The 144179-nt window shown below is 37.8% G+C and overlaps 1 protein-coding gene across 3 annotated transcripts; it reads left to right on the forward strand.

The window, feature by feature from the left end:
- The first annotated feature begins 1631 nt into the window (after positions 1–1631).
- On the forward strand, positions 1632–96476 carry tle4.S (transducin like enhancer of split 4 S homeolog). 3 transcript variants are annotated; one of them, XM_018235344.2, is made up of 21 exons: positions 1633–2663; positions 5322–5419; positions 6389–6452; positions 6666–6710; positions 26908–26970; positions 34068–34142; positions 47259–47463; positions 48067–48083; positions 72979–73098; positions 75975–76028; positions 76154–76306; positions 77076–77205; positions 77610–77800; positions 78593–78669; positions 79651–79900; positions 80611–80858; positions 90218–90365; positions 92154–92304; positions 92768–92844; positions 94266–94728; positions 95743–96476. In XM_018235344.2, exons 1-20 carry the CDS (start codon positions 2616–2618, stop codon positions 94371–94373), a joined length of 2322 nt encoding a protein of 773 aa, XP_018090833.1. In that variant the 5' UTR covers positions 1633–2615; the 3' UTR covers positions 94374–94728; positions 95743–96476. The 3 variants fall into 3 exon arrangements, with proteins under 3 accessions (XP_018090842.1, XP_018090833.1, XP_041436085.1); XM_041580151.1 differs by having other exon boundaries at positions 1637–2663; positions 47262–47463; XM_018235353.2 differs by lacking the exon at positions 34068–34142 and having other exon boundaries at positions 1632–2663.
- The last annotated feature ends 47703 nt before the right edge of the window (positions 96477–144179 follow it).

A 144179-nucleotide genomic window follows, 5' to 3' on the forward strand; every position in this document is an offset into this window, starting at 1 on the left:
TATCAAAACAGGGGGGTTGTGGGAGCACTCTAAAGGCTTTAAAGTATATATATAAGTATAATAAATGCTATTGCATATGTACCCAAAACAGGGGTTATTTTGTTACAAAGTTATGATCATAAAATTGATAAGCCACCATACCACGTCAAGGTAAACCCCGAATGGCGGTCCCTAACTTGTTTTATATTTTATGTGCATTTTAGCATTACCTGTAATCAATGTCCATTGAACGCTGTTTTTTCACTAAGGGCTAAATATATATATACTGTATATATATATATATATATATATATATATATATATATACACACACCTTTCCTTTTTTTGGCCATAGGGATTAGGGCAAACGGAACTTCCAACCCATACAGGGAGGCAGTTTGAAGAACAAATGTGTCTCCCTAAGCTTTGATAGGAATGGAGAACCGAAGACCCATGGGGGTAGATTTATCAAAGAGTGAAGTTAAAGATCACCAGTCTGCTAGAGTGAAATACCGCTCTCTCCATTCATTTCTATGGGATTTTTAAAAGTGTATTTATCAAATGGTGAACTTTCACTATTACCCTTTGATAAACACGCCTTCAACAATCCCATAGAAATGAATGGAGAGAGCAGTATTTCACTCTGAGATCTCTAACTTAACTCTTTGATAAATCTTCCCCATGGCCTTTTCGCCTGGGGATTTTCTTTTTTGCCATCGCCTGGCTCTTCCTTTTTCCCAAGGACAGCTGTTTCGGGCACCTTTTGTTTTTTTCACTTTGTGTTTTGATTTGAAGCATGACTCGAGTGTCAATTAAAAAGACACTTTATAAGCAGGAGAGGTTATAAAACAATAACTTGCATTACTGTCCATACTTTGCTCATTCATCAGTTAGCTTTCTTTATTACATCCCCCAAAAAAGCGCAGGCCAATGTACCATAGCAATACGTAAGAGCGCAATGAGGCGCAGAATTGCGTTTTGCATGTGGATGGAAGGCTCAGTCGCCCGAAAAGCACATAGCGACTGGAAATAGCACAGAATAGCTTTTCCCTCCACCCCCTCTTTTTTTCACAAAGAAAATGATGGCAGCTCCAGTGGTGCGTAAAATTGGTATGAGCCAAGGGAAGTGCTGTGTGTATCCACTTCCCTCCCTTCACTTAGCAAAGCCGCACAAGGCTGCTCTTGTCTCTTTAAGGAGACATTGGCCCCTAATTAGCCAGCATTCCTTGATGTGGGTGATAGCTAACATAGGACAAGGGAGTAAGAGAGGGGAGGAAGCCGTGCGGTAATGTAAGAGAGTACAAGCTCTCCCTCCTCGTGCCTCCATGCTTGTTTTCACCACAGATTGCCAAACAGAGCAGCAGCGGCTCATCCACAAACTAGCAGCGAGCATCAGCCCCACGTTACTTTGATTGACAGCCGGACAAATGTTTCCCCTGTTCGAACGCTCGTTATGAGAAACTCCAGCCCCAGTTCCCCATTACCACACCGCCCAAGGCGGAGTTCCAACTGTCTCGCGTTCTGATTCGCTAATACCAAGAGGGCAAGGAAGATAAGAATGAATCGGATACGTTTTGGCCCCACGTGGGGATAAGCAAGTGACAGGGGCGTGATGCCCTTTCGTCATTGGTTAGACTGCTTGGGAGAGTGGCGATTAACGTTCCTTTGCTTTCTATTGGGTATCGTGGATGCCGTACATGGCGTCCGTGGGCGGTACAACACAGCGCTAAGTTACATGGGAATTGCTGTTTGTTTGCTCACCTCTTGAGTGAAAAGGAAACGTCAATGGACTACATTACCCAGCAGGGCCGCGCGCTTCCCCCTCAATGTTGTGAATATGTATCAGAATGTTAATGATTTGCTGCTGCTAAATTTGGTCATAGAAGTCACCTACACAGATCGCGGTGTGGGAGCTGCTCGGATCGGCAGTCTGGCTGACTGGGTTATTTAATTTTACATTTTCTGACCATCCCTTGGATTGTCTGTCTAGTTCCGCCAGCGACCCACCTTCTCTCCCCGCAACAAAAGTGCGCGGTTGTCGATCGGATGAGAGAGACGGAAGTGGGAAATCACCGGAGCTCATCTGAAAGGAGAAAGCGAGTGCGATAACCTGGTGGGGAAGAAGTAAGAGGTGTACAAAGAGCAGCTAAAGAGGAAGCCCAGCGGGAGGGATCGGGGCACTGACTGCATCTGCCCGGGAATAAGTTGTTGTCAGTGCGGGAAGGGACTCGTCGGAAAGTTGCTGTAAACACGCTACTGCTGCTTTGTTTGTTGCACGGGAGTCTGGCTTTGGATCTCGCCTGTTTTGGGGCCCCTGGATTGGCCCTGATCTCACGCGGTGGATCCAGGAGAAAGGGTGGCAAAGATTAAGGCAGTTTGTCGGATAATGAGATTCCACAGCAGCTTCCTGTGGTGTGTGTAAGGGTTCATTTGCCTGTGGCTAATCACCTTTAGCCTTATTATTAACAGAGGAGTCCGGGGCTTCAGCCTCATTGAGCAGCACTATTAGTTGGATCCCAAGCCTCCACCCTGCCTTTGTGCAGCTGGGGGCTCTCCATCCTCGCCCCTCCCGTGCCCTCCTGCAATTAGTCCATGACCCTCCGTGCTCTGGCCAAGGAACCTCCCCAGCGGCTTGGATGATTCGAGACTTGAGCAAGATGTACCCCCAGACCAGGCACCCGGCGGTGAGTAGCTGATCAATACAACCGACAAACTGCCAGGGGAGGAGGGAACACTCACACACTGACTGTCATATTCATTTCCTCCTCTTGACCTCCAGCTATGACTGAAGTGCAGCTGCTTAGTCTAGGCTTCTCGGGGATGCTGGGAGTTGCAGTCTGGCTACAGGGGAGTGCTGCACGTTGGCTCCCTTCTAAACCCTTTAGCGGTTGTCTTTCTCCATCCTGAAAGCTAATAAAGCATGTTTAAGTATATACTGGCTGCACCCCCCAATTCTGTCTAGGAATTAATGATCTTGGTTCCTCTTTTACACTTACACATAGGAGCTTTTGGCTTCTACTCTTGTGCTTTCTCTCTCTCTCAACATGTCAGCATGCAGGGGTGCTTGGAGCTGTGTTTTGTTAACTGCTAGGAAGCCACACACGTTGCTACTCCAGTGCTCTACTGTTATGCCCCCCTTTATATGACTTTCTAGCCTTTCTTTGTTCCCTGCTTTTCACTTGCAGTGTGTGATTTGCAGTTACCTCATCTCCCAGCCGCATGGTCCTTATTGCATCCCCAATCCCTCCCCTAATAGTAATTCCACCCCCAGCCCTTATTTCCATTCCTGTTTCCATGTGTTGGTGGGAATTTCTTTCTGTTTCGATCAGGAATCTTCAACCTGTAGCCCTTCAGCTGTGTTGAACTACAACACTACATCCTGGGATACTGTGTGCTCCGTGGGAAGGCTGCAGGTTGGACAAGGAAAGCATAAACTGCACAGAAGTAAAATGTTTATTTTCTGGGCTACAATGCGACATTTCTTCTGTTATTAAAAGACCTCATTGATCAATGAGGCTCCATTGTGGTAAATAGGATAGTTTATGCGGGAGATGAATAAGCCATTATTTCAGTGGAAGTAACTCCCCCCACACTGAGTAAGCTGTAATATTTGGTAATTGAAATTCATTCAGAAGCCCCCATTTTTATTTCACCTAGGACTGTGTGCTTCATCCCATGGTTATATTGGACAATGCTTCCTCCCACCCCTCCTCTCTGGCTGTTATCTTGGGTTGTTTGCTTTTCCTCTCACATTATTACACTGTGAGCTCCGGCTCATCATTGACATGTGCACTCATTTAGCCTCTCCATTGCTTGTCTTGTGCTAGGCATGCAAATCTCTGTTTTCCTTCACTTCCCACCACTTATATTTTATGCAACTAATGAGCTTCGCCATTCTAGTCTGAATAAAAAAAATAGGAATTATAGCCTGAAAATAATAAAATCTAAGTAAGACAATGAATTTGACCTTTTCCCTTAATTTTTAATTGCCTTTAGATTTATATTACTTTTTGTGCAGCTGTCCAAGCCCCTACTTTTTATATTTAAAGTTAAAAACTTTGACTTTAGCGTTCATGATTCTGACACAGAGGAATGTAAAAAAGGAACAGCGCTCCTAATGGCATATCCCAAATTTAGCTAAACATGCTGTCCGTTTAACTTATTGGCACTGGGACCCACTGTGTAATGTAATCTGGGGGTGGAGTGCAAAGCAATTTGTAGATGGATATTTAAGTGAGTCTCTGAGTAGGCACTTGCAAACATTGGATCTAGGCACATACCAGAACTGAGGCCCTGGTGCAAAGTGTTTATCTTCAATTGGCCCATTCACCCCCATTGGGCAATCAGAAACATGTTGCACCTCATTATTTAGAAATTGCATAAAAAAGGCCATACATTAATGGCTATCATTTCTAAATGCATTATAGAAACTCCGCAAAGACAGACAGTCAACTGATTTATCTCAGCCCCAGTGATCTAATCATCTTTCTTCAGTAAATGACCTTAGGGAAGAAAGATATGTACTGGTGATGTGGCCATCTTCTCGTAGGAACACTCCAAGCAAATCTGCAGAGGAGCCTAAATAAGAGGAGAGGGCACATCTCTTGCCTGTTTGTGTGTATTTTGCATGTGACTTTAAAGTACTGATTCTCAATGGGCACATTATATCCTCCAGCCTTAGGCGCTGGTGCCAGATGAATCTCTGCTTTGTGGTTCAGTTTCTTTAAAGCAGTTGTTTTTCTCTAATACACTTTGACTTGCATGTTTCTCCCCCTTTCTTTCCCTTTAATAATGATTAAACAGAGCGTATTTATCGCCTCTGTCATTAATGTGCCATGATCTGTGATCTTGTTACATTTACACGTAGATCCTATTTGACTCATTATTTCACTTTTTTTATTTGCTGTTGGTATTTTTACTGCTGTTTTTTTTTTTTTAATAATTATCTCTACTTGACCGTTACAACACGGCTTATGACAATACTTATAAGTAAACATTATCCTGAGCATTGCACCTGCATGAGAACATTGGGCAACAAATGTGTTCTTTGACTTTCTAACGTTACAGTTGCAAAGAGCAATCAAGCACACAACACCTGTATGACACAGATGGCCTTTTATTAATTTATTGTATGATTGAGAAGCATGGCTTTTGTACCTGTAATCTTCTTTTTACTATTCGTGGACTTTAGTTTTGTGTTTAGAGCTAGACTATTATGTGTGTGAGTGGTTGTACATTTAAACACATATATGGCTGACCGATACCCTTCTGGTAAAAAAAAAAAAAGAAAATACATGTTGCAGCTTGTACTAGTCTCCTAATTAATATTTTATTGTTTACAGGCCCCTCACCAGCCAGCACAGCCCTTCAAATTCACCATATCTGAATCTTGTGATCGGATTAAGGAGGAGTTTCAGTTTTTACAGGCTCAATACCACAGGTAATACTGTTTACTTTAGCTGATCCTTGTATTTGCTTAGTCCTTGTTGTCAGTCTATTTTGTCTGTGTGTGTCTGTCTACATAAGGCGTTAACTGTTGAAGGGGTTTGGCTTCTTCCTATAGGAAATGCGAGTTAAAACACCTTCGCTCTTGAAAGCCAAATATGTGGCAGAGTATGTCTATTATCTCTGATTACAAGTATGTGCTTTTATAAACTGCTGAACTGTTACGCCAATAGCATCAGTGCGCAGCTGAGGTTTACTTTGAGGTGATTTCACCTGTATGGATTACCTCCTTCACTGCTTACGATCAGAGGTGAAGGGTTTATAATGATTACTGGTTCTTTAGTGTAAGCAAACATGATTGTTCTATTTAGCACATGATGGTATAGATACAATTCCTTTCCAGCTCAGCATGAAAAACAATCCCTTTTTAATAATGGAATACTTTGCTAATTTCAAAGCTAGTTTAAATAAAAAAAGACTGGTGTAGTTTGGTTGACGGTATATATTATGTATTTCCTAATTGTTATATTATTTATATTGTCTGGAACAGAGATTCTCTGGCTTTTTCCAACCAGTTAGCATTGAACCACCACTCTGAAAATACACTTGAGAGCCCAAGTTTATTGAGGGTCCTGGAGTTGGTAGTTCAGCTGTGGACCACTGGTTTAAACCTGCTGATTTTATACAGCTTTCTGGTTTTTAGTGGCAGAACATAAGGTTACTTTAAAGACTATTTTCAGTAATTTAAAGCACAGCACTGAGCTTGTTGTATATGTAATGGTTAATGTGTTCTGTTAGTTTTTTTGTTTTCATGAAAGAAAAGGCCCCACTATCATTTAATTGCATTTTAGCAAACCTCGCTACTAAAACTACTGCTTTTACTAATCGCTCGCGTCACGTTATTTGCTTCCGTGAACAAAATTTCCACCTAAACATGACTATTTTCTTTCATTGATTTGCACAGTTTAAAGCTGGAATGTGAAAAGCTGGCCAGCGAGAAGACAGAGATGCAACGACATTATGTTATGGTAAGGAAGCTGTATGATGAATGCAAACTCTTCTTGCATCTTTGCTGCCCCCAGTTCTGTCTATTTATGCACACTGAGCTTGAAATGCTTGAGGCAAGATGCCAGATTATAGGTTTAAGTATTGGATATGTGGAATGCTCTTCTGTCAATTCATAACAATTCCCTGGCCTCTAGCACCAAGGTTATCTAATGGGTTATATCCATCTCTTCTAGTACTACGAGATGTCATATGGACTGAACATTGAGATGCACAAACAGGTATGCTGTCTTACCTCTGTTCTTAAATGTGTTTAATGCAAAGTCCTTTCACATTTCTTCTACCCCTCTTTTTTTTTTTTTTTTTTGTTTGGTGCATAACCTCAAGAATTTATAAACATTGTTTCAAAGGATTGTGTATTGGCTACCCATGTGTGTTTATATGAGTCATATATAGTAGGCTATAACCTATTGAGATTTGAAAAAATATATATATTTGTAAAATAAGGACTGGTTTATATTAACTTTAGCCTGAGCTGTTGCCACTGATTAAAGTTCTTAAAGCATATGTCATACAATGTAATACTATATGCATGTGTGTGGTGCTCATTTAATCTGTTGTCCTAGGTCTTACAAGAGTATATTGATATATATGAATCATTTTCTATATAACCAGTTGTGCATGTGAACTGTTCTTTCGTGGATGAAAAAATTATTATGGGTAACGTGAGCTTCTTTTGCATTCTTGTGCTAAAGCAGAGCCTTTCTTTAATTTTTTTTTTTTTATTTTATGATGAAGAAAATGCTTTTACGGTGTTAAACAGACATCCAGTTCTGATTTTCTTCAGTCTGGTGTTTGCAGGAATGTTGGTTATTTGCTTTTGGTCAGAGAATTCTGTTAATGTGAAATAGAGGGTTGATTAAGGGCACAGTGGACTTAAAAACCAAAGTTTTATTCCCCTGCTAATTGGAAAGGTGACTGATAGACTGATGCAAGTGCCTAACTCTGTGCTAACTATTATATTGAGGGTTGCATTTCCACTTTAATAGGGAACTTGTATATGTAATTATGATTTAAATAGAGGATTACGAAGGATTAGTCTTAATTAGAATATAATTTTCCATTACGGTCGTTTTTTGTTCAAATTAGCAATGTAAACAACGCCGTAATACTTATGGACTTCATCAACTGCTGATGGCCCCAATGAATTGCTGCATCAGACCAGCTTAGTAATTATCAGGGTTTAAATGCAATACTGGCTCTAAATGTTCTGTCACTGTTTGCTACCGGGAAATTAATTAGATGCTTTAGAGAGTTTAATGATGTAAGATTTAGTGGCTAATGTAACGTTGAAGCTTGTTTTTCCAAAATATGTTGCTAGTATTTTAATTTCTGAATATTATTCTGCATACATAATTCTGCAGTTGGTGAAATATTCTGCTTTCATATCCCCCCCCCCCCCAACACTTAAAAGGAAAGCTACATAATCTCCCACCAACTCAAAAAATGATCTTTATACAGCCCTCCTTAATGCAGATGTACACCTAATCTGTCTGGCTGTTTATCGCATTAGGAACTACAGACAGTCCTAGTAAACTACATACTTTACTGTATTCCCTTTTAATCTCTTCTTCCTCCTCCTTTCACAAAAACAGGAGGAGGCGAGGGTGGAGAGAAAGGTGGTATATCTATCTTTGTTTTCATTTACTAGACAGAAGGCCTTGGTTCCTTTCAGGCGCTCATCCAGATGTACTTACTTGATACCCTTGTAATAGAAAGCCGGTTATAATTCTGTGAAGTTGCCCTGCGGCATAATTGCACAGAGTCCTCCAGATCAGGTTAGGCTTATTGGATTTATGCCTCTCAGGGTTCAAGAGCAAAGATCTCCAGAGACCTGGGAAGGACCCTAGTAATTGGTGGCCTTGCTATTTAAACCTCCTGTGTGTTTGAATTGCACTTTTTTGTGTGTGTGTGTGTGTGCATCCCGTCTTGTTTTTCTTGGCCCTATTCAAGCAGGCTTCTGTGGGATATTATTTCATTGGAACAGAAGATGAAGCCAGTGATTGAGGCAGAACTCTGTGACTTGGCAAATTGATGAAAGGATAAACACACACACACTGCTTTAACTATGTAGGGTCGATGTTTCCAACCTAGCCCTCCCCCTTGTTTTGTTGCTCATCATCAGTCATCCAATGTTGATTTTGATAGAAGACTATTAAAGCGAAACCTATGGGGAATTTGTCATTCTGAATGGAAAGCTAATGCAATTAGTACCAATTAAAGTACATTTAGTTAATTGGATTTAATCTTAATTAAGCCTGTGTAATGTTGCCAATTTTTAACAATTATGTTTGAGAACATAATTAAAATTTTTGGTAATGGAATAAATTGTGTTGCTTAAAAAATGTGGGGGATTTGGGAAGATGATGTACTTTTGACTTGGAGGAAAAAGCAATGAATTGCAGAGTGTTTATGTGGGGGGGGGTTGAATGTTGCTTATTCTTCAGTCATGCAAACCATTGACTATTGAAAGGGCCATTTTATGCAACATTGTCATAAAAATAAAAGCTGAATGGGCATTGTGGGGAATATATAATGTGTATATGACTTCTTTGTGCTCCATGCATGGATGTATCTAAAGCTCTGAATCGACATTGAAGGAGTTAAGTGCAACAATGCTCTCGCCATGTAAATTTTATTGCTAGTCCTGGGCAACAGCCATTTTGAAGTGCTGCTGAAATATTAATTGAGCAGACATGAAAGGCCTCGGCAGGCTGATAGGATGTCATAATCGTAGCTGCAGTAGTCGATGGTAAATGATGATAAATGACATTAGAATCCTTTTAGCAAACTGTAATAACTTCAAGGAGGGAAGCAGTATGGATTTGCATTATATCTGATACCCTCTGGTACCAAGTGCATTGCCAATATTGCTTGTTTAGCATTTTCTAAGGGCAATAGGATATTGATTTTTGACTTACAAGGAATAGCTCTATTTTCACCATTGAAAAGTATTGCAGGTTGTTAAGGAGAAATTGACTTGAAGAGGCCTGACTGCTGCCCATCATGGAGAAAATAAAGCAAAACTGCTGAAGCATGGTAGAGCAGTGAGATGGGCCCTCAGCAATTTGTTGCTATTAATTTACCATGCTCGACAGCAAATCAATCGGCATCTACTTCATCTGCAGAAGAAAATGCTGTGCAGGGCAGATAAAAGGCCCTGCGTGTAACGGTGAATAGAGTGGATTTTCCAAAAGGAGGCTGAAGTTAATGTGTAAATAAGCAAAATCAAAGCTGTGGCTGTAGAAGAAACTGTTTTTAATTAGGTTTGGTCTTTTTAGTAAGCTATTTTCTAGTTTTCTAGAATGGCATTGGCCTGCATTACATAAAATATTGATAGTCCACGGAGGTTTCTTGTGAGTTTTTTTTTTTTTTTTTCTTCGTTCCATTTAATAATGTTCTCTTGTTTTTTTAAAAAACTGTCTTCCCTAAAACTGAAAACATTAAGTTCCATTCAAAATTATATGTTCCTCAGTAATATAATACAAATGTATGTAATTGATCTTAACTAAATCGGCATAAATCATTATTAAATTACTTGGTACTGGGTTTCTTTAATGGTTAAGTAGATCATAGACATGGTGCTCCAAATATGGAAGATTTTAGGTTTATATAGGTTCAGGACATGTTATCCAGAATGCTTGTGACCTGGGGTTCTCCATATAAGGAGTCTTTCCAGAATTTGGTTAACTAAAACGTTAATTAAACCCAATAGGATTATTTTGCCCTAATAAGGATTAATTGTAGGTTAGTTGGGAACTAGTACAACATACTGGTTTGTTATTACAGAAAAAAGGAAATCAACTTCAAAAACTTGAATTATTTGATTAAAAGGGACCCTGTGGGAGATGGCCTTCCTGTAATTCAGAGCTTTCTGAATATTGGGTTCCTAATAGGTATGATCCTATGCAGTGGTATAACTAGAATGTTCGTGGGCCCCACTGCAAATTGATTTTAGGGCCCCCAGCATATCCAGAGATTGTCCTGTTTTACCAATATATATTGAAGTTGGTTATAAACTAGGGGCTCATGGGGCCCTCTAAAACTCTTGCGCCCCCCCCCCCCCGGAACTGCTTCCTCTATAGTTACGCCTCTGATTCTGTGACTGTAATACATATGTATTATTTTTAAGCTTGGCCTGAGGTTAAAAGTGCACTTTTAATAACAACGAGAGAGGTACATTTCCTGAAGAAAATGTGAGTGGTGCTTGCCGTGGCAAAACTCAGGCCCAAATCTGATTGGCTGTTGTTGCCCCGCCCCTTTTTTTCCTAATTGTGAACCACAGTCACTCAGTGACTAACATACCAAAGTTTGGGAATGCTGTCATTTAATGTGTAAAAATGGCAGCATTTCTATTTTTTTCTATTGAAAATCAATGAATGAAATTTGATTGGTTGTTGGTGGCTCCGCCCACTTTTTCTAAACTTGAAGTGGAAACCCCCAGTGACCACATTTGTGATATTCAAGGTCCCTGACATCAATACTGAGAGAATGGCAGCCTTCTTAATTTTTCCCATTAAAACCAATCAAAGAAATCTGATTGGTTGGTTTTGGCTCCACCCACTTTTCTTAATTTTAATCCGTCCCCCAGTGACCAACTGTGCCAACTTTGAGGAGGCTGCCATTAACCGTCTAAGAGCGGCAGCAGTTTAAAATTTTCCTATTTAATTGAATGGCTGAAATTTGATTGGCTGTTGTAGACTCCGCCCACTTTTTGTAAATTTTGGCTGCAGTCACCCAGTGACCCACGGTGCCAAGTTTGGGAGCTCTGGCTTTATTACTGTGAGAATTACAGCTGTTTACATTTTCTCATTGAAGTCAATAGGGAAAATCTGATTGGTTGTTTGCGGCTCCGCTCACTTTTTTGGGTCCCCAAAATAGGACAGAAAAGTCACAACACCCCATTCCCGAATAAGCTGAACGGTTTGACACCTCATTCATGGGTCTGCGACAAACTAATTATTCGATAAATTCCCCATTATAAGTCAATGGGGCAAATTTGGGGACCTCTCCTGCCCCGGGGGTAAAACTTATACCCTCGTGTGGGGTATCATCTGACACAGGTCGCAAACCTCTTCAAATGTGGTAAATTTAACGTTTCTACAAGATTCCCTCTCTGCGCTAGAATCCGTCAAAAGTTGGCCTCAATGTTAATCTATGGGACTTTTCGGGGTGGTTAATTGCCCCCGCAAGGGGCAATTAACCACCCACCCCTTAGAAAAGTCATACCACCCCATTCCCGATTAAGCCGCACGATTTGACACCTCATTCATGGGTCTAGGACAAACGGTGCGGGACTAGTTACGCGCCAAACTTTCATACGGAAGAAGAATAAAAATAAGTTTGCAAGATAACAGTAGTGATGCTTTGCTTCGCAAGCACCACTAATAATAATACAACTTGTGTACAGGTTTTCAGTTCGTAGCAGCAACCGTTACATGTGATGTTTCAGGATGCAGATATGTTTGTGTTACATATTTAAAAATAAGTGTGTGTGTGTGTGTGTGTGTGTGTGTGTGGTGATTCCCTCTTTCATAATAAACAGGAATGAGGCAGATATTTTCAGAATGAACTTGTGAAAGAATTAGATCTTGCCTCATATGTAATATTTTCATTGCAGTCTAATTAAGCGTAGCTTATATACTTATCATGACATTTCTTCAAAATGAAACAAGGTAGAAAAGTAAGTCTTCCCCTTTGCTTTATCTATTTTTGTAAGATACTTTGGCTTGTGACAGTGGTTAAAGCATTTACTCTGCCCATGAGGATATTTCCAAGCTGCACCAGTGGCTCTTTAATTAGCTTTGGTTGTTTAACTTGTCCTGCTTTTGCTGATTTATTAGCTTTCCTATTCTTTTGAAATGAGTTACCAAGAGGCTGTTTGCTTCTAACTATACAGTGAAAAAACAATGTTTTGTCAGAAGTGTCAGACTTCCATTCCCATTCCATGCTTTTCCCCTCCTGTTGTTAAGTTATTTAATGAAGGCAAGCAGCCGATTGTGTTGCTCTTTCACCAGGCAGAGAGGCGAAAGGAGATATTGTGAACTTTTGCAAGTAAAACCTTTGCTGAGCATCTTTGTCATCACCATAGTCTGTCATCTGGCAAAAGAGGGCTTTGAAGTTGGGAGTTTCACTTCTACTGCTAGTGATTCTGAAAAGCTGAGTTTGGTGTTTTCTGGAAAATAGGAGAAGTGAAAACTGCTGTTGTATCTGTTACACTTCCATGCACATTCCCGCATACACTATCTACTCTTGGGCATGCGCTTCATAAGTGATCTGGTAGTGACAGCATTGTGATATCTCACAATGCTGTGAAAAAAACTTGAGAAATTAAATCTGTTTACACTGTTGGTTGATCCTGCCTTAGTGCCTGTTACTGTAACATTGTATGTGTAGTTTAGGAATAACCGTACATATTGTATAACCATGCTACTTTGTTTAAAGTACAGTGAACCAGTATCCTTTGTTTGTTCAGCAGATTGAATCATGTTTTGACATAATGACACTTCAGCTAAAAGTGCCCAAACTGTACCTGCTGACTTCCTTAAGAACCGTCTGACTTCTCTAGTACACCGAAAGTGCACTTTAGAGCATTATTCAATGGTTCTCACTGAAGGCAGTGTAAGGCGGCAGCAGTGATTTTGGCTGCTTCCGTGCCAGCTGAAATGGTGCCGGGAAAAATTACATTGGCTCAAAGAGTGCCTATATATTGACCCCAAAGTGTGTGTATGTGTGTGTGTGTATATGTATGTGTGTATATATATGTGTGTGTGTGTGTGTGTGTGTGTGTATGTATGTATGTATGTATGTATGTATGTATATGTGTATGTATGTATATGTGTATGTATATATGTGTATGCAGGACCGCCATCAGAAATCACAGGGCCCCATACGACAACATTTCCTGGGCCCCCTGGGCTGCGCCCACTACAAGCCACACCTACAGGTCCGCTCCCCACCACACAGTAAAACCCACACATGTTAATAAAAAATAAAAAATCTTGGTTGTCAGGGCCCCCCATAAAAAAACATTTGTGGCCAGGGCCCCCAAATTAAAAAATATTGGTGGCTAGGACCCCACATGAGAAAAAATATTGGTGGCCAGGCCCCCCCCCCACACATTATAAGAAAATTGGTGGTCAGGGCCCCTTAAACGTCCATGCCTTCCCGAAGTCAGCAGCTCTCAGTGTGGCGTGGCCAGGGCCCCCCTTACCCTCGGGGCCCCCTACAACTCTCCCCCCTGTCCCCCCCTGATGGCTGCCCTGTGTGTATGTATATATATGTATGTATGTATGTATGTGTATGTATATATATGTGTGTATGTATATATATGTATGTATGTGTATGTATATATATGTATGTATGTATGTGTATATATATATATAATAAATTTGGCATAGCTTGTGTCCCCATGTGTTGTACAATTACAATTTAGCTTGTTATTAGATAGAGGATGCTAATGTAATGCTGGTTAATATAACCTGTACCATTCACACCCCCTCAGAAATATGTGCTCTAGCAGCAGTAGATTAGTGCTCAAAATGAGATTCTGTAGTTAATAGCAGCTAGAGACCTTTTAATTGGTTTGGCTTTAATCAATATCAATTACAATCCTGTATGACTGACTTGCCTAAAAATCAGGCAGGTATCTATTAGCAGGTTTAAAAAATCTGCTAAGGCGTAAACAATATCAGCACACTGATGCTGTCTTACCTAGATTGGGCTTTTTAGGCCATATGTATGATCCATTGCCTGCTGGATCTGTTAAGCGCCAGAGTGCCTGTATTCTTTCATAAAAATTAGCCATTTCTGAAGAAACTCTGATCTGAGACTTTTCTGCAATTTATTAATTTAAAAGCCTTTTCACTCTGCTTGAATGAAAACCCACAGAATTAAGCAGTTGAATAAAACACCCCAGCCATCTTTTCTGGCAGTATGCTCCTAATGCAAGTGCAAATAGCAAGTAGTGATTATCTCAAAACAAGTTTGTAAATGAGTAGTTCACCAACTCTAGAGCTCTGCCATTGATATGCTGGCAACTTTCTTGGGTAAACATAATAGCTGTAATCTGTGTCTAATTGTCAACTCTAAGCTATAATATTGTTAACAAAAATTATACATTGTTCTTCTGAAATGAAAGTGGGATATCGTCTGGAATTCTGACAATATCTCCAGATTAGTTTTATTCTTGTAGTGCAAGAGCTATGAAAAAACAGCACTGGAAATTTTAAGAGACCTAGACAAGACGGTTTACTGCATTTTGGTAAACCAAAGTATTACACAGTGGCTTTAAGCCACATTCATTAAACTCTGCAGAACTGTGGTTTTGCAGTCTACAACAACCAAGCAAAACATGTTGTGTCTTCAATGCTTGGTTTCTGTTCCTTTTTTTTCATGCACTACTTTTGCAAAAATGAATTGTTTAAATATCTTTTTTTTTTTTTCTTTTTTTTTTCTTTATAACGTGGCAACCAACAGATCTCTTCAGATTTTTCTATAATATTTATGTTTCATTGGATGCTACCATAGTGAGCAGTTGTTTTTATATAGCACTTTTATTATTTTAAATAACGGACAACATGCATGTCTTGAATGTGTACAAACCCAATTTGTCTATCCCATGGTATATTCTTTGCTCTGTGAGGTTACACTTGTATTATTTATTCCTTATCTTTCAATTCAGTGCCTTTCCTATTCATATTCCAGTCTCTCATGCAAACCACTGGTTGATTGCTAAGTAAAACAAGTCCCTAGCAACCAGACAGTTGCTGAAATTCCAAACTAGAAAAAAAAAATGCCCCCCTTCCTCCTCACTATCTATACTTTTGTAGCCTGTGCATGAATCTGGGCATCAATTTTCCCATTCTGGTTCATAAACAAGATTTTGTGATGAAAAGCTTGCCTTTAATAAGTGTTCACAAAATGGTGCCTGTCTGCTTGGTGTGATTGTGAATTTTGTTTCTAAATGATCAAAAGTTTTTTTTGGTAATCACCCCAGTGATACATTTGGATGTTAAAGCCTGTGCAGTTAAGACTTGAATCCCTGGAAGTAGCTGCCCAAAGGAGCCACTGAAAATAAGTCTAAATATGGAGTATTGGAATATTTGGATTGAGCTCTTCCAACTGCAAGTTAAAAGTCATCTAAAACTCCAACAAAATGTAATTTTTAAATTTTTATTAGGGCATGCTGTAAACATCCCACAGTTCCCAGTTACAATTACTCTTTCTCAGCCTATTTAAATTTCTTAAAGGGGTGATTCACCCCTAATTTTTAGTATGTCATTGAATGGCTAGTTCTAAGCAACTTTCCAATTGTCTTTCATGTTTTATTGTTTATGGGTTTTTTGTTTTTTTTTATTATTAATATTTGCCTTTTTCTTCTGACTCTTTCCAACTTTCAAATGGGTGTCACGGACCCCATCTAAAAACAAATGCTCTGTAAGGCTACACATTGATTGTCCTTGTTTTTTTTATTACTCCTCTTTCTATCCAGTCTCTCTTCTATTCACATTCCAGTGTTTCATTCAAATCAATCCATGGTTGCTAGGCTAATTTGGACCCTAGCAACCAGATTGCTGAAATTGCCAACTGGAGAGCTGCTGAATAAAAGGCTAAATAACTGAGAAAAAACACAAATAATAAAAAATTGAAAAACAATTGCAAATTGTCTCAGAAAATCACCCTCCTCATGATACAAAAAGTTAATTTAAAGATTAACAACCCCTTTAATTGCTTTCTCCTCCAGTGCAGACGTTTTGTGCTTTTCCCCGGGTGCAAAGTTGTGATCAATATACACAATTTGTCCTTTACCTAAACTGCACAGAGTTGCGTTGGAACAAAGTGAATCAGTCATGTGCATTAGTATAATTAGACACCATTCATTTAAAACATTGTTTAATGGGAATCAACCAATTGTAGATTGTGCTCTAATGCATGCTGGGCACTTTATACTGCACTTCTACCTGGATAAAAATAACCCTAAACCATGCCAAGTAAATGCATTCTGCTGCTCTTTCAACTAAAAATGTAATGTCTTGGTTTTTTGCTTGGTAATAAAGGAACTTCTGTCTAGTCAAAGTAAGAACAGAACATTTATTTTTACTTTTTCCTGTGTTGCTCCTCGTGCTCTTTAAGTACCTGTGATAAGACATTAGACTTCTACTTACTTCAATGTTCAGCTAATTTGACCTTGCATTAGTAAGTCTGGCATAGAACTCTCAAGTTCTCAACCTTCATAATGCAGTATATCACCCTCTCAATCATTCTTAACCTTTGGAGCAATATAAAAGTATTGTTACCAAAGCATCAAGGATGTGCTTGGGATAATAAAGATGAAAGTCTTTTGCTACGAATATGAAAAAGTGTTTCTAACCTCACGATTTTTCATTTACACTTGATTCTTAAAACTGCAAAATCATTCACTCAGGAATGATTGACTTCTTAAGCAAACCCGATTGTCTTTAGGATGAAGACACATGGAGCTACCAGTAGCAGCTGCTTTTTATGGCTACAAAATACAAAAAAAAATACCCTGCCATAGACTAAGGGGGTTATTTATTAGTCTGATTTTTTTTTATGTTTGGACTTTTAAAGGGGAGAACACCATCATTTGGTGGAAAAAAAAAATAGGATTTTTTGTGATTTATTAAACCATGATGGTGTTAAAACTCTGAATAAAAAAGTACTCAATCTCAGACCTGGCGAGTTCATGTAGAAGTCAATGGCAGATGTCCCATTTACAATTGGAAGATATCCTGATCTGCGCCAGGTTTCGTTCAATAATACGAATATTTTGTGGTTTTCAGGCGATAATCAAAGAAAAGTTTTGGATGACAAATCTGAAAAAAATAGTGCTATTAGGATAGATTTTATCAAGTCTTTTCCTGCACAATAAGTTTTTGTGAAAATTTATTCATCAATAGGGTGGGAAAAGTCAGTGCAGATTTGATCGGATCGGTTTTCAGAAAATGATTGTATTGACTTACCTGAAACCCCAGGCCGGTGCTCCTATCGGCAGAAAACTGTACTGGCCCGGGGTTATTATAACAGTGAGCACGACGGAGTGATCCACTTCCGTTATCTTCTTTCTTCAAATTTGCTGGGGCAAACGCAGTTGAACGAAATAGCCGACTTTTTAGTTAAATTTCCGCTTTGCGTTCTACTGCGCATGCGCAGCTGTGCAAAGAAGGAGAAAGAGGACGATTATTGCTGTTATTTTGTTTGTGGTTTTATTGCTTTGTTTTCAGACTTGCAAATTCAACTCTATTGGTTGCTCTGCCTTAATTACTCTAGCAACCATGTAGCAGACCCTATTAAAAAAATATGACTGAACTGTCCATCTGTTTGTTGCAGTACAGTGATTACAACAAACAGATAGCTAGAGGCTGGAAAAAAAAGGAATGCTAATAATTTGAAAATTATGCAAATTAAGTAATGAAGGCCAATTGAAAGGTTGCTTAGGATAGGGCCATCTGTTACATACTAAAAGTTAAAGGTGGACTTAAGGTGCACATACATGGAGAGATCCGCTCGTTTGGCGATGTCGCCAAACGAGCGGATCTCCCTCCGATATGCCCACCTTGAGGTGGGCAATATCGGGCTGATCCGATCGGATCCTAGCGAACGCAAACGGGCGGTCGGATCGCGGGACCGCATCAACGAACAGATGCGGCCGCGATCTGATGGGATTTTTAATCCGATCGAGATCTGGCCGACTTTTGGCCAGATCTCGATCGGGGAAGTCCGTCGGGGGCCCCCATACACAGGCCAATAAGCTGCCGACTCGGTCTGTCGGCAGCTTTTATCGGCCCGTTTATGGCCACCTTTACCCTTTAACGTTACGTTTGGAGATTTTTATCAGCAATGCTAAATATCTGGCAGATGTCTGAAAATAGTTATTTCTGAAAACATAATGGCCGTATTCATATTTTATCTTTTTTTTTTTTGTGTGTCTATTCTAAGAAATTAGGAAACTTTCAGTTTTGAACCTGTGGTGACCTACTTTTTTTTTTTTGTGTGTGTGTATTTTGTGATGGTCTGTATGCTGCCTCAGAGATCACCTGACCGCTCTAACTGTAACAGGAAGAAGTGTGGAAGCCAAAGACTGAACTGGGTGCACAGTGAATCCTACGATCCCGGGGCGGTCCTTATTTTTTTAAAATGCAATTTTCCATTTAGGATTACCCAATGGCACATACTATTAAAAAAGTATGTCATAATGAAACTGGTTTATTTTCATGAAGCAGGATTTTACACATGAGCTGTTTTATGTACCGTATATACTCGTGTATAAGCCGACCCGTGTATAAGCCGAGGTACCTAATTTTACCTCCAAAAATTGGGAAAGCTTATTGACTCGAGTATAAGCCGAGGGTGAGAAATGCAGCAGCTTCTGGTAAGTTTCAATCTCGTTTTTGGATGACTATTCTTAGGCGCTGGCTACTATTCTAAGGTGCCGGCGAATAATCTTAGGCGCCGGCTACTATTCTAAGGCGCCGACGAATAATCTTAGGCGCCGGCTACTATTCTAAGGCGCCGACGAATATTTTTAGGCGCCGGCTACTATTCTAAGGCGCCGGCGAATATTCTTAGGCGCCAGCGACCGTTTTTGCGCTTGACCCGAGTATAAGCCGAGGTAGAGTTTTTCAGCATATTTTGGGGGCTGAAAAACTCTGCTTATACTCGAGTATATACGGTAATATATTTTTTATAAAGACCTACATAGTTTGGTGGGTATAAATTAGGGATGCACAGAATCCACTATTTTGGATTCAGTTGAATCCTCGAATCCTTCTCGAAAGATTCGGCCGAATACCAATCCAAATCCTAATTTGCATATGCAAATTAGGGATGGGAAGGGGAAAACATTTTTTACTTGCTTGTTTTGTGACAAAGTCATGCGATTTCCCTCCCCACAACTAATTTGCATATGCAAATTAGGATTCGGTTCGGCCAGGCAGACGGATTCGGACAAATCCGAATCCTGCTGAAAAAGACCGAATCCTGGATTCGGTGCATCCCTAGTATAAATTTCCTTTAACCTTCTGTGCCGCTTGTGACGCTATCTTTCCTTCTACTTTTATACCCATATTCTCACCAACATTTTTCTTTCCATGTGCCTACTTATACTGCATATCTTTTCTGATCTCCTCTGCTTTTGCCATTTTCTTTCCATGTTCGATTCTCCCTTCTTTTAGCTGCCTATATATGTCACAGCTGACCTGTCCAAAGTGGAAATTTCATCTGTATAGTAACCTTGGTGGTGGTTTCATGGTGAATCAGCAGATGAGGAAATGAGAGGAACCACAGCTTCTCTACACTTCCTGCAGATCTGATTGTTCCCACGCAGGCTTACTGATACAGAGGCACTCTGTGACAGATATTTGGACCAAAAAAGAGTTAATTATATTTTTTGCTTAACACTTTGTCCCCTTCTGGGACCTTAATCATTGCAACATTACCCCACCAGTGTGCTCACATAGACAAAAATGGTGCCAAACCATGTAACAACAAGGTAAAACTCCACCTGTTTATCAAATCCTGCAGTGATGATCCTAATAATAGATGTAACATTCACAGTCAATGGATATGCTACTATGTATCTGTGTATGTACAGGATCTTTTACCTGGGCCTTGGGGGTTTTTGGGATATTTTCTTACAGGGCAACTCTTTTGAAATAAAAAATAACAAAGTGGTATACAGGTGATACGTTTATTGGCTAACTAATATATTCATGGCAAGCTTTCAAAACATTTTAGTTCCTTTTTCAAGCTGATTACAATAAAGCTGTGGTGTTCGATAGATGGATAGTTAGATAGATAGATCCAACATTCAGCTCATAGGTCAAATGTCCAACAAAAGGAATATCAATCTGCGTGTAAGGTGTCAGCCATTTATGAGGGGATCTGCAAGAGACAAGCAGATAAGATACATTTTGTTGGAGATATATCTCATTACTCTAAAATGCTTTAATTTGTTTTTGTTACTGTGCCTTTAAAGGTGAGTACCCCCTTTAAAGCTACTAAAATAACATTTAAGAAAAAACAGAAATCTGCTCTTTTACCTCCTAGATATCGGAAAGTTTCCCTAAGCAAATTGCTGACCTTGTGAAACATACCTGATTTTTTTTCTGTTGTATTTCTCATGACATTGTGATAAATGTTAGTTTTATTTAATTTTTAACTGAACTTTATGACTTGTAAATAACTGTTCCTATAAGCATTGAGAAAGGCAACTTGGCTTACGTGTACAGTTTATTTCAGTTATCTGCTTTATGGTATGTTAATCTTGCATGATTGAAGGTGCATATAAGTTCCCCCCTCCCATGCTTCTTGGATATTGATTCATAAGTAAACAAAGACAAAAGCACTTGAACACTCTTGGTTTAATCAGTTTGCACAAGCTCTCCAACATGTTTTAAGATTAGAAAGTTTCAGTTCAACACTTCTGCCCTTCAGTTTCCACTGGTGTTAGCTATGGTTGTATATGAGTGCTGATGTGTTAGCGTGCATCTGTTCATTGACACCTTTTGCAACTGTTGGCTTGTAATCAAAGTAAATGTAATAAACTATGCTCCACTAAATCCTTTACAAAAACTAGTTAAGTTGTATGTTGCTTTTATGTGGATGACTACTTCACAACTTTCTCAAATATTTAATTGAAAGTTTTCATGCCTCTCTCTGGAACATCCTGAAAAAGATATTTTCAGCTGTATTTTTTTTTAAGACTATTAATTTGTACTTCTTTACTTTGTGTGTGGTCCTTACATAAATGTGCCTTTATAACGGTATTGGAATGCACAATTCCTTAGGCCAGTTATGTGACTTAGCTCAGCTTCGTCATTGCAACTTGACTGTTGTGGGTTTTACTAAGCCATCAAATTAATTAATTTTTTAGCAGTTCATCCCAGTGTTGGGTAAAATTGTGCTGATTTATTTATTTTTAAAAATGTTTACCCTAAGCCAACAGTCATGTCACATGGATGACGTGTAGATACATTAGACTATTGGCACATGGCTTATAGCCAGGTCCTTATTTGTATATAGGCATCTTAGGTACAGACCTGCGCGGATTGATTCCCTCAAACCTGTACCCGACCCATACTGGCGACCCATAACCCGCAATTTTCCCTCCCTAATCTGCTACTTGACCTTACATGCAATAGACCAAATTACCCTGTGACCCAGGAGGACACGCAGAATCAGAAAGACCGTTACGCTGGACCCAAAGTTATGTAACTCCTGCCCTGAATCTGTACGTAAATGGAAGAAGGCTGTTGGAACCACAGGGGAAGACTGGATTAAATCCGCACCTTTACCCAGTATCTAGCCAGGCTACCTGCAGATGTCCAGGAAATTGGGGGCATTTTGCCAGAAACCCGCCAACTTTGAGGGTATTCGGCAGGTATCCGATCCGGTGCAGGACTCTAACTTGAGGGCCTGTTTCTTGGGTGGCAGCTTAAGGGTGAAGGCCCTCTGGTGCCTATATAGCCAATCTATAGCAAATAAAAACTCTTCCCCCAGTCAATGTCTCAACATAATTTCTGCAACTTGTGGGTGCACTTAGGTTGGCACTGGACCTAAAAATACAGCACTGGTCATAGGTCAGTATTTTATTATACACTCTTTGGCACTGATCACAGCTTGTAAACACCTTTCAATTCTTATTGTAGGGATTTTTTGTCACTCTTTTATTCAGATCACTTTTAATTCAGAGATCTTCTTGGGCTGTCTATAAGGTTTTCAATGATGTTTTAGTCAGAGGACTGTGACCCAGTCTTTCTGCTTTTCCAGATTTGGCTTTGCCTTGCCTTGACTACAATTTCTCACTGAGCATTTGAGTTTTGCAGACCCTTTCCAAGATGGTGAGCCCATGTGGCAAATTTGAAGTCCTGGATCATTGCTGCTATTGACAAGCTGAAACTTTTGTTCCGTATATAAAATATGGCATTTTTAGCCATATTCATTTTAAGTATTTAGTTCTCCTGTAAACTTTTAATATTTTTCCAATAGACAGGCAAAAACAATGAAAGTATAATGAGCTGTAAACATTTCATCTTAATCCAGTTTGTTGAGTATATTGTCCATTTCCGTTCTTTCCAGTACAGAAGCGCAAGGGCACAGATTTTGTGTACCTTAAATCTGCTAGAAAACATTAAATAAACCCAATGGGCTGGTTCTGCATTCGATAAGGATTAATTATATCTTCGTTTGGATCAAGTGCAAGCTACTGTTTTATTATTACACAGAAAAAGGAAATTATTTTTAGAAAATTTGGTTTATTTGGATAAAATAGGGTCTATGGGAGATGGCCTTTTTGTAATTCAAAACTTTCTGGAAAACGGGTTTCCAGATAATGGATCCCATACCTGTAAGTGCATTTATTGCATATTTCTAACTGTCTTTATACATTTCTTAAACATAAAAAAGAAATGTCCAAACACATATGCAAGCAAGGTATACTCTTGTCCTTACAGCAAAATGCCCTCATATTTTGAGGGAAAATAAATCAATATTTATTATAAGCAAGGTGTATAGTCACTCACTCTCTTAATTCTGTGGTCTTGGTATAATTTATTTGCATACCCTACATTTCTATTACTTATCAATTAGCGTTCAGATTTGTAAATTAGCGTTATCCACCCTTAGGTTAAATCTGTTCTCTCCCTGTAGGAATTCAAGGTATTCTGATTCTCTTTCTGGTGCCTAAGTGGTTAGTAGACTGGAACCTCTGCGCTCCTGTTCCTTGTTAAATGAAGATGGTCATTATTGATTTGACACATGCTGCTCTCATCCTTTGTCACATTTAGAGGTGAGAGGATCAGGTCTGAATGGCTTCAGAAGTATATGTAACAGCATTGCCATTTCCTTCCATCGATTTTCTTTCCTTACCCTCCTCCCTTGCCTTATATTATATTTTGTTCTCCTTAACAGACTTGCCATTGAGTAGTGATGTGCATTTTCTAAGCAGAAATGGCATATTGATTGAAGAGTTGACAATAACAACCACCTTTGTTTGCTTACTCTAGTTTATTTTCAAAGGCAGTGAAGTCTGCTGATTAATTTAATATATGCACATATATAAGCTTAATCTAAATACTTTTTTTTTTTTTTTTTTTTTATTGGCCAGTCAAATTTGCCTATTCCATATTTATAGTTAAACTGTTTGTCTTAAAGCTGTAAATGCCATCTTCATCCAGTAATTTAGCAACTGTTTATAAGGAAGGCTCTTAATGTATTGACTAGTGTAATAGCATACAGCAAGCTTAATAGCTTTTTGAAATCTGCTGCAAGATAAACAGGATCTTTATGAATGTATGTGTTCAGGGATGCATGACCCACATAACCTACAAATTTGATTGGAAGTTACAGGGCTGGCATCGACTGATGGATAGCAGATTAGAATCCTGTGGTTTGCAAGCTAAAAATTTGTTGTCAAGCAAGGTTTATCAGCTACAATCAGAAGTTCAAGCAGTCCAAGAAAAATTTAAATCAAATGCTTGCCTTTTTTATTTTAAATTCAATTTTTTTTTTTCCATGGCAAACAAGAAAAAAAGAGGAGAAAATATGTTTATCTGGTGAATCTTTTATTCTCCTAAAGCTCTGTCTGTTATTCATCAGGAAGCAGGTCGCAGTTCAGTGAGCAGAAGAAAAGATTTTAATAGAAGCTGTGCCAAGGGCTGTAATGCATCATTTTTGGGCCCTAATTACATTACAATGACAAATATCGATGGTGACAACAGCAATAACCTACATCCTTTAATGGCTAGGCTATGCTGGAAAAGGAGTTTGGGCTCTGCGCCATTAGTTTAGACTCTCTTTCAAAACACAGACCATTAGAAGTGTGTTTCCATAGTGCTATTGGGCAATAGCTGAAGCCCAGTAGTGAGATCTGTGAATGCCTCTCAGAGCTTGCTCTCATGGGACAACAAAGGCAGATTTGATGATCCGTGCAAGTGGCTTTGTTTCCAAGGCAACTGATGCTGTCATATAGGGACGAGAGGGCGACTGGGGTGTGGAGAGGGTATTATGTGAAGATTATTATTACATAGTGCAAATATTATATGCAGAGCAGGCTGTAAATCACATGAGATTGGAAAATGCCCATGTACATAGATGCAAGTACATTTGGTATGTCTTGTTGTGTTCATTTTAAACCGTGGTCTGCCCAGTCTTTCTTGAGGTCTAACAACTATCATCACACCAAACGTTCTCATAGCTGACCTCGGCTTTCTTCTACTTACCTGCGACTTGTACAACTTGAAACTGCTATGCACAAGGTATCTTGGCACAAAGCATTATCTTTTTTTAGCTGAAAATTTTGCAATTGCAAGAGAATTAAACAATTTTACATTTGTGTTCTCAAACGTTTCACCTCCATTATCTGCTAAAGCGGAAGGATTGCCTGCTTGTACAGTGCTTAGTAGGTGATGGTGGCTTTTGAACGTGTTCCGTGTGGTTAGTTGCTGGTAGGTAGTTTTTCAAGCTGCTAGTATGCCTCAGATCTAAAAATGAATCGACTCTGAATATGACTCATGGGTGGAAAAGGTTGGAACCACCTTCCTAGCAGAAACTTTGCCCTCTTTCATAGCCTTTTTTAGTTCTTTAAACGTCATACACATAGGCAGCAAGAAATATGGCCTGGTAGGAAAAGGCTATCTTAACATACTTTCATTCTTATTCTGTGCTGGGCTTTACAGGGTACTGCATGCCTGGATGGCAGTGGTACATTAAACCCAATATAGATCACTAATAATCATAATGTTATAAAAGCAGCTTAGGGGGTAATGTAATAAGTCATAAATGAGAACTAAAATACTAACGAAAATATGCATCTCTCGTATTATTATTTGATAGCTATGACGCTGCATATTTAAACTGTGCGCATCTAATGTCTGCTTAATGGGCACGTCACCCTCTTATTTTATTTTTTTTTTCCTACTGGAGGTGCGGTACAGTGGAGCCTGCAATAGTGTTTGTTTTGGGGTTTATTTTTTTTTTTTTAAATGCCGGTGGCCATGTTGGGTAGCATGCATGTGCATAATGAGTTCCTCCCGGGAGGTTTGTTAATGTGCATGCACGTGAAGTCACACACGTGTGCATAATAAGCAAAAACTGTTGCACAAGTTCTGCAGATGGCTTCCTGCATCAAGAGCTCCCTCCAAGTATGAGAAGCCTAGCAGTCACGGCATCATTAAACAAATAAACTATTGTTTGTTTCATTCTATTTGATTGTTGCCTGAATTTTTTAGTGTGAAGGTGCCTGAGCGTTTGTTTTTTTATTTTTTTTTGTATTTTTTTTGCGTTTCACTTAAAAGACTTTTTTTAATAATAAAGAACCCGAGAATCCTCAACAACTCTTGACAATAGTAAGCTAAAAGATAGAAAGATTTCATTTCAGTCACACACTGTGCCTTGCTTTAAATGGTTCTCAGCAGATCCCAGATTACAATAGCATGACAACCCAAGAAAAATCCAGTATGTAGAAATGTCGATCCACAAGAACTATCTTCAAAACAAAAAATGTGTTTATTTTAGATCAAGTTTTCATTATTTATGTAATATTAATAAATAATCAATTTACATGTGGTTTAATTTTTGCATTCCAATACTTTTAATTCAATTATGGGAAGACCATCTGCCATAGATTACATTTTAAGCAATTAATTTCCATTTTTTTTAAATTATTTTTTTCTCTAATAAAACAGTACCTTGTACCTGATCTTGACTAAGCTTCATGAAACTATATTGGTGGCAAAATAATTTAACTGGGTTTATTTAATGTTTGTTTCTTATTAAACTTCTTATTTAGACAACCCCAGGTCCCAAGCAATCTGGACAAAAGATCTCAAACCTGTATCATGCTAAGATGATTTAGTCAGCATGTGTGCTAGTGCATGATTCTCTTCCTGTGCAATTTACTCAGGACATGTAAGATAAGCTATACATTTTTGAGCAGTTAACTCCCCAGATGGTGTCAAATACCATGGGGATGTACGCATTAATGAGCCCCCTGTCAGGTTTCAAAGCTGACTTGGCAAACTCTACAGGTTTTAATGGTCTACTGATCAAGCTTTAAAGGCTAAAAAAAAAAAAAAAAAAAAAAAAAGAAGAATGCAAATTATGAATAGAAATTTCAGCTGTACTTTTATCACAACAAAACTTTTGAGACGTACTCTAATTAACATACTGCTGAGCTGAACAGTTTGGGCACAATCCACCCACCCACAACAAATTTGCGTTTAGCTACAGCTTTATGTTCCTCTACTCCCTTCTTAGGTGTTTGTTTAGAGACTGTGCACTTGTATACATAATTCAATATGTCAAATGTTGATACATTCCGTCTCATGAAAAAAAAAAAGTCTCTGAATGCTTTGTTTAATGAAATGCTCTTACATTTTATATTTCTTCTCTCTGCAGGCAGAAATTGTCAAGAGGCTGAATGCTATCTGTGCACAAGTCATTCCTTTCTTGTCCCAAGAGGTAAGGAACTTCTTTTGCAGGCACCAAGCTAAGTGATGCCATTTAAATGACAAAGGAGTAAAAAAAAAATTACTTAAAACCTTCTCCCCCCACCCATTGATCTTGTGAAACTCACGATGATTGTATTTCATTTTCTTGCTGCTCTGCTCATTTCCACCGCAGCATCTTATTAAAATTCAGAACAATATAATTTAAATGCACTTATATAATGGAAAATGTTATAATGCGCTAAGCGTAATGCAGCTGTTTTCATGTCATGTACGCTCAGTGTTGCTCAGAATTATGACGCTTTGTCAGAATAGCATCTAATAAAGTAGATTGAAAAATTGCCAGAATAGCAGAGAACTCTTCTCCTGATGATAGGACTGGCAGAAGTGTGGTTAAGAATATCAATCGCAAGTGCTTCCCAAAGTAAACAGAACAGATAAAATCCCCTACTAAGTGCACATTCATGCCTTCTGACAAGACCAGGGGACCTGTTGAGAGTCCATTTATACAGTACAGCTATAGATCCGTTATCCGGAAACCCATTATCCATAAAGCTCCTAATTACAGAATCTCACATAGACTCAATTCTATCCAAATAATCCAAATATTTAAAAATGATTCCCTTTTTCTCTGTAACGATAATACAGTACCTTGTACTTGATTCAAACTAAGATATAATTTAATCCTTATTGGAAGCAAAACCAGCCTATTGGGTTTATTTAATGTTTACATGATTTTCTAGTAGACTAAATATATGAAGATCCAAATTACAGAACGATCCGTTAAACAGAAAACCCCAGGTCCAGAGCATTCTGGATAGCAGCTCCCGTACCTGTACCTTTTTCCTGGATAGATGCTTTGCTTAATTTATATATGCTTTATTAGGTGCTAGTTCCATTTACGTGCCAACATGGATCGTCACATCTGCATCTAAACAAAAGTTTTTCTGCTCCGTCTTTTGCCATAAACACTGGGTCAGACTGGCATACCGGGGCACTGGGAAAAAATCCTGCTCCATTCCTGGGTGCCCATCTACTGGCTTCCGCTGCTTGCAGCTCCATGGTTACTGCAGGAAATGGAGAGGGAAAGGAAATTAAAGATGGCTGCACAATCCATTATGATATGCACAGGCATCTTTAATTTTTTGTATAGGTGCTTCAGCCAGGCAGAGAGAGAAAATCAGCATTGATTGGGGAAAAAAAGAGAGGTTTATGGTATTCTGCTTAGGTGAGGTAATTTTCACTGGTATGTCTGGGGTTGTAGGAGTGCTCACTGGCCAATTCTACAGTTATCTTACTGTATTGTCTGGGGTTGATACGATGATTCTATTTGCATGTCAGAGTAAGTATGGCTAAAGAGAATGCCAAAGCAGCAGGGGACCCCATTAATTCGGGCCCAAGCTTCACTTTTCTTATAGACCCTATATTTGAGTTTAGTTGACCCTGCTGTGTATATAGTGCGCTTCGATAAGACCTTCCTCTATATTGTCATACATTTAAGTCCATAATTGAAGAATGCTGTTCAGAGGATGTGTGCCTGTTGCAGCTATTTTTTATGTGCTAGACTTCAAGAGGAAGTGGGTTAGAGAAGAGCAGCACATACAGTATGTACAGAGAAAGGAGGCCCACCAAAGATCATGAGAAGGTATTCTTGTGGTAATAGGCCACAAGACTGGTTTGAATGATTAACTCTTTGGGTTATACAGTCCCTTAAAGTCCATCCCTTGATCAGGTATTGTCTCTGTATTATGAACGTGTCAAATGTATATTGTATAATGAAGGTTAAAAATAAACCTTTGTTGGCAGTGTGATTGTGAATGGGTCTCCATAAGAGTGCGGCTTTGTTGTTATGAGGCAGAAAAAGGTATTGTGAGCTTATGTGTTAACCATTGTTACAAACTGCTTCCTTGCAACATTTTATGGATTTGGACATATGTACGGTTTTGTGGGCTTTATAATCTTGCTGCTGATACCAGGTTGCACTGTGAAGTTAAAAAGATATATGGTCAGTTTATTTATACTTTGCATTTTTTGCCATGAAGGTCTTAATGTGAATATTTAACCTCTGAATTTTGGATTCATTTGGGTCCCATGGGATAACATCAGATGGTCGTAGAAAGGCTTGTCATAAAGGAATTGCCCCTACCCCCAATAGCCTCTAACGGGGGAATGTAATAAAAATCGCTAACGGAAAAACTATTCGCAATGCGAAAAGTTATGCCTTTGCGCGAACAAATTTTGCTTTGTGCGAATTTAATATAGCTTTTGCGAGCCCGGAAACTGTTTAGCGACCACTTCCGACAGTGAAAGACCGTTTGCGAATTTTATAGTTTGCGCCAATGCGCAGTCAATGTAATAAAACTTCTTACTGAAAAAGTCGTTATGTTTGCTCCAAAAGATTACGACACCTTCAAGCACTTCTTATGAGTGTGCAATTAAAATTCGCAATGCGCAATTAAAATTCGCAATGCAATAACAGTTTAAGGAACAATATTACATTGCGAGATGTGGATTTTTAGTCTTATTGGTGCGAATTGTTTGCTCTTTGCGACTTTTATTACATTCCCCTGTAAGTCTTCTTTTTATGGAGTGGTCCCATGTATTTGCCTTTCCTGTACAATACAGAAAAATATCCTAAGATGCTGATGATGTTTTTGATTCAACTGGAATAAAGTTAAGAAGTATGCGAAAGCGGCGCGTTAGCAATAGACACGTACTGGCACGTAGTAACGCGCCGCTTTTGCATACTTCTTTAGGGCTGAATGTGCAATAGACGTACTGATGTGCCAGTAGAGTAAACTAAAGACGTATGTGAGAGTGCCAGTAAGTTTCTATTGCCAACACCTTCAGCACACAGGCAACAGTATAGACCAAGTGGCAGATCATTTCACTAATCGTGTGCCCAAATATTACGGCTACGCGATTTCTTGTAGAAAAGGTGCGTGGAGAATAAGTCCAAACAGACTCCACTTCCTAAACGCCGTGTACGTGTCCATCTCCAGGAGTGAATGATCCTGATAGCAAGCTTGCTACCTAGGAATGAATGTCGGTCTGAATGGTCACCTTAGTCAGAGAGATCAGGAGAGTAGGGGGCTAGGCTTAGGGAACGATTCCAAACCATTACAAATCATGAAAAGTCTGCATGTTTTTAATTGATGTATATTGCAAAGTTGCTTGAAATTGTGTTTACTTTTCAAAAAGCTTAAGTTGTGTTTTTATGGAGTTCCCCAGGTTATCATTTGGTATGTTCTAGATTGGCCTGTTCTTGGCAAATTTTCAATTGGTCTTCAATTTTTTTTATTTCATTATAATATTTATTTAAATATCAAGGCACAAAAGGCAAAAAGATTGTCATAAAACAGAATTCTTCACAGTGTGACACAACTGCCTCAATACACAACTGGGCACAACATATTTTTGTAATAGATAGAACATGGTGATTTGGCCTACATGCAAATCTGAGTTTGAACATCATTTTCTCCTAACGTATTGTGACCTACTTTACACAAACAGAAGTAAACATATAAAAACATTAATTTTGTGCATTTAAATTAACTTTGGGTTTAGAGTTAGAGTATTTTATTTTACTTTTATAGCCTTAATCTGTTGGGATCCCACCAAAATGTGGCAAAAACAAGAATATTAAGGTAGATACTTTTCCTTTGTATTTGTCCAGTGGATAGATACATTTGTGAACGTAATATGTTTCTTCTGCCTTGTTTTTTTTTTTTTTTAAATATTTTAATTTTGTTTTACAAAGAAATTTTCCATGAAAACTCTTACAGAAAGTAATGTGTTGCACGTAAAAAGCAGCTTCAATAATGCAAAGATACAGATTACAATTATTGCTTTCAACAATAAGGAAAAAAGGACACCAATAGTAGTTAGACAGAAAAGAATAGACAGAAGTGGTAAAACAGTAACCAAAGAAATGTATCCATAGGGGGTGCATACTCGGTGAAGAATATGATCACATAAGAATATAGGTGTATTTTGGGGAAAAATGGCAAATCTAGGGTGCTGTCCTCCCTACGTACCCGTATCTTACCTATTGCTGATAGCCCTCTATATTGAACCCAGGGGCCCCAGAGTTTATGAAAAGAGCGCAAGTCACCCTTTTTAGAATTATGTTCCTTCCTCTTTTGACTATCAAGCTTTCAGATAGGGTCACTGACCCCCAGCAGCCAAAAAAACTATTGGTTTGGCAGGATACAATTTTAATTTTATTACTACTTTTTATTCCTTATCCTTCTATTTAGGCCCTTCTCTATTCATATTTCAGTTGCTCTTTGAAACCACTGCCTGGTTAATAGGTTAAATTGGACCATAGAAACCAAATAGCTGCTGAAGAAAAAGCTGAATAACTTGAACTGGAAATATTAAAAAAACAAAGCCAAGTTGCCTCAGAAAAACATTCTTTAAATTATACATAGTTACATAGTTAGATGAATAAACCATTCAGTCTGACCAAAAGTCAGAAGGCTCAAACTAAAAACACAATGGTAATGTATTTTATGAGCAGTTACTCATTACTCTCTTCCCTGCTGATATGTGGTAAACCACGTTCTGCTTTGCCACTTCGTGAGATCACTAAAGAAATTGCCCTTGAAATAATATGCATTTTCCCCATAGTTTCTTCCCTAGATCTTTGTGTTTCTATACACAGTGTTGAGGGCCAAACTTTGTGCAGCTAAGGGTTTTAATGTAAATGATGGAACGGTTATTTTGTTGTAGGGATTTAATGGGACCTATTCCAGTAGATAAAAAATTAAGGCTCTAATATTTCTATGGTATGGATCGTTTTAAAATCATTCCAGCTGAATGGTTTCTTTGCTGCATTGTGTTAAAATGGACCTGTCACCTACACATAAAAAGGTCTAATGAAAGTCCTCTGCAAATTAAACATGTAACCCAAATAATTTTTTTCATTAAAACATCCATACCTGTTACAAAGGTCATTAAATATCTGAGCTGTCAATCAAGTATTACCTGAGGCATAGAGGCCGGGCAGTCAATTACTTTCACTATCCATTCAGCAATTCCTGGATGTTACTGCCCTCTTCACACCCCTTCCCTCCTCACACGCTCTAATTGTGTAGGGCACTGCACATGGGCATTAGGTCCCCCATTCTGGTGCAAACACAAGATTTTGGGGTGATATACAATTTGTCTTAAAGGGGTTATTCACCTTCCAAACACTTTTTTCAGTTCAGATTGTTTACTTCAAACAAAGACTTTTTGTAATGACTTTCCACACTCTTTACCGTTTTCCTGAAAATTGAAGTTTAAAATTTAATGTTCTTGTCTCTGGGGTTTCAATCTGGCAGCTCAGTGATCTAGGAGCATTTTGAACTGTTACAATTTGATACATTTCGTGACTACGTTAGTTGATACATTTCTCAGCAGCATCTGTGGAATATTCACAACTATTTTATCAATTCTATCAGCTGCCTGCTTGGCAGGGACAAAGATAACAAATGTATCAACTAAATGTATCAATTTAGAACAGTTAAAGAGTCTGAGACCCCCATCCCAAATCTGCTTTAGAAGGTGAAAAATAAAACTTTACACTTCAATATTAGAAAAATGGGCACAAATAAAAACAGAAAGTAATTGGAAACAGTTGTTATTTCTGGTGAACCAACAGAACTGAAAAAAAGTGTTTGACGGTGAATAACCCCTGTTATAACCAATTGCCATAAAATGACTCCTGTCTGCTGGCTGTGATTGTGTAATTCCAAGATTGAAGGAAACCACATTTAAATAATATAGTGTAAGTAAAGTTTATTTTGCTCAACGAACATCATAAAAATAATTTGGAATTGTTTCTTAAGGTGACGGGTCCCCTTTAAATATTGGTTTTCAGAACTGTTGAGATGGGCAAGTTGCACTAAAACTGATTTGATTAAAATCATGTTTTCTATATTGCTTTAGCAATAATTTTAACACAGCATAGAGCAGTGCCGGGTCAATTTGGCCGGGCGCCCAAGGCAACCCGGCCAACTACGTCGCCCCTCACTGTTCGACGCATGCGCAGAAGAGCGGAATCGGCAAGGCCGCGCAAGTGCGCATGCGCGGAAGCGGCAATGCCACGCCAGTGTGCATGCATGCTAGAGTGTATATGCCATTTCAAAACGCCAGCCAGTGGGCATGCGTGGAAGGGCGCACACGCATTAAAAAACAACTAAGCTGCAGCCACAGCTTAAGGACACAAGGGTCCGGACTAGGGGAAGGGCTCAGAAGAGGTACGTGCTTGGCGCCCCTCTGCCTTTGCGCCTTAGGCACGTGCCTCTTCTGCCTACCCCTAGTTCCGGCCCTGGCATAGAGTGGCCCTTATATTAATCAACTGCCTAGACTCTACTATAGTTTTAGTATTATTTATGTCTGTATTTTATTATTTGTCTTCAAATACAATGTGATCAGTTCCCCTTTACGGATTACAGATCGCATATATGAAACTGTGAAATATCCCTCATTTAAATACACTTTTAAAATTTTCCCATGTTCCAATACCATAAGTTTGTAGGGCAGTAAATGAAAAGCCTTACTGGGCTCCTATCCACGACCTTGAACCCTACCCATAAACTTCCTTAGGCCCTCATAGAGGATGCCAGTTATAAAACCTGTGCTCTAAAATATCTGTTGTGGGTAAAATTGTATAATACAATCAAATTACAGTGCAAGTTCAAGATGTTCCTTTACTCTTCAGTTTACCAAAGTTATGGGACCTGCAGAATGCTTGAGACCTGTGGTTTTCGGCATAAGGGCTCTTTCCTTGATTTGGATATCCACACCTTAAGTCTACTAAAAAAAATATTTTAAAAATGAATAATTCCTAATAATTATTAATTATCTATTGGTTAGGGTCAAGTAAAAGGTGCTGTTAAATTACTACAGAGAAAAAGAAAACAATTTTTAAATAAATATGAATTCTTTGATTAAAATGGTCTTTCTGGATACTTTCTGGAACTTTCTGGGTAACTGGTTTCCAAATAACAGATCCCATACTTGTATTAGAAATTACAGTTAATTGGTTAAAGTGTAAACTTAGATACAACTTAGATACAACTTAGATACAATGTTTTTTAACTTGTTTTTCCCCTCTTTCAGCACCAACAGCAAGTGGTACAGGCTGTGGAACGTGCCAAACAGGTGACCATGGCAGAGCTGAATGCTATCATTGGGGTATGTGTGGATTTCCAAGTTTTTGTACATTTAATTTTTTATTAATTTCCCCAAACTAGTGTGTTTTTAAGTTGATGACGGGTGTTTCAAGGAGCATCACTGATTTATAAATCTATTGTTCATTCCTATAAAAAGGTTTTAGAAGGCAACTAAAATTCAAGGCATTTCTAACTACTTTAGATTTGATTTATGGATAGCTGAAAAAAAAACCATTGGTGTTGTATATTTCCTTGTATAAGACTAGATGTTATAGGGATGTGTTATTTGGAACCCTCGGAACCTGGATAGTTGGTTACAGGCATGAATGTAAATCTCGTAATCGTGCAATGTTATCTTTCAAAGCAACATTACTGATTTGATTTGTTTTATCACAGAATTAAATTCATGCCAGGCAAAATGTATTTTCAGGCATGAGATTCAACATGAGAATATGTTGGTGGTTTATAGATACATGATAATTTCTTCTTCTCAATGCAACGGCTTGTTGCAATCAACTTTTCATCCACATAATTGCCTTGTCTGAAATTCCGCTCACCAAATTATTCAAAGGCTATGGGCACATAGTCTGTAGGCTCAGCTGATCTCAACCTGAGTAGTTGCAGAGTAAGAGAAGCGGATGTGCTGCATGCCCCATCTTTGTTCATTTGAATTGCTTCAGCTTGTGTACGATTAAAGGAGGCAAAGGTTGGCCCAAATACATGATGGCAGATGTTTTCAGGCAGATCTCTGCTGCATGTGATCGAGTGCACACAAGCGAGTCAATTCAATTAAAATCAATGAAGATTGGGAATGGAGTGGACCTCTTTTCTGAGCCTGCAAAAATACCGTTCACCTAAGATGTGATGTCTGAACAAATACTCCAAGGAATTTTTATGGCTCATAATCTGCTAAAGGGCTTCTTTGTATGACATTTTTTTTATATGATATAGCATACATCGGTTAATTTTTTTTCTCAGGGGACATATTTAGCATTGCTACTCAAATAAACAATTAACAGCTTGTGGACCCATTTGTTGGTTGGCTCTCTTCTTGTATAGTAAGGGACATGGAAAATGGTCTTGGTCAGACCTAACATCTTTTTTTTTTTTTTTTTTTTTTTTTTTTTTTTTTATTTATATTGTAACAAAATATTTATTATAAGCAGCGTGTAAGCTTTACTCAGGGTCGGACTTGAGCATTGGGGGCCCATGGGGGCTGCAAAATGAAGGGCCCTTCTGGCACTCCCTGGGGGCCCCCTCCCTACCTCCAAACTTGCACCACATGGGGGGTGCAGGTGGGGGCCGGGGGCCCACCGAGTTTTTTTTCCCAGTGTCCCGCCAGCCCAGTCCGACCCTGGCTTTAATTTTTCCTTTTTATGTTTCCCCTAATCACCTAATCGGTGAATAAAGCAAATGAATAAGTGTATCCTGTGCAATTAAGAGGGTGACATCATGACCTGACAATGGCTGGTCTCTTCTTAAGTTAAATAAAACCAGACAAACACTAATGGACTGATTCATGCTTCTTCCACCCCTCTTCCCTCCTCTCCTCTCTGTACTTAATAATAAATAGAAGGGGGGAGGTGTAAATTGTCCCACATGTTAGCGCTATTAATGGCAGCTGTATTAACATGTTCTGTCAGACAGCGGATCTGGGCAGTCACGTTGTTTACATTTGCTAAAGAAAAAAGAAAAACAATGAAATATTGTCTGTTTCACATCACAATGCAGAGGTGAGAAATCGTGCTTTAATAACACATTATTCCCATCTATAATTATACAGCTGGTGCGAGCCACTAAGTTATTCTAATGAAGGCACTACAACTGTACTTTTCTTTTTCATCCCCCCCTCCCAAATGCTTTTTCTTTTGTGTATAGATTATACATAAAAGTCTTTTCCTCTTTTATTCAGTGTATCAAACACACTTTGAAATGCTAATTATTCCATTTACTTTCATTAAAATTCAAATTGCTGAGTGAAGATGTGGATAAGGGTCGCCGAATAATCAATCTGAAGTGAAGATATTGCTTCAATTATGCCTCTGTCTTTTAACAAGGAAATCGGCACGCTGATCCTTGCTGAAGGAGGTAGAGTGCAATGTTCTGATTGTGGCCTGTGTTTAATGGCCTATTTCTTATTCTGTTTTGTGCCTCTTTGACCTCAGGAGAATACTAGTAGTCAATTAAGGGTTATAAATGGAGATAGAGTAATTATTTATTTCCTGTAAGGTTCCCCAATAAAGGAGACACATCTGAAGAAGCCGTGTTCACCCTTGAACATTTTTTGTGAGCGCAGAATAAACCCTTTGCTTTCTTTTTTTTTATGGAACCTAATTGGTTTTAAAGAGTGAAATAAATTGAAAGGTGTATATTCTTATGGTACTGTGGACCTTCAAGGAAAATTTAACAATTATTTTTCCTTCTCACTGTAAGAAAATGAGAACTGTCATTGATGGGTCCCTGCTGGCCGGAAGTCCCTCATACATATATCTAAGAAACAACAAAAACAAAACATGATTACTGGATATTCTGTCCTATCTGTGGTGCCCTTGAAATCACAGTGGGCATTTAATTGGTCAGCCCTTTCAATTTGGAGGTCCTACCATTGCCTTTAATTAAAGAGAAAACTGGTCTGCTTTCCCTTTACACCATCCATCACATACAGAAATCTGTATTACTTTACTATTGCCCCTTCTCCCCAGGCCCTGTGTTAATTTTCTTACTGCCTGTAAGCAAATCATGTTTTCATCATGCCATTCATTGACTATTCTAACTTTCTGTGAATTGGCCTCTACAGGCTCTACCAATAGCTGGAATCTCATCTTTAGGATTTCACCAAACCTAATAACAAACCACTCCTCAATACCTTTCTTGGTACCACTTCACATGGGTGCATTCATGGACACTGCAATACTTGTAGCTTTTTCCCCATGTTGTAGTTTTCAGATGATCTTTTTTAAACCTATTTGTTTAGAAAAGCTTGCCCTCATTTGTGCGAAACCTACTGCTCCAATTGCCACTCTTCTGACTGCTATGCCTCCCACTTGTACAACACTGTAAAAGATTACTTAGTTTATAAAACGTATAATAATATAATTAGTGACTTGGTGGCGGTCTCTGTAAACAACCACCTTGGTAAGTTGTTGTAGTCTGTCCTAGTCATGATCATATGATATGCTTTTAAACACAGTCTAGTGCCTACCATAAAACACCAAGACAAAGTTCACTGATGTAATATCTTCACCAAAGCAAATGCTAGCGAGGATTTTGACTTGGAAGCGTTTTTTTCTAGCCAGCCATCTTGACCCACATAATCTGCTTTTTAGCAGACGTCTATTATGTAGTGGGGATCTCAAGTTTGTTTAGTTTAGCGACTAAAACAGATGGCTTATAACAAATACAGGAAAATACAAATATAGAGAAAGTGTTTGTATTCATTCCTTGCTATGCATTTTTTTTTCTTGGGCCTCTTTTGTTTTTTGAACAGATTGAGTGTTCTGCACTGCTGATTCTAAAACTGCAGATCACAAACAACAATTTGTTTTCAGGCAATGCACAGCCCAAAAACTTATCCCCCCCCCCAAAATATGTCACACCAGGTCATTTTAATAGATATCTGTACCACAGAAGTAAATATTATGATTGATACCTTAAAGGGGACCTGTCCTATATAATTCCAAATCCTATTTTGCGGTGTTAGTCAGGCAAAATAAACTTCATTTAATTATAAAAAATATTTAAATCTTATTTTTTTTATGTCTTGGGATTCAGAATCACATCAAGCAGGCAGACACCATTTTGTAGACACTGTTCTCCAGGCAAGCTATATCATGCAAAAATCTTGTATATGAGGCACCTGATGGCCATGTCTATGCGCTGGCTCAACAGATGGTTAAGGAGTGCTGTTACATCTTGGAAGTGCAGAAATGAAAGTGAAAGGAATTGCCTGCTCCACCCCTATGCCTAAGGTAGGGCAGCCAATATATGATTGACAGCGTAGACTTTTAAATGATCTTATGACAGGTATGGATGTTTTTTATGTTTAATTTGAAAAGTACTTTTATTATTCAGCTTTTTATGGCTTGGTGACAGGTCCCCATTACGATTTTGCAGCGCCCAGATAGTCTACTTATTATCACTTGAAACCGAAACCACCAACCTTTTTAACTCAAACCACAAGTTGCTCACTAGACATTTTTTGGCAATCTGAGACTTCGAGCAAGCCCAACATGAACCTTTTTTTTTTTTTTTTTTTTTTCAAATGGGGAAACATAATAGAAATTGTAAACAAATATCTTTATTTCACAGAGTATTTTTTTCATTTAACACTTATGACATTGCAAATTTCAGTTGAGCATTGTGCATTTTTAACATAAGTATTTTACTTACACTGGCACAACTATTGTTGAATATTTTTACCATTGGTGATTGGTCTGCTAAATACATTTGTGTGTTCAAAACACCTATACTAAATTCACGCAAAGGGTAAAGAAAGTACAGACCAATAAGACCTGTTCACATAGCACATTTTTACATTAACAAGTTTTATTATTAGATACATTTTGATTATAAAGCTCTGACAAGAAATTCAACTGTTCTAGTGCAGAGAGGTCATTGCACTTGAAATTCACCCCCTTTAACTCCATTCAACCCTAAAGTTATATGCACCGAGAAGGAGAGGGAGCAGTATCGGGCTACCTGAGGCAAGCACATCAGTTTTACTAGTGCCAGGCAACAGTACATCAAATTGTAATTACTTTAAAACACTTTATTATGTTGGTAATACTGAAATGGCCTTTGCTCTTCTAGGAAGGCTTTCCCCACTATGTGCCATGATTTAAGAGGGTTTTGACTGAATCACTGTTGCTCTTAGATGTTTCCATTTCAACATCACATCTCTTACAGTTGACCTGGAATAGCTCTAGTATGGCACAAGTTTGACAAAAAGGTAGCATCCTATGAATATGCCAAAAGTCACTGAGCTCTTCATTGCAACCCATTCTACAGTCAGTTTGTTGTTCAAGATTTCATGGCTTAATGAGCTTAATTATAGTGTGTAAGAAATGGATGTGGCCAGTTATTAGTGATGAGAATATATGTGTAGTACATTTATAATGCATGTATTCCCCACTTGTTTTCTTGGAACATAAAGCCACTATAATAAGGGTAGATTTTCATATTATTTCTTCTTCTACTAACTCTTACATAAACATTATTTTCAAAGATAACTTTTCACAAATAATAAGCAGTGCCACCACCATTGCCAGGGTGATTCCTTCTAGCTTCTGCCGATTTACTGGCATATCAGTTGATTTAGTTGACACTAATGGGGTACTATGATACATAAATATCATTCAGAATTCCTCCTGTTTCCTTAGTGTGTGTGCCCTGTAATCCTAGCCTGAACAATAGCTGACATGGCTGATTAGGCAGCAGCAGTTCTGCAAGGCTGCTTCAACATGGTTCAGTGAGTTGCGGTGCTCTGCTGCCTAACTAATTGCTACTCATCTTGCAGCATACCAAGATAGCATGCAGTTTTTTAAACGTTGAGCACATCTGGTATTTTATGCCTTTCATACATTGATATATTTTATTTTGCTTTCAAAGGTCTACACCTGAGTGTGTTTTCACTATAAAAACCCTTTCTTATGTCACTCAGACATAAAAGCTACATAATAAAAGTACCTCTTGTCTATGAAAACACAAATTCTTTTTTTATTAAAACATCCATGCCTGTTTTTAATTCTCAGCTGCCAATGATATATTCCCTGTCCCTCCTCTGTGTCCGGCATCAGGTCGGGTACCCGCGGAATACCCGCAAAGTGGTCGGGTTTCGGACAAAAAGTCCATGATTCCTTGGCCGGCGGGTAAACCGGCTGGGTACCCAACAAAGATGCAGGCTTGATGCCTCATTCTGGCACATACCAAGATTTTGATAGCTGTCTACAAAAGGGCACCTGCCTCCCTAATGTGATTGAATCCCAAGACTAGGAAAAACAAGATTTAAATAATTCTTATAGTTTAAGTGAGCTATGCATCTTTACTATTCCAGGAAATAGGAACTGAAATGTAATAAATCAGAATGCATGGATTTATACACTGTTAGAATTGAAGGGTCAGCAGCAGAAACAAGTGGTAGCTGAGAAACGTAATTCAAATGTTACAGACCCACCTGTACTTGAGAATACAACCTACAAGTCATTTTTTTCCAAAAGCTGTGTGACTTCAGATCTCCTTGCTAAATTTCTCATGCCTTTAGGTGTCATGTGGGCATCCCTGCCAGCAGCCAGCATATCACTACTGCTCGGCAGACACATTCATTGTCCTTGGCAGCACTAGCTAAGGCTGCTGGTTAATTTTTTCAAGAGGTACTAAAGGAACACTTTAAAACTTAGATGTGGTTAATCCTGTTAAATATTTTGTGGTAGTGGCAAGTTTTTATACAAACATTCTCTTTGCTTTGGTGGCACAGGAGAGAATACATATTTTTTTGCAGTAAATGAGAATTTTTGACCTTTTTTTCTTATGAGAGGAATTTCTATGTATTTTTTATTTTATATAAAATATGAAATAACCTGTTCTAGCTGTCCAAATGCTGTGTGTGTGGAGGGGGTACAATTTTAGCACCAGAAATGCTGAACCTCCATTTTAGCAGTGACATTTTAATGATAGGAAGTCTGCAAAATTATTTGCCATCAATTGTGAAGGCAATAACAAGCCTTGGTGGTTTTTCGCACTCTCTGTGTTAAGTGCTTTCAGAATGACAGCGTAAACTGTGTTGGAGAACTCCAAGGAAGTAAAACTGATTAAAATGTTCATGCTTGAATGCTGCTGATGGAATAGTTCATTTGGACTTTCTATACCTCCTGCAGCTCAAGCTGAAATATTAAAATTCAGTGGATTTAAATCTCTCTTCCCTCAGCTCAAGAGAAAAACATTACATTTTAATAGGTTTTGAACTCATAATTCATTGGTTTGGTTTGGTGCGGCACATATTACATCAATTCAAATATTACTTAGAAGGTTACTTAAATGATTTTTTAGATCCATATTTATAATTGGGTATTTTTTTTATTATTTATGTCTGCATACTATTTTATAGACTAAAGAAAAAAGAATCTGTGCATGTTTATATATACACACAAACACAAATATATAGTGTTGATTTTGTAAAATTCTTGTATTCAAAGAAAACTGGAATTATTAAATGAAAAATACACCAAATTACTAAGGGGCTATATTTGATTTATTTATTTATTTGTAAGTCAGCTCTGTCATTTTAGTCTTTGCAAAAAGCAACCAATGAGCTGCTGATTGGTGAAGAGAGGAAATGGTCCATGCAAATCAGAGGCAGGCAATAGTGATTCTTCAAACTGAGAAGAAATGTAAGGTGGCCATAAGGGACAATTGTAAGCTCTCAATTAGGCCCATTCAGATAGAATCCACAAGCTTATCTGGCCTTGTATGGGGCCCTCCAACTGGCCTGCCCGACTGGTATCTGGTAGGTTTAAAAATCCGGCCGGAGTGAGGACTGCCTTGCCCTGCCCCGATGGCCTGTATCCCTTTTGTTATGATTTAATATTTTGGCCCTAGCTCCAAACGATCAGACCAGCCTGGAGTCGTCCACTTCGATGTGGGGAAAGCTCAGCTCATTCTTCCATTAGTAAGGCCAGCTTTAGTCTGCCTATATAAAAATTAAAAATTACATTTTTGGCAGTTCAGTGTATATGTGTTTAACAACTTTAGGCAACTCGATATATGCAGAAGTGATACAGCTTTGAAGAATTGATTAAAGGAGTATCATTGGATAGTTGCCTCTAACTATAAATATAAAACAATTGGTGGGAATGCCTAGAGAGGAGTTAAAGGGGTACATTGACACTGTTTGCATTGGAGAAAGGTGCTTAGGCAAGCACAGAATGGGACCATCCTTTTCCTTCTTGCTTGCTCAGCCAGGCAAGGGATTTTGGCAGCTGTTTTGGGACATAGTTTGTCACTGTTAGCGTTGAGCTGCATTTGCGAACCTGTCTATTGGGACTGAAACAGCAGAAGAGCAACCTTTTCTCGAGGCATGACCATATTCTGTGTCTATAAAAATGGCTTCTTTTTACCAGGATGAGACTAGATTCGTGACAAATACTTCTGTACAACGCTGCTAATTATTTTGGCACGTTTTAAGCATGTAAAGCAACTAGTCTGGTTTCAACTTTAGACATAGTCAGCAAATACAGTTTTCTTTGTGTGTATATACTGGAAATATTATTTTTCTTAGCCTCTCCTATTTCACCAAATTTCACAGTTCTGTGACATTTTTGAGCATAAATGCCCTGCCCACCTAACACTCCCCTCCGTGTTGACATATTCTTCATTAATGTATGGTCTATGTAGTGTTAATTTCCTTAAAATCGACTTCGAAGTCCTTTGAGGCTTCCAAGTTCAATTATCTGTTTCTTTGGGACATAGAATGACCAGAGTAGGGAAGATAAGTGTCACATTGATAAATCTGTTTACACCGTACACCTCTGTTTCTTTTGTCTTTTTGAGTGTCTGAGGAGGATTATAGACACAAGAGCACGTGCAGTAGTCCGACATCTGCTCTTCTAAAATATTTTAAACACTAATTCCAAAGATTTGAGAATTCATACTGGTTGAACACTTTCTTGCTTTTTTTTTTTGTCTGGGTCATGGCTTAAAAGACCAGTAAAAATACAAGCGACCACGCACAAGTTTTACTTTTGCACAGTCATACAAAGCCAGTATTGTTTTTTTTCTTCTATTCTCTTCCATTTTACAAGGTTCCTGCCATAAAGTGTCAGCTATTTATTCACATTTTAGTTTTATTAATAATAAAAACATTCAGTATATATTCAGAATCCAGTATGTGACTTGTATATGAGATATATAATAAGACACAGTGGCACAATGATTAGAACTGCTCTGCCTGTTAGGGATGTAGCGAACTGCCGTTTTGGTGTTCGCGAACGCCGGCAAAAAATGCGAACAGTTCGCGAACTTCGAACACCCGCAAAATCGTTCGATTCGAACGTTCGAAGGATTTTTCGTTCGATTCGAACGTTTGAAGGATTTTCATCGTTCGATCGAAGGATTTTCATTCGAATCGAACGTTCGAGGGATTTTAATCGTTCGAACGAATGGAAATCGGTCGAACGAATGGAAATCGTTCGATTTTAGCGGTCGAATGGTCGCGAACTCAAATTGCGAACGTTCGCGAACATTAGGCGGACGCGAACGGTCGATGTTCGCGCGAACAAGTTCGCAGGCGAACAGTTCGCTACATCCCTACTGCCTGTGTGAGTTTCTTTAGGATATTCCAGTTTCCTCCCACACTCCAAAACATGCAGGCAGACTGATTGGATCCTAATGACATTGGCCCTAGTGTGTGTTATAGGGACCTTAGATCGTAAGATCCACTGGATAGGGACTGATGGGAATAATATTACACAGCACTTTATAGAGATCTATATTTACCATGGAGATTAAAGTACTCTCCTGCAACTGTCTAAGCGAAAGAAGTCCAAGACCACTAAGGAGCATATTTAACCATCTATCTTCACTTAAAGCTTTATATAGACAGTCTTACTTCCAAAGACAATGTCTCCACGCTGCCGTTTTAGAATTGAAATCCTGATTTCAAGATAAATGTTTATTTGGACTGCTAATTTTGGTATTCATATATAAATAATCAGTAGCCAAAATAACCTCTTGAACTTTAAACTTGAAGGATCATTATTAAAAGGATTAAATGATAATGTTCAAACCTTTTTTATTGGAAATTATCTATAAGTGCAGATTTATTGCAAAAATTTGGATGGAAAGTGCAGGTTGAATCTTCACTCAAGAAGCTGTTCATTTGACCTTGCTTTCTTCATGTTAAAACATTAACCTTAACCTGATCAGGTTATGGGCTAATAGAATCAGAAACATGTTTTTACGTCCTAAAATGTGTATCTTTGTGTATAGAGCAGTTCAGGGGTGAAATATGTATTGTGTTTAAGGCAAGCATAAAAAGGAAATCTGTTGAAAGTAGTTTTACACACATACTGTACATTCTTAGATCAATCATGCTTGACTGACATTTCATACAATGAAATGTATTTGTTTGCTTCTTGAGTTTCAAGTATCTTTTTGTACTAGGCGTCATGTCTCTGTATCTGATCTAAAAACAAAGGCCAGCCTTTGTTCTATCAAACCTGCAGCGGCATCAGTGAGCCCTGTAATGCATCATATGTCATGTTCTACACATTCCACTCAGTTTGAAATGGCTGGGGTTTTTTTTCTCTGTTTGTCTTCATCACAGCAGTTTGTTTGTATAAACTATATAACTATAAACTTTAAACACACCAGTGCAGGGACACACTACATTATTTTTTAATTATTTTAAAACACTTTGAAAAAGCTTACGGAGTAACCAACTGGCAACTTAATTTACTGTTGTGCAACACACACAAAGTACACACATTTTGTGGACTACATTGTTGTTTGCTGTTTTCCAAGCAGTTGCCATTTTAGGAATGTGCATAGTTTTTCTTCTTCTCGTGCCTTTTTATTTATAAGGCATCCATCCATGGCTCCATGTCCCGCAGAAGTGCCTTTTGGTATGAAAAATCAAATTTGACTGCAAGAGAAATTTTGATGCAAGGATTCCATCTCTTACAGTTAATGTGTCAGTAGAACATTTCCTTCCTTGCAAACATGGCACTTCCCTTTCCTTTGAATGGAAAATGTCTATTGAAGACTCTTGTTAGAAGGAGGGTAGTGGAAAGGGAAACTGGCCTCTGCATTCTTGAGTGATACCTTCTCATTGGCTTTGGGCAGTGGAAAGCCCCGTGGCTTTTGAAATGGAACTTATGAGCCAGGACAAAACCTTCATCATTGCCCTTCATTTACTTTTACAGCAGTTTCCTTCCAGTAGACGGTTTTGACAAGTGACTGTCAATTTCAAATGAAATCTCTCTGCTGTAGATACAGTAGAATTCCCATTGTACGTTTTTCAGGGCACCAGGAAAAGATTATGTAAATTCCGGAAAAATGTAAAATAAGGAAAATGTATTAAAGTAACTTTTTCTTCGAGTACTGAAATGATATAAGCACTGGAGTCTGTTTTACGTTGAGATACAATATTTACTGTGTTAATAACAAGGGTTAAGCATTGCTGCGTTAATGTTACACTATGGGGGGCATGTGCAAGGCCTCTCTGTCAGTCACATACATAACCTAAAGCAATAAGTGATTGGTGCAGGACTGTATAAGGGGCAGACTAATTGGAATTGACCATTTACAGGCAGAACCATGGCAAAATAAACATCTGGTTATTATTTTAAACCTCTTTATTTTACAAATAATAACATTCAAAGAGGGAAAAAAAAACAGTTTTTGGGAATATCAGGACAAAATTTTGATGTAAAATCCGGGAAACCATTACTTACAATCAGGGAAATGTACCCATTGAAATGCATTATAAATTGGGGGGGGGGGCACAAATAAAAAATGTAAAATATAGGAAAACTTAAAATCAGGTAGATGTCAAAAATCAAGTCAGATGTCATTCATGTACAGACCCGGCTGACCTAATTTAGTTAGCCGTTAGTACAGATTGCTTGGTAATGCTATAAACAATCCTACATCTAAATGGTGGTTAAAGCATGAAACATGATTTATCCGTTCTAAGGTCAAGAACTCCCAGTCCTAACCTCTCAAGGGCTTTCTGTATATGTTGCCAGTGTGCTGTTAAAAATGACTTTAAACTCTTGTCAGCACAGTTACTGGTGCATGCATCACAGTCCCACTCAAATAAACCTGTCACAACACCGAGTCAGCAGCAAGAGAAACGTACAAGGGCAGGCCTCTAGCTTTTCATTCGAGCATCACTAAACGTGCACAGAGTGCCCAATTATTTCAGCATTATTGAGCAAGCCTACAGGAGAACCCATGCCTTGCTACATTAGATTTTCTTTAGTAATTTGCTCAAGTACCACTGAGGACACTTAAAGAGCTTAAACTGGTGGCTGCAACCAATTCCCTTTTCTGGATTGTTAATTCAGATTTTTGCACTCAGATTAACTCCTTGCATTCTGTGCTGTAGGCCTTACAATAACTTTTCTTTTTGTCTTGTCTTGTCTTGAATCCCAAGTTTAAATCTGATCTTATTAAAATATTAGATAGACCTGTATTATCTATTCACATACCTTTCATTTAATAAAATATAGGTATTTTACAGCAATTGAGGGTTTCACCATTTCAGATTGTGTCCTTTTAAACAAAATCTTCATACACCCCTTATTATTTTAGGAGAATGGATAGGCAAGGTACCTTGAAAGGAAAAAAGCAGTGAAAAGCTTAAATTGACAGGATGCCTATTTTTAGTTTGGCGGTAACACTTTTTGGCAGTAATTAATGTCAATAAAATGTTTGTAATAAATGATCTTAAGTTTGGTTGCTAGAAGTTACTAGAAATTATCCATCAGCGGGTAGCATTTTCTGGTCAGCTTTGTTATTAAATAAACATCTGATTGATTGCTAGATGTGTGCAAACTTAAGACATATTAAATTGCCTGTATTTCTGTATTTGATGTTAACATGTGATATTATGATGACAGCCCTAACAATAAAAAAACAGGTTAATGTTCATTAGTGTTCCACTTGTGATAAATTCAGACCTGCTGGGAGCTAGCAATCACAATCTCATGCAGTGTCACTGATAATAAAAAGATGCCCTAACAAGATCACAAGTTAGTTTACTGCTGTGGGCAGATTCAATGGCATGGTTCATGTGACCCACTAGGCTTGTATACAAATTTTTGTTTCTAAAATACATATTTCTATCCATATTCATTTTCTTTAGGTTAGGAATTAGTACTCATTTATAGTATGATATTCTGCTGCTATGGATTTGCTTTAGCTCAGGGCTGCTAAATAGTGGCACAAGTGTAGTTTGTTCTCTAGTGCTAAAGTCCAGTTTGTTCTATTGTGCTACTATAGTACCATACATTCTTTGTGTACATTTAAATTGATCTGTCAGTGTGCTGTATATTTGTCACCTTCATCATAAGTATTTTGTTCAGTTTTTGTAATGTCATTTATTTGAACAAGTTCAATATGTATTTTGAATTTTTCGCAGCAGCAGCAACTCCAGGCACAGCATTTGTCTCACGCACATGGACTCCCAGTGCCTCTCACTCCGCATCCTTCTGGGCTTCAACCTCCAGCCATTCCTTCTATTGGGAGCAGTGCAGGATTGCTGGCTCTCTCCAGTGCCCTAGGCGGTCAGTCCCACCTTCCAATTAAGGATGAGAAAAAGCACCATGACAGCGACCATCAAAGAGGTCATTACAAATATAATAATTTCTTACAATCTTTTTTGTAAATTGGTATATATACATGTATGTGTTGCATTAAAGGTGGAATGTCTATACATATACAGAATATTTCCTGAATCTTTAGCAAAGTCTTGGGAAATTCCTATTTGAATTTGCAGCAACAATGGCTTGTTGGGTGTAGTGTTTGCTGTCCTTATAACTGTTCAGTAAAAAATTTCCATTAGTTAAGAGGCCACTTACAGATATAACTTCCTCCTGAAATGTTTTACTAAGGGTTTATTTTTGAACAAGAGTGATAAGTGTGAAGAGATACAGTATGCTAAAGAGCTGGTGGTGATAAGAGTCAAGAAGGGAAACCTGAGCAAACTTGCAGCACCTTTCTGAGGATTTAGAATAATGTGCGAAGCCCAGATCAGGCCTTTTGGTATTAATCATCTTTGTGGAAAGAGGGTTGGTGCATAACAGTTTTATGATTATATCTAGTCATTTTAATAATCTGTGTGCTATGTTTTATGATGCACTGTTATTTAGGTTACTAGTAAGTGTGACATACTATGTAACTCATTTTTTTTTTTTTTCTCCTATCTTTGCTGAATTTGTTGCATGCAGATAGAGATTCCATCAAGGTAAGGCCTCATTTTAAATACATTTAAGTTCATATTCTAAAAATATTCAGGAATCCAATGTATGAAAACCTCCAAAATCAGCTGCAGGATTGTTTAAAACTGTGACAAGATTTAAATGTATGTTGACGTTTCAAGCATTACAAAGTGTTGTCCCAATATAATTCCAGCAGTTAGATTTGGTCAAACTGTTCTGCATGTTTATCATTTATATGTACAAACCTTACAAACTCTTTTATCCAGGATGCTTTGGTCCTGGGGTATTCCGGATAACTGATCTTTCTGTAATTGGGACCTCAAGTCTACTAGAAAATCATTTAAATCGTAAATAAACCCATTAGGCTGGTTTTGCTTCCAAGGATTAATTAAATCATAGATTGGATCAAGTACAATGTACGGTTTTATTCTTACAGAGAAAAAGGAAATGGTTTTAAAATTTTGGAACATTTGATTATAATCTATGGCCTTCCCGTAATTCGGAGCTTTCTGGATAATGGTTTTCCGGATAACGGATCACAAACCTGTAACTAAACAGTACAAGCAATGGAGGCTATGGGCTCAAATTTAAAACCTGTATACTTTGTCAAATGTACCTATGTATTTTTCAAAGTGTAATTTTTCCAAATATGATTCATTGCTGTATACAATTTGCTACTAAACATTTTTTCAGTGAAGTTGTTTCAGAAAAAAAGGTTTAGCGTAGGTTTTATCCTAGGTGTTTAGAGAGCCAACATATTCACTTTGCTTTTTTATACAGCCTATTTTATATTTGTATTGTAGTGTATCTATTTAACCACAAAATTTAGAATCTATACCACCAACTGTCAAGGACTATATTCTGTGTCCGTTTTAGGGTTCGGTTGTAGCCTGTGGGGTAAATGTGTTGCTGGGTTAGAATACTGTATATGGTGTTAGTAGCCTTTTAATTCCTAAAAAATGTGTAATTAAAAAAAAAAACTAAAGATGATAGATTGTTTTGATTGTTCATAGAAAAATGTTCATTCTAAACCAACCATACAATTTACTTCCTACTGTTGACTTTTGTGGTTTCTGTTTGATAATATTCTCATCACTTAGAAACTCATAAAGTTCTAAGATTAATGTATTAAGCAATGACTATGAGCTAAACCGCAGCAAAGTTGGTGAATGGGTGAAGTAAAGAATATTTATGAGGTTATATGATCCTCTTTACAAAATAAGTTATGTTGTAAAGAACAATAGACTTACAGTTGTATTACAGTGTCACACGTTCCTCTTTGTCTCCTTTACTTACTTGGCCAATATAGATTATTCAAACAAATAATTACTGGTGCTCATCACTACCCTAGAGGAAGTGTAAGTGTCTGAATGTGACCAGTGTAGTTATAGCATATCATTAGAACTGCATCTCTATCACATAAAAAATTCCCTTACTTGCTGTAACATTGAAGAGAAAAACTTGGGACTGTGAACTTTATCTTACAGAATATGGCCCTACTGACCCAATGATTCCTACTGACTTTCTCCTAGCATCATACAAGCTGCTCAGTCCAACCTACACATGTCTGTGACTTGGCAATAACTTGACTTTACATGGACATGGAGTGATCAGAATATGTGTATTGTGAAACTGTCTTAAGAAGATTATTCTGCGTGCAATCCTTTGGTGGTTCAAGAACCTAGACTTCTTGTCCTTTTTTGCATTAGCTCAAATATGTACAAATGACAGTAGGCAAAGCATTGGATAATTATGAAAGCAACCGCAATGTACTGGCTATATTAAATTTCATTTGACTGTATTTAATAAGCCGTAATAAAAATAACACCTGGAAACTGTATTTCTACAGCTGGTTGCATTGGCCAGTTTAACCAACAAATCACCAATATCTGAAGTTAAAAAGAAAAATGTCTGGTTACTTTTTGCTTGCTTATTTATTTTGAGAATTTTGACCTTGCAGATTTAAAAATTGTATGGTATTTAGCTCAGAGTTGGCTAGTGTCAGCATTTGAAGATCACTGCTGGAGTTCCAGGTTAAGTAGTTTTCCGATTCCTTTAACAATTTGCAGCAATGCTTGGAGTAGACGTTGGATGCTCATTCTATTAATCTGCCCTCCCTTAAATATCAGCTGATTAAGGAGTTTCTATTTTTAATATGAATGTCTGCTGTATGACTTACAGGCTGCTGCTAGCTAGTATCTGTAATAACTCGGTTCTTAGAAATAATTTAGACATCCAGAATTTTGCTCATTGACATTTTATTTGACAAAAACCAACCTATCTTTCAATCTATTTCTGTCTTTCCTCTGTTCTTAATGTGCAAACAGACAGCCTTGATACTCTAAATAATAAGTAATTTTTGGCCATCTGTCAAAAGGAAATTTCAATACAAATTTAAATTAATGGTGCCTGAAAATTTTTATAGCTTCTCTAAAAGCCTCTAATGTGCAGAAAATTCAAGATCTGCCGGTCGTAATTAGTGTACCATGTAATGAGAATATGGGCAGCATTATACGGGCCCTTGTGTAACATTTTCATATCGTAGCAAATTTGTGATTTATTTAAGACTGTAGGCAAACTTAATTGTCAGAGGCAGTTCATTTTTTCCTTCTCACAGTGCAGATTATTAAATAGGGCAGTTTTTAGGGCTGCTTATAAAATGTAAATTTAGACTCCTTCGATGATGCAGGTAATTTAAGCTGTATTACTCGGTGGTGGAAAGGGGGCATCACTTTAGAGCCTCATAAAGCTAATTCACCTGTTTTCATGGCATTCTTTTTTTTTTCTTAATTCTTTGGCATTGATTGCTTTTTAGTAATTCTGCTAATAAAATACTTTTTTAGCTGTGTGGTTTTTGCTGTAACTATCTAACATCTGCTTATCTTTTGGTTTTGCTTGTGATTTCCGGTGAATACATCAGTAGTAAGGTTACGAATGCTTTTATTTGCGGTGTGTAGAGGAAGCAGAGTTTAGATGTGGACTTAATTTAGTTCTATACACATTGCCGCTGTTTTCACCCTCCCTGGTTTTCAAATGTTATGATATACATAATCCATTACAGATTCCGGTTTGCTTAAAGGGGACCTGTCGGCCAAAAATAAAAAAAATACAAATCCTATTTTATCAAGTTAGTTAAGCAAAATTAACTTTAATTACTTTAAATTATTTGAATCTTGTTTCCTTCTGTCTAGGAATTTATAATTATAGCAAGCAGGATATGTTTTGTGGACCCTGTTATTAAGGCAAGCGTTGCATCATCTCAAAATCTTGTTTGTGCACCAGAATGGGGGACCTGATGTCCATCCCCATGCACTAGTTAAACAATTAAATGGTAAAGAGAAAGGGGGAATGTGTGAAGAGCAGTGACATCTAGTAAGTGTTGAATAGAAAGTGAAAGTAATTGCCTGCCCGCCTCTATGGCTAAGGTATAGAGGAGGGGCAGGCAATATTTGATTGACAGCTGAGATTTTTAAATGAGTTTACAACAGCTATAAATGCTTTAATAAAAAAAATTTGGATTTCATGTTTAATTTGAAAAGGACTATTATTATACAGCCTTTTATGTCTGGGTGACAGGTCCACTGTTCTTAAAGAAAAAAATTGTTGGCATTCTCCTACATGAATGATATAAGTGTGGTTTTCACCAAGGCTGTGGAGTTGGTACATAAATCCTTCGACGTTATGGTACCTCCGACTTCATCTCCGACTTGTCTTTTTTTAAAGGAACACAAACACAAAAAACAGAAATTGTATCAAAGTAATTCAAATATAATGTACTGTTGCTCTGCACTGGTAAAAGCTGTGTGTTCGTTTCCGAAGACTACTATAGTTTATATAAATTTAGCTGCTGTCCAGCTATGGGGACAGCCATTCAAGCTGTAAAAAGTACAGGTTACATAGCAGATAACGGATAAAACACCATTGTATTGGACAGGGCTTTTCTGATATGTATTATGTAGCCTGTGCCTTTTTTCCTGTTTTGGTATTACTGTTCCTAATGTATTTTCCATGTTGATTGAAAGAAGTTTAGTACACGACATACAAGGCATTTTATCACTGCCAGTGCTCAAAAATATAAACCACAGACTTTGGTATTTCTAAAACAAAATCAATTAGAAAACCTAAACAACTTGTTTATTAATTGAACCTGGCATATAGCCGTATACAATCCAAAATTGAAATATTAACCAGAATTGCGTCTGTCGTTTCCTCCTTCATAGAGGCTCTTAAATCTGTTTTGATTATTTTCATTCGGAGGCAGTACATTTTCGGTGACTCCAACTCCAGATACCCAAAGTTGCTTCCGACTCCGTGGTTTGCACGGAGTATGCATTTGCTTTAGAAGGCCATTTAAGCCAGTGTCTTTAGCTTTGTATACCCTTTCTACCATAAAACATGTGATTTTAATGTAATGCACATGTTGTACATAATACACACTGACAGTATAGACTTCCAACTTGGGTAGCAACTTTTTTAGACGATTAGAAGATTGTGTTTTAATTTCATTCTACCATCATGCAGCTAATAAATAAGTTAAAAAAGAAATGTTACAATGACTTAGAAAACTTAGAATTGTCTACATTTCTACCTACTTATTTTAGTTTAATTTTGCTTAACTTTAAAGGAGAATTCAACCCATTTGTAAAAGATTCTGGCAGTGGCGTTCCACGCATCCATCTTCCATGTCCTCTGTAAGCTGACTGGGAGATCAGCAATTTCCATGTAATTCTGTGCATGCGCAGTTGTCGCAAACTGCTCCAACTGCGCATGCACCGAAATACCGATCTCCCAGTCAGCTTACAGAGGACATGGAAGATGGATGCGTGGAACTCTGCTGGCAGAATCTGTGCCGAGAGCTAAGTATAAAGTTTGGGGCATTTCCCTGGGGGGGGCAGTTAGCCTGGGGGAAGAGGTAGGGATGTCTACCTGGGGTGGGGGGGGTACTCGGTTTTTTTTTACAAATGGGTTGAATTCTCCTTTAAAGACAAGTAACGTTAAACTAAAGAAGTAGGTAGAAATGTTGTTCATTATGTTTTGTGCTTCTGTACCAGCCCAAGGCAACGACAGCCCTTTGGCAGTAAAGATCTCTGTCTCCAAAGATGCCCCAGTAGCTCCCCATCTTCTTTTCTGCTGATTCACTGCACATTCTCTGTGCTGCTGTCACTGAGCTTAGGGGCTGACTCACAATATACAGTACACATAGAATAGAAATGTCACAATATAAGGCTGATTAGTAATTAATACAGATAATTACTACATGGCAGCACAGAAACCAATGCATCTAGCATCAGTCCTGTATCATCTGCTTATATTAGAGACAAACATCATTTTCTGCTGGATAATTAGTGACGACTCCTAAGCTTAGCTTCTCAACAGCTGCTCAGAGCCCACTGAGCATGTGAATGTCACAGACACTTTCCAAGATGGTGATTCCCTGTGACAAGTTTGAAGTCCTGGATCATTGGTGCTATTGACAAGCTGAAACATTAGGCTGGTGCACTATATAAAATATCCTATTTTTAGCCATATTAATTTTTAGGATTTAGTTCTCCATTAAGCATTGTGTTCCGTGTACTTTTATAGCGAACAGATTAACATTTTGGCCTTTATCACAGAATTTCAAATGAAGCTGCCCCAGTTAATCATGCATTTGCTAAGCTGATGTGAGGAGTCATGAAGACATAAGATGGTGATCTTCTGAGGCTTTGGTACCTCTATCAAGAAATGCTCAACTGGACTGAGATACAGCAGTTAGGTTCTAATTATTGTTGTGTGATCATGCAAATCACTTGGCACTGTAGCCCTAATTTTTTTTACAATATATGTTGCAGTTGTTCTGTTTGTGGAACAGAGGGTATAATGTTTTCAGTGCGCAGATGGTCATCAGGTGGTGAACATGTGTATATTAATCAGTTTGCATAGGACACGCTTGTTTGTTTCTGTCTTGTCCAGTAACAGTTAAGCTGAAGCAGAACAAATCTTAATTAGTAAAGCTTGGTGGGAGATTTTTTTTTTTTTTTTAATTCTTTCAAATTTGTGATGCAGTCTGATATGTTGACTTATTATTGAATGAATCTTGTATTTTCACATATTGATTGTGTATGTATGTGTGTTGTTTTTTGAATTTTCGGGGTTAATTTTGAATGTAGAGATTTCAAAGTATGCTAAAATTAAAGCAATTGCTGGTTTATTATAAAGGAAACCAGACTTGGTTGTTGTGAAGGAGTCAAACTGAGTTAACATTGGTCTGCTATCCTTTGTTCCCTCTTGGTGACAACTATGTTATTCTAATGTCCATACATTACTTTAGGTTTATTTTTTAAAAAGTTAGGTTTTTGGGAAACTAGGCAAACCTTTTGCTATTTTTCTTAAAAGTATGGGCATCTGAATCACACAACGTTTTGCTGTACAGGTATGGGATCCGATTTTCTAGTAGACTTAACGTATGAAGATCCAAATTACGAAAAGATCCATTGTCCTGAAACCCCCAGGTTCCAAGCATTCGGGATAACAGGCCCCATACCCGTACTACTAGCATACATCTCAAAGTATGAAAATCTGCTGGCTAAAAACTGTATTGAGTCAACAAACACTATATTGTGAGGTGAAGGTCACAATGTTTTGGTTTACCTTTCTTTATTATAAAGGGAATATGTTGTGACCCTCACCTCACAAATCAGTTGTGGTACAAGGTTTTATGCAGTAAAAATATGGGATACACAGTGCCATCTGTCAGGGACACCTAGGGGGTTATTTATATAAGTTCGATTTTTTTTCTCATAGGAGTTTTAAAGGGAAAACGCAATTTGTTTTCGGAGGGGAAAAAAAACTTTTGTGATTTATTAAACCGTAGAGGCTGCCAAAATTCCAAATAAAAAAAGTACTCCATCTCAAACCTGCCGAGGGTATGTAGAAGTCCATGACAGATGTCCCTTTTACAGTTGGAAGCTATCATGACCTGCGCTTGGTTTTGTACACTAATAAAAATAATTTGTGGTTTCCGGGCATCACTATTTTATAACGTCTTTCCCCTGCACCAGATTTTTTCTAGTTAATTTATTGATAAATATAGTAAAAATTTAGATTGGGAGTTTGGTCAAAGTGGTTTTAATAAAATGAGAAGTTTTTGGATTTTAGTAAATAACCCTCTCTAATATCACAATTTATAGGCCTTACTTGCATCTGTCAGGGGGACTCATTTTCACAGTATATGGACCTCAACAGGGTTTTTTTTTTTTTTTTGCTATAGCCCCGTGCTAGTCATTGTTTATTCTAGGGATAATGCCTCTCTTAAGAATTCTGTAGTGGCCTGCAGTTTTTATTTCTGTATCTTTTGCATGTTTAAGAGAAGTTCCTATTAGACATTGCTGTTTCATAGCTGTGACTCACTATTCTGTGTTTAATATCTTGTTACCTTATTTATGTTCAATGTTGTTTTAATTAAAAGCACTTCTGCCGAAAAGTACTGCACGCCTTGCGGTACTATTAAACACTTGTAAATAATTATCACTCACTTCTATAAATGAAAGCAAAAGGTTATGTAAATGTATCATGGTAACAGTGATTTCTTTTGGATTTGTTATTGGAGTTAAATTGAAAAGGCTAACGGGTGCTTGCTCAAAATATTTCTTTTGTCTATAACAGCAAACTGTGTCTGAAAAATGTTGAAACATATTATAACATTACATGTAACCATGTTTCTGTTCATATGCAAATAATGGAACCTTGCCCTGCAAAAGGGTTCATGTTCCACCCCTTAGTAGTGTAATCAAATTCTCCTTTACCCAGTGACAAGGTTGAATTACATTTTTAGTCACCCTGCAGTGGTTCCTGGTATTTCTAAAATCGCAAATAACCCTAACCCCAATTCACCCTTATTGACCTTTACTCTGACTTCCATGATTATCCACACAGGAAAAATGATTTATGCTAGCTTTCAAAAATAATCAGCTGCCCAGTCCTGCTAAAAAGCTATTGTAATTCCACCTTGTATCTTCAATAACTGAGTGCATTGTCATGGGTTATGCATGAAAGAAGCTGTCAACTGCAACTGCTTTCAGCTTTACGTGAGTGGTCCCCAACCACTGGCTTACGAGTACCATGTCGCTCACCAACCTCTTGGATGCTACTCTCAGTGGCCTCAAAGCAGGTGCTTATTTTTGAATTCCAGGCTTGGAGGCAGGTGTATAACTGATTGAGAGCATGGCGCACAGCTGTTTTTGTGCACTTGAAATAATCTACCTACAGTCCCTGGACAACTGATCATACCAGTGTTGTGTTTAGGCTGTTTAAAAAACAAAAACCTCAATAATTAAAATGCCTTCAACATTTTCAGAGATTGGGGATGTTGATCTACAAAGTGGTGGTGGAGAACTGAGTCGGGCATCTTGCCTATATACAGGCCAAGATATTGAGACTTGTTGACAAGGATTTGAAGACTTGTTGACAAATTCTGCACCAATAAGAGTTTTTAAAACTGTATGATCAATATATGGTCAAGCAGTTATCGGGCAGAGCTTGGTTGCACACCATGCATGTGCTTTGCCTTGTCTGGATGCCTAATCTTCTCCTAGTAGGTACCGACCATGCACCCATCCTGACTGGACCCACTCCAAGCAGCACAGATAAAAAATAAATTGGAATAAAAATACAAACAATAATTGGGGGAAAAAGCTAGCTCATGGGCTTGTTGTGCCTCCATGTGCACCCACAACCCTGATTGTTGTAAATGTATAAACTTTTGGAAATGGGAGGGAGAATGGGAGAAGAGGGGCCTGTGGAAAGTGTAGCCTAGGGCCACTTGGGCAGACCATGGTTTTATCATCATACATAGGCCTAATAGCTGCCAACTCAGGTCAGCCATTGTAAGCCACATATGGCCACTCGACCACTATTACTTTGAGCAAGAAGTATCATACAGTACTAATTTTCAAATGAAAATGCAGGATAATTTGTTTCCGCAGTTAGATCACTGTGGTACAAGGTACAAGTGAGATCCGTAGATGTTCTGCTAATATCCACAAAGCTTTGCACGAAACCCTAACTAAGAACTAAGTGATCATGCTAAACGTATATTTGAAAGGTCTGTCTCCTCGGTTTCCCACCACTATTACAGTACTTAATGCGCTTGCAAATTTGCATCATTGGGTTTCATATAAAGGATGCTTTTGCTGGAAATACATCTAACACGTTCAAAAGCAGTATGTAATATTGCTATATATTTTAGTGTTGGATGAATTGCCTAGTCATCTAATGTTCAAATACCGTTATTCTGGCTTATAATTGGGAGATGAATTTCTTAATTGAATTACTTGGTAAAAGATAGAGGCAAGGCTGTGTGTTTGAATAAAACCAAGTGCTTAAAGACTAACCTGCTCAAGTGTAACCTGCAGTCATTACTAAAGAATTCACATTAGGCATCTCGCAATTGACTTGGAAAGACCATCAGCTTTTATTTGTACAGCGACAGAAGAACTTTGCATTTTTTTTCTTAAGACGTTGGGCCTGCGGTGTGGCAAAATAAAATTGAAAATGTTAATATGTGGCAGGCAACTGAGAGAGAATGAAGTCACCATGGTAACAGCTACTTTTCCGATGCCTTGCTAAGATATGGATGAACTAGAGGCAGATGTCTTATTTGAGTATTTTGCCTTCTTCGGTGTAAACAAATAACTTGTAGGCAGGTGTTAGAAATAATATGGAAATCCTATTAAGAGGCCCTAGTATCTTCTCCATCAGAAAACCCCTGCCACAAAAGAATCTGTTGTCTGAGTGAGCTGCAGATTCACTTCTCGTTAGACTATATCTCTCCTTAGGAAACCTGATTCTTCTGTGGGTTCCTTTCAGGGTCAGACTGGGGGCTGCTGTCCAGGACCCCCCTCCACACTCCTGGCCATCTCTGCTGCGGCAGCCGCACTTGCACCCCTGCTGCTCCACCAAGCACGTGTTCAGGCGCGCACTGCGTTGTAAGGCGGTCGCGGCAGGAAGCAGTGTGAAAATCACAGATCTGTGTAGGCAAGGCCCACCGGGTTTTCTCTCTGTGTCCCGCTGGCCCAGTCCGACCCTGGTTCCTTTTGCTAGCCTCTGAATGGTCTCTCTTCTTTCCCATTAATACTTGCTGAAATGTGCCAAATAATGTTTTTTAACCAGAGGTTACTTTTACCCCAAAAAATTAAAGCTCTGTAATACATCCCCTCCCCCTTATGAAAAGAAAGTCAGTCATGAGTAAAAGTAATTATAGGAAAACCTCCTCCAAACAATCTTGGTCTCTAAAAATATGTATTGCATAAATCAGGACATATGTGAAACCCTGCTTCATGTAAATAAACCATTTTCATAATAATGTACTTTTTTAGTTAATCTTGGTTAATTGGTTAATCTCAAATAGAAAATTGCCATTTTAAGAAAATAGGACCGCTTGCTAGGATCCTACAATTTACGGTGCACGCAAACAAGCCATGCATGATAGGTCACATGAGCCAATTAATGGACAAAGTTCTGTCTTTTGCTTCCACACTTCTTCCTGTTACAGTTAGAGCTGCAGTATTTCTGGTCAGGTGATCTCTGGGGCAACACAGAGAATGTCATAAAATGGGTGCTCAAGGGAAAAGGCCAATATTTACTGATATCTATATTCCAGTTTGGTAAGATACTTTAATATGTCACTTAATATAATGTAAATGATCCCCAACTAGGAGCTCATGAGCAGCATGTTGCTCTCTGTGGTCTCAAAGCAGGTGCTTATTTTTGAATTCCTAGTTTGGAGGCTAGTTTTGGTTGCATAAAAACCAGGTGTACTGCCAAACAGAACATCCTGTAGGCTTCCAGGCCACATGGGGCTGCAAAAAGAAAAAAAAAAAAAAGCATGCTTGTGTTGCGCCCCATGTTTTTTTTATTTATTTTTTTACAATTAAATGTAGCTCATAGGTATAAAAAAAAGTTTGGGGATCCCTGATGTAAACTCTGTTGCTTTAATATTAATCGTTTTCCTTAAGTACGTAAGAACCTTCATGTTTCACATTTGGCAGCCAGATGTAATGATGTTACTTTAAGTACGGTATACAGTACATTTGGGACACCTAGTCTTATATTTAAAAGTAGTCTGAAGGTCGTGATCTCTTCGTGAGTCACATGTAGCCTGTGGGCCAACAAGTAGTTAGCTCTGACAGTGGTACTGGTATGTAATCTAATATCCAGAATGCTAGGAACCTTGTGGTTTTCAGATAAGGGAGTTTCTGTAACTTTGATCACCACACCTTAATTCTGATAAATTAAATGATTACTGGTTTATTACAGAGAAAAAATAAATCATTTTTTAATGTAGTGATTTGGTTAAAATAGACTGTATAAGAGATGACTTTCCTGTAATTCAGTTTTCTGGGTATAAAGCTTCCATTTAAGAGACCTCACCTCTGTAATTTTGTTAAGCATTCTATAAAGGTTTGACCAAATGTGGTGCATATCAAAACCAGCTGCCATGTCCTCTATCGGAATCCTTCACTTCACCAACTGCTTACTTCCTTATAAAAGTCTATAAACATAAAAAGCAATATTTGTCATGTCGTTTCATAGCCCCTTGTCTTGTATTCCCTGTTGGTATCCTCTACTAGCATTTATGTGGTTTGTCTTATGGTGCCCCTGACAGCACCTGACAATAAGGCATTATTAGCTATGAGCTTTTGACACAAGAGGAGCCTCCCTGCTATAACAATTACAAGTATTTATAGTGAGTTGATACATTCCATAGCTTATTCGGTATTTATGTATTTAGAAGATTCATTCCCCATGTAATGTTCATTTTAATATAATAGAGGCATAATTGTGCATTAACACTCTATTAGTTAAGTATTTTTATATGCACTGAACAGTGACCATAAAATCCCATTATATTGTAATTCCACTTTTCTCTGCATATGGCCCCTGAGAATAACTCCATAAAGCTAATAATGTGCACACTGGTGGTCTTGTGTTACCCTAGCAACAGACTTAGGGCACAGGTTATGCGAAATGCAAGAACATCTGTGATTTTCTTTTTCTCCCTTTCTCAAACAATTTTATTTCTTGGCACTGATTGGGTTAGTCTGGCTTGTGCCTATGAGATTGTGTACGTAGGGATAAGCTGAAGAGCTCCCCCGGGCCCTGCCCTAAGTGGTTGGCAGAATGGAAAGTGAAGTGAGATTTATCCAGGCAGTGCTTTCAGTGGTTGAGGGATTTGGCCTGACAGTACTCTCGGTGGGATGTTACTAGCTCGCTTCTGCTATACAGGGACATGAATAAAAAATGATCTGGTAAATCTAGGAATTATTGGGTTTATTGGTGTGCCTCAGAATGAATAAGCTGAAGGGAAAATAGAAGCAATTGCATAGGCGTGAACCGCAATTTTATGGTCATTACCTAGCTTTTATTTCGTCCCACTGGATGCTTCTAGAAGTATAGACTATTTGAAATGTAGCCCTGGCAATCTTCACAAGCAGAAATACTTCTGATTACATTTGGAAATCATGTTTGCCAATGGGCAGAACGAAGCCTTGGCACTTTAAATGTGGGAATAACTAAAAAGGTTGTACTGAGGAATGTACTTGTGTGGTACCTTACCTAAAGGGAAATTGTTCAGGCTGTCACCACCTCAATGTTGTTTTTTGTAATTTGTATCATATTTATAATATGTACGGAGGGAGAGAAACACACTCGCGTATGACCTTGCATGTTTTTGGAGTGTATGAGGAAATGGTGTAACGGAAGGGAATCCACACATGCATGAGGCATACATATAAACTTTTTTTGCAGAGAAGGCTGATGTTACCCATAGAATTCTTTAATATGTTTCTCAATAGAAGAGGTTTCCACTCCTACTGAGCTTGCTCCCTTATCCTAAAAAAGTCTGCCACAGAGAGCTCTGATACCCATGGGTTTGGCGGGTTTGGGTCATAAATGGGTGTTGCTGTTGTGGGTTTGAGCAGCTGGCCAGTCCAGTTGTGGTATTGCTAGACCTGCCATTTGTAGCCCTTGTATTTCCTGATTGCTGTAATTTTCTGGCTTATCTTTGCTGTTACTGACGTCAGTGCCAGGCTCCTCCCCTCCATGACATCACCAACGAGTTTGAGCCGAACAAAAAGAACGAATGGATTTGGTGGGTGCGAATTCTAAATTTTGTGATCCGTTCATCGCTAGCTGCTAAATTTAGTTGATGGCATTTCAAAGATTACAAATATCGTGAAAAAAAATTGGAATGCAAAATCTGGAAGTAATATATGTACTTAAAATAATCCTTTTAATTTTGCCCGAAACACTTTTTCTTTCATGCCCTGAGATGCTTTTAATATTTTTGTTCCCAAGTGTAAATATTTAATAATAAGCAAGATGCAGGAGAACCACTGAATGCATTCGGGGAATTGCAAGTGTAGCTATCTTTATACCCATCACTCTTGCTGTTTGTAAACTGCATTATGACATATAAAGATATAAAAAATTTGTGGAATATTATTTAAAGAAGTTTATTAATGGTGAACTGCACCTTTAAGAACTTTAACTTAAGGAGAAGAGTTTTACATGGGGAAAATGCCAATCTTATTTTGTGAAATCCTGTCATCTTCAAAGGCTAGAAGAGTCATGGCCCCTTCAGACTGATTCACAGGAGCCGTGTGTCTACTTTGTGAACGTGTTGCGTAGCCTTTTGCTTATCCTCCTCACCCTCTTAACCTTGTCAGTGAGGAGTTTGAACAGACATCGAGCAGCTGGAATCTGAGTGAGCCTTTCACACTCTGCACTGGTCTGTTTGTAGTGGGTTGTTTGCTTTTGATTCTTGTTGAGCTGTTGACAAAAGCTTTAGGTACAAATGGGAACAAGCAGAGAAATAAAGCTGTGCCAAAAATGGCCTAGTGATACTGCCCTGCTTACATTTTCCAACTGCTGAAAAGAACACTGAATATCTTGTCTGCACCCTACTTTGCTTATCTTTCTCTTTAGTCTCTGATACAGTAAACAGATGATAAATCGTCGGTGCCCGGGCAGTCTGTGGGAAATGTCAGAAGTACAATTAATAGTTTCACATGCTGCCATTTGCCAGGATAATTGAGACATAAAAATGTCTCATTCAGTGTAGTTGGTAATAATGTTGACGTTCTCTACTAATCAATAGTTCCTGAATGCTTGTTTTCCTAGTGAGAATCACATATTTATGTTATTTTAACTCTGATCATTCTGTGCTTGGTCATAGGGATGAGCAATTTTTTTTGCCTTGTTTCATTGTGGAAATGACGCCCATAGACTTCAAGTCAAGAAAAAAAAATGTTGTGCATAAAAAAAATAAAAAAAAAACACATCTTGTCACGCGTAGACTTAAATGCATTTTGGTGAAGCAAAACGGGTTAAATTCGCCCATCTGCTTATAGATACTACTGTCTGCAAAAAAATTAATTATTTTGAAAGATGACATTTTGTTACATTCTCAAGTTGGGGGAAGAAATAGTTACCAGTATTTTTATTCTTCCAGTATTACAAATGCATATGCACCTTTTCCTGCTGCTCTCGAGCATTTCAAGGGACCTTTTGGCAATGGTTTTGATTATTCCCTTTTAGAGAGCACTCACGGCAAGTCAGCAAATTTAGACATGATAGTAAAAAATAAATGTTTTTGTCCATAAATGTATCGACGCATTTCGATCCACAGGGGATCAGGATAGTGCACAGGAAGTGAAACACCAATTTATTTCACACACCAACAATTATTGTGCTTAGTGCTTGTGTTAACCCATTATAGTATTAACATATCTATTAAAAGTTTAAACATTTTTTAAAAAAAATAAATGTGACACATAATTTAAAAACATGTTAAACATACAGTTACCCACACTAATCCACAACGAATTCACTTGACCCTTTTTCGGCCCAGTAAGTAACAAATTTATTATCAATCCTCAATCTAGAGTGGATACATTATGTAACAAATTTGTATCTAAACAGGGCAACCAGCAATAGCTCCCACCTTTGAACACTTAAACAATGTATCATTATTCATGTTTCAATCTGTATTAAAAAAACATTTGAATCTCTAATCGCACATACCCACTTGCCAGGGATTCAGCGCCGATCCGCGCCTTTATGCCGCCTGAGGCGGCCTTCCGTTGCCGCCCCGACCCCTCCTCACGGCGCTCACATTTTCTGCGCAGGAGGGGGTCGGGGCGCTGCACGACGCTAGTGCAGAGAGCGCGTTTGCGCTCTCTGCACTAGAAGAGCCGAATTTCCGGGTTGAAAACCGGAAATTCGGCTCTTAGTTACCAGGAGCGGCATTTTTGCCGCCCCTGGTAACCAGGGGGGCGCTGCCGCCTGAGGCGAGTGTCTCAACTCGCCTCATTGGTGGAGCGCCCCTGCAGGGATTCATTTCTCTTGAACCATAAATAACTGTATATCTAATAAGGCATAAAAAACAGACACTTAGTGGCTGATTCACTAAGGGTCGAATATCGAGGGTTAATTAACCCTCGATATTCGACTAGGAACTAAAATCCTTCGACTTCGAATATCGAAGTCGAAGGATTTAGGGCAGATAGTACGATCGAACGATTGAAGGATTATTCCTTCGATCGAACGATAAAATCCTTCTAATCGATCGATTCGAAGGATTTTAATCCAACGATCGAAGGAATATCCTTCGATCAAAAAAAGTTAGCCAAGCCTATGGGGACCATTGACTTCGGTAGCTTTTAGATGCCGAACTAGGGGGTCGAAGTTTTTTTTAAAGAGACAGTACTTCGACTATCGAATAGTCGAACGATTTTTACTTCGAATCCTTCGATTCGAAGTCGTAGTCGAAGGTCAAAGTAGCCCATTCGATGGTCGAAGTAGCCCAAAAAAAACTTCGAAATTCGAAGTTTTTTTACTTAGAATCCTTCACTCGAAGTTAGTGAATCGGCCCCCTAGTGACTATGATCCCTCATAAATCCATATATTCCTTCAGACAACACAGCTATACCAAATATTATCCCTATAGTGTGTGAATTATGGAATAGCTAATTGGGATCGATCACCTTATTAGTGATACTAAAAAGTGATTAAACACAGAACAAAACCATTAAGTTAAAAGCAAAATATTCTAGGAATAATCCACATATAGATCAATATATACATCAATTTATAAATCAATTCAGGAATACCTGTTACTAAAGAGTCCATATGGAGTCCTAAAAGGAGTATAGATATAGATAGAAACCCTTGAGCTCCATCTATATATTGCATCAGTGTCCACTTTTATCCAATTAGTTATAACCATTAGTATATCTTCCATGTTGCTATATTGCTACAGTCTCGCACCTTATCATAGTCTAAATTCATAATGGTCTGATTAATTTCAACAGGGAGTATTTACATGGCAATCCAACAGCAACCAAACACATAAGAAGCAGATAGAGAATACATCTCATTTAACCCTCTAGGGGCTATTGTGTCCTGAGTCCGAATCCATTTAGCTTCTCTTTGTAGTAAAAGTTTATCTCTGTCCCCCCTTTCAATAGGGGTGGGATATAATCAATTAAAACCGCTCTCAAAGATGACAATGAGTGTTTATGGATCAAAAAATGTCTAGCCAGTGGGATTTCAGATTTACCCGTTGATAACGCCTGGCATATTGAAGACTTGTGGTTATTCATCCGGATATGAAAAGGAGTTACACATTTCCCCATGTAATATAAACCACATGGACAGACAATACAATATATCACATGGTATCACAGGAAATAGAAAAAAAATGAATTTTAAGAGATTAATGGGAAAAAAAAAACAGACATTGGAATGTAAATAGACCCCACAGTCTTGCTTATAAGCAGTGTAGTTTTCCTATAAACATGTTATTCTGTGCAATAGCCGCTTTCTGGTATTAACGCAGGCATATGTCAGATGACTCCAAGTCCAAGATAAAATGTAGGATAGTGCTTCCCTTGCAGCTCTGCTACAGTTCTTTAATTTTGGAATTGTCTCACGAAACCTGCAATTTATCCATCTTCTTGGGCAACTACTTCAGGGACCAGCAGTTCCAGTCATGCATTTTGCCTTTATCAGTCAGAGGATTAGGCGCTAAGTGCAGCTGCCAGTGACAGGCAGAAGCAGGGGATCTTATTCAGCCATATGTTGCCAAGACTCATAATTATTGGAGCCTCCCAGAGGCAGACAGTTTTAGGGATTTGCAGATTTTTCACCCATTCCTGGATCTGGGTGCAGAGCTATCACTCTGCATCTTTTTTAACTCTGTATCTATGAAATCTATGAATGCTTTAAAACACCTTTTTTTCTGTCTAAAAATATCCTTTTGAGCCGTCTAAGTTCATATTCATCATTTAGAATATCGACTTGTGCATTTCATTAAGGGAAATGTTTGCTAATTAACTTTACCAGAATAAACGCAGGCGTTCCTAGGGAAAAAAAATAGTAAAGGCAGTTGTCAAAGTAATGAGTGACTAAGGATTAAATGAAATTGTATACCCTGAAATAGAATAGCCAGTAGAATTAGAAGTCATTTACTGGAACATAATTTGATTTGCATTAAGGGAAACTGTTTTTGCACTGTACATTCCAACTCAAACTGGCTTAGCCTTTTAGAAACAAAAGACATTAAGATTCTTTTTTTTCTTTTGTAAGTTGAGAAAGTACCTACAATCTTATAATTACAACAATTCATGTTTTTTCTTTTGTCACTGTGTGTAATGAAAGCCCCATGTGCATAATACTTATGTGCGTATATGAAACAAGGGAAATTATTCTTGGTACGTGAAGCTTCTGTGGGAATAGATTATACTGGGCTAGTTATATGTAATCCTATCAATGCATCTGTGATACACGTATAAATATCGTAAAAAAAAAAATATAGTAAAAATGACTTGGCCTTTGCCATGTAGGAAGTGTTTTTGAATCATGTTATATGTGCAAAATTTCCATATTTTAGCAATTTAGTACAGGTAGGTAAGTGCTTTGACTTAACCACTTGCAATGAAACTGGGAGCTGCCTATTTTTAATACTATATAAAATAATAGAATATAAAGTAGCTTTATTAGCTGTAAAGTTGTCTACACAATTACGAATTTTTAGAGCTAAATATGTATTGATACTTTAGTTGTATCTTTCAGTTTCATTTTGTAAGTTTAGTTAAGCATCTTGTACCATATATAATTAAAATAATAATATTTATATGAGAATTAAATTCATGAAAGCATGTTAACTAGTCCTGGCTTTTTGAAGGTATGGGATCAGAAAACAAGATATCCAAAAAGCTCTGAATTATGGGATGGCCATCTCCCATATACTTCTTTTTAATAAATATTAAATACCATTTTTTCAAAATTAATTGCTATTTCTCTGTAAAAAAAAAAAAAAAAAAAAAAAACTTTACCTTTTATTTGATTGTAACTAAGCTGTATGAATTCATATTTGTGGTAAAACTATTTTATTGGGTTCACTTAATGTTTAATATCTCTTATGCGCTTAAGGCTTTGTGATAGAAATTACGGAGAGATCTTTTATCCATTCAATCCCATGCCCCAAGCTTTCTGAATAATAGATCTCTTACCAGAATATGGGTAATATGACGCAGGTCAGCTTCTGGGAGGTGTCCTAAAATATGTAAAATAGCTTTCTGGGGCACAGAACATGTGGGTTTGGGTTATCTAAATTAGCTATGTAGGCCAGAGTAAAGTTGTAGTCGTATACTGAAGCAGACCATACACAAATAGATTTTGTACCATGAGCTTTCTGTTTTATGCTGGGCCATCAGTCAACACTGATATCCATATAGTGTGGTTCAATGTGGGGATCGACAGTATTGAACATTTCATTTGCCTGTCAACCAGGTCATGGTGCATCGGCAGAATTAACTGGGAAGCTCATTTGGACACACGTGCCAATACTTTTTGTAATTTGCACACAATTAGCAGGATATATTGTCATAGTAGGGATGGTGTCACTGCCAATGGACGAGTGAACTCGGCACTAAGAAATGCATTGGTACATAATTTACTTGGCCAGTCAGTAGCACATATAACCCACCCATGGAACCGACTGGGACTAGTACTTGCACACTGTTCTCCAGATAGGGTTGTCACCTTTTCTGGGGCCGGAAACTGGGCAGGAAGGGGGGGGGGGCGGAGGTGACGTTGGGGGCAAGACTGATGATGTGGTGATCAGTGATTGGATGGGTGGCAACCCTATCTCTAGAGGTAGATTACTTTTCTGCTTTCTGAAGTACCTTTTGTGAATGGCGTCAGAGCATGATCAGATTGACTTAACCTTGACCAAATCATTGTCCTTCGATGAATTCTTTGCTCCGCTAGCTGTCTTTGTTCATGATGGGACCTGCTTCCATGTTGTACACTGATAAGGGCCTAATCATGCAAATAAAAGTATAGATTTTATTGCTGAATTCATATATTTTTATAGATTTATATTTATATGATCTATATTTTTTATATAGGTTTTAGTTCTAATTAGGTAGATGTGAATGGTACGTAGCCAGTTCTTATACAGTATTTAGCATAACCAGTTTCTTACTGAGCTTGGCTAATGAAGCAATTCTGTGTGCTCTCATTTCTCACTAAAACAGTGGAGACACCACAAAGCTCTCAAGTGAGGACTCCTAGGAGTAGTGTGCAGCCACAGGGGAACAGTGTGTGTCCTGACGTGTCTGGATAACATGGCAGTGTTGCTCGTTGTAATGTGATAGGCTCGGCTTTGTTCATGTTTTTTGAGTGTCCTTTTGACACCGCTAATGACTGAGAATATAAAACGATGCCATATTGACAAGCTCGGTCTACTCCCAGAGTAAATTGCATAAGATATTTGAGACGCTTCAATGATTCCTCCCCTTACATTTTAATTGCTACTATGAAAATGCGTGCTCAGACGGTAGGCTGCACTGGGCTGAATCATGGCTTGCATAGACGCTCTTATTACAATGTACCCATCCTCCCTGTAAACACTTCTGTTGACTAAGTGGATGTTCCTGAATTACAACCCTTCACTCCTATGTTGCCACCCACATCCTTTATTGAAATGGATGAAGGATTTAAAGAGTGTGAGAGGTTGCCAGCGCTGGAGTGTTGTTAGCTCTTATGTACCTTATGAGCTGTAACAAGCCTCTGAGGAGAGAGACCAGCAATTATGGAATTGTTTTTAACCCTTTAAAAAAAAAAAAAAAAACGTGCAGTGTAATCTGAAGCGGAGGGGTGAAACAGATAGGCTTTCAGTGTTTGTGAACTACCATTCCCAGCATGCTTCAGCAAAAGGCGATGGCCTAAGCAAATTTTGCTCATGTATTTCTTATATCTAGACTGCTCTAAAACATATACATTTGCCCTGTTGGGATTTAATATGCCCAATGTAGTTTGGTTAATGAATTATGTTATTTGTTGAAACTACCCTGAAATGCATTTTTTGCCAGTTTACATTTTACATTGGGATCTTTTGGAAACTTGTATCCAGAAACCTATATTTTTCATTGGGTCCTATTTCAACAAACCTTTATTATTGTTTGCATGCTTGCCATCTTTGGAATATTGAATTTTTTTTTTTTAGAGATCCCATTTTTGCTGTTGCTGGAAATACACACACCCAACCAAAACAATTCAATTTTAAAGAATATTAAATAATAAAAAAAGTATTTAAGAAATCAGTAGGATTGGTTTGCCTCCAATGAAGATTTATTTACAGTGGTGTGAAAAACTATTTGCCCCCTTCCTGATTTCTTATTCTTTTGCATGTTTGTCACACAAAATGTTTCTGATCATCAAACACATTTAACTATTAGTCAAAGATAACACAAGTAAACACAAAATGCAGTTTTTAAATGAGGGTTTTTATTATTTAGGGAGAAAAGAAATCCAAACCTGTGTGAAAAAGTAATTGCCCCCTGAACCTAATAACTGGTTGGGCCACCCTTAGCAGCAATAACTGCAATCAAGCGTTTGCGATAACTTGCAATGAGTCTTTTACAGCGCTCTGGAGGAATTTTGGCCAACTCATCTTTGCAGAATTGTTGTAATTCAGCTTTATTTGAGGGTTTTCTAGCATGAACCGCCTTTTTAAGGTCATGCCACAACATCTCAATAGGATTCAGGTCAGGACTTTGACTAGGCCACTCCAAAGTCTTCATTTTGTTTTTCTTCAGCCATTCAGAGGTGGATTTGCTGGTGTGTTTTGGGTCATTGTCCTGCTGCAGCACCCAAGATCTCTTCAGCTTGAGTTGACGAACAGATGGCCGGACATTCTCCTTCAGGATTTTTTGGTAGACAGTAGAATTCATGGTTCCATCTATCACAGCAAGTCTTCCAGGTCCTGAAGCAGCAAAACAACCCCAGACCATCACACTGCCACCACCACCATATTTTACTGTTGGTATGATGTTCTTTTTCTGAAATGCTGTGTTACTTTTACGCCAGATGTAACGGGACACGCACCTTCCAAAAACTTCAACTTTTGTCTCGTTGGTCCACACGGTATTTTCCCAAAAGTCTTGGCAATCATTGAGATGTTTTTTAGCAAAATTGAGACGAGCCTTAATGTTCTTTTTGCTTAAAAGTGGTTTGCGCCTTGGAAATCTGCCATGCAGGCCGTTTTTGCCCAGTCTCTTTCTTATGGTGGAGTCGTGAACACTGACCTTAATTGAGGCAAGTGAGGCATGCAGTTCTTTAGATGTTGTCCTGGGGTCTTTTGTGGCCTCTCGGATGAGTTGTCTCTGCGCTCTTGGGGTAATTTTGGTCGGCCGGCCACTCCTGGGAAGGTTCACCACTGTTCCATGTTTTTGCCATTTGTGGATAATGGCTCTCACTGTGGTTCGCTGGAGTCCCAAATCTTTAGAAATGGCTTTATAACATTTGAAATTGAACTCAGGTGTGATAAACCACAGTTAAGTTATTTTTTAACAAGGGGGGCAATCACTTTTTCACACAGGCCCATGTAGATTTGGAGTTTTTTTTCTCCCTTAATAACGTAAACCTTCATTTAAAAACTGCATTTTGTGTTCAATTATGTTATCTTTGACTAATAGTTAACAGTTTTTGATGAGCAGAAACATTTAAGTGTGACAAACATGCATAAGAATAAGAAATCAGGAAGGGGGCAAATAGTTTTTCACACCACTGTAAATGAGAGAACATTTTAAAGAGAAAAAAAGGAAGCCATGTAAAATGTGAATTAAAAAAAAAACTTTAAAAAAATGTGAATTTTTTTAAAGTTAAGTCTATGGATGGTCTTCCCATACGTCGAAGCTTTCTGGATAATGGATCCCTTGCCTTTGTTTTCTCCTTTGCTATATTTACATTATCATTTACTGCTGTATTAACTTAAAAAGCATAACATGTCTTGTTTATGGACTTTGCACGCTGGGACTGTGATGAGGTTTTGTTGTGCTCAATTCCAGTTCTGCTCAGTTCGTTTTATTTACATCGCCATTACCTGAATGTATGGTTCTGTGCTGTTCTCCAGAGAAATTACATTTGTTTATTCAATGTGTAGTGCATATCAATTAGTCTTGAGATATGATTATGTTGTCTGAATTGGTACTGTGCAGCTTTTGTGTTTTCTGTAAGCACAATACAATATATTCTGATCTTGTGAACTCAAGTTCTTGTAATATTTTATTTCCTGTCTGCAAAAGATCCCCAGGTTGTTCTACATTTTTTAAAAATTCTTTAGCTGGTGAATGTGCCTACTATAGCACTTCATCTGATTTGAAATGAGCATTGTTTTCCTCTTCTGGGTGAAGAACCCGATCGGTTGTCTTTTATTTTTTATTTTTTTGTCCTGACATGGATGGATATATTGGTGAGTAATGACATAGATTCATTATTTGAGCATTTGACCAAATCAATGCATGACAGGGAGCAGTTCCCATGAAGATATACATTTGTTGATTTTATCATTGGTCACACAGCAAACATCTAGCCAACTTTTGGCTCATGCTTAGCAGATAATAAATATGCTGATAAATTGACAGTATGGAAATATAATGTGCGATAAGGGTGACTAAGTGAAATCTTTTCTTTGCTGGTTTTGCATTGCTTTTTCTTTAACTGTTCTATATTGACCTGGACTAGATGATTAAACTGTGACCATTCCAGCCTGAAACGGTAAACAGCCCTTTGTAAACATTTTATCATCGGTAACTGCATTATTGCTGGTTTTTAGTCTGCTAGCTTGTGAAATGTAACTATAAGGCATTTATTGTGGTTTGTTGTATTTTACAGGTTCCAAGGAGGGAAGAAGCGCACCAGCACAGCCAGGCAATGCCTTTAACACATTTATTTGCAGAAGTATTCGAAGCACAAGCTTTCGGGGACCAACCCCTTCCGCATGTTTGCTTCCCGAAAGTTTGTGCTTTGAATACTTCTGCAAATAAATGTGTTAAAGGCATTGCCTGGCTGAGATGGTGTGCTTCTTCCCTACTTGGAACCTGTTACTGTGTTGGACTTGGAAGCAGCCTGGGATATGGACGCACCCAGCATTAAGAAGTAAGTGGTGTGCTGCAAATCAAAAGGTGTAGTTCTATTTCACCACACAACACAATAACTGGCAATCAAATGCCAAAAGAAAATCCAAAGCTGTATTACCTGTAAACAAAACACTAGGAATAGGGAGCACCAATGTATTGGACTGGTAATAACACTTTTTTTTGTTCTTATATCCTACTGCTTCTGCTATCATGTACCTAGTCTTGGCTTAGACTTAAATGTAACTGCATCATCTAGTGGTCAAACATTGTCCATGCTATATATATAGTTCACCCTTGGAAAGTCCCAATGAGTTTTCTATGTCTTTGGTTTTCCCATTAACCAATTGTTTCCCAAACTGTGGGTCTGGACTCCTTAGGGAGTGCCTTAGCTGGCTAATCATAGACTAAAGACTATTAAGGGACAAGTGATTGCCGTTTTCTGTCAAAATATTCCTCCTGAAGCCCATCTTGAAGGTCAATTAGAGCATGATTTTCTTTGTAACCTTATGGTCTAAGGGGCCCCCATGCAAAATGTTGGGCCTCAAAGAGCAGCTTGAACTGAATAAGTTTGAAGACCATTTTTTAACCTGATCCTGACGAACACTGATAACTAGAAACTCGGATGAAGTAATTCTACCTTTTTATAGTCTCACTTTTATATTTTTTGGCTAAATAAAATTTGTCCTTTACAGTGGCATGATTAAAAAGTGGCACACGCAATATGTACCTCTGGAACAGAGCTGGGTCTGTGCTATAGATGTTTAATTGTTCCTCAGTATTACTTGTATATGCTAAAATGGCATGGGGCCTGTTTGTAGAATTCCATGTCACAAGCACATTCCAGGCTATGAAGTGGAATGAAAAGAATGTAAACATTGTCTGTTTAAAATTATATCGGAAAGGACAAATGTGAATGCGTTCAGAGACGTGAGCATATCTATGGTGTCCAGTGTACCCTGGAGGATTGTGCCCCTCATATGTGACAGTCATATGCTGAAATGGGATATCTACAACGTTTCTGGAAGCAGACTATAATTTCAGTTGAGGAAGAGATCATACCAGAATAAAAATAAATGTGCTCACAGCCTCATATCATGAGATTTTACTCAGATCGTACTATATATTCAGACTTCTGCCCTTATCATGACCACCTATTTTATCTATGAATCAGTTTAAGATTTTGTTTGTGTTTAAAGGTATGTTTTTTTTGTTATATTTATTTTATGATATTGCATATTTCACATATTCCTCATAGCCCACTGCTTACATCTATCATTTCTCTGAAGAGTAACAGTGCCCCCAGTGACCAATTTGCTTTTCCTTCAGGTTGATTAAATATATGGAAACTTTTATGTGTATACTTGTCACAAAATACACGTTAATTTCCATTGAATTGTCAGCGCTCAGAATGCATATTCGTGTTCAATGAAATGCGGTTATTTTATTATTCCAGAGTTCTTCTGTATCCCCGTCTGCAAGTTTCAGAGCTGCAGAAAAACATCGGAATTCAACAGATTATTCCTCAGAAAGCAAAAAGCAGAAGACTGAAGAAAAAGATATTGCAGCTCGTTATGTGAGTAGCTAATTTATGTGAATTTACTGATGGGGGTTTCTTGCATGTCTCTTCCTGAGGGACAGACGTTTAAGGAATTGTGTCTTTCCCGCTGCAACTTTAAGAGATGTATGTGACACCTAGGTCTCAAGTTCATTTAGCCACAGAAACAGGCTATTAAAGTTATTGCAAACACCCGTTAACATAATTCTGTGTTTTATTTTTTTTATGGTTTCACTTAATCCCGATCGCCGAGCGTGCATTTTATCTTTGACAAACACACATGTTTAAAGGAGCGTAAAGAAGCCTAAATATTTCCCAAGGGTGTATTTGTGTAAGACCGAACATAGCCAAGAGTTTGTTTAGGGAGTAGTTAGTATAGTTCATCTGCTGTGGCTGTTTACTTTGTCATCAATACGTCGCAAAATCACACTAACAGTTCTTTTTTTGCTTCTGTATGTTATATAGCCTTTAAGTTGTTATTTTTTGCCCCTGATCTTAAGCAAAGTCGATTATTTATCCACTGCATGACAGTTCTGTCTCAAGTGAATGGCAGCAGTTATTCCTCTTAGCATCTATTGAAGTTTGGTTGGCTATGCAAGCAAATCATTGCCATTTGGCTAGCAAGATATATGGCTGAATCATGCATTATACAACTGCACAGCCCATGTCTCTCTGCACTGAAGGTTATGACACACAGTGCTTTTTAATTTTCTCTTAAGAAAACCAGCTGCATTATAAAGTTGGGAATTGTCATGGGTTGCTTCCCAATGACAGCAGTGGGAAGAGGGCTATCCACTGCACTCTGTGAACCCTGCATGTAAGCCATAGCTTTGGTAAGCTGCCACAGATTTGTACGGTGGCATAATTATGCTAAATTTTATATATGTATGCTGTAAAAAAAGTTGCCAGGCTATTAGATGCTTGAGGTACATTAATAAGTATATCTTAGTTTGACTTAAAACCTGATCAGTGGTGCACGCAAGCTGTAGCAATTCCTCCGTAAATATTAAGAGGGCTGATTATTAGTATTATTCTAAAATAGTAATTAGTGCATCCTAATTATTATGGATAATTTATTGATATTATTGATATTGGTGGCACCACAAAAAAAATCTTCAGAGGGACCTGGTTCACAGACGTTCCTTGCATTCCCCGCTCCCAGCCTGCTTGCACCAGGTAATAAAAGAAAACAATTGGTGAGGGGGAGTATTTCTAAGACTATATAGAGTAAACAGACCCCCTGCAGGTTGTGCTTCCTCTAATTACGCCACTGATCGATATTACCAATGACTACTGTTTTGTTTTGTTTTATGAACCATGCCAAAACATAAAGCTCCTTTAAAGAGTAACCATTATTTCCTATTTAAAAATTCCGGCACAAAGAATAATTGTCCAAATCCTATTTAAATAGTATCAGATTTAATGATCATGTCCTGTTTGACTTAGAAAAAAAATTATTGTATTCTAATAAAGTTGAAATAGTGTAGGTACAGGAGTACAGTAAAGTGAATGCATGCGGCATCAGATGTGTAAAAAAAATAAAAAAAGGCCAAGGAAATTTCACCCAGTGATTTTCCAACAATGAGCAACTACCACGTCTTGCTGAGGCAGTATATTTCCCATCTATTTCTGTCGGAGGCATTGACAGGTGGAGTGGGGCATTATGACTGCTACGGTTTATCACCAAAGGGACAGTGGCCGTTTTACCATGTACCATTAGATTACATGCTATAATGCTTTTCAACATAATCGCTCAAGTGTGAAGGTCTGTGAATGACTTCTGGTGACAGGTAAGTTGTACGTGTATTACAACCAGCCACTGCCAGCCTCTAGGAACACTGTGTTGGCCTTTCCACTGGCCATTTCTGTAATTGGTGAGAAGCATTTCAGTGGGCTATTAACCTTTAAATGACCCGATTTACCTGATGATGAAATGGACCAATCATGACAATTTGGAGACACCCAGGCGGACCCAAATGCCCAACCTAAGAGAACCAACTTAAAAGAACAGTAACACAAAACATGAAAAAGTATTGACAATATAATGTACTGTTGCCCAGCCCTGGTAAAACAAAAGTGTTAGCTTCAGAAACACTACAATAGTTTATATAAACAAGCTGAGGTATAGCCATGGGGGCAGCCATTCAAGCACAGGATACTCATAAGATAACAGATACCTTCTGAAGAATCTCATTGTATACTACAGAGCTTGACTGTTATCTGATGTGTATACTTCGCCCTTTCTCCTTTTTCAGCTTTGAATGGCTGCCCCATGGCCACACAGCAGCATGTTTATACAAAGTATAGTAGAGTTTGGTGGTAAAACCAGTTTTACCACTGCAGCACAACACTACATTATATTTTGATTAATCTTGTTTTTTTGGTGTTACTGTTCCTTTAAGTATGGTATAAGCATCCAAAAAGGACACTATGAATGTTACATGTTAATATGGGGGCCATGGGGGCAGCCATTCAAGCACAGGATACTCATAAGATAACAGATACCTTCTGAAGAATCTCATTGTATACTACAGAGCTTGTCTGTTATCTGCTGTGTATACTTCGCCCTTTCTCCTTTTTCAGCTTTGAATGGCTGCCCCGTGGCCACACAGCAGCATGTTTATACAAAGTATAGTAGAGTTTGGTGGTAAAACCAGTTTTACCACTGCAACACAACACTACATTATATTTTGATTAATCTCGTTTTTTTTGGTGTTACTGTTCCTTTAAGTATGGTATAAGCATCCAAAAAGGACACTATGAATGTTACATGTTAATATCTATATTCATGACTTCTGATGTATTATATTTAGTTTTTCTTCAAGAAGTAAATAAAGGTGCTAACTGTCTTTCACTTAACAGTTATTTTAAAGGTTTTTTTTTGTTTTTTGCAGGACAGTGATGGAGAAAAAAGTGATGATAACCTGGTAGTGGATGTTTCCAATGAGGTGGGTGTTTTGCCTAGAATTATGCTTAACCCTAAGATTTTGTTGGATTATAATATGAAGGTGGTGTCATTTTGATGGACGTGCTTAAGACACCATTTAGTGACCACACAACTTCTTGTTTTCAGGACCCTTCTTCTCCCAGAGGAAGCCCAGCACATTCTCCAAGGGAGAACGGCTTGGATAAACCAAGGCTTTTGAAGAAGGATGCCCCAATCAGTCCAGCCTCCATTGCCTCATCCAGTAGTACCCCTTCTTCAAAATCCAAAGAACACAGCCATGTAAGAAAGTGGGACTCTAACATTAGTCTCAACTGGGGTTTTATGTAAAAAAAAAAAAAGACTTCTTTGAAGCACCTACTTTAGGCATCCCATTGTGTAGGGTCTGTAGCTATTGTACGCATATTTTATATGTCTAGGCAAAATTTGTTGTACCAGTAGTACAAACATAAACAGCTGTAATTTGTGCTAACTAGCTATTCAGACAATGCATGGGTTATTACCCAGCTGAAAAAAAAGTTTTTAAATTACCACCTTCTGTTACTGGAGTAGGAAATGCCTGATAGCACAGGTGCTTTTCAGCCTGAAACTACTCCCCATCCTTAAAAGAAAATAGTAATTTGCAGTTGGACATGTTTTCACGTGCCTTAAACAATTACACTTAACAGGTGAATTTATCCATTCATACTCTTCTATCAGCCCAGTCATAATGGTACACTCCCATGTTATTAATATATACCTGAAAGATCTGATTACGAAAGCACATATGTAATGACACTTCCATTAGGGTTGTTGACTTATGCTGGGTGAATGTTTGAGGTTTTCAGCCATGTAAGCCAAAAAGTCAATAAACTGTTTACTTTTGGGAGGATGCAGACTATTTAATGTGTTGGTGTATTCCACCTTTTTTGTTAGTAACCATGTAAGGCTGGTGGATTTTTTTTTTATGTAATGTAAAGACAAGGGATTCTAGATTAAAGGTTAGTTTCTTGATATGCAAGTTTCTTTACGTATACCTTTTTTGTATCTTTTATTTCTTTTGTCCCTAAAGAATGAGAAGTCCACGACTCCTGTTTCAAAATCAAACACACCCACACCACGAACTGATGCTCCTACACCTGGCAGCAACTCGTCTGGATTGCGACCTGTTCCTGGCAAGCCACCAGGTGTTGATCCATTAAGTAAGACATGTTATTTGTTTGACCTCTATATAGATTATTTATGGGTAGAACTGTGCTGGTTTCCAAGGAACAAACTTGGAGACTTTTATAAAAGAGACGCACAATGGATGTTTTCTTATTTATACCTGAGATTACTGGAACCACAGGAAGCAAGAAGAATATATTAGGCTAATGTAACTTATGGTGGGTCCTTTGCCTACACTTTTTGACTGACTCTTATGGCTCCCATTGATTTCAGTTGGGCTATTTGGAAGTACTGACCCTTAACAGTGGGGAAATAACTTAAACAAAAACATTATAATTTTTGATACATTTTTGCTTATGCTAATGATTTGGAAGGCATTGTATGTATTTTATTTTTTACCAGTTTTATCAATGGTTTAAATACTTAAGTCTTTAAACAGCAGGTCTTCGGACACCTATGGCTGTTCCGTGCCCTTATCCAACCCCATTCGGGATTGTGCCACATGCTGGGATGAACGGTGATCTGACCAGTCCAGGACCTGCTTATGCCAGTCTTCACAGCATCTCCCCACAAATGAGTGCGGCGGCTGCTGCAGCTGCGGCGGCTGCTGCTTATGGAAGATCCCCTGTGGTAAGAATTCTAGATTTATACTTTATTGCTCTGTGCACCGTGCAGTGCTATTTTAAAGGGAGCGTTCACCTTTAATATAACTTTTAGTATAATGTCTCCAATGACCTTCTGGGACAACTGCCATTAATTTATAGTGTTTTTTCATTTATTTAGCTTTTTGTTTAGCAGCTCTTAGCTCAGTTTAGAATTTCATCAGCTATCTGGTTGCTATCGTCTTATTTACCCTAGCAACTAGGCAATGGTATTGATTGAGAGATTGTAACATCAATAGGTGAGACAATAGGGGAAAGACATTAAATGAGAAGGAAAGGTTAAAACTAAGTAAGCCTTATATGAAAGGTCCACCTAAATATACCAGTTAACCCTCAAAGTAGTGCTGCTCGGAGTCCTCTGTCAAAAGAAACACTGAATTTATTTCCTTCTATTGTGTACTCATGGGCTTCTGTATCAGACTTCCTGCCTTCAGCTTAAACCTCATTGCCTCGGCGTGAGCATGCTCAGTTTGCTCCTCTTCTCTGCTGTAATCTGAGCCCAGAGCTATAAGTGAGCAGGGAGACACTCAGGCAGGAAGTGATGTCACACCAAGCTAATACTACAGCTGCTATCCTAAACAAACAGAAAGAGCTTCTAGAGCTTTTTACTCAGGTATGGTAAAACATTCTACAGAATAAATAGAGTATTCTAACTTGCACTATTGCAGATAATCCATTGGCAATAAAATGCCTTTGCAGCTTTCTTTCTCCTTTTTAAGAATATTATAGTGATTTTCTTAATTTGATATCCATGCTTTAGGTTGGTTTTGACCCACATCACCATATGAGGGTTCCTGGCATACCTCCTAATCTCACAGGCATCCCAGGTGGAAAACCGTAAGTAATTTACAAAATGCAGCATATTGCAAGATGTTGGTGGTAGCCTTTTTTGTTTCTTCTATCCAGTTTTCTTTGAGGCAGATCTTACTTTATATTTTTCCTGGGCAAAACACTATACTGCTTCAGTGGATTCTTATAACATTTTTTGCTAGATATTTTAGTGATAAACAACATACTCATGGTTTATTCATCATATTTCCATTTTGTCTTAGAAAAAAAAAAGGAACACATTTCTAAGTAAAAGTTTTATGGCATTTTGAATATTTAATTAGTTTAGGGTGCCATGTGAGGGGTTGTTTTTCCCTCTTAATTGTATTTTTTATTTTATTGTACCTTTCTTATATGCTGTTTTAGAAATAATTGGCAAGCTGAAGCCCAGTAGAGAGCATAAAATCAAAGCACAGACTGCTGTTATGCTTGAGAGGGTCATGATGTTAAACTGTGATTAGGAAGGAGTGCAGGATGAACAGAAGATGAACCCTAATGAAGATCTGCTTCCTTTAGAACTCAGAAAAGGAAATGCAGATCTGAAAAACAAATTATTATAATTGTATATATTTTTAATTTATGTCTGGCTTGTACAGCATCCTTGCTGTTTAATGCAGTGTAAGCCAGGCACTGAGGAAAATCATTTTGGAAATGTAGTTTTACAGTTCTGCCCTTTGTCTAATGAAGCTACTGGGACATTTCAGCAGAAGCAGTGCGACGTGCTAACTTGTTTCTGTGATGAGGCCTCGTTTTGCTTCCATATTCTCTGCTCCAATTCTTAGTGCTACGAATGATCAGTTTGTAAGTTGTTACAGGGTGTACTGTCCTAAAATGATTTGGCTTGCTCCGATTTATCTTCTTTTATACTCCTCAAAATGTATAGTATGCATGGTATGGAGGCATCATATTTTAACATATATCTCCTTCTAGATTTACATGTGTATTCTTTGTTCCTAAGTTGAGGTTTTATTTATTCTTCCTTCTCTTTAGGGCTTATTCATTCCATGTAAGTGCTGATGGTCAAATGCAGCCAGTCCCTTTCCCTCCTGATGCACTTATAGGACCAGGCATTCCAAGACATGCGCGACAGATAAACACACTAAATCACGGGGAGGTGGTGTGTGCAGTTACCATCAGTAACCCAACGAGACACGTATACACTGGTGGGAAGGGATGTGTCAAAGTCTGGGACATCAGCCATCCAGGGAACAAAAGCCCAGTTTCTCAGCTGGATTGCCTGGTAAGTGGAACTCAATAAAGAACATCAACTGATGTGACTGACACATTGGGAGGCACATTTATCAAGGGTCCAATTTTTCCCGTCAGGAAGGCTGCAAACAACTCCAAATTGATCCCTGGATGTCTCCTAATGACTTAAACAGCAATTGGCAGGTTTTAGGTGGTGAATAGTCGAATTAGAGTTCTTAAATGAAAAACTCGAATCAAATTTGAATAACTCCCTAGACGAATTTGACCCTTTTGACCATAAAAAAACGTAAAAATTCAAATTTTCAATTCAACACTTGATAAATCTGCCCCATGGTGTACCATAGCCCTTAGTACTATAGAACAGTAACCGCTTTCAAACACTTGGCTTATGCACAAAGAAAGTCTTATAAGATATATAACGGCTTGATACTGGCTTCTCGTCATTTTTGCTAAATTTTGATGCTGCTAGTCCACGTTCCATGTTGTTTTCTTGCAAGACAATATGAGACTGAATGGAGGTTGTTGGGAAGAGATAATAAGGTATTGATAAGTATAAGTAAAAGAATACAGGGATAGTGAATCTTCAATAATATCTGTATAGCAATTAAGGAATTATACTATTAATATATATAATTTTACTATTACTTCTATATCTAGGTTGTATGGAATGGCTGTCATTTTTTTTTTTACTTCATTAATTGTTTGTCTTCATGGTTTTACCTTTTTTTCCCACACTTGCAGAACAGAGATAACTACATACGTTCCTGCAGATTGCTTCCTGATGGACGCACTCTTATTGTGGGAGGGGAAGCCAGCACGTTATCCATTTGGGACCTGGCAGCTCCAACTCCACGTATAAAAGCAGAACTGACATCATCTGCTCCAGCCTGCTATGCTCTGGCCATCAGCCCTGATTCCAAGGTCTGCTTCTCCTGCTGTAGTGATGGCAACATTGCAGTCTGGGATTTGCACAACCAAACACTTGTAAGGTATGCACAACTAATTATTTGCCGTAAGAACTGTGCAATACATATCAATACTATTTCATATTACTATAAAAGCAAGCTAAAGTCTTGCAGGCCAAGGTTACACAGGGTGTTTTTTCCACTGCAATTAAACACCAAGTGAGATCATCAGAAGTGTGACCAAGGGAAGGTAGAACTCACCTGGCTTGAGTTTGACTAACTTGTGATCAGGGCCGGATTTACCCTCCTTGCCCCCCTAGGCCCAGCTACTGTGCCGCCTCCCCCCCCCGCACGCATTTTCTGGATGTGAATCTTTTTCCAATCAGGACATTTATGCAAAAGTGGATCAGATGGATCAACTAGCAGTTAGGCTTGTTTGAGATATATCTATATATATTCTCTATATATAGACACCTTTTTATACATAGATGCAGAGAGAGATGTGTCCCTTGTTTTGATAAGTTTGTCAATTGTGCTACAGTGGGCAGCCGCAGCATCAGTTAAATATTTATTATAAAATAAAAAAGTCAAATCTTGGCAGCATCATAATCTTTGTAGTTCCTATTTCTCAGCAGACATTATCCCTTATAATACATGAGTGATACTCCGAGTTCCCTGTATAACTCAGCTTGCAGCCTTGTGCCTTTATATGGTCACAGAACAACCCCTCAGTGACTCCTAATATCCTTATCATTTACAGTAGGGGGTACATTATCCCTTATAATACATGATGATACTCCGAGTTCCCTGTATAACTCAGCCTGCAGCCTTGTGCCTTTATATGGTCACAGAACAACCCCGTCAGTAACTTCTAATATCCTTATCATTTACAGTAGGGGGTACATTATCCATTATAATACATAAGTGATACTCAGAGTTCCCTGTATAACTCAGCCTGCAGCCTTGTGCCTTTATATGGCCATAGAACCCCCTCAGTGACTTCTAATATCCTTATCATTTACAGTAGGGGGTACATTATCCCTTATAATACAAGAACTGAAATGGTTTTCATTTTGTAGGAAGCAGGAAAGGGACATAAAAAAATCTGTAACAGGTTTAGAAGTTAGAACACTTGTGATTCTGCACCTCCAGCAAATCTGCAAGTTGACTATGACATATTTCTCTACATGGCCGATATACAGCAGATCTGCAGGGGAAATATTAAATGTACATACCAGCTAAGGAACAGATCAGCTTGCTGGGACACACGCAGCACAGCAGATTCAGCAGCAGCACGAGCACAGAGAGGAGTGGGAGGGGGCGGAGCCACAGCGGGAGAGAGGCTGGAGGAGCAGTCCTAAAGTCAGCTGGATCTATCAGGAGCAGCCGACTTACACAAGATGTTAGGGGGCGCCTTCTTGCCGCCCCTAACATCTTGCCGCCCAGGTTGCATTAGAAAGATCAGAATTACAGCAGCTAAAAAGTAGCAGAAAAACTGCAGAAAAGTTGACTTTACTGTGTAAATGCCAGTAATGTTGCAGGAGAAATAGGTTAATGATATTACAGCTGACCCTGTGCACTTACTGGGCTAAGTACATTATTCTATTGACAGCAAGCTGTTATCACATATATTTTACTCAAGCAGCCTGTCTAACTTTATATAATTTTAGCTACCTCCAAGTATTAAAGAGGCACCCATTAGTAGTGCACAAGCATAAAATAAATTAATGCAGACTAAGGTATTTTTTTTACAGTAGCTTTAATTCAATATAATATTTGATGTGATAAATCAAAATAAGCCTACAATAGATTCCCTTTTATAGGGAGCACGTGATTATGCTGAGCATGCTGGGGCATTAGTAGTATAGCCCTCAGTATTAATATTAGGGATGCACCAAATCCACTATTTTGGATTCGACCGAACCCCCGAATCCTTCTCGAAAGATTTGTCCGAATACTGAACCGAATCCTAATTTACATATGCAAATTAGGGGTGGGAAGGGGAAAACATTTTTCACTTTCTTGATTTGTGACAAAAAGTCATGTGATTTCCCTCCCCTAATTTGCATATGCAAATTAGGATTCGGTTCGGCCAGCCAGAAGGATTTGGCCGAATCCTGGTGAAAAATGCTGAATCCTGGCCGAATCCCAAATCCTGGATTCCTTGCATCCCTAATTAATATGCCTGTCTTTTCCAGACTGTACCTTCTTTTAGCTTGCTGCATATCTGCTCTGCTGTCTTTCTATGTGATCACTTTTTGGATTATTTAACACTTGGGGGCACATTTACTAAGGGTCGAATTTCGAAGTTAAAAAACGTAGAAATTCGACCATCAAATCTTTTCGATCAAAGTAAAAATCGTTTGATCGATCAATTAAATTGTTCGATTCGAACAATTTTTTAAAAAAAATACTTCTAATAATTCTAAAAACGTAGCCAAATACTGCCTATAACAAATACAAATACTGGTTATAACATAGCAATTCGCCAGGTTTAAGGTGGCGAAGTGTCGAAGTTTTTTAAAGAGACAGTACTTCGAATTTCGAATGGTCAAATGTTTTTTCAATTACTTCGAAATTCGAAGTTTTTGAATTCGAAAATTCACTTTGAATTCACTTCGACCCTTAGTAAATGGGCCCCTTGGTCTAAAGTTAAGGATTTATATTTAGTCCGTGTCCAGCACTGAAATATAATCAACGTTGTGGACAGTTATTTGTTATATAGTAAGTGGCAAAATAAAAAAAAAAAGCTGTGCTTACGTGTCACCCCCTTTTTAGGTGCCCACTTACTAGTGGTTTAGCGCTATCCTCAGATAACCTCATTAAGTGAATAATTTAGTATGGGAACTCCTCTCCAGTCTTCCATATTACTGGCGCATGTTTGATCAACTCCAGACCATTTTCTTGCCCTTCAGCTTGCTCAGATGACTAAATTGCAAGTTTGATGATACAGACACCTGATTGGAAAAAATGATTAATTGGTTATAGGCTGTTACTTTTACCTATAGACTGCAAGAATAAACAAAGCTGTGGCAACTTCTATATTAAAAGCACTATATATGACCATTTATAATAAAATAAAGATAATAGTTGCTGATATAGTTGATAATAAGTGATGTCGCACATTTTTAAATACCACATTCTGATTTTGTACTTTTTGATGAGTTTCTATTGAAACAGAAGAAAAACCCCTGAGATTTAATTTGACATCTGTTGAAATCTGTACGCTTGCCTTGTGATTTCTCATATATGGACAACGAAATAGGCCACTGTACCTTTTTTTCTTTTTTTAAATTCCATCTCAAGGTCAGCGTTTTAGTCATTATATTCATAGTTCCTTATGCTGGTATCTCATGACCTGCAGAGCAGCAGTAGCTTGTTATCTTGTGTCTAGCACATTTCCTGTCACTCACTCCTACTTGCTCAGGTATCAGCAGCAGGGCTATCGCCACCATCTTGTTTGATAAATGTTGTTTGTGTCAAGTTTTTAAGCTTGCAGTCCCGTCATCCTGCTGCAGAATAGATCTGTGACGAACATGACAAAAATTGAGGCGGGTTACAATGCACTCTTGGCTGATAGATATTTTGCTTCTTTTTGTCCCTGATATTAATAGAGTATATTTAAATAATTGTAAGTCCTTCTGTATGTGATTTACCAATTCAGATGGCAGCTTATTGGGCCGTGTATGGTGCCACCGACCAAATGATTGGATCAAGGTGGGCATATCTGTGAAAGATGTGCTTTATCATAATTAGGGATGCACCGAACCCCCGAATCCTTCTCGAAAGATTCGGCCGAATAACGAACTAAATCCGAATCCTAATTTGCATATGCAAATTAGGTGTGGGAAGGGGAAAACATTTTTTACTTCCTTGTTTTATGACAAAAAGTCACAAGATTTCCTTCGCCGCCCCTAATTTGCATATGCAAAGGCCGAATCCTGCTGAAAAAGGCCGAATCCCGAACCAAATCCTGGATTCGGTGCATCCCTAATCATAATACACAAGAGGCAGCATGGCATTAGGTATTTGGATACTAGCAAAACATATTTGTTGAAAGACATATGTAATTTCTGACAGTTAAAGAGTTAATAAAGAGGACTTCTACGTAGAGATTGCCATCATTATAAAGAAAATCTGTTTTTTATTATTTCAGAGCAAAGAAACTCCTGCATAATGCATTATCTGTAAACCAAAACTGGGTTGAAGGTTAGGGATTGTTTACACAGAGCTCATTATTTTCAGTTAAGTTAATCCTTCTAATTAACTGGGGGTTTTGGTTAAGTGTGAAAGCAAAACAATTCTTCATTAATGCATTATTTATTACATTCTCTAGCACAAGAGCATTCATTCGAAATAATCTTTAAAAAAAACAAGAAATAAGAGAAGTTTCTTAAAAGATATTAAATATCTGTTATGGAACATGTAGACTCACATCCATATATCACTACTTTCCAGCCTATATATCCCTTGACATTACAAGATTTATAAATAGGCAAAGCTGTGCTTTCCTTCCCCCACCTTATTGTAATGTTCATTGATTTGCAGTACATGAGATTACAGATCTAACCATTTTCCCAGAGGCAGAGGTTTTTAAAAGCCAAACTGCTGCTACCTGATGAAACAACTGATTTGTCTCCCCTTTTCATGGGGTGATTACTCTTAGTGAGCAATAATACAGCATGAGGAGGAAATTATATGGTGTCTGATTAGTGAAGACTTCTTGTTTTTTTTTCTTTGCAGAGGTTAATGTAGCTAGCTTAGGCACTTAAGATAAAAAAAACTGCATTCAAAAATCAAATGGCGATAAAGAAAAGGTCTGGAGTCTCTAAAGCAGAATACTGAGCCTGTTTTTTTCTGCTGTGGTTAAATAAAGTGTCTGGAATACTGAGAAACTAAACAATGTGAACAAGTCCTGTTTTGTTATGTCTTTTTGCATAAATTGTAAAAACATCCATGTATTTGGTGCATCCCAATGCCATAGACATGTCACATATTGATACTTAAATCAAGCCTTGCACTGTAAGTAAGCATTGCTGTATTTCCTGGAAGTCCTGAGGCATTTACTGTTATTTCTCTGAAAATAATTAGGACAGAGATCATCATCCTCTAATTACAGTGGGACCTCAATTTTACATCCCTCATTTTACATTGTTGTTTTGTGCTCCCACCTATCTATTGTGCATAATACATTTCCCTGATTTTACATATTCCTGGGTTTTACATCTTTTTTTTTTTTTTTTTTTCTGGTCCCCTGAAAAACATAAAATGGGGGTTCTCTCTTCTGAATTTGTCTTTCACAAGTACATCTATGGGTATGTTATCCAGAATCCGCGTCGGACTGGAGGGATCCAGGCCCACCGGCCTGCAGCATCTGGGTCCCCCCCATACCTTCCCCTGAGCCCCCTCTCCCCTCATCCCAGCAGCCCCCGCACCTCCCCCACCTTGCACATACCTATTTCTATGTGGAAATGACCCTGTGGGGCAGGGTCAGGGAGGGAGGTAAGCCGCGGCAGTGCAGGGAGTCGGTCTAGGTCGGTCCAATGTGTTTTTTTACCAGTGTCGTGCCAGCCCAATCCAAAATGTTCAGGACCTGGTGGTTTCTGGATGAGGGATCTTTTCTTAATTTGAATCGCTGGTGGTAAAACCCAGGTGTCGCTTTGATCTTCCAAAGTGGCCTGAAGTTGCCTCAAGAGGAAACTTTGTAAGACTGAAGCTACACATGGGTTTTACCACTGGCGATTCACTTTAGCGCTGGTGGGAGATTAGTTGCCTGCAGGTGATTAATCTCTTTTTGAATACTCCAGCTACTTTAGAGTACTGCAGAATACGTTGGTGCTTTACAAATACTCACAAATCATAATATTTGCCAGTTTTGTAGATAACACTCCACTCGGGACACACTGGGCGGTTTGGGGAGTTTTGAAAAATCGCCTGCGCTAATCACACGCGGCGATTCGTTTTCCGAAGTCGCCCGAAGTTTCCTCGTGAGGCAACTTCGGGCGATTTCGGAAAACGAATCGCCGCGTGTGATTAGCGCAGGCGATTTTTCATTTTAGCCAGGCGCAGAGCGAGGGGAGGCATTCGGGGAGAAAAGTCGCGGCGATTAGTCGCCAGGCGACTAAAACTCCCCAAATCGCCCAGTGTGTCCCTACCCTTATGTGCGGCACAGCTACGAAACCTAAACTGCATATCACTTACCATTTCCTTTAACTTCATTAGGTAATGAAAACTCGTTTCTTACTGCTCTCATGCTGAAACAGGGCCAGCCACCAAAGAACTAACTTAAAGAGGATAGAAAGTATCTGCTCCTACTCTAAAGTAGCAGTTTCATCAAAACTGAATTGAGAATACTGTAATTAAGGAGCATTAATCTACGACTTTCTTCTTACTTACCCACCTGTCCTTTCTTCACTCTGTCTTCCTTCAACTGTTGATTTATTATGAACCTGAAAAATCAATATTTGTCTTGAATGGCTGCCCCCAATAGCTACACAGCAGCTTGTTTATATAAACTATAGTTGTGTTTCTGAAGCAAACACACCAGTTTTACCAGTGCAGGGCAACAATACATTATTTATTAATTACTTAAAAACACTTTTCACTTTTTGATGTTGCTATTCCTTTAATGCTGGTTAAGAACCCTGCTCTGTATCCTCACTGCGTGTCTCAATAAAGTAAAAGCAGATACTTCAACTCTTGGGTGAAATTAAATGTGCATTCCCAATTTGGAACTCACCAGAAATGCATTTATGACCTTATATTCACATTTACACATAACCTGAAAAAAAATTGCTTACTCAGCTTCACCATCTATTTTTGTTTTCCCATGATCTCAGGTATTTGAGCTTAGACTGCACTCTCTCAACCCTTGCAAGCTGGTCTTCAGGTGGTACATGGTTGTGACAGTCCAGCAGAATTCTGGGTTGGGGTTAATTCCATTGCAAGAAATTGGGGAAATTAAAAATGATGGATTTCCCAAGACCTGACAATGCATTTCTAGCTTAAAGAAATCAAATTTGTCCTATACTTGCCAGAGGTGAACAAATTTGAAAACAACAAAACTATCCCTCCTTGAGATATGGATTTCTCTGATTTGTCTCTTGTTTTATCGAGATATACATTGTTCATACATCACTCAGCCACGTGTTTTTTTTGCAAAATGCAAAGAGTCCTAAACCAAACATTTCCTTCAGCATTTTTGCAGACCATTAACAAAGGTCATGTCAAATGCGTCAGACGTTTGGGAGTGCACGGTTGGCTGCACTTACAGCACATTTACTTTCTCACTATAGTGTTATCATTCCTTTTCCTTCTGTCACAAAGTGCTGAATGCAGTGTACTTGTATCGTGCAATGTAGGTTTTCCTCAGAAGGAGAAATTCTAAAATCTCAGAAGCACTCAAATGATTAAAGTGGATAGTGGCACTGTTTATCATGGCCATCCATGAGCTTTCGTAGACCGGTTTCTTCTTTGCTTGCCTGTGTCTGGGGACTCGTATAAACACTGCAGATGTTCAGATGAAGCCTTCTTTGAACATTAGAGGAACAATACCTGTTAGACTACTCCATTGAGGTGTTTATTATGTACTTGGCCTTAGTTGAGGCATGTGCAGCTTTATAGCTGTTTATTAAGATATCTGCCCCATACATCTACTGACAGACAAACGGTGCATATTAAAAAGTCTGTTCATTTTAGGAAACTGTACATTACATATCCATTCAAGAGTAGCCTATGTTTGCTTAAGGGAGCTAGCTAGCTCACAAACAAACTTCGGGCAAGTGCATTGGCGCTGGTGTTTTCTCATTATAGCAGGTGGAAGGCATGGGGAAGGCTGTTCAGGCCCCGCAGAAGAGGCGATTAGTCGCAGGCGACTAAATCTCCCCGAATCTGCCCGAACCTTGAACCCTTAGTCCTCTCTGGTGCACTTTTGTATGGCGTAATCCTTTCCATATAATACGACCATTGAACATTTAGGGTATTTTGAAGTCCACTCTCTGCATGTAAATTGTTGCACAGTGCTGCCTTAAAGGGATTCTGTCATGATTTTTACAATGTATTTTTTTATTTCTGAATTGCACTGTTTACACTGCAAACAATTCACGCTACAATAAAAAATTCAATTCCTCAACCAGCAAGTGTATTTTTTTTAGTTGCAGTATTGTTGTGTAGGCAGCCATCTCAGGTCATTTTGGTCATGTGCTTTCAGAAAGAGCCAGCACTTTAGGATGGAACTGCTTTGTGGCAGGCTGTTGTTTCTCCTACTCAATGTAACTGAATGTAACACAGTGGGACCTGGATTTTTCTATTGAGTGCAGTTCTTAGATCTACCAATTAGCTGTTATCTTGTGTTAGGGAGTTTTTATCTGGTTACCTTTCCATTGTTCTGTTGTTAGGCTGCTAGGGGGGGGGCTAGAGAGGGTGATATCACTCCAACTTGCAGTACGGCAGTAAAGAGTGATTGAAGTTTATCAGAGCACAAGTCATATGACTGGGGGCAGCTGGGAAACTGACAATATGTCTAGGCCCATGTCAGATTTCAAAATTAAATATAAAAAAAATCTGTTTGCTCTTTTGAGAAACGGAATTCAGTGCAGAATTCTGCTGGAACAGCACAATTAACTGATGCGTTTTGAAAAAAAAAAATTCCCATGACAGTATCCCTTTAAGAAAAAAAGCTTCGTGCTACAATACCATTTTCTGGTTCTAATGCATACACTATTCAATATGTCAACACAAGATTGTATTAAGCTCCCCATAGACGCGACGATTCTTCTTGCCGAGCGACCGATTTTAAGGAAGCCCGACCAATCCTTAGAAATTATCGTGCGGTTAGTGGGATTCGAACGATCGTACATCTTACGATTTTTCGGCCGACATGTGTCGGGAAATTGATCGGCCAGGTCAAAAAATCTTTGTCGGTCCCAGTGCAATCTATCTGTTTGCAGGGCCAAGCAGGCAGCTCCCCTTTGTTTTCCTGGCAAATTGGTCTTTTTAGTTGATGGTAAATTCGTACGATCGTACGATCGTTCTGAGAAGATCGTGGTCTCACGATCAGGATCTGACCTTTTAAAAATCTCAACATCTATGGCCAGCTTTAGACTGTGACCATGCAACATGAACAGGTCACCATCCAATGTACTAAACGATACAGATCAGACTTGAGAAGACTATCTTTGTATCTATGGTTCACAATACAGGGGAAAAAAACTATTGCTTAAACGTGACATATTGGGCACTCGACTTTTGATTTTGTGACGCATGGATTTTGTTCATCAGCAAAATACTTTAAAAAGTTGTCTACATAGCATTTCAATCATAACAGGAATGTTATTGAATATGGGGGATGTTTTTTAATGAAACTATAATGCCTAATTGATGCTGCATTAACAAAAAGTTCATTATTTTGTGTATTCATTATTAAATATTATTGTAAACTGTAGGCAGTTCCAGGGCCACACAGATGGAGCCAGCTGTATTGATATCTCTAATGATGGTACCAAGTTGTGGACTGGAGGTTTGGACAACACAGTAAGATCCTGGGACCTTCGTGAAGGACGACAGCTCCAGCAGCATGACTTTACATCACAGGTAAGAGTTGGGAACTAATTAACACTGAAGCAAGTACAAGGTTAACAAGAAACTGTACCACAGTACCACTACTGAAAGCATCCAGAGTTATTTGTTTGAATAGTGCAAGTAAAAATATTGAAGGCATATTTCTGGTTTAAAGAAGGACTGGAAGAATCACTGGGCAGTGCCAAGTTATTAGGCACCCAAAGTTGTGAATGAATCCCACACATCATTTGCCGAAGTCACTTGCGGTGGTGCTGATGTTTCCTGGATACATGGGGGCATATTCACTAAAGGGCGAAGTGACTAACGCTGGCGCAAATTCGCCAGCGTGACGTCATTTCGTTACTTAGCCAATTCAAAACGGGTGCTGGCGTAAATTCGCTAGCGAAGTGGACCTACTCTAGCGCTACTTCGCACCCTTACGCCAGGCGAAGTTGCGTTATGTCAAATGGTACGTAAATACGATAATTCGCTAACTTGCCCATTTTACTGAACGTTACCTCTTGCGCCAGACTTGCCTTCGTCACCTCAGACCAGGAGAAGTGCAATAGAGTAGATAGGGCTTGCTTCAAAAAAAGTTGAAATTTTTTCTAAGTCCCAAAAAACACTGGCGTCTTTTCCTTTTTTAAGGATGATAGGCTGAAAAAGATCGTTAATTTTTTTGGGGGTGCCCTCCTTCCCCCCTACATTTCCTAACATATGGCACCTAAACTATACAGTGGGCACATGTATAGGGCAAAATAACAACTTTATTTTATGAAGCTTTCCCAGGCTTGTGTAGAGTAATGTATTTGCTGCTACATATACGCCCATTGTACTTTAACTTGGCGCTGTATGCAAATTAGGCATTGCTAGCATAACTTCAGTTTGCTTGAAGAATTAACGCTAGCGCAGCATCGCTACCCTCCCTATCACCTCCCTGAGCGCATTTTCGTGAATTTGCGTAGCGCTAGCGAAACTACGCCCGGCAGATTGTGGCGAAGCTATCGCCGGCGCAACTTCAGATCTTAGTGAATTTGCCCCATGGTGTGGTATCACTATAGTACACACTTTGTGAAGCAGGGATCACATACACACGACTTTAGGCTGGTGGCACACGGTAAGATTCGGTAAAGCCCAGCAAAGGACTTGACTCCGCAAATCTCATGTTTGCATTCTCTGTGGTTAAATAAAAATAGGCAAAAGCAATTTTCACTTTCAGGCTGGTGGCACACAGTAAAATTTGGGGGAGATAGTCGCCCAGCGACAAATATCCTCTTCTTCGGGCGACTAATCTCCGCAAATGCCTTCCTGCTGGCAAGAAGATGGCATACGTAGCACTTCGCTTTCTGAAGTTGCCTCACGTGGAGAACCTATGTACGCCATCCTTGCCGGCGGGAAGGTATTTCAGGGAGATCAGTCCCCCGAAGAAGCGATTTGTCGATGGGCAACTAATCTCCCCCAAAACTTACCGTGTGTCACCAGCCTGAAAGGGGAAATTGTGTTTCCGAATTTTTATTTGTCCACAGAGAATGCGAACATGAGATTTGAGGAGTCAAGTCCTTTGCTGTTTATGTGGTTCACAAAGTCATTTTTTCTCTTCAAAAAAAAACACATTTTCTTTCTTTTTTTTTTTAAAGAGATGGAATGCAGGAGGAGGAACACTGTTTTATATATTAATAGCTCTTTCAGCATTTGTCCTATACAAAGTTATTTATTTTTATTATGCATTTAGAGCTTTTTTGTTGTTTTCCTTAAGAATGGATTTAGATCTTATTGTCGCTCTTATTTTTCTAATTCTTGTCATGTTCATTTTTGTCCTAGATCTTCTCATTGGGTTATTGTCCGACTGGGGAATGGTTGGCTGTCGGTATGGAAAACAGCAATGTTGAGGTGCTCCATGTAACCAAGCCAGATAAATACCAGCTACATCTGCATGAGAGCTGTGTTCTCTCTCTTAAATTTGCACACTGTGGTAAATATTGTTTGTTTGCAGTTGTATTTTATATGGTAGATAAAATCTCATTGCACTTCCCAGGGTGACTGGTGCCAACGTGTTGATTTCATGCTTATGAATTTTTTAAACAATTTCAGAGGATAATGTTTCTCAGTGTAGTGTCACTGGATTCCAAAAGAACAGTTACCTTAAAGTGCCTTTTAACCCCTGAAGCTACTGCAGTTTACTTGTCTCCAAAGTAGATAAACATTTCCTGTTGTTTGTGATCTTTCCTCTTCCATAATCGTAACATTAGTTTCACACCTTCTATGTATATTTTTATAGAGTTAAAATGACCTTGTGTTGACTTCTGAATCACATTACAAATAAAAAGGGATGTGAGCATGGGCATATGGAAAAAAGATGCGAAGTGGCTAATAAATTTGCATACATATCAGTTTTATTGGCGTTTTGTAACTGTTTTTTTTTTTTTTTATATTAGGAAAGTGGTTTGTGAGCACAGGAAAAGATAACCTTCTAAATGCATGGAGGACACCTTATGGAGCAAGTATATTCCAGGTGGGGAGAACTTCAGAGAATATTATAACATAGACAAAGTATTGCAAAATTATATGTACTGAATTGGCAAGCAGGTTCTTTTTTCATTTGTGATGATCTGTGTGCTTCATGTTATTATATAAAGTTTAATGTGGTTGATCAGATCTTATTTTTATACTTTAAAATACTTGAATTAAAACCTCCTCTGACTAGAGGCTTTTGCACGTTTGAATGTACACATATGGGGCCTGTTATGCAAAATAGTTGGGGCCTGGGGATTTCTGAATAAGGGATCTTTCTATAATTTGTATCTACGGAGAGATCATTAAACATTAAAACCTAATAAAATAGTTTTGCCACCAATAAGGCTTAATTATATCTTAGCTGGGATCAAGTACACAATACTGTTTTATTAATTAAAAAAAAAAAAGAAATAATTTTTAAAACTTGAATTATTTAATTAAAATGCAGTCAGGGAGATGCCCTTCCCATAATTCAGAGCTTTCTAAATAAGAAGTTTCTGGGTAACTGATAATCAAACCAAGTGGGTCAAATGTGATACATACCTTCCAACTCATTGGACCAGTTGACTCTGCTTGACTTAGCTTATCAAGGTGGAGTAAACAAGGCTCTAATCTAATTCTGTTTCATTTTTGAGACCAATATAATGTAATTTTTTTTTAGCAAACATTATACTTCTGACCTGCTGAACACTTTTGATAGATTACATTTTGTTGTGATTTCTCAAGATCCAAGGTTGTCATACTTCAAAGCACAGTAGAACTTCACTCAGAATATATTATATTTATATCCAATATGTTGCCAGCGCTTACAGGAATAGAAGCACTGATCTTGTTAACGTTGCCTTAATATAATTTTTTATATTATATAGCCACGTTGTTTAATGGAACACAGAACAATGCATAACATTTGGTGCCTCTGCACCAAAATAAAACCACAGTAAAGACGTGATATTCCTATTAATAAGTAACCGTTTGTTCACAAATATTCCCCTTTGTATGCCATGAAGCTTTCTAAATTTGGCCATAATTATATGAGACCTCATAGCTGCCCAACTAGAGAAATATGGTCCCCTCTTGCAGATTATCGAATGCCATTTTGTTTACAACGTTTATCTAAAAACATAGCAAATATAATGCTTTGATTCATTAATTAACGATTAATAAATGATGTGTTGTGCTTTTAAAAACAGATGTGGACACATTTCATTATTTTCATGTATTTTGAATAATTATAGTTATCATTTACAGAGAGAGCTTATATTTTTTAGCCATGAGAACATACTCCAGCAAATGTTGGGATTTTGAAAGTAAAGTCTGCAGTGCAAATTATTGTGTTTGGCATTTTGCTAATAAATCTGTTTTTCTGTATATAAGTATTGTGTTCTCTTATCTAACAGTTTTTTTTTTTCTTTCCCACAGTCCAAAGAATCCTCATCAGTGCTGAGCTGTGACATCTCTGTGGATGATAAATACATTGTCACTGGGTCAGGGGACAAGAAGGCCACAGTCTATGAAGTTATTTATTAGAGACAAACTCTGCCAATGGACGCTTACTAGTAGCACTTTTCTGTAAAATTTCCCCCACCACTCCCTAGGTCCAAGGATTCCAGAACATAAAAGCCACAAGTTATGATGCTCATCCCCTTCTTTGTGACATGCTCTACCAAGATTCCTCTGTAATTTTGAATGCTTATTAGGAACTTGATACTAAACCTTCAGGATACCCTTTAGCAAGTCCCACAGAGAGAGCGCGCTCAACTTTGGACTTGTGATTCTTTGATATTGTATTATACTTGTAACATATTTATTTTGTGTAAAGAAGACTTTCTAACAAATGAAATAACTTGCTAAGGAGTTGCCTGCCTCTGCAAAACAAATGAAGGTAGGTCTGTATTTCATTTGTTTGTTGTTATTTGTCTCACCCTGCCAGATACATTACAAAATGTTTACTTTGTGATTGCATAGGCCACTGAATGAACGTGTTTATGAAGCATATGGGTCTTATTCAGATTCAGGTGGCAATTTACAATTTAGTAGCTATCTAGTAGTTCTTCTTTCACAAGGATTCATTCCTCAACCTATGCTTCTCCTGTGTGTCTTTTATTAGGATGTCATCATACCATAGCCAATCCTCTTCCCATTTAAAGGGCTAGGTCACAAATTTGGGATTTGGGTACTTATTCCTGCTGTGACATTTTCCATTAAAAAATGTATTACTCTGAGTATTAAAATGTTGAAACAAATCTTCTTCTTTCAAAATATTTACTAGTAAAAACTCTCCGATTGTTCGGTATCCAGGCCAACCACCCCCAGCAGTGTCATCCCTGCCCCGGTAAAATGATGTAGCACACAGGCAGAGAACACAGATCTTAATCACATCTACACATGCTTATCTTTGTCAGGCTGTAAGTGGCCTACTCAAGATGATAAAAACAGACCAAACCTGCAGCTTATCAGCCCATGTATGGGGCCTTCCGGCAAGCTTCCCCAACCAATATCTGGCTAAAAAATCAGACAAGGGCCACATTGTTTTTTCGATTCGATCTTTGTGCCAACCATTTGTATAACATAGGGCCCATTGATTGGATCAACCTGATATCACAAGTCCTTAAGGTGGGATTATCAGGACCTTCAAGTGTATGGCCAAGCTTAATATGGAGGTCATTGATCAAACTGACTTATGCACATTAGCCAATCGGATCAATGCGTTCAAATATTTAGAAGCTTCTTATGACAGTCCAAAAGTAAACACCCCATAAGGGTAATAACACTGCTTTAGATTTGCATTTATCTTATGGAATACTTTTAGGAAATGTTTCTCTTGCTGCAGGTCATGCTTTTCTTCAAGTGTAATGGCATATTATTCATATATGTATTTCTCTTTTTTTCTCTATAGACTGTCCTTATTTGTCCCAAGAAATTCTGGAGAAATTCTAGAAGAAATACTTCTGGACATCTCTGGCATTTACTGTCATTGCCAATAATCTGAATTGAACATACTACAGCAATCCAAAGGGAATCCTACTAGTGCATTTATGCATCTTATAACATAAAGTATAGAAGGAATTCACAGACTAGGTTACTGAGAAGAATGTAACTCCTCTGTAGAGGACTTTCATTAAGAAATTAACTTTTTTTTGTCCCCAGTTTAGAGGCATAGTGAGCCACCATGCCCCAGAAAATATTTTAACTTTTTTATGTCCTCATTGTTGCTGTTTAACTACAATATGTGATTCTTTTTGTATTTTTACTTTTTTTATTTTAAATGCTTTAAGAATCTTAAAGTCTGTGGATCTGCTGATGTACAGTGCCTTTTGCTGCTATGGATCAAAATAAAAACATTGTAGATAAATACCGTATATGTAGAAAATAATTTCCTACTAGAAATGAATCCGTACTGAAAGTTGGACTGTTTTACTGAAGTTGCAAATGTGGTAGCAAAAATGGTGTTTAAAGTACTCAGTGTTTGATGTCATTAACAGTTTCGTAATACTCTACAGTGTAGAACATTTTTGATACTAAATTGTGTCATTGTATATAATTATATGACATTGTTGACCATAAGTACATCTATAATATTAGATTGTTTGTGCATTCAGACTTTTAAGCATTAAACTTAAGTAACTTCTAGATTTATGTGTTTGTAATTGATGTACAATATACAACTATGAAGAGACAAAATATCTGCCTTAAAAAAAAAAAAAACATATTGAGTTTCTAGTGTATTTTAGCTTGACAAGATGCTTTTTTGCTGTTTTTACTGCCAAGGTTTATTTTCCATCACCTAATGCATCTTCTGTGGAAATTGTCTTCCTATTATTAATGAAGCTGCATTATTATGTCTCTAGTTGGGCACAATTTCACACAAATAGTCCGTAATGTTTAAATATTTTAAAATCTCTGACAGAAGGTATATGTCAAGATCAAATTCCAGCTTCTAAGAGTCTTTACTTAATAAAATTCAAAGAGGGTTCTCAAAGTACACATACAACTTGTTAAAAAATACAGCAATTTACATCTGAAAATTGAACATAAAACAGACACATTTGTTTCTAAGACAATGCAAAAAGCTCTTCCCTCCCCCCGTTACATCAACAGAGAAGAAGTAAACAAAGTTGGAGCAAGGCACTCAAGTAGATCACACAGATCAGACCAATAGGTATAAATATGAAAAAACTTTTATTTAGATAAACATCTCACACCTAATGCATTTCGTGTCACTAGGACACTTAGTCATAGGCTATTGACAAACATGAATCCGTATTTAAAGGGTCAACCACCAATCACAAAGAGATAGGGGAAGGGGAAAACAGACAAGGTGTGTTTACAGTTCTTACAGTTCTTGACTACATCAACAGGCCCATGGAATACTTAGGCTGGCTATTCTAAGCAGCTTGACTTTCAGTCAGACATTCCTTCAGTTTGGCCCCATACATCCTAAATAATCCAGATAACATCAAGTCATGTGCCTATGTAGAACTACCAAAATTAAGGAAATACCAATTTAGGGGGAGATTTGACTTTTTTTTTTTTTTTAAGGTTTACCTGCAGTTCACATTTATTAGTACAATTTTTAGTAAGTCAATCACCAGAATGTGTTCTATTACTTTAAGCTATTGAACACCATTCTATGCTGGGTTAAAGCTCAACGGCAGCAATAAACTAAAATACCCTTCCAAATTTTTAAGCCTTAGAAAAATAATGAGCATTGTGTTAACAGCAATGCAAGATAATTGGGGGCCTAAGAATTAAGGGGAAAGTACTATCTTATTATAGAGAACAAAAAAAAAAGTAAAAAAGGAATATTTCAACTGGATACTATGGGAAATGGCAGTGGTGTAACTATGGGAGTCTAGCCCCCCACGCAAATTCTTTTTTTCACACACTCAAATTTAAAAACAAATAATGTATTATTAATGTATTCATTAATTATGGGATCTAATATGTGGAAACTATTTTTACTGATTTTCCCTTTCTCTGCAACATTAAACACTATCTTTTACTTGATTGTAAACAAGCCACCCATTTGTGTATGATACAAACCTGGATTTATTTACACACCTCTAATGAGATAGTGGCTAGTGATTGTGGCGATAACCCTCTCTTAAGCTTTGGCAGTGCAAGATGTTACCTCATAATAATTTATTAAAGAATAAACAGCTCTCAAACCTGTCACTGGGTCAAGTACGCAAGATAGTTTTAAACAGGTAACACACATAACCTGAGAGACTCTGGGATAACATATTTCTTGCATTTTATATATTATATTTCTTGCATTTGGAAGGAATTTGTTGACTAAACATTAAAACAGAATAGGACATCCTTCTCAATAGTTGAAAGGCAGCAACATTCAAAAATCACCTGTTTTATTCAGAAGGGAGCATTCAAGAGAGAAGTGACCGTGTAACAAAAATATCAGTAACTTTCAGTTTTTGCTCAAAAGCCAGGACAGCCTGTTCCACTGGTCGACTGGCCGCACAGGTCTTGCTCCTCACAGCAAAGTTTTAGCCACACTTAGCCAGATAGTCCAAGGTTTACACAGCCTTGGTTTTTCACACACATTCCCTTGCTTCAAAAAATCTCACAGCCTCACTTCTCTTCAGGAAGCTTCCCTCCCACAGGTGGTAACATCACTCACAACAGCTGTTACCTGCTGATTGCATACAGCCTCTAAAAGCCTTCTCATATGCTGGGTCTCGTGTAACATTCTGGGAGTTATGTGTTTTCCTAGACACTGTGCCACAAGAGAAAAGAAAATTCAAACAAGATTCTCCAGAGTTCCTATGGAATTTATAAGATATGTTTAAGGTTTCATGGTCAGAAAGATCTAAACATAGGCTAAATTTTTACCATAACCTAAAATCTTTGGTTCTTCTAGTTCTGACAAATGCCACATTCTTAAACAAGAAAAGAGACCTACCGGCTTACCTCTAGATAATCTTTAGGCTCAGAAATTTATTTTTAGAGTGTATGGAAGATGTGCAGGTGCTAATTACTAGGAGTAAGATTGCAGTCACCAATTCAGAGCAACAGATTCCAGCATAAGGTTTGTTGAATGAAGTCTTGAGTTTTTAGTATTCAAAAACTGAAGAACTAGAATGGGAGCCATATTTTACATACTCCTAGTTCTCTATGGTAATTTTATATTTTTAGTTTTTGCCTAGGCTAGGGCAAAATATTTGCACTGCACATAAAAGATTAACACTGGGATTTTATTCTGCTTAAAATATACATTGAATTCCTTTGAGATCAGGCGTGTTATTTAGACTATGTACCATTTCACTTGCCTATCTATAAATGGCCTAAAATGTATTATCATCATTTCAAGTGCTAAATATAGTAATTACTGGTGGTGATGTCTCACCAGTGATCTATTATGTGGCATTTGTAACATATTTCATGCTGCTACAATCTCTCTCTTGCTTGCTTTTAACACAATTTTGCTCCATTGCTTGGCTTCCTTCAGGTCACCCGAACTTCCTTACGCTTTTGCAGTGAAATGCCACTAATGCTATTTTAAGTCTTTTGTGTCCTAATGCATTATTTTCAAATCTGCGGGGATGACAGAAAAATATCAAGATACAAGAAAGTAGGTTGTTAATTGTAAAATGTAAATCGTTCTGTTTTTTTGTCTTCTTCGGCAGAAAAGATTAAAGCATTTTCTTTGTAGAATTTTGGTAAAATAACTTGGCTTTAAAATGCAGCATAGGTATGAAATAAAAGATAATCATAGAGATGTTAACTCACTAAGAAATACATCATTTATGTAATTGTGTTACCTGCTAGAAAATCAAATATCTTTTAGATATAAATCAAGTATCTTTGTCTTTGAACCGGGTGTTTTCCCAGCAGACCAGTTCTAGAAATCAATCAGGCTTAATCTTGAGTTTAATTCCACAGCACAACTGTGCTTTAATACTTACAGTAACCAAGTAACATTATGGATATAGTCCAAGGTGTTGGGAAATTGCTATACTAATCTCTCCACACAATATATGAATGTTGTTTGATGGGGATGTTTACAGTAATTAAAAAAGAAATACTGTATATTTTGGCCCTATTTATTATAAAGAAATATGATTACCTCTTCCCCCCTCCACCTTTGGCCTTTGATCTGGATACAAGCGACAAATGGTCATTTACTCACTGTACCACAGTTGTAGGCCCACAGTTGCATAAAAAATCCTATTTATTAAAGTTACTTGTGTCAACATGTATTCCTTGCACTTCCACTGCACTGCTGCCTACCTCCTGTTTCAGTTTTAGTCCTTCTATGCCTAATGGCACATGGAAACCCTGGAGCTACCACCACCTCTTAACCAGATGGTAACTCCAGGGTTCCTGCAGTGGCCTGCGTCAGTAGACCCAGCACAAACACACATACACCAAAAGAATTGGATGCACAGATCATATTAAGCATATGTAAAAAAGAGAAACCAGACACATTTCAAGTTCAACCCCCTTGCACAATTCAGCATAATTTACATCAGCAGAGGCAAAGGCTATGGCCACCTTTAGGACTGTGCAGGCCAAGATCAGCCAAATGTGGCATTAGCCTACACCAGTGATCCCCAACCAGTAGCTCATGAGCAACATGTTGCTCTCCAACCCCTTGGACGTTGCTCCCAGTTGCCTCAAAGCAGGTGCTTATTTTTGAATTTCAGGCTTGGAGCAAAGTGTTGGTTGTATAAAAACCAGGTCTACTGCCAAACAGAGCCTCAATGTAGGTTGACAATCCACATATGGGCTACCAAATGGTGAATCACAGCACTTATTTGGCATCCCAAGAACATTTTTCATGCATGTGTTGCTCCCCAACTCCTTTTACTTCTGAATGTTGCTCACGGGTTCAAAAGGTTGGGGTTACCTGGCCTACACTATAAGGTCTCCTATTTCACTTACAAAACACCTCCTCCCATCCCTGCTGTAATCTGAGCTCAGAGCTGTTAGTGAGCAGGGAGACATTCAAGCAGGAAGTGATGTCACACCAAGCTTATATGGTTTATCCTAAACAAACAGAGACCATGTCTAGAGCTGTTTACTCAGGTATGGTAAGCATTCTGCAGAATAAATATAGCGTTCTTGCTTGCACTATTGTGGCTAATCTGTTGGCAATAAACCATCTTGGAGCTTTCCTTCTCCTTTAAAGGCCCGTAAATTTGACATCTTTGATGGACAAGCTATTTGAAGTCTTGTTAAGGCATCACATTCAGAATTTTGTTCTACTAGATAATGGCTTTATGTGCAATAATCATCTTTGATAGGTCAACAATAGGTCATGTTAGACAAAATTCATTGCTTTTTCTGATGAGATTAGTAAGAACTTGGACAGTGGGGTTGCAGAAGATGTGATTTTAATAATATTGTTTGTACATGTTGAAAAGGAAACTGGCTACAGGACCATGTGCAGAGGGTGGTTGTCAATGGTCCATTTTCTACTTGGAGCAGACTTCATAGTTGGGTTCAGGGTTTCTTACGGGTTCTGTATTGAGTCCACACTTGTTCATTAATGACTATGGGGAAGGTAAGTAAGCAGTATATAAGTGTTTACAAATGACACTAAACTATGTAGCCCAATTACCTCCATCCAGGATGTGGCATCCTTGCAACAGTATTTAGACAAACTGGCAATCTGGGCAGCTAAGTGGCAAATGAGATTCAATGTTGATAAATGTAAGGTCACGCACCTGGGATGTAAAAATATCCAAGCCACTTATACCATGAATGGGAATAAGTTACACAAATCCATAATGGAGATTTATTATCTATAAAGACATTGGGGTCTTTGTAGGTAATAAACCTAGCTGTAGCAAGCAATGCTATTCAGCAGCTGCAAGGGCAAACAACATATTGAGCTGTATTCAAAGTGGCATGGATTTGTGGGAGGATAGAGTTATTCTTCCATTTTATAGAGTGCTGGTCTGCAATAAACAGTGCAGTTTTGCTCTCCAATCCAAACGGGATATTATTGTCCAAAGAAGGACCATGAAGCTGGTAAAGGGTATGGTAAGTCTCCGTTATGAAGAAAAACTGACCAGGGCTTGTTTGCCTTGTAGAAGGGGCACTTTATTTACCAGGAGGTCCTTTCAGCAGACACAAGGGCATCCATTCTGATATGAAAAAGGAGGTTCCTTCTTAAAGGTAATGATACCTCCAAAATTAATACTTAAGCAACAGATATTGTATATCATATTGTTTATATTATATTAAGGCCTATTGAAGAATCTTACCAAACTGGAATATATATTTAAGTAAACATTGCTCTTTTGCTTCCTTTAACTTGAGCCACCATTTTGTGATGTTTTTTACTAGAGACCTAAGTTATTTGGGGGGTATAGCTAGGGCTGTGAAGATGTGGAATTCTCTTCCTGATTCAGTTGTGGAGGGGCTGGATAATTTGTTAGCAAGTGAGAAAACACAGAGTTATTGAAAATAGCTCTTAGTACAAAGTTGATTGAGGGACTGGCCAGTAGTGTTGGACCATGTCCATAAAAATTACAAATACTTAAAAACACATAGGATGGAACGGTGATATAAGTAGATAAACAGAGCATAAGTTAAACTTCGCTTTAGCTCGCAAGTCAATTCGGTATGCCAAGGGTGTGTGGAACACATCATTTCTTTTTAAATTAATTCCCTCTCCGTGCTTAAGCAACTATTTCACAAATGAACTATAGCCAAAGTCAGCCAGCCATTAGTGCTACAAATCAAAAAAGCCACAGCCACCCTTCCCTCTCTTCCATTTGCCCCCAGTGCGTTCTGCCTCTCTACATAGGGAGCAAGTGGGAGCTGATCCCCCACCGTCCACCTATGCCACCAGATGCATTTCACTGATTGCTCGGCTCCTTCAGGGGCATAAAGTATTTGGGGTAGTACTGTCACTATATTTTTCAAGTGGCTGTGGGGGCCGCCAATGATATGAAAAATTAAAGCAATTTAAACAGATGTTTCATTTGAAAATCAATTGCAGTTAGTCATAGCCCTTAAATCTGACTGTTGACTGACCCATGACTAAGCTAGAATAATAAGATATCTTCCTTCTATAAATGTCAGCGTTCTACATATGTATTAGCTCACTATAGGAAATTAATATTATAAAATTATTAAAAAATAAAGTATGGGATTCTTTATCTAGAATTCCTTTACCAAGAATAAATTCTCATTTTTTGAAGTGATACTCATTTTCTCTAGTAATAAAACAGTGCATTGTACTTGATCCTAATTAAGCTGCATAAATCCTTATTGGTGAGAAAAACATCCTTTTGGGTTTATTTAAAGGGATACAGTTTTTTTCAAAATGCATCAGTTAATAGTGCTGTTCCAGTGAATTCTGCACATAAATCTGTTTTTTAAAAGAGCAAATAGATTTTTTTTTTAGCTTTTTCCTGCTTGGATGCTATTCTCATGCCTACCACTAGGAGAGCACAAGCGCGTTACTTAGGTTCTGGTGAATACAAGGGGAAGGGAAGAAACAATAGCTGTCTCAAAGCAGTTACATCCTGAAGTGCTGGCTTCTTCTCAAAGCTCAGAATCAGGCACAATGCACTGAGATGGCTGCCTCCACACCAATATTACAGCTAAAAAATAAATTTGGTGGTTCAATAATAAAATTTATATGCGAGAGTGAATTCTTTGCAATGTTAGTGTAATTTAGAAAAAAAAATTAAACCAGAAAAATGATGACAGAATCCCTTTAATATTTAAATGATTTTTAGCAGACAGTTATTCAAATTATAGAGACATCCCTTAACTGGAAAACCCTCGCTGCTGCTGAGTTCCAAACTGCTTGAATACATAATGCCAATGGTAACATTCTTTTTACTCTGTGGCAAGAGTTTGTGAAAGCGGTTTTCCTTATTCAGCACCATAACGCCCCCATACACTAACCTAATCCATACAGAATGGTTTGCTTAGATGGGAGTGAAAACGTGCACAGAGACTTGACCACAATAAAACCTGTTTGCTAAAATGAAAAAGTGAGAGACAGTGCCCAACCACACTAATATGTTTGTGGCAAAATGGCAGCAAATCCCAACAATATTCCAAAATCTGTCTGAAAGCCTTTCCAGATGACTAAAGTTGTTATAGAAACATGATAACATATTGAATATAAACACAGTTCGGCCTTTTATACCTATATACTGTAAAACCTGCCTAACTACTGGCTGATCCAGAGAAAGGCAAAAACCCCATCTGAAGTTGTTCCAAATTTCCTCAGGGGAAAAATCCTTCTTGACTCCAATATCGGACCAGTCCCTGGATTAATTTAGTACTGTAAGCTATTATTAGTTGATCATATGGACCCCTTTTATATATATATATATATATATATATATATATATATATATATATATATATATATATATATATATATATTTATGTATTGTTATTATAGCTCTTCTTAAGTGCCTCTTCTCCAGTGTAAACCCACATTATCATTACTTGCTCCAAACTAGCATTCTCTTCTATTTGCAACAGGAGGTGAGCCTCTTCCACTTTCACCTACACTAACTTGAGGGGGGCTATAACATACCCCTACAATTATTTGCTTGACTCTTTACAATCTGTAAAAAGCTACACTTGTAAGACTTTGTTTCCTCATTTCCCACCAACACTTCTTTCTTTATATTGCCTTTTTAAATCCTTCTTAACAAACATACACCTTCCTCCTTTTTATTTTCCCTGTCTCTTCCAAAAAATGTATAGCCTCCAATTGTTACTGCCCATTCATGTGACTCATACAGACTTTTATTAGCAACACTGATCACATTATAAATCACCTCCAGTGCCAGTACCTTGAGCTTTCACTTTACCAGTCAAGCTTCTTGCATGTGCAAACATATGTACATTTAATACTGGCCCCAGCTTATAAACTGTGTCAATTTCCCTGCCATTACTCCCCCCAACCAGACATCCACCCCCATATTCCCTTACTATGCCTTATCTACCTTATCTAATCTATATCTTATAGCCTTACGGGTGGTGGCACATTTAATGTTCCAGGGAAATTAGTCACCCAGAATGCCTTCCCGCCACCTAGAATGTGAATCGCCGGCAGGATGGCAATTGGAACGTTTCGGTTTTGTGAACTCGCCCAAAGTTTACTTGGACGACTTCGGAAAATGAAGAGATTAGTCGATGGGCGACTAATCTCCCCAGAATGTTACTTGTGCCACCACCCTAAAAGGAGTACCAATTAATAATAATAATCTTGGCTTGGGATACCTCACAGATGTATTATACTTTGTAGTATAGTGTATTACAGTTATAATTATGTAAATCTTTTTTTTATTTTTTTGAAGGCATTACAGGTTAGTGTGAGATGGGCTGAAAGGAGATGAAATGTTATTTTCCTTAAGATAAATGCTATGCACACAGCATTATCCCAAAATGAACTCAAATTCTTGTAAACTGTTATAAATCTATGTAAAAGGTAACTGCATGGCTAACCTGCTACTTCTCATCTGTTGCTCAGCGACGACTCCCTGTGCTCTGAGAAAGCTGAGAATTCTGGAATTACGGACAAATACAAAAAGCCTAGTACAGTATTATTTTTGTGCTTTCTTACCAGTACATGTTAAATAATTTTTATGGAATATTTGTGCTCTATAGGGGATAAGCATATTTGTTCAGCAACGTTAACTATAATAAACTAAGTTTGGTTTGAAAATCTGATCCTCTTATATCCCTGTTTACTTAAGTCAGGGAATGTGGCCAAAAAGCAAATGGCAGGTCCCGTTTACATTTCAATTACCATACTATTTTGTTCCAAATTGGACAGTAAATGTGGTTAGCTTAGATGTGGTAGCTGTGGCGGAATATTGTTCCATGTGCTCTGGCCAAATGGTCTAGCACCAGTTATGATTATAATCTGACTGAATGGATGCATGAGGAATGAACAAACTAAAATGGAATGTCAGCGAACATTTTTGAATCCAGTGTTATTATATATCAATACAACCACACTTTCTTTCTTCCAAGCTAAATGTTTAACAAAATATCACATTATCTGGTGACATGTTAATTATTATAAATTACATTTTATTTAAAATGTCCTCTATAACGTATAAACAGACTATTTAGAGAGATTACCAGCATTTGCTTCACTAATCATTTATACCTTGATTGCTAGTGACATGGTAATCACCATCTTGAAGCCGCTGTGATAGCTGGAACTAAAGTTTAAAAGACAGAGAAGTTTTGCCATTAAATACATTGAGATTTCTATACTTGCCAAGTACAGATCAGGCTTCATGACCGGACCAACCCTAATTTTGTAAAGATTCTATCTGACCCCAAAAGGAATAAAAACTCAAGTTATTTATAAAAATAAACCTCTAACTTCAGTTGTGTGTATCATTAACTGCATTTAAATTCACAAGGTTTCTCACCATAAAAGTCATTACTAATAAAATTCACATGAAGGGCTGCAAAATACTTGTTCCCTCCAGAGAACTTTGATACTGTTATGCTGATTGATTCACTAATGCTAGTCATAGAAAGCCTAAGGTTGTTCCAAAGTATGATTTTAGGAAACTTCCTAGTTCCCATGTCTAGTTGTATTGAAAACATAAAGGTGGGACATACTGTTTTGTCTTATATACTAGAAAAAGTACACCCTAATAAAGTTTCCAAAGATCCCACAACAATATCTAATATTTTTAGAAGGATGATTGAACAAGGACATTCTACACTCCTGAGATGAATGCAGTCAAACTAAAGGTGGCCATAGACACACAGATCCGATCGTACGAATCGAGGATTCGTACGATTTTCGGATCGTGTGTGGCGTGTCCCGACTTCTTTCGTCCGGCGGAGATCGGTCGTTTGGTCGATCGGTCAGGTTTGATTTTGACCCGACCGATCCCGCCGGAACCCAGGGCACATCGTAATCGGATCGTTCGGCCATGCGTCCGAACAATCAGATTATACCCGATATAGCCATGTTTGTTAATGGCATATCGGGGAAAGATCCGCTCGTTTGGCGATGTTGCCAAACGAGCAGATCTTTGCATCTATGGCCACCTTTAGACCCATGTGCTTTGTCTTTATCATAACAAGGACTCCTCCATTTTACATTCCACAATTTACATATATACAACTAGTGTCTTCATTTTGCAAAGATCAGTATTCAAATCAGTGACTTCAACTGTTCTGAAAAGAGCTGTAAAACTTCTATGGAACAATGAAGTAAGCTTCAATAGATTCTCCATTTTAATGTGTCATTTAATCTTATAACTGCAGGGCATACATTTTTTTTAAAAAAAGATCATTCCAGATTTGACTCAAACTCACACAAGCTCATATAAATTTACAAGAGATATCAGTAATGCAGTTAGGGTTGCCACCTGTCTGGATTTCACCCAGACAGCCCGGTTTCTGGAAGGACTGCCCGGGTGAAAAATGCCTTTTTGGAAGAATTTGGAAATCCAGACAGGACATTTAAGCCAATTGCTGATCGCCACGTCATCAGTCCCGCCCCCAACATCACCCGCCCAGCCCCTGATGTTACCCAGCCTGCCCCATGACATAACCTGGCCCGCCCTTGCCCATTTTCCCAACATTCTAAAGGTGGCAAACTTAAATGCAGAGGTTCGACTTCATGACCCAGTATTTATTTAACAATATATTCCTTTGTGTGTGTGTGTGAGAGAGAAGGGTGTGCAAGCAAAACTTTGAAATTTACAGTTGCTAAATGTAGGATCTATACATTTTCCATACATTTTTTTTGCTAGACCTATAGCAAAAATACAGGAGTCCAAAATTGGCAAACTGTAACAAAATGAGAAGAGTTGTTTAATGCCATACAAAAAAATGATGTAGTACCCGGACACTGATCTGATACAGTTCTAGATTTGGTGGTATGATATAAGATTCGATTTGTAATAGTTCACTCTAGGGGGCAAATTTACTAAAGGGTGAAGTGGCTAATTTTCGCCAGCGTGGCGTCATTTTGGCACTTCGCCGATTTACTAACGGGCGCTGGTGTAATTACGCCAGCGAAGGAGATAGATTCTGGCGCAACTTCGCACTCTAACGCCAGGCGAATTTTTGCTCTGGCGAAAGAGGGTTACTACGCAAATTCACTAAGTTTTTTATTTTACTGAAGGTATTGCCAGACTTGCCTTTGCCACCTCAGACCAGGCGAAGTTCAATAGAGTAGATAGGAGTTTGTCAAAAACTCCTAAGTCCCAAAAATCTTTTCCTTTTTACAGGGTGATAGGCTGAAAAACATCAACATTTTTTTATGGGCTACCCTCCTTCCCCCCTACATTTGATAACATATGGCACCTAAACTATACTGTGGGCATGTGTAGGGCATTATAACAACTCTATTAAGGTTCCCTGGCCTTGTGTAGTGTAATTTATTTGCTGCAGCATATACGGCCATTGTACTTTAACTGCACGCTGTATGCAAATTAGCCAACTTCGAACTACTGATCGTATTTTTTCACTAGCACAACTTTGAAAACGTTCGGTACCATATGCGAAATTTCAGATCTTCGTGAATTATTGTTGTCCAGGCGAATCTACGCCTGGCGAAGTGTTGCGATGTGCACAAAAGCCAGCGCTGGCGAATTTCCGCAGGTAAGTAAATTTGCCCCTTGGAGTTAAAAGCAGGATCAGTTTAGTTAGTAGCAATCAGAGGCTGCAATGAGGAGGCTAGCAAGGTTTAGAATTCTTCATTCTCAATTCTGCCCGTACAGGGACTCAAGTGGTTAGGCCCAAGAATAGATTTGTACCATCAAAACCCACCAGGAGATTTTGTGTGATTTAAATCAACGGGTTATAACCACTGGTTATCCCTTCCTCTTAAATTACAGCAGGGCCCACCTGAGATGGAAAAGTCACATGTACGATTTGCCCTATCGGGAGCTTCTAGGAGTTGATCTAGATTCAGGTTTGAGGTATCCCAGTTTAGGTAATAATGATTATTGGGTATCTCTGTCACATCTATCTGTTACAGTTTTTTACTTTCATAAGCATTTTAAACCTGTTAGTTGATGTGGCTGATTATAGTCCATGATGTATTGATGTGATATTGATTATTGTAAAGTATAAATAAAAACCTTTTATAAAAAAATATGTACATTAAGTAATCTACACATCTCCAGACAGACGAACTTTCTTATGTGGGTGGAAAATAACATTTAGGGACAGATTTATTAAGGTTTGAATTGTAAAGTCGAATATGAATTTTTGAGTTGGATTTTTGGTCAAAATTCACAAATTCGAGTTGGGAAAAAAATACAAACTCCAATAGTAAAACTGCTGTGCTTCAGAAACACTACTATTGTTTATATAAATAAGCTGCTGTGTAGCAATGGAAGCAGCTATTCAAAGGAGAAAAGGCTCAGGTTACACAGCAGATAGCAGATAAGCTCTGTAGAACATAATGTTATCTGTTATCCACTATTTAACCTGTGCCATATAGCCTTTTTTTAATTTCCGCCATTGCTACTCAGCAGCTTGTTTATGTGAACTATAGTAGTGTTTCTGAAGCAAACCCATCAGTTTTACCAGTACAGAACAACAATACATGACATTTTCATTACTTTAAAACACTTTAATTTTTTGGTGTTACTGTTCCTTTAAATGCTGAAAAGAGTCAGAAGAAGGCAAATAATTAAAAAACATTTAAAAAAAATGAAGACCAGTTTAAAATGAATGCTATGTTGCTATGAATTGGCCATTCTGTAACTTACTAAATGCTAACTTAAAGATGAACTACCCCTTTTAGGAAAGCATGGCAACACTAATATTATTGAACATATGCTATAATTTTCGTTTTTCAGTAGCCAGAGAGGCAAGTTCTCCAGACTTCAACTACACTATCAGGTAGCTCTTATGTTATGAATAACCCCAGAGGATTTCAATCAAAACATGGACTCAAAAAAAATGAACAAAAGGCATCAACACTTTTTGACTTATTTATATAAACTGATTTGCTTCTCTTTATCCCAAATAATATAAAACCGTTTTGGTAGGTAAATGGATATTAAGAAACTTAAATCAATTTCAGGTTGTAACATTTAAAAAAAAAAGGTTCAGGCAAACAGGAAATATAAAAAGAAAACAGAATGATTCACTAGCAGATCATTAAATGTGCACAGTCTTTCTCAGCACATATACCGTTCTGGAACAATGTACAGTAGGAGATCATCTTTGACAAGTTCTTGAATAATGCACCTGCAATGTCTGTTTTGTGACCCAAGAGTTACTGAACATAGCCCCAGAGACTGCATGTTTCTTCTGGTATTTGGAGTGGAGCATTTCTACCTCACAGCAAGTATTTTTTTTTTTTAATGTCAGAACCAATAAATGTTCTTTGTGTTACCAAATGATTTTCTGTCGTGGGTACATGAAAACACTATTACCTTGTCTGATAAAATAAGAAAAGAAAATCTGACAATTACCCTCCACGTTACAAAAAGAATTAAAGCTTTATGGCAAGTCCCTCCAATGAAGCTTCCTCTGTTTCTGTTAGACTCATCATTTATAACCCTTGCTCTATACTCCTGCATATACTGTAGATTTAACTTTTAAAGTGGCTGTCACTGACGTTTACAATTTATTTAAAAAGTTTTAAATCTGCCCATAAACTCTCTTTTCTATGATTTTTCCCCAAGAGGCCTATTCACATGCAAACATAATTTTAGGCACAACGAAAGGACAACATCTAATGCCAACTTTGCAATTGTGTGTAAATTCTGTTTGTTATTTTTCACTTCTACTCGAAGAAGAATGTCATAAACCATCAAATGACAAATAACATTTTATTATATTACATATTATTTTTTATTACAAACAGCCTTTTATGTAAAAGGGTAGTTCGCCTATAAATAAACCTTTAATATGATGTAGCAACAGATAATTTTAAACAATTTGCAACTAGTATTGATTTTTTAAGCTTTTTGTTCAGTAGCTAACATTGTAGCCTCACAAAGCAATAGTTTTTGGCTTGTGCAGTTACCCCCATTTGAAAGCTGGAAAATGACCCAAGAGGAAGGCAAATAATTAAAAAAAACGGAACAAATGAAGACTACCCCTTGTGAGAGACATATTATCCACTTGCATTTGTGTGTGTGTGCAATAGACTTGCTTGCTTGAGTACTAGTGCTTACATTTATTCATACACTGTTTAACCATGTCTATGAGTATGCTGTGTAATTGTACACCACGAAAGCATGCTAAACCCCTGATGCTTAGCTGTGGTTGAACATACATTCAGTTCCTAATTTGAAGCTTGCTGTCTGCCCTGATTAAAGCCTGTTTTAGATTCTCATTATCAACTACCAATTTTCTCTCTGGGTGCACTCAGAGGACTGCGTGGCATTGATAAAGACCAGCACTACATTGCTTTTATTTCTTACTACCAGGGCCTTAGAGGTCTTCAGTATAGCTTGCCTGAGCTTCTAGTGTCCTACCTGCCATTGTTCTATTGATCAATATAACACACAACTTTAATGATAACTAAAATAAAACAGTATAAGCTTAAGTAGGTTTATAACCTAAAACCTTCTTTTTGATCTTATAATGCCCCTTTTCCTTGGCCTTTTGTGCAGCAGGTCTACAATCATTTGTTCATCTCTTTGTGCCAAAAATGCCCCACTCATACCATGGATCTTAACTGACATCAGAACGATTACATATACAACCTCTTCAATTAGGAAAGGTTTGATGTCTGTTGTGTTAGCACATTAAAATGCAGTTACACTGACAGACTTTTGATGCAGAATTGCTTCGTTTTGTAAAGTTCACACTTGGCATGATAATGGAAAGAAGGCAAATGTGCAATCATGTCTTTGCTCATTGCTTTACACTAATGGGTTTTGTTAGTTACAGAAATAAGTAGGCCAAGGGATATTTAAAGACCATTAAAATTCCACTTGAGTGGATTAACGGAACACTATTCGATGTAAGAGGGTATTTTTGATACATAAGAAAAATAAGTTTAAAGTTATTTCTTGTCAAAGTTTTAAGTCCATTACTTAAATCTGATTCACACCCCTGCCTAGTAGAAGCTAATTTCAATACAGTAGGGTTTATTACTGACTCTGCTTACAAAAGAACTTGATATGGAGATGGGGCCAGTTGTGTAAATATTATGCGAATGTAGAGGCTCCAGAGATAATATCAACGTAGAACTGAGCAGGTTTCTTGTTGGGAATTACGTTATGATGTTAACCAGACACAGCAGACATAGAGCTCTTTCTGTGCTTGTCTCCCACTTACAAAGACCATTAAACAATCTTCCCGTTACCATAGGAAAATTCACAACTGTTTATATGAAAATGTTTCAGATACTTCCCCTGATATAAATTGTGTCTCTGAACAGGTATATTAGCTGGTTAAAACTGAAAATATTCTGACTTTAGGAAAACATTGACACACTGTATAAGCCTGTTTTAGCAACAGTATCTTGCTATCCTTTTTAATTTGACAATATTGGTTCATATTACCCACAGAGAATCTGTTTACATGACATGAAATCTCAGAACTAGTCATATTATAATAATATTTTAAAAGGATGTGCGAATGTTGATATTACTTTAAGCCTCTTGGGGCAACAAAGGGCAAAGCAGTTTTCAAACAGGCGCCTAGCTCTTTCAATAAAAATAAATAATTCAAGTTAAGAAAATACAAGATTAAAAAAAAGCCCCAGCAACATTTGCCCTCCCCTTAATGTGTTATAGGTATTCCCGGGGTAGGGAAGAGGTGTGACATATCATGACCCACCACCCTGGTAAATCAATGATGCACAACCTTTTACCTTGAATGTCAAAGATTGTAACAGTAAACTGTGGCAGGTTAAATAAAGTTTAAGTGTTTTATTTTACTTTTAATAACATGTGCGTACTATTTTTCATGTTGCAAGTTCTCTTAGGCTGGCTACCAATCTCATTTCGAATCAAATGAAAATGACTAACACTCACATTCAAGACCTTTAAGAACGATGCCCTTCCCAATATCCCTCCCTATAAATTCTCTTAAAGGACCACCTGTTTAAAGGAGAAAGAAAGCTACCAAGGCAGTTTATTGCCAATAGATTAGCCACAACAGTGCAAGCTAGAATGTGGTTTTTATTCTCTAAAATGCTTTTCCATAAACAGCTCTAGACACTGTCTCTGTTTGTTTAGGATAGCAGCTTCCATATTAGCTTGGTGTGACATCACTTCCTGTCTGAGTCTCTCCCTGCTCGCTCAGAGCTCAGATTACAGCAGGGAGGGGAGGAGGGAGGGGAGGAGGGAGAGAGAAGCAAACTGAGCATGCTCTAGCCCAAGCCCTGGAGGTTAAAGCTGAAAACAGGAAGTCTGATACAGAAGTCCATGAGTCCATGAGTACACAATAGAAGGAAATAAATGTGGTGTTTCTTTTGACAGAGGACTCAGAGCAGCATTACTTTGAAGGGTTTACTAGTGTATTCATATAGACCTTCTGATAAAACTTACTTAATTTTAACCTTTCCTTCTCCTTTAAAGAGATACTGACATCAGAATATAACCTTTTTTTTAAATATCATTACATTATCTTTGAATGCTAATTATAATTTTGCTATAAAAGTATTTGCCTGATGCTTTTATATTACTTTTCTTACCCCCATGTTCCTCTATTAGGGGCCATATTTGTGCAGCAGTAGTCAGTTAGCTTTAGAAACTCTAACTGACAGGTTGAGAAGGGACACAGTCAGTTCGGCAAAACTGTCAGATTTAAGAACAATTATTTACAAAAGCAAAACAATCAGCAAAAAACAGTCAACAAGACCTATAGGTAACTTTTAATGTAGATTAATATTTTGAAAAGAACATTTTTAGTGTCAGTATCACTTTAAGGATGCTTATTCTATGTATCTTGATTGATCAGACTTTATCTTAGCATTAGGGATGAGCGAAATTTTTCACCAGGTTCCACCTCGAAAAAAAAAAGCCCATATGGGTGAAAAAAATTGTTGTGCTTTTTTCTTCAAAAAAAAAATTGTCATCCATTGACTTCAATGCATTTGGTGAATTTTTCACTGTTTTACAAATTTTCAGCGAAGTAAAAAGGATCCGATTCGCCCATCACTACTTATCCTAAATCACCAATTGTTTTCATATTCCTTATGTTTTAACTGTAACCCAACCCTTTAAATTGTAAGCTCTTGTCAGCAGGGCCCTCTGATCTTATTGTAACCTTGTTTGTATTGTAAGACCTCTGTTTGATACTCCTCGTAACTTGCTATTGAGATTATGATATGCGTCTTTTTAATTCAATTTACTTACCAATTTGAGAATTCTCAAGTAAGCCTAATGGTCGAATTATTTCATAATAATAAGGAAATTCTGCATAGATAGATGGTGATACTAATTGTAGAACCCCTGCTTGTTACACTGCGTAACTTGCTGGCGCTAATAAAATAAATTATAATAATCAGGCTTCTGGATTTACTTAGCAATTTGAGAATTCTCAAGTAAGCCCAGTGGCATAAAAGAAAATTCTGGTGTGCCCCACTGGATAGAATCACTCCTGTCACTTCTAAACTCCTGAGATGTTTAAGCAAGAAAACACTGGTAAGAAAACATGACAAGATTGTGAAGTATGAGAGAAATCTCCATATGCAGGATAAAGCTAGCAAGAGAAGTCTTAATCTATGCTAAATGTAGTCTTATAAATTTCTGTCTCTATGAGATTTCACAGAGCCTTCCAGATCATTATGGGTGTCATAAAATAATCCAGACGTACCCTTGGACATTAACTCTTGAGTTACCACTCTTGTCTCCCCAATAAAAACAAATTTAGAGATAATAATCTGTGTGCCAATTTTAAAAGGCTGCAGTCATTCTAGGTAAGACATGAGCCAGCAAAAAAAAAAAAAAACAAAGCTTCCACTAGGTATTAGGATAAAATAAATGTATAGGTTCAAGTTACAAAGTTCAGTTATATAATCTGAAACATTTATTTAGAGGCAAAAACCTCTAGAGGCAAAAACCTCTAACCAGTGGTTCTCTTTCTCTTGATGAATGAACAGATCCACTGACAGCCAACAGCTTATAAGAAAAATTCTCACAACAGTACTATGGTTATGACCTGACATTTGGATGTATATGTACATTTCTATAACATGATGAGTGTGTTCTTTTTAGTATCACCATCTATCTATCTTTGCTTGTGGTCTTTTGAGCTTTTCCAAAACTTTGTTTAGTAATAAGTTGCCCTCTGTCACAGAGATTCACTTTATCCAAGGCCTAATATGACACAAAAATGATGTTCTCCTGGTTGTAATCTGCAGTATGACCCCAAGTCTATATTTATTGGCACACTAACAAAGTCAGCTTGACCTTGTCTGGCTCATTCTGTGATAAAATGAGGATCTAATGAACTGAGTTGTTTGCAGTATTACTCAGGCCATGAATAATATTTTCCATTATTTATAGAATAAAGGACTTGTTCAGCTTGACAACATATATAAGCAATAATTAAGTCATAAAAATTACAAAAAAAATGACATGGCAAAAAAAAACATGCTCTGTACAAATGTATATGTTTCAGTCCTGGCAAGAAGTCAAAATAGTTATATTTCTGTAAATGTTGGAAAAGTTTTAGAAGATTAAGAGCAAAACTTTTCGCACCAATAACAATAAAAATCCACATCTCACAATGTAATATTGTTCCTTAAACTGTTATTGCATTGCGCATTTTAATTGCGCACTCTTAAGAAGTGCTTGAAGGCGCTTGAACTTTGTAGTTGAGCAATTTTACTGGCTCAAGTAAAGTAGACAAAGAAAGCAACGTTTCTGGCCTCACAGGGCCCTCTCTTGGCTTTCAACCTATATCAGTGTGGTTTATTTAACTGTTGCCTGTGGTTGCACAATCGTTTTTATCGATTACAGGCACATTGGGCAACATGTGATTAATTGGAATTTGTATCCAATAAAACTCACACACCTCTCTACAATGCAGCCTGTTTAGTCCAAGTTGGAAAAATGGTTAGAGTGAGAATATTAATAAGATCATCTATTTATAAAATGTCCACATTCATTCCAAACTTGGTGAATTGTCAAATCTGGCAAATTCAATTATATTTTAGTGGAGAATAAAGAATGTATTTTGGAAAAATAAGAAAAGTGAATGAAACAAAAAGAGATATAATTAATGTTCACTTTAATGTTTCTTGCTGCAGTTTACTGTACTTATGCTGTTTATTCTACTGTAAGAAAATAAAAGTATACATACAGATGAAGCCATCAGGATTTCACATTTTAGCACACCATGTAATTTTTTAGTGCTAAATCCTGCCTCTAGATGGTGCTGGAGTGCAGTTGCCTTAATCCATCAGAAGCAATGTACTAAAAAAAATAAACTCTAGCACCATCTAGAGGCAATAAAAATAATATCTGGATGAGGTGCAACAAAGTGTGAAAAGTAGAGTTCAAAAAAATGTAATTTCTTAAGAAAGGCAGGCTTTCAGGGGCGGGGGATTTTGTAGATCAGCCCAGGAGCAGGATTAGGCACTTCAAACGTTTGTTTTATATCATCCAAACCAGTGAAGGGCCCCATTTTATCTTTCAGTGACATCATAATAGTTCCTATGTTCAGGCCCCTAAAAACATGACATGTATTAGATAGCTAGTAAAGTCATAGATAATGTATTTGATTTCTATTTATACCGCCTTGTGATCTTGCAACTCATTCTCAGCATTTGGAGCAAAAGTTACATCACATTCTCTGTCATCTAAATCAAAAGCCATGGCATGCTCGGGCAAGAGATTGATTATTTGTCTCATGCGGTCCCAACACAGTTATTCAGCAAATGTAGAACTGAGCGTAATTTAAATAACAAATCTGCCCATTATTCTTTCCTTGCATAAAACCAAACATAATCTGATGAGATTTTAAAATGCAAATTTCAAACAGTGTAAAAAACATTAATTCTGAGATTTGTTATGCTCGAAAGGCTTATATATTTACTACTCATGCATGAGATGTCTGTATTTAAAACAGTTAGCTGAAAGGGTGGCATCTTATTGTTATGCTAACTTCCATTTACCATATTATAAACCACATAAGCAAATAATAAGAAGTGCTGCTTTTCTTCGGCACACAGATTTTTTACATTAGATGACAGTTTATTGTAGCATGCAGTCGGCCTTTTAGGGAGATTAGCAGATTTAAATAATTTAGACAAGTTGCGGGGTTTGACTAACGGTGACAAATTGCAGAGGAATAGCACTGCCGATGGCAACAAAAAATTGCTGGATTATTTCTGAATATATATAGTGGAATAAGCAAAGTGTAGCAGCACTGGAAAATCAGCAGCTAATGCATAATCTGCTGTTTAAGATTGGAATTATAATAGACAATATACAAATGTTTAAATGGAAAGGAAATCATTTAACAAATTTCACTATGTAGGGAAATACAACCTTAAAGGGTGACTGTAAACTTAAAGTGTTTCTGCTACTTTGGGCCCAGTTCAGAATAATCCTTCTGGTTGCAATTTATTTGGTATTTTTGGTATTTCTACTATTGACAGTGACTTTATGACCTTACTTCCAATTTTGTCATGCAGGCTTAGCCAGTAACACCTTCATAGATGCCAAGGCAAGGAAAGCAAATAAAACCCAAAAAATTACATCTACCCGTAACTATTTCTATCAGACAAATGGACAGGGATAATAATAACAATAACAAATGGCCCTTTGAGTTGCTGCCTCCCACTCCTTTATACATACTGTATATAGTAAGATAGCAGTGTTCAGCCCATCACTTTGGGTAGACAACCTGTCCTACGAATTAATGGGGGAGATGTCAAGTTCTCAGATGATTCTAATATTTGCTTTGTCTGCTTTTTGTTACTGTTGGCTCTAGACAAATAACAGTCTCCAAGTAGCGTTGCTTCAGGACTTGGTTCTGTTTTAGTGAAATGACAAATAAGAATGCAAAATGAGGCCACAGAAGGGGTATATTAAGAGGCATGTGGTCTCAGGCGTAGTTGATGCACTGGTATGAAACAAGCTTGTCTTTTTTTTCTCTTTGATGACTGTTTTAGGCAATATTTTGCAGAGGGGAATTAAATTATGAACCACTTAGCCAGATAGATTGCCTTTAGGTTTGCTACTTAGCCAGCCATGTTTTGAGAAAAATGACCACAATTTTCAAAAATCAAATAAATATATAAAAAAAATACTCATGGTCAGCCAATATAGTGTTAAATATATTCGAGAACTATTACTTTTTATGTTACCATCCTGCCTACATCTGTTCTCATAGAATTACCCTTATTCTCATTATGTATTTTAGCAAAGATTTTAATTGGCCAAGACTGGTACCCATTATCTACTTGCCAATGGTGGCCTAAAGGGGGTTTTCACCTTTAAATTAACTTTAAGTATGATGTAGAGAGTGATATTCTGAGAAAATTTGCATTTGTTTTTCATTTTTTATTGTTTGTGGTTTTTGTGTTATTTAGCTTTTTATTCAGCAGCTCTCTAGTTTGCAGTTTCAGCTGTCTGGTATCTAGGGTCCAAATTACCCTAGCAACCATGTAAGGGCCTGGATAGAAAGATGAGTAAAAAAAAGTAGCAATAAAAATAAGGGCCAGATTTATCAATGGTCAAATTGAAAATTAAATTTCAATTTTTGGGGTTTTTTTATGGTCAAAACTATCAAATTCGACTAGAGAGTTATTCAAATTTAAAAAAATTAGAATTAAATTTTTGAGATTTATTATACTCTGGCCCTTTAAGAATTCGACTATTCGCTACCTAAAACCTGCCTAATTGCTGTTTAAATCAATGGAACATGTCCAGGGATCAATTTGGAGTTGTTTGCAGCCTTCCTGACATTCAAATTTTTTCCTCTGAAAAAATTTTTTTTTTAGAATTCTAATCGATTATTAGATTCAAGTTTTCGGGTCAATTCTATTCACCCGAGTTCAATTTTTATAATATATTGAGTCAAGTTTAAAAAATTCGATTTTTATAATATATTGGTCGAGTCGAGTTTATGGGAGGTTTAAAAAACTCACATGAATTCTAAATTTGACCCTTGATAAGTGTGCCTCTCCATGTGCCTTTCAGAGCAGTTGTTTTTTTTAGATGGGGTCAGTGACCCTCATTTTAAAATTGGAGAGAGTCAAAAGAAAAATGCAAATCATTAAAACACTTTAAAAATAAATTGGAAAAGATAAATTGGCATGGGCAAATGCAAAGAATTAAAATGTACAATTGAGCATATATGGTGCACTCCACAGTGGTATTTGCACCCATATAGCCTGTTCTAATATGTATTAACACTTGGGAACACTGGTGTTCTAGGGTTCCATTAGCGAGTTGCGTCAAGAGATACAACTGACTTGCGGAAAGCAAATGATATGCCAATGGCATTATGACCACTATGCACTGGAAGTGACACCATTCTAACACTGTGCAAACGGTGTCCATCCCAACTTGCAAATAAATTCACAAATGAACACTTATTTGTATCCATAGTGGTGCAATGCTCACAAACTGAGATCACAAATTAATATACCTGTATAGTGAATAATATAAAACCCAAAAATGGTTCACAAAACTCACTAAGTACAAGGGGAGACCCTGCTAGGGGAGCAGATCCAACTGTGGTGATGAAAGGCAGGTCCTCAAAAATGCTCTCCCAAAAAGGTATGTAAAAAATCAGCCTTGCTGAAATGGACGTAATGTTCTGAATTTGCAAACAACTGTGGTGTAAAGAAATCCAATGACTTATTCAGTCTTTGCCCAAAGACCTTGTTCTTTGGCTTACCTTGTTTTTTGGCTTACTCAGCAGTTCGTATACAGTCATGACCTGATATTTCTGTTATGCATTTCCCTAAATTTTGATAATTATTTTTGTGGTGAGGTTCTAGGGGGGTTTCTGCTTCACACTAGCATTACAAAGGTTGCTTATTAGGGATGGGCGAATTTTGGGCGAAACGAAACGGGTCAAATTTGCCCATCCCTATTGCTTATATAAGGTAATAATAATTAGTAATAAGTAATAGAAAGCATAGAGAAATAAACAGCCCCAAATTATTCAAAATATGCCATATATCAATGTCACTGATACTTGGTTTTCATGTTTGTCTTTTTATACATTATACAGGATAAAAAGTATAACTAAATTCACATTCATTCAACATGAAAGTAATACAGGTATGGGACATGTTATCCAGAATGCTCAGGACTTGGGGTTTCCCAGATAACAGATCTTTCTGCAATTTGGGTCTTCATGCCTTAAGTCTTTTAGAAATTAATTTAAACATTAAATAAACCCAATAGGCTGGTTTTGCTTTCAATAAGAATTAATTATATCTTAGTTGGGATCAAGTACAAACTACTGTTTTATTATTACAGAGAAAAAGGAAATAATTTTTAAAAAATTTGGATTATTTGGATAAAAAGGAGTCTACGGGAGACAGCCATTCCGTAATTCGGAGCTTTCTGGATATCGGATTTCAGGATAAGGGATCCTATACCTGTACTCTTAAATAACACATTCTTAATGATGGTTTAATAAAATACTTATAACGAATCTACTTCTGTGACTGTGCAACCATTAAAAGCTCAGTAAGTTTGGGCATATTAAATGCTTTTGGCTTATGATCCGGAACAGGCCATATTATAGTTAAAATTGTTTTAAAAATGTATTGCATTAGCAGATTACTTTGGATAATTCCTCTGATCATTCCACTACATATTCTATTTTTCTATTCTATTCATTTGCAATAGATCAGACCTCAGAGGAAACAATACTTTTGAGAACTTTTTGAATTAGATTGTATTTTTGTCCATTGGATTTGGCATGTATATAAAAGCAGCACACTCCTGCTCAGTAAAGTTTAGGGTTCACAAGAGAATATAATTATAGGCAAAAGGAGTTCCACACATTTCCATACATGTTGTACAAAACCGTTTTCCCATACCTTATCCACATCAAACAAATGTTTTTACAGCATATGCCAATGCCTCAATGATACTTTTATAATACGATGTGCCAATGAGACCCTAGGTTCCATAAACTACATATTCTTAAATGAGCTCAATTATGATAAGACAGAGGCATTTAAATACAAAAGTTTTGCAAAGCAATGGAAACAACTCAGCAGTTTTGGAAATATGTAATTTTAGGTTACATAAAAGTCCCTTAAAATAAGAAACTGATGTTGCTTTTATTGGCTTATGGTATAATGGCTTACCATTCAATTGTTCTTGAAGTGATTTTCTGCTCCCACAGGAATACGCAATTCTTTGTTTATAAAAAAGCTGTTTCCAAGTACATTGCATTCTTACTTGCTGTATTTTTCTTAAAATCCACGACCAAAAAAAAGATAATGTGTAATGTTGATCATTTAGTCTGAAATGTGTCTTGCAAAGTTTGGTGATTGGCCAGTACTTTTCTTGCCCTGTACAGTAAGTTGTAGTTTTAAAATGAGATTTTTTTTTTTTTAGGGAAAAATCACAAACTGCAATCAAATAAAAGGGCATTTTTATGACATTGTAAAATATATTCTGCATGATTTGTAAAAAAAAACCTGTTTGACATTTCTATATAACCTGATTATCTACTTAACTGCAAACATAAAGCATGACTTTTTCTGTGTCACTTTGTTAGCCCCTGGATTTGTGCAACAAGTTGCATTGTATACACTTGTGTCTTTTAGATCAAAGAGCCAACCAAAAACATTGAATCGACTGGCCCTATGGTCGTTTTCTGGGGGAAACTTAGATTCTTTGTTCTATGACTCTAAAAGGTTCACACTTCACTTAAAGTGGTAGTTTGCCTTTTCGTTAACTTTTAGTATGTCACAGAATGGTTTATTGTAAGCAACTTTTCAACTGACATTTATTTTTTATTTTTTATAGTTTTTTATAGTTTTTGAATTATTAACCCTCTTCTTCTGATTCTTTCCAGCTTTCTGATGGGGGTCACTGAACCCAGCAAAAAAACAAAAAACAAATGCTCTGTAAGACTAAAAATGCATTGTTATTGCTACTTTTTATTAGTCATCTTTTTATTGAGGCCCTCCCCTGTTATATATCTTATTCAAATTGTCTCAGAATATCATTCTCTACATCATACTAAAATTAATTTAAAGGTGAACAACCCCTTTGAAGGAGAAGGAAAGGCTAACATTAAGTAAGCTTTATCATAAAGGTCTACCGTATGTAAATACACCAATAAACCCTCAAAGTAATGCTGCAGTCCTTTGTCAAAAGAAACATTGCATTTCTTTCCTTCTATTGTGTACACATGGGCTTCTGTATCAGACTTCCTGTTCCTTCCTGTTCAGCATAAACTTCCAGGACTGGGGCATGCTCAGTTTGCTGCTCTCTGCCTCCCCCCTCCCTTTTCCCCTCTCCTTCCCCTCCTTGCTCTAATCTGAGCCCAGAGCTATGAATGAGCAGGGAGAGACAGGAGAGACTCAGACAGGAAGTGAGGTCACACCAAGCTAATATGGCAGCTGCTATCCTAAACAAACAGAGAGAGCTTCTAGAGCTGTATGGTAAAGCATTCTGCAGAATATATATAGTCTTATAGCTTGCACTATTGTGGTTAATCTATTGGCAATAAACTGCTTCTGTCGCTTTCCTTCTCCTTTAAATATGTCCATGTATAAACCTATATTATCCTTTCTATTTAATGGAAATTTAGGAGATTAATGAATAATTAATTGCTTTCAATAATTGTCCAGCTCATCTTCCCTTACATGCCACAGGTCTCCTACAAAATACCCTTACAAGACAGAAGCCAGCACTGTTTCTGGGAGGGAAGTGGGCATAGACATATCTGGGGACTTGGCCAGGTAAAAGCAATAATGGACCAAAAGCAATAATGGATCAGTAATGGACCAAAAAAGATACCAGTCTACAGAAGTACACTTCTGTACTAACAATAATTCAGCATGAAGAATACACACTAAGGCAGACTCAGGAAGCAGATCATAAAGTACTCCAGAGTTTTTAACAAGACATGGGAACTTAAAGCTTACAGTCAGAGACATAAAGGTTCAAAATTCCATGTTAGAGGGAGAGATCCAACAATCTCCAATGCTTCACAATATTTTGAGTCAGATACTTTTGTAAAGATAGCTATCTTATACAAAGATGTGATTTTATAGAAAATAATTATTGGTTTGGATTCCAGTCTTCAGCTAAAAGCCTAATGTAAAAAAACTGAAAAAAGAGCAGAGAGAAAATCCAGGTGCCATCAAAAAATGAGAACTTGTTATTTTATACATGAAAGATTATGCCTTGCCTATTTTGTGCATGGTTCAAAAACATTTAAAAATAAGAAAACTGGACTGTTTCAGCCAATGTTGATCAAATCAAATGATCAAATCAGCCCCAAACCCTGTTCACTTCATCCTTTTTCGTGTGCATAGTTCTTAATGAAATCATGATAATTAATGTTATGATACTGGAATCCAAACCAATATATTGTATCATAACATTAATTATCATGATTTCATTAAGAACTATGCACACGAAAAAGGATGAAGTGAACAGGGTTTGGGGCTGATTTGATCATTTGATTTGATCAACATTGGCTGAAACAGTCCAGTTTTCTTATTTTTAAATGTTTTTGAACCATGCACAAAATAGGCAAGGCATAATCCTATGGATAGCCATTCGGTTGGGGATTTTAAATTCTTAATAAACCTATAAATACTGTATATTCACAATTGTTCATGCAAAAAAGTACAGTGTTTGCTGTGAGAATAGTTAAAACTCGAATCGAATTGAATTTTTAATTCAATCAAACTCGTTTCGAGTTTTTTTTCCGAAAAAAACCTGAATGTCAGGAGGGCTGCAAACATCTCCAAATTGATCCCTGCACCTCTTGCAGGTGGTGAATAGTCAAAATCAAATTCTTAAAGGGATCTGAGCAAACAGATTTTTTAATATTCAATTTTGAAATCTGACATGGGGCTAGACATATTGTCAATTTCCCAGCTGCCCCAAGTCATGTGACTTGTGCTCTGATAAACTTCAATCACTCTTTACTGCTGTACTGCAAGTTAGAGTGATATCACCCCCTCCCTTTCCTCCCCCAGCAGCCAAACAAAAGAACAATGGGAAGGTAACCAGATAACGGCTCCCTAACACAAGATAACAGCTGCCTGGTAGATCTAAGAACAACACTCAATAGTAAAAACCCATGTCCCACTGAGACACATTCAGTTACATTGAGAAGGAAAAACAGCAGTCTGCCAGAAAGCATTTCACTCCTAAAGTGCAGGCACAAGTCACATGACCAGGGGCAGCTGGGAAATTGACAAAATGTCTAGCCCCATGTCAGATTTCAAAATTGAATATATTAAATTGTGTATATTGATAATGGTATAGGAGTGAGCAATGCACTTATATATTCCAAACCCCATTTCATGCAGATGCAAACAGACATGCTTATATACTATATTTCCTTAATGTCCAACAGCAGCACACACTGAGATTTCCTTCCTCCCCCTAATTAGGACAGTAGGACCAATAGCCAAGCTTTAGAAGCCATAAGAACCCTCCCCTTCCCCCCTTCCATCGTGTTTTTTTCTGTCCTACCTTGGACAGTGGTATATCATTTTTTTCTTTGGTAGAAGGGCTCAGGAGTGAGCTCAGGGACGTCCAGGGAGCCAGCTTTGGGTGGTGGTCTTTGGGGAGGGTAGAGGATAGAGCTACTACCCATCCGGATTTCAGCTGACCGCTGAAAAAGAAACGACAGGCGCGCATTTAGGGATCATGGCTTTCAGGAGGCACACATCGATGACATCATCGCGCAGTGCAGAGGCTGCAGATTTAAAAGGATCTCATGTAGTTCAATAGGTGCCCATAAATGGCTTTCAGTACAAGTGGTCACGCTGCAAACAAGAGTGCAAATATTATTTTTCATTACTGTCTCTACAGATGTCCAGTCTGGAAGCTAGACATGGGAAAAAGTGGTCTAAGACCAGACATTTGGTCTGCAGACAATGTGATGTTCCTCTCCCAGATAACTATGAGAAAGGTCGCTGTGAAGCCTGCCTGGCAAAAGCTAATGAAACCCCTCAATCTGCTGAAACTGCAATGAGCTGGTTTAAAGACTTTATTCAACAGTCTTTTTCAGAAATCTGGAGTTCTTCATCTGACCCTGATTAATCCTGCTGACAAGTCACCTATATCTGTGGATGAACAGGATTACACTGTAATTGATGAGGTGAATTCTTCATCAGAGGATGAAGTGGACATGGCAGTGCTCCAATCTGAATCAATATCAAAATTGATAAAAGCAGTTAAAGGTGCAATGGAAGATCAGGAGGGGAAGAGTTCTGAACCACAACAGGAGAAAGGATGGTCAAGGAAGATACCTAGAGCTTCTCCCCTACACCCAGTGATCAAAGATCTAATTGGTTTGAATGGAAACATCAGGAAAGGCCATCAGCAATTAACAAATGTTTTAAAACCCTCTTTCCTATATCGGAAGAGTCCAAAAAATAGCTACGCTAGTGGCTGCAGGAAGGAAGACTTACACAGGGGGGAAAAACATAGAGGAGGAAGAGTGGATTGTCGTGACAACAGACACTTCTCTTAGTGGTTGGGGCGCTCATATGAGAGACCTATCTGCCCAAGGATTTTGGGGTCCTATAGAAAAGTCCCTTTCATCAAACTTCAGGGAGTTGAAGGCAGTTTTTCTCTCCCTAAAGTCTTTTCAGAAGCATCTGATAGGCCATGCTGTAAAGGTTCAGTCTGCCAATACAGTGGTGGGGACTTACCTAAACAGACAAGGAGGCACAAGATCCAGGGTACTCCTGAAGGAGATCATGAATATTCTTCAGTGGGCAGAAGAACAACTTCTATCTCTGATGGCAGTACATATTTGGGGTCAGGACAACAAACTAGCAGACCACTTGAGCCGGAGTATGGTCTCTGAATCAGAGGATTTTTCAAAGAATTGTCAGAAGATGGTGGAAGCCAGTGGTAGATCTTATGGCGACAAGAGAGAATTCCAAGCTGCCCAGGTTCTGCTCCCTCTACAGGAAAGATCAGCCTTGGATCCTGTATTCTCTGTCCATCAAGTGGGAATTCAGCCTTGTGTATGTCTTTCCTCCTATTCCACTCATAGGGAGAGTTCTAAGGAAGATACACATAAACCAGACTTCAGTGATTGCAGACATACCATTCTGGTCGAGGAGGAGCTGGTTTCCACTACTAATGAAGATGAGTCGGGGGGAGTATTGAATCCTTCCTTGCAACAGGTCTCTATTGTTGCAGAAGGGGGTGGTTCACACAGACCCTCAACGTCTGAACCTGACAGCCTGGAGGTTGCTAGGCCCCTATTAAGTAATCAGGGTATTTTAGAGAAAGTAATCAGTACCTTCATGAGTGCAAAAAAAGAATCCATCTCCAAAGTTTATTCCAGAATTATAAAAGTCTTCAGGAATTAGTGTAGCTTGGAAGATATTGAATTGTCTTCAGTCTCTGTAAACAACATTTTGGATTTTATTCAGAGTGGCTTGGATAAGAATATAAGACCTAATACACTGAAAGTACATATATCAACAATTTCAGCTTTTCTGTGGATAAAGTTTGCTGAAGAACCTCTTATTAGAAGATTTATAAGAGCAACCTTCAAATTAAGACCAACTGTACTGGAGCCTTGTCCACAGTGGGATCTGAATATTGTATTGGAAAAACTCTGTGATGCCCCCTTTGAACCTATAGAGAGTACGGATATTAAACACCTTTCCTTTAAATCACTGGTTCTAATGGCCATCACCTCTGCAAAGAGAGTAAATGACCTTCAGGCTCTATCAGTCAGAGAGCCTTACATAAGATTTTTTCAAGAACAAGTGGTACTTAGGACGGTACCCTTTTTTAGACCCAAGGTGGCTTCTTGGGCTAATAGTCTTCCTGCTTTTTTTCCTCAACCAAAAACTCCAAAGAGTATATCAAAAGAACAGAGTAATTCAGAAAATCAGAGAAGCTCTTCATTTCCTTTGGAAAGAACAAGGGGCTTTAAGGTTGACTTTAGCCAGATGGATTAAGGATACTATACAGACATGCTGTATTGCTGAAAACAAATCTCAACCAATGTTTGTGAAAACATACTCTACTAGAGCGACAGCAGCATCTTGGGCAGAAAAGTACCTAGTACCGGTGGATCAGATCTGCAGAGCACACATACATTTGCTAGTCATTATAAAATGGACATCAATGCTTCCCAGGATGAGGCCTTTGGAAGGTCTATTCTTCAATCAATGGTGAAGGAATCTGGAACCTAATCCCCCCCTTTTTTGTTACTTGCTATGTCTCAGTGTGTGCTGCTGTTGGACATTAATGAAAGTTGAAATTTTACTTAATGTAATTTCCCTTTCCTTTTAGTCCAATCAGCAGCACAAGTAAACCCACCCTATTAAATATTTCTGCATTCGGTGTTGTATTACTTGCAAAGGCACAATGGAAGGGGGGAAGGGGAGGGTTCTTATGGCTTTTAGCTTGGCTATTGGTCCTACTGTTCTAATTGGGGGAGGGAGGAAATCTCAGTGTGTGCTGTTGATTGGACTAAAAGGAAAGGGCAATTACGGTAAGTAAAATTTCAACTATTTGTCTTCTGATGATTTAGAGAGCAAATATTGCAAAAGCACTTCAAATTAAGTTAGAACTATGCCTGATCACTTTAGCATTAATGCATTACAAGTGATAAAGCTAAAGCATTTACAAAGCACTTTGGAAACAGTTTTTGCATTAAATGAAGTGAATAAACATAGATTAACTAATGAAGCAGGAAATTAAGTAGCGATATTTCCTACAAATTTGTCCAGTGCAAAATGCACAATTTTCTCTGCAGATAGCACAATATCCTAATTAGAAAACGGTCACTGCATACAAATTAACATGAGACTTTCAAACATGTTTACAAAACCATTTGGCCAATCACAGTCGGTTTAGTAATGTTTCACTGCAGAGTAAACACCTGAGATAGAGAAGTATTACATAAACTGTTATAATAATCCGGGATCAGTTTTTGACTTGACATAATTATTCCAGGTCTTGCTTACACTGCTTACATTTAAGTTGCTTTACATAAAGACCTACATGAGTGATGTCCAACATTTCCCATGCAGCACAGATTTGTGAGATGGATTGTTATATAAAACAATGTCATACTGAAATTTCTTTGGAAATCTTGGACATGCTGGTAGTTATAAAAATATCTTGTAGGACCATATCGGGACCAGGTTAAGATGATCCAAATTCCCCTATCCAGAAAGCCCCATGTCCTAAGCATTTTATATAATAGATCTCAGACCTGTACCATATAGTCACATAGGCAACTAAGGTGTTTTAATAGTTACATAGTTAAATCTGGTTGAAAATCAACCCCTCCAAATGAAAACCCAGCATTCATACACACACCCCTCCATACATTAACAAAAAATTATATATACCTATATCTATACTAACTATAGAGTTTAGTATCACAATAGCCTTTGATATTATGTCTGTCCAAAAAATCATTCAAGCCATTCTTAAAGCTGAATCAGCCATCACAACATAACCCAGCAGTGCATTCCACAACCTCACTGTCCTGACTGTGAAGAATCCCCTACGTTGCTTCAAATGAAAGTTCTTTTCTTCTAGTCTGAAGGGGTGGACTCTGGTACTGTGATCCCCTTTATGGGTAAAAAGGTCCCCTGCTATTTGTCTATAATGTCCTCTAATGTACTTGTAAAGTGTAATCATGTCCCCTCGCAAGTGCCTTTTTTCCAGAGAACCAACCATGACTCCCCTCATAATTGAAGTCTTTCATCCCCCTAATCAGTTTAGTTGCACGACTTTCCAGCTCATTTATATTCCTCTTAAGGACTGGAACCCATAAAAAATAATCAAAAATAACACAATCTTTTTTAAAGGGTTAACATAAAGCAACATACTTTCCCAGCACATATACTAGTTCAGAGACTCTCCCAATACACAGTGCCATTATTTATACAATAATACTTACCCCATCTAAAAAACAAATGCTCTGTAAGGCTATACATTTATTGTTATTTCTTTTATTTGTCTGTGTTTCTATTCAGGCCTCTGCTATTCATTTTTCAGTCTCTTATTCACATCAATGCATGGTGCTGAAATTGCAAACTAAAGAGCTGCTGAATAAAAAGTTTAATAACTTAGAAACCACAAATAAAAAATGTACACATTGCAAATTGTCTCAGAATATCACTTTCTACATCATGCTAAAATGTGAACTTCCCCTTTAATTGATAGATATTATGGCTAAATTAAGCACATACACATGTACTACTGTACAAATATCTGACAGTTTCTATTTTGCAACCTAGAACTTCAGTTAAAGACTGGAGGAGTATATATTTTCATGTAGGAGACATAAGGAAAACACTGCCACTAATTAATATTAATACACTGCCACTACCACAAAATTATGTTTACTACATTAACTTCTCTAGTACATGTTAAAGGCCACCTGTCCATATTCCTAGTTGGCTGTCTTGTAGCTGTCATCACTTCAAAGCAATCTGCAGCCAACATGCTGGAATATAATGAATATGTCAGGAGCTGGAGGTCAGCCATCAGAGTACATGAAAATTTGGCTTGCATACAGTGTTAGCATGGAGGACTCAGCTATCATCTTGTGCAAAGTATTCCTGCTCCACTGGATTTGTTTGCACAGGATTTGTTGCTCTTGGATTGAACACATATACTCAGGGACTTTTTGACAGCTCATTGAAATATTTTCACTTTTGATAATAATACTTCCATGAATCCCCAAGCAAGCTATGTAGGACATTTTAACTGATCGAGTTCTCTGTTTGTTTTACTTGTTTCTTTTTCAGCTGGCTAGTGTTGATGTGTTTTGACCACTGAGAGACAACAGGAAATTGATAAATAAGCGGTTTAGTATAATATGATCAGCTGAGTTATATTTAATTATAATTCAACCATATAACTATTTCAAACAATAGTACATTGTTGAATTTTTTTTAAAAAAAATAATAAAAAGCAATTTGCAGCACACAAGGTCGGCCTATGTAAACATAATAAAAAAAAACAGTGGATATTGCCATGTTTTTACCAAAATATGTAGGTTCATGTGCATTGTCAAAATCCTGCTTTGTACATTAGTCCAGCTTAAAGGCGAACTAAACCATAACAATTAATATGGCTACAAATATCATATTTTATAAACAAAACTCACTGAACCAGCCTAAAGGTTCTGCATCTCTATAGTAGTAATGATACAGGCCTTCAACGTTTTCACACAAGTTTTCCATTATACATTTTTGTTTTGTTTTCTGTGACACGCACATGCTCAGTTTGCTTTTGAGCAGCTGTTAAAGGAACAGTTCAGTGTAAAAGTAAAAACTGGGTAAATAGATAGCCTGTGCAAAATAGAACATGTTTCTAATATTGTTAGTTAACCAAAAATGTAATCTATAAAGGCTGGAGTGACCGCATGTCTAACATAATGGAACACAGCACTACTTTCTGCTTTGCAGCTCTCTAACTCTGAGTTAGTCAGTGACTTGAAGGGGGGCCACATGGGAGATAACTGTTAATTTTTTTTTTTTCACACTGAACAATTCCTGCAACAAGCTAAGCTTATGGGTTGTTTCAAACCATCAAGGGGAACATGGGGTTTTTCTGTCATATAAGATGTTGCTACAGGGCTGATATCATGGTCGGCACCCAACACCAGAATAAATGCCAAGCACCCTGGTCTCGGCTCGTGCTTCATCTGTAGTGTGACCGCCTTTGGCCTCGGGAGGAGCCCTCAGCTACTTGGATGCCACCAGGACATAAACGAGAGGTGCAAGGCTAGAGGTTCTGGATAGGCAGAGGGGGGCAACTGTAATAACGTCTTTTGGGCAGGAGGTCAAGGTACAAGGCAATAGAGTAGTCAGATCAGGCTGGGTCGGGGCAGGCAGAGAATATTCGTAGTCAGGCAGGCAAGGGTCAATAGAGGGTTAAGCAGTATCGAAGTCAGTAATCAGGCAAGGGGTCAGGATACAGAATGTAGAATTGTCAAAAGCCAGGCAGGGGTCAAAACAGGTAATCAGAATCAGGTTCAAACAGAATAGCAACAGCTAACAGCACCAGGAAACAAATCCTATAACAGGCAAAGATGAATTAACTGAGCTCCCTTAAATACCCATTTGAATTTTGTCATCACGCCATCGCACCCGCGTCAATAAAGCCCACGAGACGCGGGCGCGTCCTAAGTAGCCGCAATGGCGGCCGAAGAGGAGCAGCGTAGCAGGGGTCCCGTCGCACCACTGGACCACCAGGTACAATTTTTATTACAGCTGATTATTAAATGTTGATGCTAATTAAGCTGCTTTCTGAGCTGTCATGTACCAATAATTTCAATGATTTACTAATCAGACTTAAAGGGCATATAAAAGCAAATAATATGCAGTGAAATTCCCCCTTCATTTACTGCTGTGGATAGGAATTGTCAGACTGTCCCTAACTGCTCTGCAGGGAAACAATCATACTTATGAACAGCAGGGGGAGCCCCCACTTACTTCCCAGCCATGCAGAACGCAAGCAGCTTTGTTTGTTTCCATGTAGAGCAGTCGGCGACTGTGTAGAGATTTGTATTGGATTTTATTTTTGCCTTTACGTCCACTTTACTGTTTCCAACTCCAGGTGCAAGGACTAAGATCATGGAGCCAGATTTAAACGGATAAACTGGGATTCTTTTTGGAGGATTATTTTTCTGCAGCTACTGGTCCTGCTGAGTTGCAGAAAGTTTGTATTAAACAATACAAAACTATAAAATCCACATTCGATTACATGACAACACAGGGCCCAGTGCAGTCTGCATATTCTGATTATTAATCAGTCTTGTTGTATCTGCTTCTATGGCAGATATTATTTGACTTGTGCTGTTTTGATAATTTATGATGAACCCTAAGCAGCCCAGACCACACTGAGCATGTGTGTAGTCTTGTTCTTGTAAGATGTTTAACAAAGTTACAAGATGGTGACCCCCTGTGGCCAACTTTGAAAGCATAAATCATTTGTTTGAAAAGAATATGGGGAGCTACAGGGACATCTTTGGAGGCGCAGATCTTTACAGCTAAAAGAACGTAGCTACCTTTTCCTTGTACAGACACCCAAAACATAATGTGCAACATTGTATTTACAAAAAAAAACAAACAAACAAAAAATAACCTTTTACAGGTACTTGTGTTACCTATGCATGTTTGAAATGTTGTACTTTTTCTGCAATATACTCATGATACCTATACAGAACAATGTTTTCTTAATGTGAAGTCAAATCTCAATAGTAGATCATACCAACATCCAAATGACATGTCCAACAAAACGCCTAATAACATAATTCTAGTATTTAGCTAAATATGTCATTTGCCATGAGACGTCTTGTCATCTGATTATCTTTGGGCCAGGATAGTTAAGTTAGAATGAAGTATGTACTTATTAACATGCCTCATGCATTGCTATTTGTTCAGACCCAGTGCTTTATATATAGATAGAGTCCCAGACACGTGATGATGTCCACCAGTCTTAGAAAGACTAAAATTAAACTCTGGAAAGGTTTCCTTATCCAAACGGGTGTAGACTACCATCAGTGATAATTTAAATTTATCCTGGCAGTGGTGTTAAGAATCTGTAAATGTGATACCCTGGAAAAAATCATTATTATACACAACAAGATGGAAGTGCAATGGTCTCAGATATCATATTGCCATATGGTAGTCTCTAAAATGATGAGCACGTTGTTCCCATACGTGCAATTTGCACAACCGTTGGCAGATTTTTGATGTTCTAGAATATATGTTGAGGCTAGGGATCTTGGTGTGCTGAGTCTAATATTAACAAAAGGAGTAAATATATTTATTGTGTCAGTTTAAAGCGGTATTCTTGACATGATGATTTAAAAAATGATGGAGAATTGGAGATCTGTATTCCGGCAATCTTTTGTTATGTACAATAGGAGCCATCATATTTCTACTTAAATATAACTCACTTCTGTGTAGTCAACAGAAGATTACTTGAAGTCCTTTCCTTGATGTATGGATTGTAATGCAACAACAAATAATTTAACATCAAGCTTCGGTAAAGGTGTTAACAAATTCTAGTAATGAACAAAAATCAATCAATCTATGCAAATGTTTTTCCCTCCAAACTAGGAAAAATGTTTTCTTGCTGATCCTGGAAGTCATGGCATCATCTTAGATCCTTGGATGATATTTGACAACTTACATACACTTGGGGCTGCAAAGGAGAAGAGGTTTTACCCAAAGGAGTGATGCTGAGGGAGAAAAAAAGTTTAGTGCGCATGATATGTAGAGTATTGTTTTAACTGGGAACATACTGGGAGGAGAAATGGTGTCTATAGAGTGGAATTGGTCCAACTGGGGGTCCAGTGGAGGTGATGGACCCTTTCCAACATATACAGAGGTAGGTGAGCTCAAATGAAAAAGTGTGAATCTACAGACGTGCTATCAGCAAGAGGGACATTCACTAAATGTTAATGTGAAGCAATATTTATAATGAAAAATATAAGCTGCACTTTTAAATAATAAGCTATATTATTATAGCAAGCATTTTCTTATTAATGAAGGGATAGTATAGTGAGTACAGATTCGGTCTGAAGCAATTATATGCAAGTACTCCATGTTGTACTGTAGGATTATCGGGGTAAAATCAGATTTAACCAGAATAATTTTTATTTCATATAACTGACTTTTGTATAAAAGCATTTAGAAACAGTTAAAAATAGATCTCCTTTTTATTTAAATATATAAATACATTAGTGTCTGGCAGATTCCCTGCTGGGTGTATAATACTGCCAATTTTAGATATGATTGTTGAGACTATATAAATTCATATTATACAACTCACAGAATGCACATTTTTAGAGGAATACTGAAATGTAGTCATTTTATGTGGTATTTATGAATTTTGGCGGTGGATATTGATCTATTCACATTTATTTTCTGTATTTGTATTCACACAATTTCATTTTGTGTGATTCGTTGGAAGACTGGGCACTAATAAATGTATATATTTAAATAAAAAGGGGATCTACAGTATATATAATATTTGTAATTATATTATGCCCTATGGGAACATGGGGAGTCCCCACCAACTAATAAAATGGACACTGTTTTTCCATTTCATGGGCTTTTAATTTATATATATATATATATATATATATATATATATATATATATATATATATATATATATATATATTACCATATGTGAAAGCATGTATCCACTCAAATATTATGTTTGCTTCCTCCTTGTTGCCAATTGCATCTCCATATACCATGGTTTAGTACATAAGAGAAAGATGGACATGCGACAATGGTTTGTAAATGAGTTTTAATCACGTAGTTTACAGGTAAATGAAAATTCAGCACTGCATAAATGGATGTTATACTGGTTGTTTTCTCTCAACCAGTATAACAACGTACATTAAAAAAGCACTAATTCCTTATAAAATACCTATATTCAGCAATGGCTGAGTCCAGGGGTCCCCAACCTTTTTTATCCGTGAGCCACATTCAAATGTAAAAAGAGGTGGGGAGCAATACGAGCAGAAAAAGTTCCTGGAGATGCCAAATAAGGGCTGTGATTGGCCATTTGGTTGTCCCTATGTGCACTGGAAGCCCACAGGAGTCTCTGTTTGGCAGTCTTAAGCTGATGATGAAATCTGAATTCATGGCACTGATTAGGTATCCTCTGCAACAAATATAAATAAAGGCAGAGAAAGTTTGGATTCAATTCCAGTAGTACTTACCAGCAAACTATACAGCTCTTCAAAGGTAAGTCTTTTTTGGACAGTCTATAGTTTATGTTCTGGACCCTGGGGAGAAGCTCTGTGTGATACCATTTTAATATGCCTCTTGAATCAGTTACACTGTGGAGAATTCAATACACAATTATCAATGTGATCCCTTGAAGGCAGATTGATTTTTGACCAATTCTGACTGAGAGCGCAGTCTGCAATCGACAAGACAGGATCATTTTATGGAACTCATAGCAGCTAATGTGAGGACATAGAGGACATGTATCTTACTTTGTTTTCTCCTGAAACAAAAGATCTGGACACTAATAAAGACCACAGTCTTCCCACGCTACTGACACCCGCTGTGTGTCCCCAAATATATCTTGGCCTGTGTTTTTGTAACTGCAATAACCTGCAGTACAATAGAACAAACCGCTGGTGCCAGTCATGCCACTTTCACCAATTGAGCTGTAGCTGGGTCATCTGAGTGCCATGTGTTAAATATATCTGATGATTACTGTTTCAGCATTAATTGTCTTAAGTGTTATGTCCAATTACAAAAACAACTGAAGTAGTTGCCATTGTGTCCCATTAATTCTGTCATGATTTTTATGGTGTCATTTTTATTTCTTAAGTACACTGCTTACACTGCAAATAATTCACTCTACTGTGTGAAATATTATTCCAAACCCAACAAGTGTATTTTTAGTTGTAATATTGGTGTGTAGGCAGCGATCTCAGGTTATGTTGCCTGGTCATGTGCTTTCAGAAAGAGCCAGTGCTACACTATGGAACTGCTTTCTGACAGGCTATTGTTTCTTTATTCTCCTAATGAAACTGAATGAGTCGCAGCGGGACATGGATTTTTACAATTGAGTGCTGTTCTTATATCTACCAGGGAGCTGTTATCTGGTTACCTTCCCATTGCTCTGGTGACTGAAGTTTATCAAAGCACAAGTCACATGACTGGGGCACCTGGTAAACTGACAATATGTCTACCCCATAATGTCCTTTAAACATGGAGCACCAGTGGCTTTAAAACATCCATTTGTTCGAAATTCATTAAAACATCAGACAGATCATGTTGTAATCGGTATGCTTGATGCGTTTCGTGGACAAAACCACTTCCTCAAAAGCTAAATTGTTTTCATCCGTGTGAATATTTAAAAAGGGAAACACACACCCCTTTAGAACCATTAACCCTATCATTGGTAAGCACCAACGATACATACATGAGACATGAGAAGTGTACCACTTACATATATATGGGTTCTAGATAACAATTGATTAGTATAAATGTCATACATCAGTGGGTCAGTGAGTGCTCCTGATTCTTTTTGTTTTTGCATTCAGTATGTCTACCCCATGTAAGATTTTAAAATTACATACAAAAAAAAATCAGTTTGTTCTTTTGAAAACTGGATTTCAGTGCAGAAGTGTTCTGGTTTGGCACTATCAACTGGTGCATTTTTTAAAAAAGCATGTTTTCCCATGAGAGTATCATTAATATCTCTTTGAGCTCATCAGAAGGGACAGATTGTAATACTGCTTCCATTGTAGGGACACATTATAAATCAAATATTTTACTTTTGCATTAAAACTTGATTTGTTCACCAGTTTATTAAACTGTCAATTAATGGACAAAATGCATCATCTTTTTATACACTGCATAGAGATACGTTTCCCTTCTGTGTACACTGGATAAAACCCTGACTTCTATATTGCAAGTCATTTCATATGAAGAAGGCTAGTAAAAGCACAGTTAGTTGGAAATGAACTTGTTACCAGAGCCAATTGCAAAATGACTGTTTTAGTGCTATTGCAAATATTTGCAACAATTATTTTTATGAATGTAGTTAGAAGAGGGATACAGTCTGTAAATCATCTACAATTTGATTTCCCCTTAAAATCTCACAGGAAATGATGACGCTGCATCCAAGAATTCCACAGAGAGACATTGAGATAACCACATTCTGAATAAATTGCTTTTGCGTGTATCAACTGAGGCATGTGCATTTTTTTTAGCACAGATCTTAAAGCACAGCAATAAATAGTCAGGCAGCTGTTTTTACCCTATTGGGTCTCATCAGTGTGAAGCTTAATTGTGGTTACAGCATATGAGACTGGAATGTATACCCAACCCAGGTGCACAGATTAGTCATAGAGGGTAGAAGGTTAATCATAAATCTCCACTGAACACCACACAACACAGAATAAATAATCGACATGTCTCCGTCTGGCCACACTCATTATTTACCCTAGGTTTCCACACAAACCAGATGTAATGAGCAGTGATCTGTTATCTTGAGTAGTTGTTCTTATCACAAGACATGCAAAAGCAATTTGTGTGCATACTATTAGTAAGTTTAGCGGTGCATATTGTATATAAAGATATAGGAGCCTTCCCTGTTGAAATATTGTAAGTTCTTTAGCACATATACTGCCTCTGCCCTGCTCTGCCAGCAGAGAACAGCATCAAAATGTTTCTCTTCACCTGTCACTGATGCTGTGTGAAACACATGGAGAAGTGACAGGAGAACCTCTGCTCCAAAACATTCAAGCTAGATTTTTGGAGTGAAGATCTGTTTGACACTCCAGGCTCTTTACACACACAGCACGTCCAATCCAATAACATTGACAACAGTGGCAGGCAGACGAATGGAGTTTGACGGCTGCTGTTTTCTCCTGGAATCATAACAAAGGCCTTATTGCAGTGTGCAATTAAAAATGCATTTATCAACTTAGGCCAATGTGCAAATAGCAAACATGCTGCGCAAATCAATGTTCTTCTGTAATGGAGCGGCGTATCAGCGCATGCACAGTCGGAGCAGTCCTCAAGTTCATGGCAACTGCGTGAAGGGAAGAGGACCTGAAGATAAACCAGAAGGTGGCGCCCATGACCTCTGCTGCGCTTACTCTGCACCCATACGCAAGCAAACTCTTAGGTGCAATTTCAGGGGTAACTAACTATGCAGGGGGGAAGCAGGGAGGGGGGACTACCTAGGGTAGTAGGTAAGGGGGTTTTCTTATTGGGGGGTTTAGTTAACTTTTAGTTAGCAACTTTTCAATTGGCCTTCATTTCTGCTTTTTTATATCGTTTTTTAATTTTTTGCTTTCTTCTTCTGACTCTTTCCAGCTTTCTAATTGGGGTCACTGACCCCATCTATCAAACAGATGCTCAGAAAGACTACACATTCAATGTCAGACTGGGCTGGCAGAACACCTGGGATAAAAACCCAGTTGGCCCCCAGCAGCCCAGACCCACTATTGTCACTGCCCTTGACCTCACTCACCTCACTACACATGGGGTGGGGGGCGGATGGGGGTTGCAGCAGGGGCGGGGGCGTCTGAGCTTTCTTTGCAGCTGGGGTGGAGGGCATGGGGGTGTGAAGGCCCCTGAAGCAGCAGCCCCGGTAGACCCAGGGCCCCCAAAGTCCAACACATTTATTGCTCTTGCTACTCTTTATTACTATTCAGGTCCTCTCTTATTCATGTTCCAGTTTCTTATTCAAATCAGTGCCTGGTTGCTAAGGTAATTTGAACTCCAGCAATGATTTTGCTGAAATTACAAACTGGAGAGCTTCTGAATAAAAAGTTAAATAACTCAAACAACAACAAATAATAAAAAATGAAAACCAATTGCAAAATGTCTCAGAATATCACTCTCTATATCATACTAAAAGCTAAATTAAGATGAACAACCCCATTAAGGTTGATTTTGGTAAACCATGTGTAACTTGCTGCAAACATGTATTCCCTATTTGTGTTCAAATGATGTCAGTTCCATCATTCAGAGTAAATAACGAGTATATGGAACTGATTGGCTATATGCAATTTATAGGCTGTTGGTGGAACCCACTTAGATATATAAATAATGTAAGTACTTTATAATAATGTAATGTAAATACATAGAGTAAGATTATGAAGAATCCATAGGGCCCAGTTATCAATGCAAGTGCTTACTACTTATTGATAAAATAGGGAAAAATTGAGCATGCATTGATGATATTACTCCTTACCAACTTGTGGTGAGTGCTTTTGCACCTGGCCAGCTTGTTCTAATGAACTCTGCAATTTGAAGAACCCTGGGAATCCTAGCAGCCTGTACCTTGCAGTAATTACATGGTTCCGCTAGTGGTTAGCATTCAAAGCCATACATAAGTGACTCACTCCTAATGAAATGACATTTGAAATTAAATGACACTAATGTTTTTTTGATGCCACATTCCAGAAGTGAATTTATTCGCACACAAATGAAATGTTTGGATCTGTCTTGTTAGTTTACTTTATACCAGCAGCCGTTTTTATTTATACTTGTGCTTAAAGCCTCCTGGAGCGGTGGGCCCAGCTCCCGTATCAAAGCATAGAGTGTAGCGGTTACAACTAATGAACTGCGACAGTAGCTGCTGTTAAAGTCTTCTATCAAAAGTGCCAAAACATCTCATTCTAGTTGGTCAAAATAACAGCTTTTACTTTAGAGGGAATGCAAATATTTATATACCAGTAATTTTTGCAGACAGCTGCAGACCTAAACTGTAATTTTGGTAGAAGTGCAGCGGATAGGTGCTGGATATTGATTATGATAAGTATGTGACACCCTGGAGAAAAAAGGATTGGACGGCTGATCTAAGGAATCCCAGAGAGGTACTATTCAAAGTATAACTGCTGCCCTGATACATTTTAGAATAATGTCAATGTTAGGTTTTGCTGCAACACACATCTTCTACCCACAAGGTACAATAAATTATAAAGTAGATCTCGCTCAAGGGATAAGAGTATATTTACTCAAATCTGAGTAGGAACGTTGAAGCCGTTCATTGCAGGCACTGAGTTAAAATGACACTTTGAAATTGCTGCTATAACTGTATATTAAAGAAAGCGATACCTTATAAAATGAAGCCACTTAAACACAAACCTTTTGAATACAACATTTCTATCATGGAGCAATGACATGGGCAGAGAGTTGCTATATCCTATAAGCAGCATACTTACATAAACAGAAGTCTGAGCAGGGAGTAGAGTAAAAATTCTTACATTTAAGGGATACAGTCATGGGAAAACATGTTTTTTTTTTTTTTAAAAAAAAAGCATCAGTTAATAGTGCTGCTCCAGCAGACTTCTTCATTGAAATCAGTTTTCCAAAAAGAATTACATTAGTGCATTAGTATTTTGAGATTTGACATCGGGCTAGACATAGCCTAGTTTCCCAGGTGCCCCCAGTCATGTGACTTGTGCTCTGATAAACTTCAGTCACTCTTAAATGTGGCATTGCAAGCTGGAGTGACCCTTCCTTCTCCTCTGCAGCCTAACAACAGAACAAAGGGATGGTAACCAGGTAACAGCTCCCTGGTAGGTATAAGAACAGCACTCAAAAGTAAAATCCATGTCCAACGGAGACATCTTCAGTTGCATTGTGTAGGAGAAATAATATCCTGCCTGAATGCAGCTCCATCCCAAAGTTCTGGCTTTTTCTGAAAGCACATGCTCCGGCAAAATGACTTGAGATGGCTGCTACAATATTACAACTTAAAAAATACACTTGTTGGGTTAGGAATTAAATTTTACACGGTAAAGGGAATTATTTGTAGTGTAAACTGTGTAATTTAAAAATAAAAAAAAGACATCATAAAACTCATGACAGAATCCCTTTAATTGGTAGGCGAGAGGAACGCCTTCACTGAGAAAGGCTTTGCAATTCCTGTCATTTTTCAAGGCATACATATTAAACTGAAAAAGCTTTTACTCCTTATAGAATATACTATACAATCTCGTTTATCTGTAGTAAAGATATAGAAATTATTTTCATAATGTCTTCATTGATGCCTTTACATTCCTATTGTTCAGATCTTACGCTACAAACTTCTACAGTTATGTTAGAAACAGTTCAGGTTCATAATAACTGGATCTTACATGTGACCCCTGCAGGGAGCTCCATGACCATTATTGTCTTAATTATTTGAGGTGTGCACCACCAATTATTATATCAAAATATGTATGAAAGCAGAATGGATGTATTTGCAAACATGTGAAAACACAGGAGCCCTTTTGTACATTAGTGCCAATATATGGTCTCCACTGTGTCCACTTTAGAATACCCACACGTGTGGGTGCATTTGTAGATGACTCCCATAGGCTTGTGGGAGAATACAGGGACTTGAGTATTATACCTTATATGTGAGTTCTGCAATCTTTCCATTATTACATTTTCCTGTGTTTGTAAGTGAATCATACCATTTTGTTGCAAATCATGACACTGCGCACTCTACTGCAGCCAAGTAAAATTCAGTCAAAATTTGTTGTCACTTTATATCATTCAGACTTCATGTTCACGTCTGAATAGTGACACCTTGATACGTTTTGAACATGTGCTCAAAATGATTTTCCTTTAAATAAATATTGGAAGGTATATTTTATTGAAATCATACTTGGGGAATTGAAATAATTCCTTCTGTCAAGTTTGACAGTGTGCCAGCTATCAAATCTGCTATGCAAATAATATTTAATGGTGTATTATACCTAAAAATCTGAATAGCTTTGAGTCATTGCATACGGTAATTTTGAATCGGCCAACCCTGCTCTGAAATTTTCGGAATTCTATCTCTGCAGAATCAGTTCTAAAGGTTACCCTTCAAGTTCCACCCATAAAGTGTAGGGATTATATCTCATATCTGATAACTGGGCCTACCTGATAAGGTACCTTTTTAAAACGTTCATTCTCATTGGTTTTATCAACAAAAAAGGGGGGAAGGAAAGAACAAAGGATGATGTGCTTGCATGATCATTGGTAAATAAGTAAGGTACATATTTTAAATATAAAAATGAAATTAATACTAGTAGATTACTGGTAGTCTAGCCTTTACTGTAGATATTGTAATTTTAGTTTATTCATAATATACGGGAAGGAAAGGAACCATGCTGGCTTTCCAGTTCCTGGTAATTAGTGCTTTTACAGGACAGAGGAGGTAACAGAAGAATATATGGTAGGTTTTGGGGATTTCAGACAGAATTGGTCCCAATATTATTGAGGTGAGGGGATTTTAAGTTACATTCCTAAATGAGTGTATATATATATATATATATATATATATATATATATATATATATATATATATATATATATATATATATATATATATATATATATATATGTGATTCTATTTCCTTTTATAATGATGAAAATGTTGGACATCGTTATGTTTTGGCAGCCGAGGATGAGTGCGACCACCAATATACAAGGTAAGAGCTGTACCATTTTATCTTTTAGTGGTGAGGTACCAGTTGCATAGTCGTTTTCTGGAGGTTTCCAAGTGGAGTGTTTAAATGAGGCTTGTTGAGTTTTGTTCCGAATTTAAGTAGAAATGTTATATGCATTTAACTGTCTGAAAGGCTTTAATATCAATAGCTGAAAATTACTTTGTGACATGAAAATGGCAGAAGGATTTTTTTTAAATTATTCTGAAAGGAAACAGTTCTATAGGCAAAATGACATTTACAAAAATGAACCCCAGACTGCCAAAAATTAAATTAAAGCTTCCAAACATGTATTGTTAATGTCTTCTTGCTCAGCCTAACCATGTATTTATGCTGGCAGATATAATTACCTTCAATATAATACCCTCCCCTCATATATTACTTGGTCAAAATTTAAAATCAACTTGGTGTTTTAGGTTCTTACAAAGACTCAATTGGTATCTGGCAAAATAATGCCAGGGGAATTCTTGAGGCCCCAAAAATTGTACCATGTGAGTACTGAGAAGGTAGAAGGATGTTGCTTTAGCAGGACAGTTTCTGTCCTTGTGAACTACGTTTCCTGCAGTCTCTTCCTTGTTAGCTGGACCTGTCTATTGTTACAAGATGTCAGTATTTCACTAGTCACTTATTTTGTCCTGGAAGGAAAGCAAAGTTTCTCTTATGATCAGGTGAGCATTAATACTTTTGCATCACATAGTTTTCTTTTCATTCTAATTCAATTCTCTATAGCTATTTTAAAAATATCAGTTTGCTGCTTCTTTACAATGTTATTGCGACTTGATGAATGTTTTGATATTATTGCGGTATATTTCTCTTTTCATCATTAAAACTCCAAAAATAAATAAATAACAGACACAGGCATGATTTATTTGTATGCTTAGGATTATTGCATTTAATATGATCAACTTGAAAATGCAATATACACTCCAAACATTTTGTTCCTTTGGGGGAGGAAATAAATTTATATACAATAAAACTTTCTGACATGTTATTCCACAGTCCACACAGCTGGGGCGTAGGTAGCAAATACGTATATTAGTTCTCCAGCTTTCGAGCAAGGCACAAAAGCTAGCTTCAATAAAATAAATCAAAGAAAGATAACTGCTAAACTATGAGGAGATTGTTGAAAGATAGACAAATGAATATGTAAACTTTAGGACCTTCATGTCAGTTGTCTTTTTAAATAGTTCATTATTTAGCATTGTAACAAGCAGAGGAAATACATTTGCCTTAAAGGGGATGTGAACTAGTGTCAAAGTGCTACCAGTGTTATACGACTTTGCAAAATAAACATATTTCCAGTTTTTATGTATTAATATAACTTGCTTATTTGCTTAATATTATTAAGAAAATGGTCCTATGGTTCTACATATAACATATATATCCTGGTTATTATCTGTGGAAACATGCTTGGTGCAATAGACGTGAACCATTCTACATTCTACAATTATTTTATGAAATTATCACAGTTAGAAAACATAAAAAACTATCCCAACCAATACTATACCAGACATGCCAGGCTGGTCATGCTGACTAGGTAAAACCCTTTGTTAGTCTTGTAGGAATCATAAAATATTTGGAGAGTTTTGAATGGTAAAATGAAAGACCAGCTGTGCCAACTGCATGTTTGACTAACAAATCTTAGTCTTAGCTTCTATTAAGTAAAATTTGAATAGAAGCTAGCTTAAAAAACAGTGGTCCCTTAAGCACCACTGAATAAGTGGCGGTGGTATCATTAGACAGACTGCTCCCTGCAAAACATTCTGCAGCCATTATTAACAAGGCATATGAAAGTGATGGACCCAGTTCTAAAAGAGAATATCAGGAATTGAATAAAACATCATGGTAGATGTATAGGGTGGTTCCTGTTTTATAAGTGTTGTAGAAATTTTCTTGCCATCAACAGAAGTTCTAAATACTGAGATGTATCTCTGCAATTGTTCATATTATGTGTAGTCTTGGCAAGTCAAGGGTCAAATACTCAGAAGCGGGTTTAATAATCCAAACAGCTGTCAGGACTGTAGAAAGGAAAAGGTCATGTTCACACTTAAAAGATACATTAGGAACAGATGGCAAGAGAATACTAGTTGTGAGAGATGTTCATGCCTGCCATAGTTTGGGTCTTGGAGGACAAGGGTGCTCTTTTGTGCACATAGCTTTGGGAAATGTTTGTCAACTAACAACTTCCTAATCACTGCATTTTCCATGGCAAATCATGTAGTCCAACTTACTACAACTATAAAATGCGTATAAGAATCCCTGAAGAGCAAGGTCTATGAGTAAGCAGAGATTATAACATTATATAACCAATTTTATATATTG

This window comes from Xenopus laevis, chromosome 1S (assembly GCF_017654675.1).
Source record: "Xenopus laevis strain J_2021 chromosome 1S, Xenopus_laevis_v10.1, whole genome shotgun sequence".
Lineage (NCBI taxonomy): Eukaryota > Metazoa > Chordata > Amphibia > Anura > Pipidae > Xenopus > Xenopus laevis.

Bases quoted from the DNA above. Each gene is read 5' to 3' on its own strand.
- tle4.S (XM_018235344.2), top strand. From the start codon at position 2,616: ATGATTCGAGACTTGAGCAAGATGTACCCCCAGACCAGGCACCCGGCG. The intron at 6,453-6,665 runs GTAAGGAAGCTG...CATCTCTTCTAG, and splicing joins TGCAACGACATTATGTTATG to TACTACGAGATGTCATATGG. The intron at 34,143-47,258 runs GTATGTGTGGAT...AATTTTTCGCAG, and splicing joins AGCTGAATGCTATCATTGGG to CAGCAGCAACTCCAGGCACA.